Here is a 113,812-nt window from a genome sequence, read left to right as displayed (position 1 = left end):
AGGTGTGGGGGGGGGGAGTATGAGTGGAAGTCGATAATATGGTTGTGCCATGCCGATACACATACACAGGCGCCACGTTTTCCTCCGTCGCTCCATTTACTGATCCCAGTGGAAAAGCGCCTCGTAGCTCGCAGGACTCCCACCCTGCGGGTGTGTTGGTGCGCGAGAGCGCGAATGGGCGAGAGCGGTGCACGAGTACGTGTGCGCATGTTTGTGGTTGTTCCCTGCTTTTGGGCAAATGGCAATGGAAAACTAATTTTCTTGGCTACAAGCCTGTGCGAAACAAGAGCACCGCCAAACGGTTGGTAGACGGCAGGGGACAGGTTTTGCGGTGATTAAAGGGAAGGGTATGGGCTCCCCAGCCACCTTTCCCGGCATCCCACTCCTCACCCGTTCAATAAGGCACCCTCCACTGCTCTCGTATTCATATATGTATATTTATTTCAGCTCATGCTAATATACAGTGTTTAATTCAATAATAAATACGCATCGGTTTAATAGCTATCAACGCCATATTTATACGTTACACAAGATGACATTAAGTTGTTACATTGTTTAATTGATTTGATTAGCTTGTTTATTTTACTATGCTGCATGTTTTTCTTTCTTGACCGGTTCATTTTTTATTCTTGTTTCCTTTTGTGGGTTTTTCCTCTCTGACTTTTGGTTTTGTTTGGTTTGCGCGCGCGTGTGTCTTATTTGGTTTATTTTACATTTACCTAATATTTACTCATATTGTTTGTTTCGGACATCACATTGCCACTATTTTACACATGCGGTAGAGTAAATGTTCGAATTTTCTTGTTGTTTTTTTTTTTTCTCTCGGAAGCTATATAAACCACATGCAAACATATAGCCAGTTGTAGGTTTTGCTGTGTGTTACTATCAGATGCGTTAGGGTGTTCTCTTCTTTCTTCTCGCCAGCGCCAACCTTGTGGACACGTCTGCCGGACGGTTGTCTCCTTGCTGATGTTGATCGGCCCAGTGTCCAGGTGACCTGTCTGGATTAAACCTAGCGATAGCCAGCGTGCAGCGTGTATAGGTGCAAAGAGAGAAAAAATGCATCCCCAATACGCGAGACAGAAAACCAAAACGGATAAATTCAAACAACGTTCAGTCTGAACGGAAAGCAATACTGTTTGCGGTGTTCCATAAAAGCATAGCGTAAAACCGGCCAATAACTTGACGGCGGCCATATTGTGTCCCTCGCCTGCCGAACGTCGAAGAGCTGACGTTTCGGGGGGCTCGCGCGGAAATACTTTAAAGCAAACAATTGGAAAACGGTTCAGTCAAATACGGCCGAGGTCGGCAGCTGAGGCGGGCCCGGACTAATCGGTGAAGCAAACTAGGCGCCAAATAGTACGTCGGGACCTCATCTCAGGGGTAGTAACCCCTTCGGTTGCGGTTGCTCAGTGAGAGCCGCAATTGCCCCCGGTTGAGCTGGAGCTATAACCCCGGGTCAGCATCTCGGCACAACATTAGTTGCCTGATTTTCATTTTTATGAGCATTAAAGTTTGTTCGTTCTTCTTGGTAGGACGGTGTGTGTGTTTCTTCTTTGTGTTCGCTGCCATTCTGACAACGTCGAGGCGGCCGTATCACTGCTGTAGACCGTAGACCTTGAATATCGCAATGTTACATACCTAGCAGATTGATGGACAGCTAACTTCAATTTAGACACACTGTTGCCTGTTTGCACAATATATGGACAGTAGATATTTGCTAATTATAGCCCAGTCGCAAAACTTCAAGTGCCTCAGTACCTCAGAAGCGTAAATGTAGCAGCGCTGAGCTCAGGAAAACTGTTATACTGATATTGACGACGCTTGCTTTTTTTGTTCACCTTTCCCTTTTTGTTTTTTTAATCTTTAAAAAGCTATCTCCTACGTCGTATCGATACTCACACTCTCCAAACGGCTCTTCTTAGCTACCGTTCTCTAAGGATGGCCAAAAACGCAAGAAAAAAATTCAACCAAAAGATGAATGTTCTTTTGATCGGTCCTTTGGAAAATCTACATTCCCCTATCTCCACCTTTCATTATCTCTCGCTCTCTTTCTCTCTATTCTGTTATTTCAGTTCCTTCATCATTTAGCTGTCGTACTTAGCAGCGTGAAGCTAGTGTTTTCTTTTTGTTTTACCTTGTGTATGACTCATAGTGTTGCGTTTCCTGCTTTCATTCCGCGTTTATCGTTTTTTGCTTACTTTTTGCGGTTCTAGCTTAATTTTGCATATTAAATGATTTCAAAAAATATATCAGTTTCTGAGTTTCTTTTTTCATCGCTACAAGTTTTGTTTCATATCCTCCTGCCGTTAAGGTAATTACAATAAATGGTATCTTTGGTTGTCGTTACCGTCACATGGTTTGATGTTTCCTTTTTTCATATTTTGTTGATCTTCACACTTACTTTTCGCTGCCCTTTCTGTTGCAGAATGAAGTGATGCCTTCGTAGGTCTTTCATGTGGGCTGATTTTTGGTTTTTGGCGCGTCTCATACTCTTGCCATTCTTCTGCCGAAATCGCCTCTTGCAAAAGCTGTGTTACTATGCCTTTTTATTATTAAACCCAACGATTTACATTTATTTATGAATATGTTGATTTTATTCTGCGGAGTTATATGTGTTGAGGCCCTGACTGACATGTCTAGCAATTCTTTCAGTTAGCTTGAGTTTTACTATATACGTTTGTAGAGCATTTAATGAGTACGCATGTGTGTATGTGTATGTTTGCGTATATGTTTGAGTGTTGTGTTCATATTCATAACGATTATCAAGTAACTTGCAAGGCCAAGGTATGATTCAATTCCAAAAAATCGCGATAAATATACACAAATAACCTTATATATATATATGTATACCTTATGTGAAATCATTAAGTACATATAATGTCGAGAGGTTTTACTCAAAAGTAACCAGTAATGAAAGGGGTAGGTGCTGCTCAGCTACCCTAGATCCTGAAAACGACAGTTTATATATAAATCGGGTTCTCCTGCCCAGTGAGCAGCCGGAACATAGAAGTGGGCATGGTTTTCATGAGAATCTAGAACAAAAACGAAAACATTAGCCATAAGATTCGGATAAGCTCCACTGCAGGATGTGAATACTTACCTCCCCGACAGAAGTAGCTAAGAGATTTACAATTTTTTCGTGCGGCACCGCAACGACGCTCTGATTGTTGATTTCAATTATTCGGTGACCAACACGTACACCTCCACGTTCAGCAATTCCTCCACGCAACAAGCTACAAATCTGCAACAAAACAGAAGATCCATCAGTATCTAATCCAGCATCATCAGTAGGCCTGCAGAGTATCATAAGACCACGCAACCGACCAACTTACCACGCCGTTCTGGACGCTGAACCCGAGCTGATACTTGGTGTTTGGTCGCTTGATCTTCACCTCTACCACAGGCGCACATGGCACCACGGTGAACTTGACCACCGTCTGGTTCTTGGTGTTCTTGATGTACCCCTGGCAGGTAGATAACGGCAATCCGACTAGGCTCAGCCCGTTGATGGCGATAATCTGATCGCCGATGTTGAGCTGACCACATCGAGCTGCGGCTCCTGCCGATGCCAGGTTCGCGATCACTACAGTCGGCAACATCGAACCCCAGCCAGACTCGACGATCACAACGCCCAGGATCTCGCCCTTCGCCTTCGGAACTACCACCTCCTTCTGCAGCTCTTTCTTCGCGAATATCTCCAGCTCATCACCAAAGATCTCCTGGCTGTTCAACACCTCCTGGTAATCCATCTCCTTCATAAAGCTGTGGTCCTCAATTCCGTTTGCTTTCAAGAATTCCATGTAAGCCACTTGGAACGCCTGGCCAATACTTTGGGCAATGAACTGCGCCTCCTCGCTCTCGAAAACGTGGCAAATCATCTTCGGTGTCCTGTTGCCTTTCGGTCCGCTAGCAAGCTTTTGCGAAGGTGTACTACCGCCGGTAACATGACTGACACCATGCGTACCGGATCCGGTACCAGCACCTCCGGACGAGTCGGTAGAGTCGACGTCCTGTGGTACGAAACGCCGTCGAGCCATCAACACGACCAGGTCACCGATGTCAGCTATATACGAAATGGTGCGCAACGCATGGTCCATCATAATTTCCTTGAGATCGGTGTTGAGCACCATGATCTTCTCGGTGGAGATAAAAAGATCCACCTCTGTACTTGGTTGCACTTCGCCATCGGGTGACTTTTGTGACGAAAAATAAATAAAACAAATAAACTGTTAACTGCTGTTGTTATTATAACTAAGGTGAACCAACTTACCAATGCCTGCAAACACAATGTGGGATGATGCACGCGATGTTCAAGAGATTCGTAAAAATGAATAAAAAAAGAAAGTATGAATCATATGCTTGGTACACACATGTAACTAAACTTAAAACAATACTAGCTGCGAAAATTTAAAAAAAATTGTATATTTCAAACCATACCTTTATTCTAGAAACAGCTTCTTCAGCTTGCAGCATCCGAGTTGATTTTGTTGGTTGTCCTTCACAGACCAGCTGAGTGGAACCTAAATAACGCGCTCGAAATAAGACGCCTTCAATGAGTACTGTAAATCTGTAATAGACCATAAACCAATCAATAAGCATAAGACACATTATTCCAAAACTACGGATATTGAAAAATTAACACAATTGCACTTGGAACAAGTTACTTACAGATAGGAATCCATGGAATGCATTGCAAAAAATTAAGAACGTTATAGTTTGTCGGTTTGGTCAACATTGATCGGAAACTCTCACAGAGGGTTTAAGTAAGGGAGAAATATGATATGATACTGCTAACTTACCTTCTTTATTCTTTGATTTCCGCTTTGTTTCATTGTTGCGCAATGACTTGGATTTTGTAGATCCTCCCGGGCTGCCCGAATCGTTCGACTTGTCCAGCAAGTTGCCTTCACTGAGCGAATGTTGTGGGCTCGGATTCGGGGATGTTAGCTGCGTCTGCGGTTCGTTCGGTCCATTGAAGTTGATCAGATTGCCGCTGGTCTTCGCACTCTTGTGACAAGACGGGACACCTGATCCAACAACTCCATTGACAGTGTTTCCGGTAGCCGACGATGCCATCGTAGTGACCGTAGTGCCTATATCTGGCAGGGTGACAGTCGCATTAGCAGTCGATAGCCCAGAGCCAGATGTGCTTGATGTTGGAAGGAAGCTACTGGCAGCAGAACCATTCTGCTGACTTGCGCGTGTACCAACCCCTCCCAGACGATCACCAAGAGGTCCCTGTGCTGCAGCCTTACCGTTTGCTACCACACCTGGCCCAGCAGTACCTGCGTTACCAGAATTGGAGGGCTGGGTTGTGCCCTGCTGCTTCGGAGACAGCTTTCCCAATGCAAGCAGCCGTGATCCCGTCTTGCGATCCGAGTTCCAGAGTTTATTATTGCTTTCGTCATAGAAACCCTGATCATCCAAGCGCTGGTGGCCAAGCAGTCGATCGGTTTCAAGATCCGTGTCGGGATCCTCATCCTCGTCAACGAGCGCCATCGTCTTCGCTGGCGGACTCTGCCCAATCAGCTCCTCCGTTTCTTCAGGGTAAGCTCCCGGTACTGTGGCACTAGTCTTTGTACCGGTTGGTAGCGTGGTGTGCAGTGAGGAAGGTGACGACGACAGTTTGCAAGATGTGCCTTGTACCGACTGTAATCCGTTCGACAGATTATTGGAACAGCTACCTCCAACGCTGTTCTGTATGGTTGTTACGCCATTTGCAATCGGCTTGCTACTAAAGTCCTCGCTAACTCGCGTACGTGGTATCCAGATAGGCGATAGACTGGGTGCACCTCCGCTTGCATTGCCACTGTTGCTACCAACGCCTCCACCACTTGTATTACCACCTCCCAGAGGATCCGGGAACTCACCCGAGCATATGGGTTTGTCAAAGGTCTTCCGCGTTTGGTTACCAGTAGCTAGAGTCAGATTCTTGGTTTTCTGCAAGCACAGACGAATATCTTTCAGTGTAGATTGCACATCGGAGCTGGATACTTGAGAATGGTTGAACTGTTGCTGTTGTGATTGTTGCGGTTGTTGCTGTGTTTGCTGTTGTTGCTGCTGCTGCAGTTGCTGCAGATGTTGGACTTGGTGCTGTTTTTGTTGTAACGGTTGCTGTTGGTGCAACGAGGACAGATTATCACAATCGATTGAAGATTTCCGATGTGGTGCTGGTGCTGGAGGTGGTGGAGTCGATTGTATAGTATCTGATCAGTAAAATAGGAAAATTAAAAAAAAAGTGTGCTGTTTTAATTATAGTAAAAAATCACTATTTAGCTCAACCGTCCCGTCGGAAAACGTGTTATAGTGAAAATATACCGAGACGGTTAAACTTTAAAATTGATACGTGGTACTTACTAATAGTGTAAAGTGACTCCAGCTCCGGGTCGCGATTTTTAAATATGCTTGCGTTATGTAGCATACTCGAGTTAAGCTTAAGATTACCCATGCGGAAGGTATTGTTAACAAAGAATCCCTCCACATTGGTGCCTTGAGTTTGCTGCTGTTGTGGCGTTTGCAGCGATTGCTGCTGTAGTTGCTGAGGTTGCCCTTGCGAACCGGGAGTGCCTTTTAGCTCTTTCGAAGCAATAGGCGAGGAGGATATGGATTGTTTAGCCGTAACCGAAGGAGACTGAGATCCAATCATACCGTATGCGCTTCCACCACTTGTTTGCATCAATCCACCGCCATTGCTATTGCTAGTTAGCTGTTTGACACTGCCGCTGACCAAATCCGGCGGTAGCACCCCTGGCATAGCGTTTGCATTGAGGTTGTTCTCAGAATCGGACACGTGGCCGCTAGACAGGCCATCCTCCAGCACGGGCATGGCCGCGTAGTACCGCGAGTAGTTGTTCGCGTTGTTCGCAAACAAACAATTTAAGGACTCACCCGTTCCAGTGGGGGGACCGGAAGTCGCACTAATAACACCGTTGTTTAGATCATCGCACATCGTTGCTCCAGTGCCAGAAATTAGGCCAAAATCGCTGCCATACTGGGGCGATATTTCGCTATCGTAATCCCCACAGTTCGAGTCGTAGTCAGTCGTGTCGGGCGAGTAGTTGAAGTTTTTGCTATACTTCCGAGCAAACACCTTACGTCCATCGCCACCATCTCCGTTCAGCGAGAAGTGGAGCGAGTCCTTATCATTGCCGTTTGAGATGATCGGATGTGCGTCGTAATTTGAGTCGTTAATTGCGTCGTAGCTGCTGGTGCGGCTCTCACCGTTGATGTACGCACTAAAGCGCAGCTCATTGACGTTGGAATGCTGGCTAGCTTGTTGCGTTTGGTTGTGCGAATGGGAGTCACCCGGTTGTGGCTCAGGGAACGACTTCAGAAGGCCACTCTGCACGTACATGGCATAGTCGCGAGCATCGTTCGCAGTTTGCAGCGAGGATTTAAGCGACAACCGCACACCGTCATCCTCACGACGATCGTACTCCAGGTTGTTGAACCTCTCAGTACCCTCTCGGATGCCTAGACCTACGCCCGAGTGGCCCTTAGTGTGGGATTCGGTCTTTTTCTTTCTCAATCCACAGTAGTCAGACATGCGGGGTTTGCTTTTCAGCTTGTAGTTATACTTCACCAGTGCATTCTCCTTCTCGTCATCTTCCTCTTCGTCCTCTACGTCGGCGGTATCGTCGTCCTCTTCCTCCAGCATCGGTCCGTCACTGAGCATGGGAGACTTTGGAGAACGCGAGAGGTTGTCCTGTTTACCCGACCCGTTCACATTCCCAATATAGGTAGTTTCAATCGTCTTCGATCGCTCGAGATCTACCGGATAGTCATACTGCACGTCTAGGCTCTCACCATCCTCATCAGCGCTGTCGTTATAATCGCTAAACTTTTCAACATCCTCCGTAGAGGGACACTTGAAAAATTCCTCCAGCACTTTTCGCGTCTCGGAAAACTCGTACAGGTAGTCGAATGTGGACGAGTTAGCGATCGGAGGAAAACCAGAGCTTCCCACCGTCAGCTCATCCTCCGATGGGTGTGTGTTGAGCTGAATTTTCTCCAATCGCTTGTTGCTCTCGGATGGCGATGGTTTTCCCGGTTTAACGTCACATGGCAAAACGTCGTAAACGTGGTGGTCCTGCTCCATCCTAGCCCCCATAGCTCTTCCAACATCGCTACTACTGTAGATGCTCCCTTCGTTGTCGTTAAGGGATCTGGGATTTTTCGAATCCAGCAGTATCGTTTTGCTTAAAGTAGAGTTCACTTGATCGAGCAATGAGGGAGAACAGCTGACGTTACCAGAAGACGTTTGAGCCGTGGCTACACCGTTACTGCTGCTAGAAGCCGTTGTTGGTGGTACTACGCGTTGCGGGAATCCAGGACGAGGTAACGTTAACAGTGAGGGAGAAGTCAGATTGATTTTCACACTGGACGCCAGATAGCAGTCACTCTCGTCACACAAGTTGAGCCCAAATCGGCGAGGCGAACCATCGTATTCTGTTTGAAAAGAGTAGTAATACAACAAAGTGGCAAAACGAATCGAACTGGTTAGTACTCAACGAGCTATGAACGAACCAGCCGTTACAACACCTCACTCAGCAGGTCTCAGGAAGTACTCACCAATAATGTTCGAGCCCGTGCTTGACTTCAGCTCGTTCCGCTCCTCACCGTCCTCCATCGTGACCGACTTGATGGGGTAGTGAGTCATCACTTTATCCGCAAACTCGGCCTCCAACGTCTGCTCGCCCTCTACACTGGGACTTGCCACGCTCAACCCGACGAAAGGAACATGCTCCAACTTCTGGCCCATATGTAGCACACCCTTTCGCATCCCGGACTCGTCCAGCTTGCAGTCCAGTGGTTGTGCAACCGACAGCGAGTTTCCATGTTCCTTGGCGTTACTGCTGAGGACGACGATTTCTTCGCCATCACCACTACCAATGCCACCCTGGCTACAGTGCAGGTCGCCGGTGGTCGTGTATCCCGACAGCTTGTCCTTGCGCGTACTGTTGTAGGTTTGCATCTCGTGCTGATAGTTGAAGTACTTCAGCTTGTCCTCCATGTCGCTTTCGTCCTCCAGGGGCGACTGCAGCACCATATTGTAGCAGTTGACCGGTTTGTAGGCGGACGAGGACATGCTTCGCTTCTGCAGCTGCCCCACACCACCTCCGCCACCTCCACCACCCCCACAACCACCACCACCACCAGCACTGGCACTCTTCGACTTGGGCACATTCATCGGGTAGTGTGAGACGGAGAGGTGACAATAGTTCCGCTCCATCCATCTGGCCGCACCGGAGGTGTCCTTTTTCGACCGTTCGCTCGATTCCTCGTCGTCCGAGAGCAGCAGACCTGCGCCTCCAACACCACCACCACCACCACCACCACCACCACAACTACCACCACTATTGCCCAGTGCCGCGACGCTGATAGCAGATTGATTTTCCGTCGGCGAACACGTCAACGAAGGAGGTTGATTGCTGTAGTAAAAGCTGTACCCATCCGCCGATGGGGTGTTCTTGCTGACGGATTGATTGGACGTATGCTTCATACTACTGCCGCCTCCCATGCCGAACAGCTCACCCTTCATGCCCATGCCACCACCACTGACACCACCCGATCCTGCTGCCCCGCCCCCTGCGACCGCACTTCCTGCTCCCGAACCACCACCATAGTGGTTGTTGTTGTTGGCACCACCACCTATATTGTTGTTCAAACCACAGGCGTTGAGCTGCAGAGCCTTGCCAACACCTGCCAACTCCTGCTCGGCGCCGTACTCGAACTCACTAGCGTGGGATGGCACCGCCGTGGCGTGGTTCCCACCACCACCGTTGTTGTTCCCGAAGGATCCCATATCGATGTAGCCCTTCGAGGTGGCGACGGCACTACCCTGAACCGTCTGGGCGACCACTGGAGGACTCGCTCGCGTCACGTACGTCGCCAGGGAGTGCGTCGAGCCGAGCGATAGCCCACCGACGTCCATCATGCAATTATTGTTCTTGCCGCTGGTACCGTTCGCACACGCACTGCCGCTCACAACATAATGGTAGTCACTGCGCGGTTTGCATTTGGGGAAAAGCAACGAGATTTTCTGCTCACTGAAACTCAAAGCGGACGCATCGTGCGACCCGCCGCTACTATCGTGTGTCAGCACACCTGTCGTGTCGTTACAGGCGCTGCTGCTGCTGAAAGGCATGGAGGAAATAGTACTGCTATCATTTTGGTCGACTGGGGTGCTCTCTACTGGTGTCGAGGATGACTTTTTATCGAAAGCAACGGTTGAACTAACCATAATTGAACCGCACGAATTGTTGGGCCCGTTAGTAGCCACCGATACCGATCACTAATTTGCTCCCTCTTTCTCTCTCTCTCTCTCTCTCTCCCTTTTTTCTTTCTTTCGCTCTCCCTCTCTCTCTCTCTCTTTCGCTCTCCCTCGCTTTCTCTCTATTGTTTCAACTTGCGTGGAAAGGAGTAAGGGCCAGTAAGGGGGGAACGCGACTTGCAACAAAAAAGGTCTGCACTGGACTGAATTGGCTGGCTTTCTAAACCGCCAACGAAAGGTAGCGCGCGATGTTGAGGAAGAAGTGTGTGTTATGTTGGAAGTACTGAAATGTAACAATGTAAAAACGTACTTTAATATCCGAATTAATCGATGCTCTGGCTGGTTTGCCTCCAAGGATTGCTCCTAGCTCCCGAACAATAGCGGTATGAGTAGCCGAAACGGTTGCAATGTAATGAGCAGGCGGTGAACGTACGAAGTTTTGAGAACTTGAGGGGGCCGAGCAGAAAAATCGATAATTGATCCTTGCACAAGCTTGTGATGATTTGCAGGTATGACTCACGAAAATATGAAAGAGGGACATTGAGCAGACGTTATTCTCTCTTTTATCCTCACCGCTCTCTCATATCCGATACACGTTAGACAGTGTGCCAGTGTATGTAAGGAAGAAGGTGTGTAGATGGGAATACATACACATTTCCGACTGGGGTAGGTGCGTAAAATTCATTCCGTTAAATCGTAAATGCATATTAAACTATATATATATATATATATATATATATATATATATATATATATATATATATATATATATATATATATATATATATATATAATATATTTATTTTATTCATTTTACATATATATAAATATATATATATATATATATATATATATATATATATATATATATATATATATATATATATATATATATATATATATATATATATATATATATATATATATATATATATATATATATATATATAATAAATATATTTATTTTATTCATTTTACATATATATATATATATATATATATATATATATATATATATATATATATATATATATATATATATATATATATATATATATATATATATATATATATATATATATATATATATATATATATATATATATATATATATATATATATATATATATATATATATATATATTAGTTTTATTTACTTATTCGTTAACATAATTTATCGTTGAAGGTTTACTAGTTCTTTAAGGACTGCAAATTTTAGTTCCCATAGCAATGTAGCATGTAATACAAATTCAACATATGAATGAATTGCATGCTGTAAATTAGCGAATGTGGACTATCATGCGTTGTAGAGAAAATTAGAAGAGGCTATAATTGATTTGAATGCTATATCATTCCTTGTGAGTTTGTAAGGCCTTGCTTACATCCTTTTGTGTCGGTATGGTTAAGAAAACAAATCAAAAAATTATCCAAAAACGTCCAACCTTCTAACTCATGAAGGACGGGCAGGCCCGTATTTTATCGCCATAGATAAACGAATAAACTCTCTTTAAAGACACATACCCAAGTATACATGCGTATATCTTTCATATCCTTACTGTACATGAGTATATACTCAGGCATAAATGTACAGGAAAAAATGTTCGCTCCACCTCACACACTTACGCAAAACATACGCACATATGTACACAATATAGGTTCACACATACCCGCGCACACATACACAAACTTACTGTGTGGTAGTATTAAAAGACAAATATACATATAAATATGGATCATTGAAAACTAAACTGATTTGGATGTACGCATTACAATTATTGGAAACATAAGATGGAAAACATGGTCCTAGCGCTTTGAAATATTAAGCACAAATAGCTAAACTTAAATAGCATAAGAATCCTCCTTTAGCACGACATGCAAGAAACGCTTTGTATTGCATAACAAAAATATCGCAAAGCTTAACGAGGCACAGCCAGCAGATTTTAGATTTAACCATAATTACACTTTACTGTTACTAAAATCTCTTACATTTTGACTAACCAACGATACACTAGACTTTGGAAAACCTCGTTCCGATTGTTGCACTTCGTTTGCAGGCAAAGGAAAATGTGATTTCATTTATTTTCCATTTAATTTCGTCTGTTTACCACGTACACCGATTCGCCAACACCATGCAGTTCTCGCATCGATCCTTTTGGACTTTCTTCACTCAAACCTGATAACCCCTTCGAAAGGATATATATTTTTATATTTTTACAAACGTCACTCGGTTCGTTTCCATCGCGTGATGTCCTTGCACAATGAACGTATTGAATATTCAGCATTGCTGATGTTGGTTCATTGCCTTGCTCTTTTTTGTTGTGTAAAATTACAAACATACAAAAAATGTCAATTTCTAAAGTCTAAACATCATTTATTTCTGGAATATTTCGTACTCTTGAATATTTGGCTATTTTTTACAGTTTAAAACTTATCATTTCTTTAAATTTTAATATTGCAGTAACGAACAAATCGACAGCTGACCGAAACACAGTGGTGAATTTGAAAATAAAATCGCATAGAAATATTTTCTTGCTTATTCAGCTTATTCATAGGAAAGAAAAGGCAACATAAACAAAATACTCTCGCTTTCTTTCTCGCTTAAGGTGGAACAAATTTTCAGAGTAAATTACATCGTTTATAAGGAACTGTTCTGCACTGTTTTCTGTAAATTCTTGTTCCAATTCATTATTAATGCAACTTTACAATTAGAGTTCCTTGGCGGTATATGAGTCCTTGGTTTCAAAATACCGCGTTTCTCTATGCAGTACTGTATAGCTTCAATATCGGTAAAGCAACGAAAGATTCTTTGACGAGATGTTTGTTTTGTTATCACTTATTGCCAAAGCGCTATGTTAACGCCTCGCCATAACGGGCAAAACTTGTCATGACTTGTTTTCTTATATTTTATTAAAATCATATTATAATGTTTAATTTTGGTTAAGGTAGAATAAAAAAACAATAGGACGTGTCACATTTGACGTTCGTGGTGTCAAAGTGTATGTGTGCGCGCAATTGTTTCGGTCGGTATTTTCCAGGCCAAGATTAGTGCAATTTAATTAAAATAATTCTATCTGGGGGCTCCTGTTTCTTCGATTAAGGTAGCTTGGTGCTTGTAAACATCCAATACCCTTGTGCTAGCTAGGAGAGATCCTGGAAAGGTTCCAGCAGGGCTGTATCGTGATATGAGTTGGTAAAAAAAAGAAAAAGAAGAGATGTGGAAAATTTCTCTCCGATCGTGTGAATCATAAGGATCGTGATACGCATTTAAATTTTGAATAAATTATAATTCACCCTAGCTAGCACCGTCAATGAAATCTAGCTTTTCTCCTAGGACCATTGGAGCAATACAATAATCGATTTTTCTCCGCATTCTAACCAGCTGATTAGGTTGCAGTGATACCGTGCACCACCGTATCTCGGTGGTCGACCTAATTATTTTTCATTGTCCATGAGACATTACAGTTTGCTACAAATGGTAGCGAATTCATAATATACAGTTACGGGCGCAGAATTCATCTTACCGTCGATTGTAACGTTTGTACTGGTCTTAAAATTATGCCATTATCAACGTGTTACCAGAGAGCGCACGCTCATTTGCATTAATCAAATGAAAAGTCGACCTGATACCGCAGATGCAAAGGGTAGCACAGCGAACTAATCAAGGGCAGTAACACCAACCCCCCAAAAGCCGCCCATTGGCCCACGGGGGCAATGTACTGTTCGAACGACAGCAAACATACCGTGCCAGGTTCGATCGGGGAAACGAAATTGCCCGCGATGAATCAGTGCCACCCTCACGATCTGTACGGTGAAAAGGAGTCAGAGTTGCATTTCTGGGAGGGCCGCCACGGGTCGCACCGCAACACAACCCCAGTTAGCACCGTGCTGCACTCACCCGAACCGACGATGGCGGAACACGAACCGAAGATACGGTTCCAGCAACGTCATCAGATCCAGGTTGGCCGAAGCCCAGTGGGGAGCGGCGGTCACCACGAAAGCAGCGACTCAACCACTGCCTCCAGCCCGGTGCTGCCCCATGGCAGGACATGCGGCGAGTTCCAGTCGTGCCATCACTCAACCAATGCTACAACCAACATCGCCGGTTTGCTGCCTGGAACGCAGCTCTACTCAGCACAATCGCTGCTAGCGGACGGCGAGATCGTGGTGTTTGATGATATCGAACCAAACTGGCCACCGGCGGCTCTCAACGGACCGGACATGTCGGTCTACATGGGCGGATCCACACCGGGCAAAGACACGAGCGGTGACAACTGTTCCCATAAAATCCAAACTATTATAGGTGAGTAGGTCAACTTCCGGTAACCAGTAGGTCCGTTTCGTACGATGGTTGGCTTATTTCTGCTCTAACCCAACCGTAGGAGGATTAACCATCGCCGAATACGAGGGCTCACCGCGGCGGTTCGGCTGCATCTACTCAAACTCGCAATACGCAGTTCCGGAGGGTGCATTTTCCGGTAAAACTGGCGGAAACCTACCCCGGCCCGGCTTTCCCAAGCGCGTGGCTAGTGTACAGCTTGAGTCGGAATCCCTAGATGACAGTCGGCCGAAGCTTATCGAGCTTGGCAAGAGCACCGAGTCGACTTTTTACGATCGAACTTCCGTCGATTGTACGTAGAGCCATGAAATGTCGGTCCATGTTCGGTGGTCGCTGACTTATGGGCACGGTTTTCCACCAATTGCAGGCAACAAGGCGGACTCGTACACGTTAGATACCAAATACTACAACTGCCAACGGGATGATGAGGATGACTGCGCTCCGGCCAGCAGTGGCCTCAAGTCGCACAACTTTGCGCTTTCTCCTGACACGGACTACAGGGCGGGCAGCGAACCGGGCTTTGGAGCGAACTTCCGCTACGCGCAAAACGACTACGGTATGTTTTTGTCACATTCCGTTTCACCAGCAGTTCCGTGCTAACAGAATGTCGCTTTTAGGTGGGCGGAAAGTCAACCCAAACGTTCCTGCCGACGTGTGCTCAAAGGAAATCCTCCACGAAACGTGTGTCGAGTACGAGGATATGTGCAATAGCATGCCGATACTGGAGGATGGTCTCTCGAGTGGGCACGCGTCCGACTCGGAGGGTAACACGTTGGCCAACAGCGGCTCGCTGATTGACGTGCGCAACGCGAACAGTTCGGCTGGAAGTCAGGAGCCTGCGTTGCAGCAACACCGGCATCATCACCGGGCGGATGAACGTGACGCTCGGAATGGCCCGAACGGGTGCGGAAATGATTGCCTGACGCGTAACATTCAGGATGCGTTGGATGATATTAAATCGACGCTACAGAACACGAAAACGCTGCCCGTGGTCGAGCGGCGGAAATCAGGACCGGAACAGCCGGGCCAAGCATTTCCGGTGTATGGCGATGCGTCGCCTGTTTGGGTGCTGAGGTTTGTGAACTTTGCTATTGGCTAGGACAAGTTATCTTGAACGTTTTGGATGGCATATTAACGCCATTATTTCTTCCCACTTTGGACCAATCACTTTGGACCAATCACTATGCCCTTGTCCATATCTTTAATCAGTTACACATTAATCGTTCAACTTGATGTAACTGGGCTCAGCCATTGCACCTCCTAAACATTACAGAAATCCTTCAGAAACATCCGTACATTCGTAGAATAGTTGCAAGCAAATGATGTAGTTTAACTTGCAGAAGATGATCCCCAATGTTTTCATTGACATGTTTGCCATGTTGTTGACTATCGTCTAATTACGCTGCACCGTCGTATCTACAGATGCTTAGACGAGGAACTGACTGATCTGGACGGTACTGTTCCGACGCAGCCTGCGTCGCGACTATCGGGAGCAGCTGATTTGGACGAGGAAACGGACACCGATCTGGAAACTGACCGGCTGTTAGGACACCAACAGGTTAGGGGTGAATTAAGCTATCCTGAGCATGTGGTAAGGACTGCTACAAGCGGAAGCGTTGAGGTTGGTGCGTAATCACACATCTCACACAGAGCTCCACGGATGGTACTGGGAAGGCGAAATCACCAAATACGGCAACAATGACCAAAATGAAGCGATACCACACCGCTATTCGGGCTGACAGCGCGACATACGTTCCTAGCGATATTACTCTAGAAAATGTACCGGTAAGAACGTGCTTCTTACTATGCAAATTTTTCGTATTCTTTAGTTTGAAATATACATTTACTTTTTTTGTAGGAAATCGAAAGCAAAGGAAGGCACAAAACCAGAGAAGGTAAGTTCATAAAGTGTGTAAATGTTTCGAAGTAAATTAGATGGGGTCCTCGTGCTGCTATATCAATTGATTGTTAGATCATTAAATACTAGTAAATATCAGTTAACTTGCGAACAAGGTTTTTCAGAGCTTAAAAACTTATATTGTATATTTTTTCCATGTCTGCCATGCGTATTACGTTCGTTTATTGTAAGTGATTGAATCCTTATCTATTGGCCCGTTTCGAAGGATAACAAATTACCACTTCAAGACTCCCAAAAACCTTAAAGTAATTGCTATGCCAGTACAAAATGGGTAGTTTGTTCTCTTTCGGATGTGCCCTATATACACCGGTTAGATGACGTCTTCACTTTCCATATGATATCCTAATCCGTTTTGCTTCGTTTATGCTCTCTATGCCACACGCCTTGTTTCGTCCAGGATTACTGGATCCGGCAGTACTCATCGAGGGTGTCTTGTTCCGGGCGCGCTATCTCGGCTCAACTCAGCTCGTCTGCGAAGGACAACCGACCAAATCGACCCGCATGATGCAGGCGGAAGAAGCAGTCTCACGGATCAAGGTACGGACGACTTTCGCTCCTTTTGCCACCCTTGTACATCCTACCATCATATCGCTTCGCGTGCCTCCCTCCCCCATTCCTTCACGTGTGTCCTTTAACATGCTGAACAGTGTAGTCCATTACTAACCGCCGAACGTGTGTTATTCTTCCTTTTCCTCCCATAATGTCTCTCGGCTTGCTAATGGCGTGCTAATCCAAACAATTGAAAAAAAAACAAATACTCAAAACCCACCACACTAAAACGCAAATACAAACGCATCTCTCACCCTTCCCCGGGCGGGGCGGTCCCTAGGCTTTGGTAAGATTGTGCACTACCCAATAAAACTATTGAACCTGAGCCATTGTCCTATTTGCCCCAGGCACCGGCGGGCGAGTCGCAACCGAGCACAGAGGTGGATTTGTTTATTTCGACAGAGAAAATCATGGTGCTGAACACGGACCTGAAGGAGATTATGATGGACCACGCGTTGCGGACGATTTCGTACATCGCCGATATCGGCCAGCTGGTTGTGCTGATGGCCCGTCGTCGGTTTGTGGCCACTGGTGCTTCGACCGACGGTCAGCAGTCGGTGGAGGCGAGTACGACCGCGGTGGCGGATGGATCAACGGCTGGAGCGAATCTGGATAGTAGCCCGAAGAAGCGGACTGGTCCGGCCACGGGAAACAGGACACCGAAGATGATCTGCCACGTTTTCGAGAGCGAGGAGGCGCAGTTCATCGCTCAAAGCATCGGGCAGGCGTTTCAGGTCGCGTACGTCGAGTTTCTGAAGGCGAACGGGATCGAGGACCATAGCTTCATGAAGGAGCTCGACTACCAGGAGGTGTTGAACAGCCAGGAGATCTTTGGTGATGAGCTGGAGATATTCGCGAAGAAAGAGCTGCAGAAGGAGGTGGTAGTTCCGAAGGCGAAGGGCGAGATCCTGGGCGTTGTGATCGTCGAGTCTGGCTGGGGTTCGATGTTGCCGACTGTAGTGATCGCGAACCTGGCATCGGCAGGAGCCGCAGCTCGATGTGGTCAGCTCAACATCGGCGATCAGATTATCGCCATCAACGGGCTGAGCCTAGTCGGATTGCCGTTATCTACCTGCCAGGGGTACATCAAGAACACCAAGAACCAGACGGTGGTCAAGTTCACCGTGGTGCCATGTGCGCCTGTGGTAGAGGTGAAGATCAAGCGACCAAACACCAAGTATCAGCTCGGGTTCAGCGTCCAGAACGGCGTGGTAAGTTGCTCGGTTGCGTGGTCTTATGATACTCTGCAGGCCAACTGATGATGCTGGATTAGATACTGATGGATCTTCTGTTTTGTTGCAGATTTGTAGCTTGTTGCGTGGAGGAATTGCTGAACGTGGAGGTGTACGTGTTGGTCACCGAATAATTGAAATCAACAACCAAAGCGTCGTTGCGGTGCCGCATGAGAAGATCGTGAATCTACTCGCAACATCTATCGGAGAGGTAAAGAGACTGGAGTTTATCAGCGCTGGCTGAGAGTCTTTCAGTTCGTTACAACCTTCTTCTATTCTACTCTTGTGACATCTTCCTCTAGATCCTGATGAAAACCATGCCGACATCGATGTTCCGGTTACTAACCGGCCAGGAGAATCCAATCTACATATGAAGAGCGAGCATACCCTTGACGCGCAACCGACCAGAGAGAGATTACGATAGATTTCGCTGTTACCCAGTATTGCTGATGGAAGCGTTCTTAATTAAGGACAAACATTGTTGACATTATTGTTCATTGAAATAAAGCAACCAACTCAAGCTTCCGTTTTTTCTTGAGTGTACCAAAACTAAAAGTATGAAAAGTATCGACAGATTTTATTTTTAAGGAACACATTACGACCAACAACAGCATAAAACGGAGTAAAAGAAAAAACAGATAAAGAAGCATTGGTTTTCTCGATTAAGACAAGAAAAAAACACGAATTTTACGTTTTCTCAGTTATTTATTCATGTACTGTGAGTAACAATCATGCTTTATTCAGTTTTATGTTCGATTTACACTTAAATCTAGCAGTTTTCATTTCGTGTTTTCGTCAAGAGCGCTTCCGTTTCCATTTTCCTCTTCTAACTCTTTTGTTTTTCTTTTTTATTCTACGTTTCCTCTTCGCGTCGTTTTTGCTACGGTGTGTCTAGTTTAACGTGTGGATTTCTTCTCTTATCGCTCCTTCTGCGTCTGCCCACAGCACCTGTCCCCAAAGCTCCCTTTTTTATAATTTTGTATGTGTGTCACTCTTGACATGGTTCACGGTGAACGAACAGCGCTAAAGAGAAGGCCACCGTGCAAGGACGCTCCGTTCACGCCGGAAGTGGTTTATTTTTTATGCGAACCGTGAGCACGATCAGTCGAACGGGTGAACATTAGGGACAAGCTGGAACCGTAAGCCAGCCACTAGGGGTTCCCGAACATCAAGCTTCCCGGAACATCGATAGGCTCCGAAAACACCAACCCCAATCATCGGATCCTCCCCGTTTAAGAGCTGATTTACCCTTAGAGCAAGTGCCGGAATGGGATCGGTGATAGTTGAGCGAGCTACAAGATTACTGTTTCCTTTTTTTCACATCGAAATGGATACGATTCATTAAAATGTGCCGGCTTTGACATCTAAACGACTTTTAATTACTTGTGTGTGCATGTGCGTTCGTTTGTATTTTACCAATAGTGAGTCGAGCTTTCGAGCAGTGTCAGGTGCACTGTTCTACCCAATCTTGTTTGGTATACGACAAAACAAACAAAATATGAGCACATATACTTAACACGTTGCGTACCGCGTCACCAAAATATGGGTGACGGCAAATTTTCAATAACGCCATGTCATCCATTTTTTAGGAGACGGCAAAAACGCTTGATTTTAAAATGCAATTTTTTTAATATTTAAAACAGCTATTATTCTTAAATATCAAACTTATGACCAAACAGAAATACGAATTCACGTTCTTCTTCTTCTTGGCCCGCTCATAAATGAGCACGTCGTGCTGACATGGCCAGGTTACCAATCCGTTTCCAGGAAACTCGGTCCAGGACTGCTCTCCTCCACCCCCGGCAGCACCCAATCTCGGACAGGTCCTGCTCCACTTGATCCAACCACCGAACTCGCTGCGCTCCTCTGCGCCTCGTGCCGAACGGGTCGCTGGCGAGCACATGACGGGTTCCTGGCGGGGCATGAGTCCAGCATCCTCATCACGTGCCCCAGCCATCGTATTCTTCCGGCCTTGGCCATCGTTAGAATGTCTGCTCCGCCATACAACTCAGCTAGTTCGTGATTCATTCTCCTTCTCCACACGCCCTGCTCACAAATACCGCCAAAGATAGTCCGTAGCACCCGCCGCTCGAAAATGGCGAGAGCGTTGGCGAATTGGGGGGAGGGAGAGATACCAGCGTCTGTTCTCCATGTCAGGGGCGGCTGGTTCTCTCTTTTGTCCTGGCTTCACACGGGACTTTAAACAGCTGTGAAGCGTAGGCCCTCCGACGAGACAGGGGATTGGGGAAGAGGCCTTGCAAGCCACCCTCAATTCAACCGCAACGAAAGGGAATCACGAATGCACGTTAAGAAAGCCAAAAAACATCACAAACCTAGAACGTGAAGAATTAGAGCCGGTGCAACCGTGGCTATGACGTATGAGCAAGAAACGTTTGAATCGAGCCAATATCTGGAAATTCCTTAAAAATACTTGGTACGCAAGGTGTTAAATTGCCGAAACATAAACGGATTTACGGAGACTGTTGGCTTCGTCATACAATGGTTCGCAAACTAGTACACTATTTCAGATAACCCGAAGTAGAACATGCCCATTTTTCTACCTTCATGGAGGGAATAAAAAGGAACCCCTTAAATAGTTGCCAATTGTCGATTTGCTGTAAAGCAGGTCTACCAAACTCATTTCCCTGACGGCTCACATTGTAGTTATTAGCGTTTTTCGCGAAGTCTAGCGATAGAATATCTGTGTTTAATCTTTACAGAACAAGAGACAGGAGCCATTTCCAGTCATTTTGGCTTAGTAGTATACCTCACTCCAAAATCATTTCTCATACGCTAAGGTATTGGATTTCAATTTTCAAAAACAAATATCCATCAATTCAACACACCTGCTGTACAGCAATAAGACGCACAACGAAATCGGAATTCAAGGGGGGGGGGGGGGGAGGGAGGAACGAACATCCTTTATTCATCATCGCATTTGGCTCTTGTTCGACGCTAGGTAGCACTTTTGGATTTAGAATAAATAATTACAGTGTATATATATGCATATCAAAACACCAAACTAAAATTACCAACCACACGCGCTGCCACAAATAAAATACAGGAAAAGAAACCAGGGATGGATGATAATAAGAGAGAGAGAGAGAGAGAGAGAGAGAGTGAAAAAAAGTAAAAAAGGATATAAATTTAAAAGTCACATACGATAAAAAAACGATCAGTGCCCACTAGCGGTCGCCAAATGAATGAAAATATCCTCCAAAATGGAGTCGAATGAATACCGCGTGGTGCCTCGTATGCTGCATTCTCGACGAACATTGTTGCTAGGCATCAACGCTGTAAATTACTCGCTATGCTAAGATTCGATTCGACCATAGACGCTCTGCTTTGCTTGCTCTGCCAATGCGCAGAAAAAAGAAGAGGTTGAACTGTACAAGAGCGCACAAGAACACCTGCTTGGCAACTGTATGCTCTCCCGGAGGTCCTTTTTGTCTCGTGTGAGCCACCTGCCTACAATGCGCTGGTAGGAAGCGATACCACGAGGAAAACACAGCTCGCTCCCATACCGAGCAGGACATTTCAGGTTGTGCATATTGTTCGTGAGCCCTCTGCAAATAGGCAGCCTGTTACAATAGCGATATAGCAACGCAACGTGTGTGTATGTGTGTGATGCTCGCGTACGACTCGGTGTTGCTTGTTTTGATCGGTTTAAATGTGGCCCATATATCGAATGAATCGAACTATAAGCCTGAGCAACCGAGTGCCAGTGGCCAAACTACCGTTGAATCCATCAAAAATTCTCCTCCGATCCACCGCATTCAACCTTCGATAGCTTTCTGATGAGAAAGCAAAACTAGAATAATACTAACCGCTAGTCAGAGTTGTAGTAATGATAGTGTTAATGAAATTAAAAAAAAAACATCTCTCGCTTGATGCGTTTTCGTCCCACCTTCCATTTTTCACTTTCCTTTCACGATTCCGACACACCGCGACCACCTCATCGGTCCGGCTTTCACGACCGATGAGCCCCCCCCCCCCCCGCAAACACCGACATACCTACCCGTCCGCTAGGAAGCTGTATAATCGGGGACGGACGAAGCTAATGCAACCATGGGTGCCTAGTTATGTACAGTGGTCGACGAGTGCTGGATGTTGCGCTCAAACTCCTCGAGGCTCATCACTTGACCGATGTTGAGCGACGGAAGCTTACCAGCCGAGGCTTGGGCGAGCAACTCGGGAGAGAACCAGCGGGCCAGTTGGTTGCTGGTCGGCGACAACCCACCATCGCGGTTGTAGTTCATCACGTTACCGGGTGCCGCGTTGATGGTGGTTCCGGATGCGTTCGGTTGGTGTTGCGGTTGCTGCTGTTGCTGCTGCTGCTGCTGCTGCTGCTGTTGCTGCTGTTGCTGCTGCAGCTGCTGATTACCGGGCGCCATACCAGGCAGCCGGAATGGTTGCTGTTGCTGCGGCCCTATGCCCATGTGTTGCTGTACATGTTGATTACGGATGGCGCGCTGCTGCTGGCGTTGTTGATGGAGAAGCTGCTGCATGTGTTGATTGAACATGTCGGGTGAAATTTGCTGCTGTTGCTGCTGCTGAGGCGTTTGCTGCTGACCCTGCACCATGCTTGGTGGCTGCTGTTGCTGCGTTGGTGGCCCCATGGGATGGTGCGCACCGAGGATAGGATTTCCGCTGCGATTGTTGTTGAACTGCTGTTGTTGTTGTTGTTGCTGCTGCTGCTGCTGCTGCTGGAAATCCATGTTACCAGAGAAGTTCATTGGACCGGACATGGGTGGAAGTGCGTGCTGGGGCAGTGAATGAAGCAGCATTTGCTGCGGTTGTTGTTGCTGCTGTTGCTGTGGCTGTTGCGACGGCTGTGGTTGTTGTGATTGCTGTGGTTGTTGCGGCTGCGGCTGTTGCTGCTGTTGTGAAATTTGGCCACCGTTTCCGCTTCCACCTGTGAAATAAACGATGCATAAGAAACCTAGCAATAGCACACACGGGAAATGGCAAGACAATGTCCTTTCTGGCAAGTTGTGCTTAGCCGAAAACAGGAGCAAGTGAAGGTTAAATTACATACCCTTCAAAATTGGCCTTCCCTGCGGTTTTGGCAGAGACATATGCTGTTGTTGCGGCTGTTGTTGTGGCTGCTGTTGCGGTACCTGCTGCTGCTGCTGCTGCTGCTGTTGTTGCTGTTGTTGTTGCTGTTGTTGTTGCTGCTGTTGTTGAAGAAGCTGTGGCGGCAGAATCGGCTGGCCACTGCTTGGTTGCGGCTGTTGTGCTTGCGACACGCTGGGTTGCTTCCATGGAATGTTGTTGGAGAGCGCCGGTAAAATGATGCCGCCACGTAATGCCGCCGGCGAGATGATGATGGGCGCTCCCGGTGGCACAGCAACATGCCCGATACCCGCCTGGTGCAGGATACTAAGCGGTGATGGGTGAGGACCACCTTGTGGCCCAAACGGGGTACCGCTTTGTCCAACCAGCCCGACCATGTTGCGGTGTTGCTGGTGATCCGGTGGTTGAGCGTCTTGGGTAAACTGGCCTGGCTGAGCCTGTTGCGGAGCTGGTTGGTGAGCACCTTGCAACGCATGCATCCCCGGGTACTGGCCACCGTGTGGGTGCAGTGGAAATGGTTTCTGTTGTTGTTGCTGCTGCTGCTGCTGCTGTTGCGGTTGCGACGGTTGCTGCTGCTGTTGCGATGGCTGCTGCTGTTGCGGTGCTTGCTGCTGCTGTTGAGGCGGCGCTTGCTGCTGTTGCTGAGGCTGCTGCTGCGGTGGTTGCGGTTGCTGCTGCGAGAGTTGATGCAGCGAAATAGCTCCATTCAAAAATATGGGATTAAATTGTCCCGGCATATCGATGAAGCCAGGAACGTTGACACCCATGCGGGCGGCTTCCACAAGAGAGATGTGCTGCGATTGCTGTTGTTGTGGTTGCTGTTGCTGGGATTGCTGCTGCTGCTGCTGTTGCGGTGGTTGTTGTTGCTGCTGTTGCGGCGGCTGCTGCTGTTGCTGTGGCGGCTGCTGCTGCTGCTGCTGCTGCTCATTAAGTATCATTTGCTGATGGGCCGGTGGGATTGATAGTTGTGGTAACGGCGTTGATTGTTGCGGATGCATCTGCTGAAGCTGATGCGGTGTCGGATTGTCCGCGTTGTCCTTCTCCTGAGCCGCGGTCATCTTCCGCAGCACGGACGTGGGCGTAAATGCAAGCGGCGTCGGTGAGGCGACCTGTTGCGATTGTGGCATCATCTGCTTCGAGGGTGAAACCGAGCTTACGGTGGCGCAACCGAACAAGCGCTGCGGCGGAACCGGACCCTTCATCAGGTAGGTGGCGGCCGGTGTGACCACGACGTAATCAGGAGGAACAATAATCGCTTGACCCGGAAGGGGCGGTGGTGGCATGGGTGGCGGTCCCTGCTGCTGTTGTTGTTCGCCCGCATCGGAATGTTGCGAATGGCGCGGTTCCGGACCCGCTCCGGCCGATGGCAGATGTTGCTGTTGCTGTTGCTGCTGCTGCTGCTGTTGCTGCTGCATCGGTTGCTGATCCTGCTGCTCTGGTTGCGCCGGCGGAAGATGCGGGAAATGTTGTGGTGGCTGTGCTGGTGGCCCGGCGTGCAGCAACGGTTGCTGTTGCTCCTTTAATTGCATGTTTGCCTCTGATGGTGGTGCCGCTTGCTCTGGATGGTGGGATTGTTGCTGTGGTTGCTGTTGTTGTTGTTGTTGCGGCGTCTGCGATTGTTGCCCCTGTTGCATCTGAGCCTGCGGTTGCTGTTGCTGCGAAGCTTGTGGCTGTTGTTGAGCCTGCTGTTGCTGTTGCTGCTGCTGTTGCTGCTGCTGCTGCTGTTGCTGCTGCTGCTCCTGTCTTTTGCGATAATTCTCACGCTGCTCCTCGAGCTTCTTGCGTATCAGCGCATTCTGCAAAATCGACTGCGTGTGATACTGCAGCTCGCGTGGCGATGGAATACGCTGCGGCATGCCACCATTCGGTAGTGGCGACAAACGCACCTGCTGCTTCGGATGGAAGAGCAGGTTTGCGTTGGCCGAGGCAGCACCAGCTGGCGGTGGGATCGGCATCGGTGGCTGGATGGTGTTCGGGTTAACCACCAGGCTGGGTGATACCACACGCGATCCACCATTACAGTTGGTCAGCACCGTCGAGATGAGCTCCCGGTGTGCCTGCGATGTGGCCGGATTGGTGAGCTGTTGCCAGAGGCTGTGCTGCGTGATGTCACCACGGGCAACCGCAAACATGAGGGCTTGTGTTTCCGGTCGCTTCTGCAGCTCAATGTGACGTTGCTCGCTAAGTGTTGGGGCTGTAAAAGCAGAAACATAAGTACGCCATCGGCAGACTGTGGCTCGAAAACGAACGTAGGTTCTCGCGCGGCCCCTACTTACCAGTCGCAATCGGTCCCACGTGCATCACCTGATACATCCCTGGTACACTGTTTGGCATGGTCGCGCCCGTGATCGGAATAGCCCCAACCGGAAGTTGCGGTTGCGATGTGCCAGGGACGACTCCAATGTGTGCGATATGCACCGCAGCCTGCTGAGGATGAAGCTGAGGTTGCTGCTGGGGTGGTGGTGGTGGGGGCGGTGCCGTACCATTCATACCATGATTTTCGCTCATCTGATTCAGCAGCTTCTTAAACGCAAGCAACTCCTGCTGGCGGATTTTACCCTCCAGCACTGCCGGATCATTACCCGGCATGATCAGTCGTGGAATCGGATTCAAACCAAGCTGTTCACCTCCCGCGGACGGTGCACCGGACGGGAACGGGTCCTCATTCGGCCCGGATGCCCGCCCACCTCCTACACCGACACCGGGTTCCCCGTCACCCGCACCCGATCCATTCATGTCGGACAAACGGAAACGAGCCTCCAGCTCTTCCACACTATGCACCTGACCCAAATTGGCCGGGCTTGGCATCGTGCCCATAACGGGTACAACCGGCGGTGGTGCTTGCTCACCTCCCTGCATGGTCGAACCGGTTCCAGTTCCGGTTCCGGTTCCGGGTTCGTTACCACCACTCCCCGACACACCCAGTATCTGCTGCAAGCTGCGATTTTGCAGCTGTTGGTTAAGCTCGTCTCGCTGGTCGAGATTCGCGCGTCGGAACAGCTGCTGTTGTGGCATCGTCGGTGGTTCCAGTTGACCCTTCCCGGTTGCTGATCGATTGAACAGCTCGAGAAAGGACGCCTGCGAGGATTCGGACGTGGCGGCCGGTGAGATCGGGGTGAAGTATTTGCTGCCACCACCACCACCACCACCACCACCACCACCACCACCGCCACCGCCACCGCCACCACCACCGCCGCCGCCACCAACACCACCACCACCGCCACGACCATCCGTGGCACCATCAAATGTGCTGATGTCCTTCACGATTTTGTCAATGTCCTCTTGCAGGGAGTTCTGGCGGCTGCGTCTGTCCTTTCCACCCGTACCACCGGCACCATTATCCTGCCGAAAGAACTGTGAAAAGCGCGACACTCCGCTTTCCCGCGTCGCTTCAGCCTGTTGAGTGAGAGTAATTGTATGTATGCGTGTGAGTGAGCGTGGGATAGACGGGCAAAAAGAAACGATGAACACGAAGAACGAAAGACGAAGGAAACTCACCAAAAGCGAGGTGTAATTGGTCATCTCCATGCGGAACAACTCCATGGCGGCGTTGTTCTTCAAGCGCTCGTGATGCATATCCTGCATCGCAAGGATGTCGTCCTCGACGTTGGTGTTGGTGTTCTTCGCCCGTTCGTGGTACATCTCCTCGAGGGCAAGTATCTCCTCCTCCGTAGCGTCTTCATCCACCTGCGGGGAGCCTCGGTGTCCATTCTCACCCCCATCCCCCATCGTACCACTCTCTTCGCTTTCTCGCTCTTTGCCAGCGTCTCCGGTGTCCTGTTCCGTTGCAACCTGCGCCGTCGTGGATCTTCTTTCGCTCGATTGCGCGGAATCGGATGGCCCGGAATCGGCTGCCGTACCCTCCGCACCCGACTGACCACCTTCGCCCGCCGATTCGCTGCCATGCTCGGACACCGTTTCGTCGAAGCCACGCAATTCGATCGTATCGTGCTGGGACGTCGGTTCGCTGAACCATTCCGGTTCCTCATTGTCCCGACCGTTGTCGCTATTGTACCGGCGACGGTCCGCATACGACCCACCACCGTGATGATGATGATGATGGTGATGATTGGTGCTGTTCGAGCCGTAATGATGGCCACCGCCACCACCGTAGCTGTTGTAACCTCCAAAGTACGAACCATCACCACCACGGCCACCACCGTGGCCATCACCGTAACCACCCTTCGAGTGGAAACCTCGCATCGGACCACGGCCACCTTCCTTGTCGTAGTTGCCACGTCGATCCCGCTCGTACCCGCGCCCATCGTCGTGATCCCCCATCCGGTAGTCCTTATCCTGCATGCCACGGTCACGATCGTTCCGCCCGCGCGGTCCATCCTTGCCATCCTTGCCGTCACGGCCCTGATCCCGATCGCCACGGAAGCCACCTACGGAACCGGATTGGCCACCGTTGCCGGAGCGATAATCACCCGATTCCATCCGGTAGTCCCACATGCTATCACGCGCCATGATCCGGCCACTTCCGATGCGTCGCTCACGGCCGCCACCACCACCACCACCACCGCCGCCGCCGTTTCCTCCGCTGCCTCCACCACCACTGCCTCCACCACCGCTGCCTCCACCACCGCTGCCACCTCCACCGCTTCCACCTAGCATGTCGCGGTCCGAGCGCAGAAGGTTACCGGAGAGACCGAGCCCACCGGAACCGGATGAAGCCGGTGCAGAAGGCATCTGGCAGCCCATGTTGAATGAACGGCGTTGCGGTGACAGGATGATGCCTTCCTCCTTGCGCAGCCGTTCCTTCGGGTCGGCCATTCCACCGCCTCCACCTACCGATCGCCGCATCTCACCTCGTCCGGAGCTCATTCCACCACCACCGCCGCCACCGCTGCCACCGTTGCCCGAGAGTCCACCCGTGCCTCCACCACCGCTGCCGAGTCCGGATGATGAGTTGCCACCACCGGGACCGTACGACGATCGATTACGGCCGTATCCTCCACCACCACCACCGCCACCTGCGCCTCCACCACCGCCAGCTCCAGTGTCCTCGTCGTAGGGTGTTTCGCTGCGACGCACCAGGATCGAGATCATCTTCAGGTGCTTGTCCGATTTCGGGTCCATGCAGAGCGGCCGAACCTTCGACAGATTGGTGTCACGTAACGCGAGCAGCTGCGACGCCGTGTACCGCTTCCGGTTGCCCCCGGACGCCGGCGTGTACCGCTTGCGTGGAGTGGCCGCCTCACCCGACTCGCCCGCCTCATCCACCAACGGTGACTCCCCGGTACCGGTCCATCCCGTTCCCGCTCCGGACGAAAGGGAGGACGACGATGGTGAAGCCGCCAGCAATTCACGCCGCTGCCGGAACGGTCCACCTTCGAAGCCATCCTTTTTGAGCTCCCGCTCGTCCGCTCCACCATCACCGCCACCACCGTCCTCTCGCCGCTGGGCCCGCTCGGTGCCCGGGCGATGCTCCACCGCATCCGCCACCACCGCGGTGGTCTCGGACATCTTTGCACCCCTCGTGCCGCTCCTGCGCCGCCCCCGCCGTCTAAACGCGTCCGTCGCGTCCCTCGCGGAAATAATCGATCGCTTGCTGGTTGCCCTCCACCGTTTTCGTCGAACCTTGACGCAGCAGCTTTCCACTTTTGTTAGCTTTTTCACTTGCAACTGTCATTGACGGATGCTGCCTGCTGTCATCACTACCAACACCAGCAACAGCAACGGCAGCACCCAGCAGGCGTTTGATGGTTGCTGCCGCAAGCGAGACCCTAATTGTTCGCCCTTGTTGTCGCGGGACCGCCCTTTCACCACTCTTTCAGGTCGCTGCTTTTCTCGTCCCCCTTTTCCTTGCTGGGCTTCGTTTCGCGCAAGCTGCTGTGAAAAGCTGCTGGAAAGCACGTCAAACCAGCACGTAACGGTGCGATACGGAACACATAGCTGGCCCCCCGTGGAGGTGGGAGGAACGGGGGAAAAGGGGTTAAAACGGGCCCACTGTGGGTTCTTGGCGTCCGTTCGGTGTCCACCGCGCGGGGGAATGAAAAAAAGCCGCACTGCTTTCCGTGAGGAGCTTTGCAAACGTCGACAACTCCCTTTGTTTCGCGTTCGTTCGTTTTTTCCCCCTCTCGCTGTTCGCTTCTTCTTTTCACCCGCAGGGTACGCGTACTCTTCCACGATGCAAAGAGAAAATCGCGACCTGAGTGGCTTCCCAAATTGACCGGAGTTGGCAACGCACACGCAAAGACACCGTTTGTCCTTTCCTACCCTGCCGTGTATCACAGAATTTCGAACCTTCGACACCACGCGCACCCGGAACCACTCGCGGCACTCGCTGTCGAGACGTAAAATCTAAAATGGACTAAGGTCCGAACGCGTCCAGCGAAACGTCCCGTCCGCCCGTTGGGCGGCGTAAAACACAAGCTGCCTTTGATTTAATGGCGACTTTACCAATTGCTAACAGGTCTTTATTCCTAGCTTTCCGCTCGACGACGTGACACAGAATAATCGCTTCCCACTGCACTCGTAGAAGTCGCTCGCAAGTATGTCCGACTCGTCGAATCTCTTGAATTGCAAAAAAAAGTCTCTAAATGCATTCCCATCAGTGCAGTTCGCAATGCGGAGGTGGGCTCATGGACGTTCGCTGGCGGCCATACTGTGCTGTCAGGTGACATTTGCCAGCTGATTTGTTGATGGATGAACAGAAAACCATTCGTTTAATGTTTCAGCATACATTGAAGCTAAAATCAAGCTGCATTGGGTGTACGGAGAGAAGAATGTTAAAAGCTATTCTAATCAGTCATTGCATAAACTAAGACACCCCTTACTACTCTTTGATATCAAGATATTTAACTGACACACCTCCAAGGACATGTTTCTACTAGACTACTATTGCTGCCCAAAAAAGATAGAAAGTAATCAAACTAATATCAATCTATATAATTGTTAGGTGAGAATGTGTATGAGTGATTAAATTATTTATATACAGAATTATAAGCACCTTACTGTTACGAAAATTTAAATAATGGTGATCTAAATGTCAAAATTTCTATTACTTTTTTATTTGTCACGTTAAAGAAGATAACCTACCAGCTACCTTACTCATTTCATGAAATCATTCATTTGACAACGTCATGTAGGGTTTAATGAGATGTAGTTTTTCATTGCATCATCCATTTCGCCAACAATGGAGTAAACGAAAAACCAGGAAATGTTTCATATGTTCTAGCCCTATAATTTACCTTGTCATTAATTCAATACAATTTAGTTTCCATTATTTTAGTCTTATAGACTTTTTAACTCTTTTAAAAAGCAAAATACTTATCCTAGCAGTATATTGGTTGCTATAAACAAAGCTCAACTCTACGAGACGGTTTAGCAGAACGTTCAACTGGATAGTGTAGATTCTCGTGTAGGTTGTAATATGGCTACATTATGCCAAGCGAACTTGGATACTCCATTAGGCCTATAAAAATATACCAGTTTAGAAATTTTTGATTATTCTTTAAATAAGCATTCCTTTCTTTAGCAATACATAGTATTTCATTTTTTTGTTTTATTTGACTGTTCTGATCTTGCTTTAATTATAGCTATATAAGTCCAGACGATGTATGACCTTAAAAAGCATATGTTATTTTTTATGTAGCATATTGTTTTCGTTTGTAATGAACGATACTTTAAAAGTAAAATTATATGTTTAAAATTCGCTGAAATCAATTTCAACTTCGCTGAAATGTCAATCACATAGATTGTATTAATAACACCATTCGGTTATCCGTGCTGATTTTTAGCGCTCCTCTCAGCTGTCTTGACTGTATCCACGATGAAAGTGTTTACTTGCAAACATTTTATGTTTTAATACCACACTTGAAATTAGTTTTAAAAATTTTCACAACTTTTATTCAATTGTTCCTCAATCTTTCTTTAAAAATATATGGAAATTTTTTTTGATTCTGTTAATTAATGTCTGTTGGCTTTAGTTTACTGAATTACCATGATAAAAAGACGTAGATCCATTTCACAGCAGTGGACTATTTGTAATAAACTAGTAGAAAGGTGATGTTTGGGTGATCTACTCTCGGTTGAAACTGCCATAAGAGAGTCCATAAATAAATACAGAGCGGATAGGAGAGAGCCATAATACAGAGCCAACTAAGTCTTATTTAACAAAGTGACTCCTCGCAGAAAAGGTATCGTCTAGAATACGTCTTTCAATCCTCGCTTGTTCTAGTGTATCGTTTCTCCATAAGTCTCGCAATTGGCCCACAAATCATTCGAAATTCCCGAAAGAATCGCGTTCTTCCCCTGCTAAACTCCTCTCCCTTCGTACTCCGCACGCGTTTCGCCCGCGGGCGTAATGGTCACACTTTTATAGGTATTATTTATAACTAATTCCATTAAAGCACAAACGGAAGGTATTTATTTATAGCTATTATTCGGTGCCTGCAGCGCGGCCAACAATCAAACGCTAACTTCTTCCGCGCTTAGTTTGCGTCTCCGGTGTTGAGATTTTCGCAGCAGGAGGTGCTGCTGCTGGGTTTTTAGGTGTTGTTTTTTTTTTTTGCACACCCCCTCCAGCCTTAAGATGTCCCGTAACTACACGTCGAAGGGTGACAATTACTATCAGAAGGAAATCGGACTGAGCAGTGTACAATCGGTCGATGGCGACTCGTTGCCCGACTACAGTGAGTTCGATACCGAATCGGTAACGTTGGACTATTTCAAGGAAAGGTAAAACGATCAAGCTTCACGCATGTGTGCTGTGTGTGGTGTTTCGTGTGTTTCTGTTTGGCGGCATAAAACTATATGAGAGAGGCAAAAAAATGTCGACCAATGTGACAAAGGAAAAGAGTGTTCCTAAGCGTTGTGTTTTTGTTTTGGTTAACGATAGCGATAAGGAGATGAAAAACGAACTTTAACCCCAACCTTGCTGTATTGTCTAAGTATTTTAACATTTTTTTTGAGGATTTGTTTGAGACATTCCATCAAGGGGCACCAGGAGTGAGTGAACCATTTTACCCTACTAAGGGCATTGCCGTTCCAGCCCACGGATCGCAGGGATAAGGGGATCCAGAGACGGTCGTCGTCAGGTTGCACGGGACTTAAAACCTGAGTGTAGCTTGCCGAGCAAACGCCGTCTCCTAGCTAGCTCATTTACAGCTTACAAGTCACACAAGGGCGAACGGTTAGGGAGGAGGCTGAAATTGCGTATAAATAGAATCTTGCTTATGAAGTTTCTAGTGAAATGTGCTTTCAATGCTGCTCTGCATTAAAGCGTGCGTGCGTCAAAGGATGATCATACATATAAGTGGTCATAATCGCGAGGTATGTAGGGAGCCGACAAGGGAAATAATGCACTGAGGGTTTGCCTTCGCGGGAAAGAGCCCTGTACGAGTGTGTGTGATATGATGTGAGCAGCAACGTTCTCCCTTTGGAATTCCGAGAAAATTATTAATCCCTTTCTAACGATGCAACAACCCCCATGCTACACATAATGTTTGTATGCACATGTATATATATATATATATATATATATATATATATATATATATATATATATATATATATATATATATATATATATATATATATATATATATGTATATGTATATGTATATGTATATATATATGTATATATATATATATATATATATATATATATATATATATATATATATATATATATATATATATAATATAACGCGTGCATTAAAATGCAAAAGATACTGAAACATTGCACTATCTCGCAGATAGCGAACATGGTGTTTATTTTCATCTTACGACCTCTTCCATATGCAGGATGAGTCACGCTTTGTTTGAAGTGCTTCGATTGCAGCCTTGTTAAACAAAGACGTTGACGCTTGGCAGTCCGCAAGGTGTTCGCTGGCGAGATAAAACCGTACCCTTGCGATAACGAATAATCTGCTTGCTATACTAACCCCCTGTTCCGGTGCAGTTTTGTTTACATTCTCATTCACTAGCGTCGCCTAACGCCTCTTGCATCCCAGCTGGACCGGAAGAATTAAAATCCTGAATCGGAAAGGACACTCGCAGTCCTGCTTGCTTCCGCGCCCAGCCAAACCATAAATGCAACTGCACTCCACGAAACGAGCAGCCCCCGAGGTGCGGTGCGTTCCGTGTCGCTTTTAATGCTTCTCTGACGCACGAAAAAGGGCCGCTGGCGTTGCCGGTGCTGCTGTGTGCTGCTTCTTGACGGACTGCTGCTTCCTGACCGACGAAAGCTACTTGCGCGCTTTCCTTTTCCCGGTGTGCCATCGCTGCTGCATGCTTTTGCGATCGTAACACAATCGTCTGCTGTAAGGGGACGTACATCCCATCCTGTCGAGGATCCCGCAGTTAGGGGATTTTTGAGCGGACGAGCGAAACGAACGCCTAAAGAGCGACCCCTTTCGCGTGAGGTAAGAACCTGCCCCTCGTGGAAGCTCACGGAAACCGGCTGGAAGGATGCCAACCCAATTTCAAATTCGTCGAGGTTATGTCGAGAGGATTTTTTAGATGATTTTTTTTCTTTCCCTTTCTGTCCTTCCGACAGCACCAAACGTGGACCATCGCCGGACAGAATGGCACCAACGACAACCATCGAAACCGTAACGATCACGCGACCATTGAAGGTACGTCTTGTCGGTTGCCTTTCCGGTCTTCAGCTCACCACGAATTTTTGTCTTCGCAGGTGATTGCATTCATTTGCGGCGTGATCGTTGTCATTCTGATGATCCTGGCGCTCACCTCCACCGACTGGCTGATGGCGGAGAGTTGGCGCCAGGGTCTGTTCGTGCATTGCATCGAGGAGGGTTATGAGCCGCCGCTACCTTTCAACTTGCAGGATCCACCAGGCTGCTATCCGAGCCGCGATGTTGGTAAGGAATTTCTCTGTTCCCGAAAAACGACCATCCCGAACTCAAGTTTTATTCTGTCACAGCTTACATCAAGGCGACGGCGGCTCTTTGCATCATCACACTCGTCACCGACGCTCTGGCGACGTTCCTCACTGGGCTCGGGCTGCGGACGCAGGATCACAACCTGAAGTACAAGTTCTACCGCATCGCCGTGCTCGTCATGATGGTTGCACGTACGTTCTGGCATGTTCACCCTTGCCGGTGATTGTTTAGTAGGGTATTAAACATTCTCACCTTCCCATTTCAGTGATAGCCTTGCTGGTCGCATTGATCCTGTATCCGATTTGCTTCGCCGCGGAATTGAACATTGGTAAGCATCGAGAAAGCATGAGGAAAGTCAAACGGTTATACTACTCCCTATGGGAACTACTACTTACAACCTATATGTTGCAATGAATCGTTTATAGTTCCACTAGTCACGTACCACCTCTATTACGTGAACTTTCTCTAAAGCGAACATATCTCGCTTTCCCGCTTTCGGTGTTCAAGGAGAAAATGCTCGGAGACATTTTTGGTTTTATCATGCCTCTGTATTTGTGATTTTATCATGCCTCCATGGTCACCTCATGATGCGTCTGTGAGCTGATCATGCCATTAGAATGACACCGGACGATCTAGTCCATAAAGTCCTTCTAACCTGACTCCGTTCGGTTTCTTCTGCATCACGTGCGCTACAGGATGCCGATCGGAGATCCTGTCGAAGCCCTTTATGCTGTCCTACTTTTTCGTCTTGTCCAATCTACCAGTACATGTCGCTTACCACCTGCACCTTACCTCTTATCTCCCGCAGCTAACCGGTCGGTGTGGGAATTTGGCTGGGCGTACGGCGTGTGTTGGGGCGCGGCCATCTTCCTCTTCGGTGCTGTCGTGCTGCTGCTGTGCGACAAGGAGTCGGAGGAGATCTACTACAAGGAGAGGAAGATTGTACACGACGCATCGTTAAGAGACTAGGCCAGGGCACACGCACTGCCCGACGTTGTGCTTTAGACGATAGGAGAACTCGCGCGTACACGCTCAACCGCCATCGACATCGACATCACCAACACCAACACCATCACCCACACGAAACGAACGAATCTCCGCGCTCAGTGCGTCACGGGCGTACTGTCAGGATCGGGCAGCGAATCTCACTTGCCACGGCCGAGCTGACAGGACCGGAAGCGCCACGTGGCCAGGTGCCATACGCAGCCGCCCCGGAAACAGCCTCAGCAGGGGGTCCTCACGAGCGGTCCGATACCATTTAGCACTAGATTCACTGTGTCTGTGTAGCATCAGGTGTGTATGTCTCTGTGTGTGTATGTGTGTGTGTGTGTGTGTGTAGAAAGCCAACGTCGCGGCTGTTAGGACGAGAAATCAGCATGTCAGCAGCCATGTCCAGCAGCGCAGCGCCCAACCCTTTTTCCCGCACGGCCAATAGTGGCTCGAATGATCGGAGCCGAAGCAGGTGTACATAAAAGCAAACCCCCTCTCAGCGATAATGAGATAAGGCGAGGCAGCAGGAGGGGCACGGGCCGAGGAAAGAGAGAGGGAGAGAGCACAGAAGCAGAGAACGGAAACGGAAACGGAGGAGAAACCACAACGTACCAACGTAGGATATTCTGGGTAGAACACAAGCCCGCGAAAATCTAGTGTGCGATTCGATATTCTCTCATAGTGTTAACCGTCATTTATATGATCCGTCGGAAATGGAGGGTTCGGTGGCGAGGGTGAAGCGTTACCGGAGAAGGGTAGGCCGTCGCCGCCTGCCTCCTCCTTTGTCCGTGTATTTAGCGATCGATACATACACATATATATGATTAAAATCAAAGCGAAGTTCTTGTCATGTAAACTAGGCATTGAATATTAACGACGTGTTCTCCATGCGAATATCTTCTCATGTAATATACTGATAATTATTTTCTTCCCCTTTCTTCTCCCCCCCCCCCCTCACACCACTCCATCCCTCTTCTATCCTTGGTTCGCCGGTTGAGCCGGTTCGCATAGGCTTTTATATAAGGAAATGGCGTGCCCAATGTGCCACAGATTTTGCGCATGGAATTGGAATCAAGAGACGCGTCCTACGTGAGAGGGAGGGAAGAGTGGGGCAGGGACACAAGACACAGGGTACAGGCCCCCCTCGTTACGGATTGGCAGCTACGAATGGCCGATTCAAACGATTAGGGTCGTTCCGATTTCGATATCACGCCACATTGCACTATCCTGGGAATCTTTTATATACATATATATATATATATATATACATAGCAACAGCAACCATTTAATACTGTAACATGCTTTTTGGGACACTGCGAAAACGGTGACGATCCGTGGGCGACGAAAAGAATCGAGTTATTTGGCATGAACCAAGACCCAGCTGGACAGGTTCGCAGCTCTTACTCGCTAAAGTACATGTAATGGAAAGTCAGCAATCACATGAATTTAAAAGAATCTCAACAACACGTACACTTTTATTCTAGAACACATTGTGGGGTTAAATAGCAGTGAGTTTTTTCATGAAATTGTCAATTGTGTAAATAGCCGTATAAATGCATTCATTGATCATTACACATGTAACCACCATTGTTGTAATAAATAATTTAAACATATCTATTGTACACGAACCGCGGTTCACAGATATATGCATTTGCATATACACAGTTTTAATTTATTTATTTCGTTCCACATTTCGCTATAAGTTATGTTATGTTTTTTTCCTTCTTAACCGCAAGTGTGGCGGACCAACTAGATTGCGACCCTTTATCTGCGTACGTTTCTGTACGGTGTACGTTCAAACCCACTGGAGACAGTAAGATGATAGAAGAACTAATGAGACAAAGCTCGCGCAAACCATTTATGCTAGGTCGTGTGTTAATTAGTACACTTTATTTGAACCACTCACAATGAGAAGTAAAATTCACGATCAGAACCGACCGGGGGAGCTTACCGTTGCCCTGAAGGACATGGGCGCAACCGGTGGCATGCTGGGCAATAGAGGATGGTTCAGTGCAGCAAGCTAATTATAGTTAGCCGTTTGGTTAAGAAGGGCCTATCAGAGGGAATGCGCGGAGGAATTGACGCATCTTGGCAGTACTAGGAAGAGAAGGCCTCTAACCATAGTAACATTAACAGCCTACCCTGCGATTACATACACTGTGGTTGAGGTTAATTGTATGTAATCCGCAAGTGGCAAAACATATCGTACCGTTAGTAAGGAAGTAGGCGCCGAAGAGCGCATTTGCGTATTTTAGGATGATCTAGCGTGGTACGCGAAAGGGCAAGTACAGATGAGAGCAGTGCGTGCAAGCCAAATCGGTCAATAATCTATTGTCAATTGGCGCGAATTTAAACACCGTAGGAAGACGTTTTCGAGTTAATACGAATGATGGTTCGAACCCAAATCGCACGTGAAGGGTCACTGTGCTTTCCTTTTTTCTTGTAACATCGTTTCTAGTGCTCTGGGAAACGCTTAACTACCGTACGAAGGGTAACAAGTAATGATTTTAAAGTACCAATAAAATACGTTTCAAATCTAGCATATCACGCGTAACAATTTATTTGAGCTCTAGTCTCATTGCATTAACTAAAAGTACGCCTTCATGATAGTGTAACAGAGGAAAAGCAATATAAATAGGGCCACCAATCTCGACATCACATAGCACAGCTGCGTAACGCTGCATCATTTCTGAAGATCCGTCAGCGGGACGTACATCACGCCCATCAGCTTGGTGTTGGTCACCTGCCCGTCCATGGCCTTGTCTATTTGCTCCAAATACTGCGTGCCACCGTCGGGACCGACCGGGACGATCATCCGGCCGCCAGGCTTAAGCTGGTTGATCAGCTAAAGAAGGTAGAAAATACAAATAAGCAAGCAGCTCGTACGTTAGCCGGATTTGTGGCATAGGGCGTACCTCTTGCGGAGTTTCTGGGGCAGCTGCTCCAACGTGGATGCAATCGTAGGGTGCGTGATCCTTACACCCTTGTCTGCCATCACCCTCTGGAATTGAATTGTAATAGAGAAATTATGGTCCCATCTTTGGCTCCCTAAGGGAAGTATCGAAACATACCGATGAGAATGATTTTACCAGAGTCAATTAATGATTGATCGTCCGTGCCGATGTTTTTGCGGCCGAGCTCCACCAACCGTGGGTGATGCTCAATACCCACGACGATCCCGTTGGCTGCCGGATCTTGGTGAATAAGCCGTGCAAAGCAAGCGGTTAGATAACCCGATCCGGAACCAACATCCAGCACACTGCTATTCGGTTTAAGGTACGTTTTCAGAAGCTCCAGCGCGTGGGCATGCTTTAGAGAAGAATAATATAGTTTTTCAACTTCCATGGTTTCTATTGCGACGTTTTCCATACCATGTGAGGTGCACTAATTGTGGCACCATGTCCAATCCGTTGGGGAGTGTCGGTGTAAGGATGTAAGTTCTCTGGCACATAATGCTTGCGATCCGTAGCAAGCATAGCACTCGCCACAGCCTCCGTCTTGATGATGTTATACTCTGCGAAGCGTAATAGCGGCCATTATAGCAAACTAAACGATATATGCGATGCTCACTTACCCTGAAGTTGCCTAATGAGATCGGCATTGTTTAAACCTTTCGATCTCCAAGCCATATTTTTCTTCCGCTGCTCGTCACTTTCAAGCCACAAATGGATTATGTATTTACAATGTCAAAGTTTGTTGCGAACAATCTTTTTTTTTTTTGCACAATCTCGAATGCTTCGATTTTCCCACTCTGGCGCCTGCTTGTTAGATCTTTAAGCGTAAACGAAAATAACTGCAGTACAAAGATGCAGCGCGCAAGAAAACACTAACTCAAATCACAGTAGGGTGAGCAAAATGAAATTGCTTCCCGGAACAAAACATCAACTGCTATATGGTTCATAAAAAAGTTGGCGGTGACGAAATGGCTCGAATTGTGAGGAATGGGCTTGTCTATTATCAATTTGCCAGATATTTGGTTTAAATTTCATTCTACCGTCGAAGTTGATAATTTATTATAAAACTATTATTTGTTCAGCGGTAATGATAATCTGAGTTAAGTAATTAGATGTTTCAAAGCCGATATAGTAAACTTCCCTTACATTAGGAAAATAGGCGGGTATAACGAACATTCAAAGGAAATTAAATAAATAAACTATATGATGAATAGTGAATAACAGAAAAGTTATTTAAAATGATTAAGAAATAAAAATAAACAATAGCTATAGCGATATATCGTTCGACATTGTGACATTTGTTTGTGGTCTGTGCACATTCTTCATTCGATGTGGGTAATTTAGAGGTAAATTGAATTATATATAAGGACTTACAGGAGAATTTCGTATGTATGTTGAAACGTTATGAGATGGTTTTAGTCAATGTAATCAATATAATGCTAGTTTGCAAAATCAGCCGTCTTCATACAATTATGACACTATTGCACTCCCTCACGTCACACATTTGATAAACTGTCAAACTGTGTTACGAAAACATTGTTTTGTTATGCGAAGAACTCTCGGCAAATATCTTCAATAATTAAGTGAATTCTACAAAAATGCTGAGGAAAACGTGCTATCCAATGGCACGAATCCTCGTGCGGTCGAGTTACATGGCACGGGTTCCACACTATTCAACGGTTCCTTCACAAGAATCAGCCGGCACCGACTCGGTCCCGCACACAGTGAGCGATTTATCAAAGCCTATCCATGTGAAATTGCCGAAGCGAAATCCTTTTATGAAGTCCATGTTCTTGGGAAACGTCGACACTGACCTATTGTCGTTTCCTGAATCCCTGAACCGAGAGGAGCAAAGCCGGCTGGAGAAACACAAAGAGCAGGTTGAAATGGAACTCAAGAAAGATGATTCACTATCGTCAGCCCGCATGGGATTGTTCGGATTACAAGGACCTCTTGAGCACGCCGGCAAGCAGTTCACGGAGACGGAGTTTGCCTACGTGAATGAGCTCGTATCGGAGAATCACGCGCAGGCCATGGTCATGCTGGAGCATAACGCGATAGTGAAGCTGATATCGCAACACGCATCCGACGAGGCTAAAGAGTGTTATTTGTCGAGGCTTTGTGCCGGCGACATCGTTTCCGCTACTGCACTGTACGAAATACAAAGCCCAAAGCATACGATGTTCAGCACCGTCGCCGACTTGGATGTTACGACCGGCAAATGGACTTTAAACGGCTCAAAAGTACTCATCCGTAACGATGAGTCTAATCCCGGGTTGTTGTTGGTGGTAGCCTCTACAAAAACCATCGACAAGCTGAACAAGCAAGAACCTACCATGGCGGCCTTCCTTGTCGACGCTAACGCACCGGGAGTCAAGATTACACAATCTGAGCTCGGCTCCAATGGTCTCGCACGTGTCACGGTTAGCTTTAACCAGGTCGAGGTGTCGGAAGCAAACGTCGTCGGCACGGAACACGATGGAGGAGTCGTACTATCTAAATTCCTTACCGCCTCTCGTATACAGTCCAGCGTTGTGCGTGTATGCCTACTGAAGAAAATACTGAACTCGTTGATCGAGTTTAGCATCCATACGAAAACATCCACCGGCGAAGTGATGTGAGTAATGAGCTGTTGGAGAAGAAGTCACTATGTACTACTGTTGCACTGTCCGTCGCTCTTTTCAGGGACATTGAAATCGTACGCGACCAACTTGCGCGTATGGCAAGCTTGATCTATGCGGCCGAAAGTCTAATATACATGACATCCAGCTTGGTTGATGATTTTGAAGATCAGGACGTTGAGCTGGAGGCGGCTATCACGAAGGTGTTCTCAACTGGTAATCTGCTCAGCTTAGCAGCGCTTCCACTGCAACTGCTGGGACCCCAGGCACTAAGCGAAAAAAGCAATTTCGAGGCACTGTACAACGACGCCTTGAAGCTCTTCATCGGGGACGAGTCAGTCGATTCGGTGAACTTCTTCATTGCCCTCACCGGTTTGCAGTACGCTGGTGTTAGTATTCAGGCTTAGTTTGCCACCCAACGGCATGCATCTAAACATTACCCGATCGATTTTCAGATGCACAGCTACGAGATGATCAAAAAGGATCGAAACCCCGCCATGAACCCATCCCACGTGCTGTCGAAGCTGTTCGAGAAGACGTCGATCGCGAACCCAAAGAAGTTCGTCAATCTGCAGCAATACTTCCACCCATCACTAGAACCAGCGGCTCACTGGATCGAGCAGTCGATCGTGCGATTGAAGCTGGCTGCCGAGTGTGTCCTGTCACGGCACAGCGCTCAAGTGGTCGAACGGCACGTCGAGCTGGCCAGATTGGCCAACATCGCGACCATGATTTACGCCATGACGGCGGGTGCATCGCGAGCCTCGCGCTCGTATTGCATCGGGCTGCGACATGCTGCCCACGAGGTGCATTTAGCGAACATGTACTGCCGGGAGGCTAGTGAGAAAGTGCGACTGTTGGCGATCGAACTCGAACAGGGCCCGTATATCACGAACGACGACGACTATAATGCCATTGCGCGGAGTTTATTCCGTGAGAAACGGTACTTTTTCGAACATCCCATCACGAGAAACTTTTAGTGCGAAAGTTGTGACATGCAAATTGTAAATTTCAGCTAGTAAATTGTGTTCTCCAAATTTACATCTTCGTTTTAGGCTGCAACATCCATATCACATATGCGTTCCATATCAGCGCATAATTGCTTTCCATCAGCTGCGTTTGACACGTGAACTGTTACACGATTTTGACAAGTAAGGAAGCGAAACCATCCCGCTCCGGTTGAGAGCGGAAAATAATTGTGAAAAATTGCCCGGACTATGCTTAAACAGGATGAAAAAGAAAACCCATGAGAAAATCCAACACCAGTTAGTGAAAATCACATTTTGCATGTATTTTCGTGAAAAACAAAAGTGAATAAGATCCCCCTTCCCCATGCAGCGTATAAAAGCAGCGACTGTGTTTACCGGTAACTGTTTTAGACCTCGGCCATGTCGTCTGACCTCAGTTCGAAATTCCCTGCACTGACGACATCGGCGAAGGCGCCGATATAAAAAAACCTGGGAGTCGGTCTGGCAAAGGTGGTGCGAGGGTGAAGAAGAGAGCACCTCTGTCAAAGGTGGCGGATGAAAATGAGCTGGCCGTGGCGCTAGCTAAAAAAAGAAGAAGAGATGGTAGAGCTGCGGAAACGCCTTGAACAGTCGGAGACGCTGTGGAGCTGTTTTCTCTATCGGGAGAATATTCCCAGCTTCGGCACGAGGCGCGCCCAGTCCTCCTATTCATCCAGCAGCAACGGGAAGAAGCAGTTGGTGGTTAGTCAAAATCATCAAACATCAAATGGCCGTCGACAGAACAAGCGTGAGAGAAAGCTCCAACGGGAGCAGCATCAAGTGCCTGGCCGGTCCCAGCTCGGGCACTGAAGTCGTCCTGTCCAGCAGGTGTCGGCTGGACAGCCATTAAAGTAGAGGCGCAAAACGGTCGGTAGTGAAACGATATATACATCCAAATTCGTCAGGCCTCGGACTTGAAGACGTCCGCACTAAGATCGCCATCGGTCAGCGGACAGGAGCTGGTCACCTTAGAGTGGTCGCTGATATGGGCGAACTTCTAATTTTGAATGTGAATTCGGTCGCAACACAGGACGACGTCGTCTCGACCGTATATCAGAATTTTGGCCGCTAGACAGGGTTTCTCACGTCCATATGTTCGCGTCTTACCGAATATCGTGGCCTGGAAATCGCGGAAACATGGAGAGGTGACTTTCCACCTGGCCCAAGAACTGTCCAGATGCGGATTCTTCCGTAACTACTTGTACGCCATGGGATTCACCTCGTCCCCGGATTGCCTGCGGTGCCCTAGTGCTGTCGACGTGCCCTAGGTGGGCAGACGTGCGACAACAGCTGCTAGGCGAGGAAGAAACAAATCAGGTCACACCTGACAATTTCGAAAACTTCCTGCTGCGTGACCAGAATTGTTGGAGCAGGGGCTGCGAGGCAGCTCGACAGATCACCGCCACGCTCCAACAGGACTAGAATGAAGAAAGAAGCAGAAAGGATGCTGACCGTTCAGCGAAGAGCCGGACGGGCGCCAACGCCTCCCCCATCACCGAGAACAGCAGAGCGCCGTCGGATCATTCGAGAACGGGTGCAACTGCATTGTGCGAGACGGTGCCTGGAATTTGGGCACCAATTTCGAGCAATGTTGGAATGGCAGCAGTTTGATCATGACCAATCACTAGGTCGGCGGCCTCAGTTGCAGCTGCCGCTTTATCCCTCGCGGGTAATTGGTTTTGGAAGAGGGTGCTGTGAAATTCAAGAAACATAGCACAATATTACAAAAAAGCCAGTTATCCATCCTTGCGTCAGTTCATGGACTGATTGCGGAATGGACCTTTTGAGGCACTCGAAGCGCCTTGCGTCCGGCGAGCTTACGGAGGAGGATATGGCGCCTCTTCCCCCGTTTCGCAGGCCAGCAGGGCCACCATTACCATCAGTGGTGGTGGAAAAACTTCCGTGCCTATCGGAAGTAGCTGACGCTCCAGGCATGAGTCGGCCAACCCCATCTAAAGTTGGCCCATCACCATTTGCTTAAGCACTTCGGATCCCGAGGAAGCTGGATGCAGAAGAGACTCCGCGGAAGCCGGTGCCGTCCCCCGGGACGGTAAAGACCGAAAATGAAACCGCGACTCAGGCGATCTCACTGGAGGATCTTATGGCGGAACTCTCCGCCATGACGAAGGCAATGAATCTGCTAACGCTCCAGATGGAGGAGCTGCGTAGGGAAAACGCGAAGCACCGCAGGCTGCAACGCGAGAGGAAGCAGCTCCGCGAAAAAGAGTTTATTAACACTCAGCTGCAGCAGGTCAGCAACTGCAGCTGGCTGGTGGTGGGCTGGCCATCAACAGCAGGTTCAGCCAGGTCAACAGCGAAGGAAACCACGCCATCAGGTCACCAGAGTTAGAGGACGTGCGGGTCAAGATAGGTATTGGCCAGCGAACCGGAACCAGCCGCCTTCGCGTCGAAATCGACCGAGATGTCGATTCCGCGGCCCTGTGCGCCAGAATCAATACAGTCCTCGGGGAGAATGGTCATTCCCGAGTCGTAGCTGAGATGGGGGAGCTGCTGGTCCTGGATGTGGATCCGCTCGCCACGACTGAAGATGTCACGGCCGCGGTGAACGAGAAGCTCGGTCGCCCTGCTGGAGTTGCCCACGTCCACCTGTGGGAACTCTTCAATGGGACGAAGTGTGTCCGGGTGAAGCTCCGCCTGGCCAACGCGCGGCAGCTGCCAGGAGGGCCACATCGCAGCTGAATGCTCCTCCGACATCTGATTTGCGGGAGCCAGCGAGCAGTGTGATGGCGATCAAATGCCTCCAAGTCAACGTGGGACGGCGCAGGTCCTGGCCCTGCAGGTTGCACGAAGTAACCAGATGGACGTGTTGATGCTGTCAGAGGTTCATTCATGGAGAGGGTTTTCACGGAGGCGGCGGCTCACCAGCAAGTCGTCCTGGCAGGTGACTTTAACGCGTGGCACGAAGAGTGGGGCAGCGAACGTACGAAAGCCCGTGGCGAGGAGCTCCTCGCAGTAGTTGAGCTTCTCGGCCTGACGACGATCAATCGTGGCAACAAACCCACCTTCTATGGGCATGGGGTAGCACGGGATAGTGTCATCGACGTTACGTTCGCGAGCACGAACATCGCTCGCCCCGACTCCTGGCGGGTGTGCCGCGAATACAGTGACCACGCGTTCGTCAGTTTTTCCGTAGGCGGGCGACAACAGCACAGACGGGAAGCTTCGACAGCGTCAGCATCAGCACAGCGAGCATCCAGGCGCCATGTGAGACCAGCTGGACGGAGGTGGAAAACGAGTCAATTCCACCTGGAATGCTTCAAGTACACTCTTGAGGAGGTGAAATTCAATCATAGCACCGACTCACCTCGATGTCTGGAAGAGAACCTGACGGCGGCTTGCGCCGTGATAATACAACAAGTCCATATGCGGCGAGAAGGGATCTCGAGAGTGCAATCAGGAGGAGCAAGGATGATCAGTTTCAGCGCCTCATAGCCACAGGTGATGCACGTCTCATAGCCACAGGTGAGACGTGTTTGTACGGGGTACCAGGTTGTGCTTACGAGTCTACGCGGCAGTTGAGTACCGCCAGAGACCAACCCTACAGTGCTTGGCCGCATTGTAGACGACCTGTTTCCCGAGCACGAGCCCTGGCCTGAAATGGGAAACCTTGTTCCGGATAGTGTAGCCCTCCGACCAGTAACAACGGAGGAGCTCCTAGACATCGCCTCGAGGATGAGCTCCCGAAAGGCCCCCGGTCTCTACGGGATACCGAACGCAGCAGTGAAGGCGGCAATCCGTGAAAACCCGGAGGTTTTCAGGCGGATCTACCAGGACTGCTTCGACTGTTTGGAGGAGGCGTCACTGCGGCAACTGTTGGACCGGCAGATCGGATTCCGTCGGGGCTGGTCAACGGTGGATGCGGTCCTTAGGATAGTTGAGGCAGGAAGAACAGCCATGTCTTTCGGCCGCACTAACGGTCTTGACCAGCGATTCCTGCTCGTCGTCACCCTGGATGTGCAGAATGCGTTTAACTCCGCGAGCTGGCACTCTATCGCGCTGTCGCTCCAGGCGAAGGGTGTACCAGTAGTCATCCAGGGACTGTTAAGGAGCTACTTCATAGGACGCAGACTCGTCTACGACATGAGTGAAGGATCCGTCGTACGGCAGGTCATCACAGGCGTTCCACAGGGGTCCATTTTGAGCCCCACTCTGTGGAATGTTATTTACGACGGGGTCTTCCCAGCCAGCGTCCCACTCCCGGCCAGCGTCGAGGCCATAGGATTTGCCGATGTCCTGGTCATCGTGGAGAAAGGAGTAACGTTGGAGGCAGCAACTGAAGCAGCCGAGTAGGCCATACATAACAGCCGTGCCTGGAAGTCTTGCAATTGACTTCGTATCTCGCCGCCTAGGAGACGGTATCTTGGCGTGATGCTGCACGACCACCTTTCGTGGAAGCCGCTCGTTGAGCAAGATGGCGATTGGAGTGGCGTGGACGTTCCGCTACGAAGCCGCGGTGGTGCTTGCTGGACTTATGCCCATCTGTGAGGTCATCAGCGAGGATGTCCGAGTGTATGAGCGGCGGCAGCGAAGCTGGGACGCCGATGCATCAGACGACGGTTCCAGTCGGTACACACGGAGAGTCCACCAAGTCATCCCTTACATCGTGGCGTGGCAATCGCGGAAACATGGAAAGGTGAGCTGTCACCTGGCCCAGGTCCTGTCTGATCACGGATTCTTTCGGGACTACCTGTGTGTCATGGGAGGCAGAAAGGCTGCTACAGGGATGTTGACCGTTCAACGTAGAGCTGGATGGGCTCCAACGTCCCCACCATCATCGGATACGGCTGAACGACGTCGGATTATCCGAGAACGTGTGCATTTGTGTGATTTGTTGAAGAGAGTGAGGATCATGACCAATCACTGTCTACAAGTCGCGAGGTCTCTTCGACACGAACACCAACGGACGAGAAGGATGACGACACTAGTTGTCGTAGAACTAGGTCTGCGGCCTTGGTTGCAGCTGCAGCTGAGCCGGACCTTCCCAATCGCTGAAGTTCCATACCGTTATAGTAGTCGGAAGCCCAGGGATGAAAGCCGGGGAAGGGATAATTCCAGGAACGAAAGAAACCTTTTCTAAAGAAGAGAAACGAAAGAAAAGGAAAGGAAAAATGTAATCTCATAATGGAGACCAATGGTTCTTCCATACCTCATTAATTCCTCACGTATACTCGGTTTCGAAAGGGAGAGTTTTGTTCTGTTAAAAATAAAACACAACTTTAAAAAGAAAAAGGTATAGGTCGGGACTTGCGACGAGAGAATGCACCGACTAACATCAGTGCGAAGAAGAAAATTTTACTAACTAAATGGAACTCCTAGTCACTAAGTACCCACTAAGACCGGTATACGACCAGAAATGGAGTGCTTTTGTTACGTTTTGCTATGTATTTATATTGGAATGAATAAAAAGCACATTATTAAAAAAAACTGAATTAGACACACTATTTCACAGACCAAACGGCCATTTCCTGCGCACGTCAGTCCAAGGTTTTGAAAGTGACACCAAACGTCCTGCACATCCTCGCATGCGTCCGAGCGCACTTGCCATCCCCTCCCCCCTCCCATGCTTCAACCTCTGTCACAGGATAACAGCAATTTATATTGGCGCCTGCAAGTAATGTAACCCCGCTCCCCTTCACCATACGGCCACACACAACAACGCCACATATTCGGCGCAGGCGCACCGCAAAAAGGACGTAGATTTTGTTTTTCCGTTGCAGCTCCTGACGAAGTATTGTGACAGCAACGCCATCGGGGAGAAGCGCCCTAGCTGCTGCTCTCTACTTGCTAGAACATCCTGACTTCAATCGACACCTGCATCCTGACAACCGATCAACCTTGGCCATGCGAGATCAGCCATCAGTGGCAGGGCCACCTTAACCTCAGTGTAACCGACCCGTAGTGGCCTGGAGTATCCGTGAACTCGCTCGGCCATCCCGGAAAGGATCCTTCTCTCAGCCACGGGTTGCCTGTGTGTGTGCGTGTGTGTGTGTGTGTGAAAGATATAGTGAGATAGAGTGGGAGGCGGATCTGGAAGCAGGGCAACAAAAGCGGACATTATTATCGATGTAGGGCGCGCTGGTCAGCCTTTTTGCAGGGTGACATCCCGCATAGCGAAGCTAGCCACGGTCCAAGCGTTTCCAGTAGTACGACGCATCGCTCGCAGTAGTACGCTAGATTCTCGCCCTTCGTCCTTGCCGTACAGCTCGGCCCTCACGCTCATATTATGTCAGCGGTGCACTTCGTACACGACGGGATCCTGTTCCTGCTGCTGATCTACGGCATCATCGCACTCGTCAAGCCAGTATGATATGCATTTGCTTGCCAGTCCGACTTTGCTTGTTTGTTTGCATTTGTTTGGATGTTTTTAGCCACTCTGCTTTACGGTTCGGTTTTTCGTTACTTTCAAAGGATGTTTTGGTATCGCGGTGTGTGTCCCGAGTCTCCCGAGCCTGCACAACTCCAGCAGCAGATCAAAGAGCGCGTGAAAGTAGATCCTTTCAGCTGTAAATCGAGGTCGTTGCAGACCTCGTTCCGTTTTCTTTTCCATTGCATGAGCGCATTTGCATGTTTTGCAATTTTCGATTGATTTTTGGTTGCCGTGTAATTGTGCCTGTGTGTGCGTGCGCATACACACTTGTGCATGTGTGTTTGTAAATAAAAGCACAGCGGTTGACTTGCGTCCTCTTTCGCTCTTCGGTTTCCAGGTGGTGGGCTCATCGCTGGCCCTATGCGAAGGTGGCCACACGTGCCTACTCCCGAAGGAGTGCTGTGCTCAAGGATGCTGCTACCTCTATGCACCACCCGGTGCACCCCGGGTCCCACTCGCAAACAACGAGCACGTGCTGAGCATGTTGTTCCTGAACCACTGGTACTTCTGGTGTTTCGTGCTCGCAATCATCCTGGCACTGCTGTGCACCTGTTCGCTGTGGAAGCGCAGGCGGCAGTTGTGCGGTTGGGACACCTCTGCTCGGCACTCGCAATCTGAGGGTGACTCCGCTGGATCCTGTTATGCACCGCCTCAATATAGCCGTTGCAACTCGTTTCACATCCATGCACCACCACCCTACACGGAGGTAAGTCTGCACTCTAGCGAGAAGACGCTAGGAAAGAGAGCGTTAAGCGAGTCTATGGTCTCGATGTTTGTTCGCAGGTCGCCTCGAAACCGGACCTGTACCCACTCGTGTTCAGCTACACTGACCCGGGCAAAGGTACCGGAGCGAACTACCTGATGGTGCAGTACTTCCGCAACTACATCGTACAGCCGGTGGGTTCGATCTCCGGCACCAGCACTGTAGACTCGCTTAGCTCCAGCTTCATCTGCAACGCAAACGAGGCGAACACGCTCGTACCTCCGCCGTACTCGCGTGCTGCCAGTCCCGACCACGCGGTGTCCTTCCGGAGCTATCTGCTACCTCGTTCAGCCTCACAGCAGGTATGTCTGGCGGCGTGTGATCGATCGGGTGATTCTTTGCTTGAGCAACAGTGCGTGCCAGCTCGCGAGCAACAGCGGGACCATGGAGCCGTTAGCAGTACCAGCGTGTCCTTGTTGGAGTGCCAGCCGGGTCCACCTCGGCATCATCGGGTGGGCAATCTGCTGGACCATGGTTCGAGTCCGTCACCTCCTTCACCTCCACCGCCACCGCCACCGCCTGCAAGTGCGACCTCTAGCAGCCCGTTCCCAGTGGCCGACCTGAGCTGTAGTACTCATCGAGCTAATCGCGCCACAACAGGATGCCTGCCTGACAGTGCCACCAACGACCACTGTGATCTCGATGGGACCTCACAGAGGGGTGCGCTTGTGTGCAAGCTTTGCTGCTCGATGGGTGACATCGCGACAACGGACGGACGTGCTGCGAGTCGACCATCTGCGCTCCACAAGAGTCTGGAGACGTGCTGTCACGTGGCACGTCTTGCGGCTGCCAGCGAAGACTCTATGCTGGGAGGGCGAACAGCAGGTGCTGGGCCTAGACCTGAGAGTTGTCTGCGTGGTTCTTGTGTCGCGTCCAGTGCCGGCTCGAACGTGTCCAGCCTGGTTAATTTGGATGCGTCCAGTTCGCCTCCACGCGCCACAAGTCCGACGGCTGAGGTGCGTGAACTGCTGGAGCAGATACGTCAGCTGCATGGTGGAGGGTCCGGTGATGGCACCGACGACAATAGCTCGACAGGACCTGCACGAACACCGGTCCCAGCTACGGCCCAACGTCCGCCTGCCTATCGACGGCCTTCCTCGCTGATAGGTCGCCGTGGTAAGCTGTTCACGAAGCCAGCCTGCCTGCAGAGTGGTTCTGGAGCTGGTAGTGCTAGTGGTAGCGGTAGCAGCAGTAAAGCGATGTACATACCGATTGCGTTCGTACAAGGTGGCGCAACATCGGGGCGGCACCTGCGTAGTCCGGCCTCGATGTCAAGTGCGGCCGGAAGCTTCCTGAACCGGGGTCGTAGTCGGTACTGCTGGATGTCGAAGTCGGCTCCAACCACACCGGGAGCGGCTCCGGGTGGGTTCGCTGGTGCAGCCCTTAGCGATAACCGGCCGTTGTTGCTCACTGAGCAGGAGGAGGATGGTGAACAGAATGTCTAGACCAGGATCCTCGAACACCTGCTCTGGAACTGCGCGTATTTTCCGTACCGTTACCGATTGGGTTTGAGATTCACGCCACATGCAACGCTGTATGCTTCTCCACTTTGGCCTGTTTGCTGATCAAGCAACTACCTTTCCCTCCAAATTTCCCATTGTCCCACTCCATAAGGTAACAAAAGGGTGGAAACAAATGTAGTGTACAAACGAGAATTACTTGACAGCTGTCAGGATCGTTCGTACTCTTTCGAAGCAATAAGTCGTTAGGCACCAAATAAGGCACCAATTCCGGAATGAAACGTTTCGAGTTTGTCCCTAACCTACTCTCTCCCTTCTACAATCCTTTCCTACCCACAACCCCGAAGGATCTGTCTGTTTCGCTTGCTACGTTTGAACTCTTGTCATTTAGTAGAAAAGGCAGACCATAACAAAACCACTTGTCCAGAAGACCTGGCGGGAAGCGTGCTACCTACGCTCCCGTTGGAATCTGTACCCAGAACAATAAGCGCCCGTGCTCGAAGCATTTTGCTCCTCGGACTCAGGTGCATACTTAAGCTCACAAAAATTGGTTCAGATTACCAAAATGGGCAGCAAATGGCATCGAAAATATAAACGGTTATAGTCTCTTAGTATCATCTCAGTTCCAATGCTTTCTTGAACAACTGCATAAAATAAAGTAAATCAAATATGTAGAGATATGACGTTGCTTCGTGTGATTTGATTGCTTAGCTGTTAGTTGGTCATTATGGTTTATTTTTTCATGGTAAGTAAGCACAGGACATAAATAAAGCTTTGTGTCTAGGACCACTTGATACCGTTATGGAAAAGGATATCCTTATATATTATTCTCCCTAATAAATGAGGAAGTCTGCAAAATTAAAAAAAAATGAAATAAGAAATATTTCTAATAGTTTGGGATACTTTTGCTCTCAAAGTTTAAAAAAAAACGGATGTAGTTCCATTTTAGTCTTTTAAAACGCATAATACTACAGTTTTTCAAGTAAGTGCTGTTTACTAATACAAAATAGTACATCTAGAAGAGATATGAAATTTAAAACGCGCGGTTAAATTAAATATAAGTGAAACAAATCAAAGTTTTATTATATTTGAAATTTGTGCTTCAACAACGATAGCAACTACGAAGTTTATGTCAAGTTCACCTCTTTTACAGCTGCCGTATGTAACGCTGTCAAATTCGCTATGAAACCGAATTATAAACGGTACAAACAGGTCCTGCGCAGTTTGCACCAAATCTTTCGGTTTTGGTAGAAAGCAGTAGCATAATTTATTGTACCAGCTAAGTTAACGTCCCAAGGCGGATATGAAGTTGTGGAAGTCCAAAATGCGAATGAAGACCTTTCCAAAACAAAAGAAACATTTCTATTATCTTCCGTTGGGATATCTTCGACATCTCTACGACACCAAATGATATGCCTTGAGGGTAAATGTGCCCGTAATGGACTTTTCTTAGAGTTTCAAGAATATAATTCCAGTTTGCCAGTTGCGTAGTAACTTAATTTCCATTGCCTACTGTCCCTCTATCAGCCTCCAGTTCCTCTACTCTCCTTTTTGCACGACAGATGCTGGGCACGCACGCGGAGAGCGTCGTTACTGAGCGTAGAGAAGTTGTTGCACGGGAGAGTTACGGGCCTGTCTCGGCATCGGTCTTGCATCGTTCACCGAGCATGCTCTCCACATCTGGCGATGCTCACAGGTGTTGATTCAGGAACGGACCGAAAATTGGGATGCAGTGGGTCCTTTTAGGTTTTCGCAAATTGTGACGCTCGTCGGCAGGACGCGTCGCTTGGGAAATTAGGCTGGGGCGATCGATCGTGCGCTTGAGAGGACATTCTGGGACACTAGGGACGCAGATAGCCATCCTGAACGATGCCGAACGGAGCTGCTGTCTAGTGGTAAAAACAAATGAACAAGAGAGGGAAAAAAACATGTGACAATCGCTAGTGATTCGTTGGTGCGAAAAGGAGTCGAAACAGCAGGCGCAACAGCTTCTAGTTTAATCAGTATTATAGATATTATGTGTGGAGTTCGTCCAAAATCGTTTAGAGAAGTTCATACATGGCCGTACTACGTGCTAGGCTTGTGATAAACGCACAACGTTAGAGATTCTGGAATACAGGACCATACACCTCTGTTGGTGTATATTTACATGTATACCCTTTAGCATGCATAAATACCTCCACATGCTTGTGCACACAAACATGGGCACAGCGTTACACATACACTTCCACTTCCTGTGGATCCATTTTGGAACATAAAACATAGAACATCAAAGTCATCGATGGCATTGGCAATACATTAGCTATATACTTCAAACAACACACCCCAAAATACCAGTGAAGTAATGCTACGTCATAGATTTTCTCGGTGTATGAAAATAGTCTGATAAAGTTCACCGTCGGTGTCACCTCCTGCAGGCATCCGGAGAGCAGCATGCTATTCCTAGTGATTATTCTACATCCGGCGAAAACATTACACAACCATCGTAAATGGCAGTGCCTGTTGAAGCGTTTTTGCAACCTGTTGTAAATGGCTTCCATAGGCTGAAGCCGATTTCCTCTGGTTGTGATTTATGCAGGCTATGTAGCTAATAACGATAACGGGGTTTCATGAGATATCTAACGCACTTTTCGATGTATGAAAGGCATTCCAAATGGCTTGGTTGTGTGTTTAAAAATTCGTTTCTCTTGCAACAGTGACACCCGTGTATCTAAAATAGAGCTTTGAACGACGTTTCGTGAAAATTGAGAGCAACCACCAGGGACACACCTCCCGCCTCGAGCAAGAACCGGAAATTTAATCCCAATTGAACAAATGCGTGACACGCGGGATGACAAGTGTACTAGCTGTGTGCTAATTACTGCGTTAAGTGAATCACTCCGCAGTAAACCTTCTAGAATACAGCTGCGTTATCATACAAGGCTTACTATAGCCTTAAAACGAGGCATCGAGCTCCACGTTGATTGAACTTTTTACTAGAGTGTTGCGTTGGGTTTCTTGAAACGTTGTTTAATTTCACAACTGTGATGAAAAGATCCTCTTTCCAGACAACGTAGTTTTTGCATGGTCACGGTTATGCTTGAACACCTCTTCAGGGCTTTCTGTAACCATCTGTAATTTTGTTCGCATGTCCATCACAGATCCTGGATTCATCGATCAATTACGGAACAATCATCCTCAAGTGAACGTAACAATAACGGTAACGTTGGGAACAGTGCTGCACAGGAAACGTGTTGAGATTAGCTTCGCAATAATCGAGTGCTCAGTGGTGTCGGAATTCATTTGCTGCGAAAGCATTGCACCTGAGAATACAAAGCAATGGGTAAGTAGACTCGATTGTCCAGTATCTCTACGACGGCTGAAAACAGGGGTAGAGTAGGTCGGGTATTCATTCTTACACGTTGCAACACAGCATAGGACGACGAAGTGCCGTCGTCCTTGTAACATTGCTGGCATAATCCATTCATGTCAACTAGTCACCGATCCTTGGTCGTGCTTTTGTCAACCGTGCTGCCATGCAAACGGGTGGCCGTGAACTCCTTATTTATACACTATGCCTCTGTTCCATTGCGTCGGCAGCCTACAAATCCTCTTGCGAAAGCTGATATGAGCGGGAGTGAGGACATCCCATCCCCTCCTAAACCCAACAGAAATTTCCCTTGCTTCGTAAGTGTGTCCTGCGAGCAAACACACCGCGAAATGCGAATCCTTGAGCAAATCGCAAGTTGACCACGTGCGGCAATAGGGGGCAGGATACGAGTGCAAGTGAAGACGAACGTCAAGAAACCTCGCAGTCTTCGGTGTTGCAGCCTCGGAAGAGAATCATCGCCCAAAATCTCTCCTACGTTTCACCGAAGGCTTTGCTCGCGGTTCGCTCGTGTTCGCGGTTCTGTAAATAAAACCCCCACCACGTACTGTAAACACACATTTTTGCGTCTCAATCGACAAGCTAGCCATTTTCAACTGCTTCGCTCTATCTCTTTCGTGTTCCCCCCCCCCCCCCCCATAGGAGCCTCAAACCTATCACTCGTTCTCCCATCTGCTCGTGTATAAATATTATATCTAGCCTAGCCTTATACAATATTTAGCTGCCATGTTTGGGGAAAGCACATCCGACCTCAATCATCTCAAACCGTTCCATTTTCCGCAATGTTTCGCGTACTGTTACGCCGGAAGCATCCAAATCAGTTTCCGCTCTGGGTTGAGGCGGTTTTTTTGAGCTGTTTTTAAAATAAAGTTCACCACACGGCTAGAGTTCCGCAGGGCATGCTGCCAAATGTAAATGTGGCTGTCTTATCTTGCAGCAGCACGCTGAATAACTTATGCTACTCAGCTTCCTGCCAAGTTGCTCTCCAATGAACCGTTGCGTTGCCATACGCAAGCAGATTGTTTCCAGGAAAGAGCGAGACTAGATACCGTCACGGCTGTATAATGGCAGCTGGAGTGTGATGACGTGCCGACCGAAAAGCACTTGTAGCAGTAATCTACTCCTCATTCCAGATGCGTTCTTCCGGCTGCGGAGGTCCTCCCACACCCCGTCGTACAGCCAGGGCGGTCAGGAGCCCCTGATCGTGGTGGAGGAGTCAGAGAACAATGAGAAGGAGGAGGAGGCAAGCAACCAGTCGTCCCAGCGGCAGAGCCTGGACATCGAGTCACCGGAGAACCCGTACTTGCTGTCACCGTGGCGTGAGACGCGCAAGCACTCACTACCAACACCGCCCTGCACCAGCGGCATCACCGCCAGCCAGGTCCGGCGGCTGTCCGAGCGGGGTGGTGAAGGATCTGGACCGTCGCCCCGCGAGCAGGCCTTCCTGGCTACCCTCTACAGTACGCCTGCTCCACAGCCTGGCGGGCGGCGTCACTCGGTGGTGACGATCAGCCGCGTGCCGCCCGCCCTGTTCGGTCGGAGCCGCAGGGAGTCGATTGCGGCCCTACCGGCTGGCCAACGGTAAGTTAGCGCCCTCTGGCAGGTCCTTCAGACACTTGTCCGTAATGCTTAGCAAATATGGCGCCGAGTGGGAAGTACTCGCCCCTGGGTACGTGTGTGTGGGTTGCTGCGGGATGCTGCCGCTGGATAGGGAAGAGAAAACACACACACACACACACATACACACACGGTGAATACTGAAATAGCTTTTAGCGGAGAAGCTTCAACACGCAGGGTCATTAACTTTCGATCGTTGAGATTGCTTCGTGCTGCGAAGGGGCGATTATTCCACGGCCTCCATTGTATGTTTCATCCTTGAAGGATGTTTACCCGGCACGAGGCGAACACCATTGTCTGAAGTAACTCGACGATGCTCTTACGTCATAGTGAGTCATGATAGTTCGTGCTCAAGCAATGTTCGACATCAAGCTACGAGCATTCGAGGGTAGTCCAGGGAGTTGTCACTTCTTGGTAGTCTCCCTCGCTAGTTCTCTGCCATTGGATATAGGACAAGCTATCATATCCAACATATTCCAACAAATAGGCCGACCAAAATTCTTTTCGTTAGGCAGATTTGCAAAATATATGCAAATCAGAGCACCCCGGTGAAGGCGTAATCAATTCACATTTACACGCTGGCGAGCACTTTTTGTGCGGTTCGTCAACTCGCCAAAACCGATGATGCGTTCCTCAATATAACATTTAACGTCGCCTCATCGACTCCAAGCCCTGTGGCGACTCTTAATAGTCTCTAATTAGGTTTGCACAAATTAGTTCCATTCGAGCGGGTTCCGCAAGCCGATCGAATTAAGGCCGCACACACACACACGCCCCCGAGTATGTTCCCAAGCAACATGCTCAATCTGACGCGTGGGGTGGTGTACCTCCTCATCCCCATGTACAGCCCCATCGACTGTTCGACTATTCCCGTTTCCCTTTCCCATTTTCGCACGCAGATCAACCGCAAGCTCCCGGCGCGAAAGCAATATCGGACCGCCCCCGTCGACGGACCACAGAGGTAGTATACACAATTTACAGTTAGATATTATGGATGATATAGTACAGGCCCGGAAAGCGCGCATGAAGCTGTGGAACACGAGCAACGAGCGTGTGTGCGAGGTGCAGACGCTCGACGAAGCAGGCACCGGCTCCAGCTCGCCGATGCGATACACGAACCGGCGCTACTCGGACTTCGTCGGCACCACGCTGCCCCCGATACAGTCGTTTCGGCGTGCCTCGGAGATGCCGATCTCGCCCTGTGGCCCGCTCGGGCCATCTGCCGGTGCGGGCATCGCGGGCATCGCGGCCATCGCGGCGACCACGTCACCGGCCGGGCCGGATGCGGCCTTGAAGCCAAAACCGAAGATGGGTATCGTGTGCACCAACACTGATCTGATATCTCTCTTATCGTCTCTAGCCTCGTCTGCGACAGAGATTAATCGATGTGGCGAGAAAGAGCACCCTAGCCCCCTAGCTTCCCAAGCGTTTCCGCCCAGGGCGGCCGCCAAGAGCCCGACCCTGGGCGTGGCCACCGCCAGTGGCGCTGGCGGTGGTGATCCACCGAAGAGCAGTCTGCAGAAGAACCGCTCGAACAGTTTTGACATTTCGCTCTACCAGAATATCAAGCAGCTCGCCACCGGCGCCGGCGGGTCGGGCGGTGGTGGCGGGGGCAGTGGCGGGGCCGGCGGGGCCGACCCCGAGCGGTCGTTCGTCGAGTCCGGGTGGTTCATCAAGCGACATCAGCCGATGGCGCGACGCAAATCGGCAGCCAAGTCGCCCAGTGCGACTGTTACGTTTGCACGCGAAACGCTTGACAAGCTGCGCGACAAGGAACCGGCCCATAAGGACGAGACGAAACCAAAGTCGAAGGAGTCGCGATCGCCGCTGAACAAGCTGAAGTGGGATGGCCGGAGCGCGATCGTGGACGCGCGCATGATCGGCCATGCGATCGAGAACTTCATCACCGGGTCGTCGTCGTCGTCGTCGTCATCGTCCTCCAAGAAGGGGTCCTCGTCGGCCGGTGGCAAGGATGGGTCAGCCGGCCGGTCCGGCGCGAAGAAGTCCTCCTCGTCGAGCTGGTTCGGCAAGGCAGATGAGGACGAGGACTCAAATGATGCGTGCGATTCGTCGCTCTGCTCCACGCTGAAGGATCTGTTCGTGAAGTAAGAGCGTGGCCACGTGCGTCACGGAACTCTCCGGTACCGGGTCTGCCGGGGGTCACCATCTATACCACTGATTGCCGCCCGCTACTGCTGCTGCTGCTGACGAAGCCTAGGGTTGCCGGTTCAGCGCAACAGCACTGCGGCCAATGCCCACCGAACGCTGTAGGAGAAACGTGAGAGAAAGAATCGGAAGGCTCCAGCAAGAAGTACGTTTGTTCAGGAGATTTGGACCCATGCGAATACCTTCGGTGCTCGAACAAAGCTCCGCAAAAGCTCGAACAGAGCCTCGAACAGAGCCTCGAACGGAGCCTCGAACTGGGCCTCGAACTGGGCCTCGAACAGAGCCTCGAACTGGGCCTCGAACAAGGTTCCGACGAAACACGGGCAAGGCGTACTTGCTGCTGGGGCTAGGCCGCAAATTAACATAACCAATCCCACCAATGTTAGCATAGCCTTTTTGACATCAACTGATATCGAAGCGTGAGAGTTTTACTAGACTAATGATACATCAGCATGAGGCGGACGTTGTGTGTCGTTAGAATACTCGTTGTTTTCGTTCCACCGTTTTTTCTACGACTCACGCTAGAGCAATACTGTTACCGTTAAGCAACAGCCCAGCGTACCAGCTGCAGTTCTATGTAATGATACCGCGATACCGACTTCTCTGACGCGCATCCCCCGGCGGGATAGCCGCCCGGAGGTGTCTTTTTCCTTCTCCAAGCTCACCGTGCCAAGCCTTGGTTGTTTGTTTGGTAACGAGAACAGCTACTTAAAATACTGTCGCAAGAAACGGGTTACGTGAGACTAAAGCAACAGAAACTGCGATATGTAACATTCGATCCACCGTGTTAAGAACAAAAAATAAACGATTCCAAGAGCAATTTTGCCCACCTCACCCCGGCACACGTGAATCCGTACGTCATTAGCGGCAGATGTTTACAGCCGGCCGCACTCACTCGTAGACTAGTTATACTTAAGTGTCTAAATTTACATGTCTTCAACGATGAACTAGTTGTGAAGGATGCCGTCTAGCGTAGGATATCTATCTCTACCATATCCTGTAGTCAGTTTGACGCAGGATGCGTTCCGTTATCCGTATGTTAGCTTTCGAATTTGGTCCGACGCTGGAGGACGACGGCATGTTGCTTTTCGGGAGGAGTTCTTAGACGACTTAATCCACAGTGGTCAAGAAGTTTAGCTGTCAAGTGGAGCTATATGTTTGTTCGGATTACTCAATGGAGACATCTCTCACCCACCGCTAAAACTATTCAGGGATGTTTGCTAGTGCGTTTATCTAGGATGTATGTCTGCTTCGCATGTTATTGCGTTCTATTTAGTTTGAAAACTGCTCAAAATAGACTGACATGGTAGAGATAGGTAACGACGCAAGACCGGGTAATGGATATTGAAACAGGTTTTCTATGTGTGAACGAGAGCAAAAACCCACCTAAAAAGAACAAAATCCGTTGAAAATGCCGAACTCAGAATTGAAGCCAATTACATCGCGACCACATTTCGGCGTTCGTTGTCCACATTATCGGAAAAGGCAAATGTGTCAAGTGTGGCTGGAAACAAGCCAAGGCAAAACGGATATACATATACATATAATTATATATATATATACATGCATACATCAAACGTACGGGTACCACAAGCACTCGAAAGGTTTGGCGACGTCATGCATTTCAAGGCGTATTTATTTGAGTCGTAGAGCGTTCCAAACTAAACTTAGTATACATTTTACTTCTGTATTGGATGTGATTAACTTTAAGAATGCATCTTATCCGACAATCGTGCATAGTAAACATCCTAGCTCTCAAAGCAGGTGTTTCTCTGGTGCAAATGTGGTTGTTAAAAAAAAAACAAAAAAAGGAGATAAAAAGATAAGCTGATTTGATATACTTGCTGGTAATGGTACTCCATTGTTTGAGTGGTCATCGTACTCGTGTTAATTTGTAGGATTCCACCGAAACCAGGCATACTCCGTCTATGATCATACCTGTGATGGAGCAGGAATCATCTTTGGATGTTTGCCAAATGCAACATACTCTCTAACTCACAAAGGAGCTCGATATATGACTACAAACACAGATTTGTTGATTCCATGCAAGAGTTTAGTGTTGCGTCATGTCAATGCCACGTCTACTACCTATTACGAGTCAACAGAACTGACATCTGTGTCCGATCAACTGAATAGAAACAAATATCACCATTTATTGGTCAATCAACGATCGATGGTGTGGAATTGTACACGTTGTACTCTTTAATATTCACTCAATTATTTCTTATTGCGAAGAGCACTTCAGGGGAGGAGTATAATCTGAAACCCTTTTTACCAGAGTGAACATACTGACACAGCTGTCCATTTTTATTACGATCACGATGTTGGTTAGCTGGGCACTTCGACGATGGATTAACGATTCCACACACCTGCTCAAAGCACCCGCCGTTCTCTAACGTAACAATCTGAAACTATTGAACAAGTTTCAAAAATCGTGACAATATGAAAACTAAAACAAGAAGGAGAGAAGATTATATACTTAAAATCAAGCGTACTGTTCCATTTCCGAAACATTAATCAGCCGGAAGCGTTCATTTGATCGAACAACTTAAGAAAGCTTTTGTACACTGATTACAGCAATGCGGATGAAGGAAAATGACTTAAAAATAATAAGAAAACAGGCAAGGAAGAATTATAAAGAAAATGCAATGCAGCAAACGTTAATAATATACCGGGAAAGTAATGGCAATGGAAAGTTTAAGCGAAGGATACAAAAAAAATCAACAATATAAATCAAACGGAACAAAAAAAAAACAAAATATTTTTAAGAATTTACTGTTAACATCTTAAAGGGTATATTTTTTTGATTAAGGATTTTCCTAGTACATTACCGGCGTTCCCTCTCGGCGCATAAACTGATTGTTGTTACATTTAGCGTTTAAGATTCTATACAATAAACTAGTTGATGAATGTTTACAAATTCGGAATGACACATCATTGTACAACAAAGTATACATATACACATAAAAGAGAGGAAGAAAATAATCAAAGGGAAAAAGAATATCCTCTGGCAGGCGGGCTAATGCTAAAGGCCAAATTTACTGATTGTTGATCACCGACATTGCAACTCTATGTGATTACGATGTATATCATACAAACTAATTTATTAAAGGCAAGCCTCTACGCTGCGGCACGGTTTTTTGATGGAAAGTTAAAAGAGAAGGTTCACATTTGAATTCAAAAGTACGGAATGTAAGGGCGAAAGGCAAATATTTCGAACCAAAGATGGTAACGCATAATGCAAATCAAATCCAGGCGACGTAGAGCTGGGCGACTCACAGCAGATACAAATCACAAACAGCAATCAGAAACAATAGATAAGCAACGGGGTGGGATGTATTGAGCCCGGTAGTGGCAAGGAGATGAACTCTTGATGGAACATCGCTAAACTATCCAACAATAATTTGCATATAGCCAAGCATATGAAGTATTCTATATAAATACATAAATGTGTGCATTTTACCACCGACGATTCATGTTATGGTTGAATAAACTATATACTTGTTTAATATTAACATTAAGTTTAACACTAGAACTACCGATAACTTTCCTCACACGGCGCAAACGCCATGGCCCACCGAAAAAGGAAACGATCTGCTTCCTTGGCTCGCTTCCACAAACCACGTGTACGTAATGGTCGTAATGTTAGTTATGCCAAAGTTGAACAAACCGTTAGCATCCAGGAAGCAATTGCATTCCCTCCCGTAGTTTATTCATTTTCCGCTAACTTAATCTCACCAGAAATACAACGTTGTGAAGAGCAAATTTGAAACATTTCCTGATCGGTGGCTCTAGTGTTAAATAATAACAATGAAAAAAAAAACAAAGAAAGGCAAACGTACTATTTATAATCTTTAAATCAAACCGTGCATAAAACTAAAATGAATTAAAAAAAGCAACCTACCAGTTTATACATGTATATAAGAAGCCTCAATTTGGAAGGTGGACAGATATATACTTAACAAAAAAAATGAACCTATGTGGTTTCGTCGTGTTGATACAATCCAGAATTTATCAAATTCGAATCAAATAAAATACACATCTCTAAATGTTATGGAACGTAAATCAAGCGTTTTTTTGTATTGGCAGCTGCAAAAAGAGCAAATCGAAAACTTTTCAGCAAAACTTCCACGGAGGAATAGGAAAGCCAAACAAAATTCTTCAGAAGCATAGGTACGGGAAAAAAATGATATGAATGCGTTGGAGGCAATATTTTATTCAACATCCGAAAGGGCGGGAAAAGCGGGAAAGCGAAATAAGCCAAGCTTAACTTTCCATTGGGTAGAAGAAATGAGACACTTTTCCACATTAAGTAAGGTTAGATGGGCTGAGTGAAGAAGGATTCGTTTGAGAAAATAAAATGAACTTCATAATATTGCGTCCAGAAACAGCACGTTGAACTATTCATGCCTCTTTTATTATTATTTATCTAAGGCCTTTTGTTGAACTTAAAAGACGGCTTTGATATAATAGAAACACTTTAAGATTTAAAGTTATATCAGAAAAGTTAGTAGCTGGGAGAAGTTTCTGCAGCTTGACGCAAAAGAATATTGCTCCTTTTTCTTCATCCTGAGCATGGAAAATGCTTGGTGTGCGATAGAAAGTAGGAAGTGGATTCATGGAAAAGGAAAATTATTTTATTTCTGTTTCTTTCTTTCACTTCAGCATCCCCCCCTCTTCCCCCATGAAGACACCAAACAAACCACACAAACACGTTCCGTTTACGTTCGCCTTTATTAATCTTCCTGTTTCCTCGATTCTGTCACTAAATTACAGCCTATACTTAATTAATTTCAAAAATTTGTCACATTTTCTTTTATTTACACTTTAAAATGTACCTTCATCGAATTCGGCCCTTCCCCACCGGTGTCCTAGTTCCTCCTTCGCCGACATTTACCTCTACATACACCCAATGGTAGGGGAGGTTTATTCTTTTTTCTCCTTTTTGGGCGCGTTTTAGCACGCACTGTCTCTGGTGGCGGGGGAGGATGAACGGGGAGCCACATGCTACATTGTTACGCTTGGTTTGTCTTGTGCGGGTTCCGGCACCAGGCTGGTCTGGGAGGACACCGTCTACGGGCCACGGGAAGGATTCGGCCAAGCAACGCATTCATCGTCCTGTACAAGACAGTAACGCGATCGAGATGCCCTTTTCGGTCCTCCCGTGAGCCTTTCGAACGACTCACACCCCTAAACGAATATCGCCTCTCACACTGTCGGCGCTCAACAACGACTCCTTCGTCCTGCGGTATGTTTGTTTCATTTCTTTTTGGCATCCATTGATCGTGAATACAGCTATGTAAGAAAATCGATTTGTGGTTGTGTTGTTTGCCTACACGCCCATTTTCGCCTACGCGCTCGTCGCTACCGATTTATACACACGCTGGGAAGAATCGAGAACTCAGCATTAAAAATGGCGGCTTGCCAGCGCCCACACAAGCCCACGGGCCCCCGAAAATCCCTGCAAAACCGGGAGCCGAGCGAGCGTCAGCCACGCGAACGAACGGAGCCAAAAAACCTATACATAAAATGGCGGATACTACACATGCACATGGTACGGTCACGATTATGACATTTGCGGTTAAACTACCGCTTCCTGGGGGGTCGCCCGTTAGCGGCACTACTACTGTTTGGTTGCATTCTCCCCCACCCCCTCCTCTTCATCCTCCTCTTTCCTTCCCCTTCACGCAAGCGTTTCAGGCCAATAGTTCATGCGTGTGTGTGTGTTGCTTTTTGTTGCTTCTTCGCTTTTCGATTTCTACATCTCTACGAGCCCACCCGCGCGCGGCTAGGCTAGTGTTGGTTTCTTTTGTAGTAATTTACAGTCATAATAATGATATAACGATTAGTGTGCTTCGACCGCTCGCGCACGTCTAGGTTGTCTCCACCGGACCACAATGGAGACGCAATGAAACAGAAGACAAAAAGGAAACTTAAGACAAAAAACGTCTTCCGCTCCAAACAACGACCACATCGCGGTTCTGAGCGACTCCACGCCTCCTCATGCCTAATAATGTTTGGATCCCAAGATGCACCAATTGTCCGTTTCGGCTAGCTTAGCTGCGCCTTCTTCTCCTGCATCGATTTCGTCTAACACCACGCAGCAGGTTGTGGTGGTGGTGGTCAACTCGCAAAAGGGTCGTGGAGTCGTGCAGTACAGCACTGTCACTCTACGACGAATGAAGGGTGTTATATCGCACACTTGCTTCCTGCCTGCCATCCGAGGAAAAGTAGCTACTGCTTTGTTCATGTTGCTTGTTTTGCACGATTTTATTCCTCTTTTTGCTCGGTATGGCTTCCTTTTTCCTGCGTGGAATACATTTATTGTTTTGTAATTTCTATTGTATGCTTTCTTTTTTTTATATATATATATACTTTCTTCTATTTCTTCCATTCTAAAATGTTTGACGACAGTCTTAAAAGCTCGAATCACCATATTTTTATGTTCGTTTTACATGTGAATAGGTATAAACATCCTATTTGTTTTGTTTTCTAATACCGTCCCGCTAGTGCTGCTCGTTAGTTTGCCGCAAACTGCTAGTTGTATTGTTAAATTCTACACATTCTTGTAACTGCGCGCCCCAAACCTAGCCCACGAGCCCCCACCGGTCCGAGGGGCCATTTTGTGGGCCTCTAATATCTTCCGGCCCTTCACCTACCCAGGCCGCCCCCGGTGCCATGTGTTAACAACAATTTTTAATTTTACTTGCTTATTATTTTTACACGCGCCTCGCAAACGACCTGAGGATCCGGAACATGCGCCCTCCGTGCACCTAGGTCCAATACACGCCGACACACACACACACATATATATATTGGTTGATTTTTTGTTGCCTCGTCAAACACTCATAAGTGGCGTTCATTTTGGTGCGGAGTTCCTTTCCCTGTGCGCACTGTCTTTCTATCTCTCCCCGGGGGACCGTGTCAGGATTCAATTTGGAGCTCGCGGGATTTGGTGGTCCCGACTGCCCCGGTCTGCGCTGAACCTGCTCCGAAACAAGATGTTGTGGGGGCAGCCATTTTTCTTGCGTGGGTTTGAGGATCGAGTGTCGGGAAAACCTCGGTTCCACGTGGAGGTGTACCACGATAGAGGAGGAAGAACACAAACAAAAACCAAATAAACGCAAACCGGCAAGGAAACGGTCTGCTTTTTTTCCGTTTGCTTGCAAATTGAGCAAAACAAGGACGTACGTGTCGTTATCGGGCTACGAATTATCTAATAAACCTAGGACGGGACACAAACTTATGGTCGGGACGTTACGGGACTTGATGCAAGTCGATAGGGCCGATTACTCTTTTGCTTTTCACCCATGGCACGTGGCCACAGGTGGTAAGAAAACAAAAAAATGATGCAAATATCTCTGGTGAAGGAATTTCATAGGGCAGGAAGGTCTACATCACTATCCTTGAACAGTTGCACGGTTTGCTTTGCTCTTCTTAAACCAACGGACAATAAATTAAAAATATGTTTATATATATATATATATATATATATATATATATATATATATATATATATATATATATATATATATATATATATATATATATATATATATATATATATATATATATATATATATATATATATATATATATATATATATATATATATATATATATATATCGTCGATCATCGTAAAACGTTAGCCTACGTGAGCGCAAATGGGTTTAAATTTAAAGTGTAAACTTTGTAAATATACTAACGTTACGAATGCATAGCTGGCATGGCCTGTCACTTTGTGCAGGTGTTGCGCGGTACGCACTCGTTCAATCTCAAAATGTGTTGCGAACAGTGTGGGTGTCGAGCACCTGTCCCAGGTGGGGCTGATGGGCGAAAAACTAACAAAATGAACCGTTGACTACGCGTGTCTGGCAGCTGCAGGTGTGGCAACACCTGCGGCCATGGGACAGAGGGCTGCAGGGCGGGAACCACAGTGTGAGACCAGAATCAGAATCGGACGGAGTTCTCTCCGCGGAGAGTCGTTCCTGGGGCCATCCTGCGGTGAGCTGGCAGGTTGGTCAACTAAACCTCACCGATTGGCTCGGTCGTCTCTCTTCGCTTGCGTTTGCGTGATTGGTTGATCTTCTTCTTGGTGAAGCGCACATTGAACGGGTCCTCGAGCAGCTCTGGGTAGCGATCGATATCGTGGACGTACTCGCCCTCGTACAGGTTCGCGTAGCCATTCTTTACGATCTCTTCCATCTCCTGCGCGTTCCACTCGTAGCTCGAGATGAGTCCACTGCGCAACAGCTCTTTCTCGCGATGCCAGGCTTTCCGGACTGCCTGCAGCTTGGCGTGGTGCATCAACCGTTGGCGCTCCTTGGCCGAGGTTGTGCCGTATTTGAGGTTGATAATTGCGTTCGTCGTGTGGATTTTCACGTCCTGGTGATGGGCGGAAGGTTTCGGAACGCCTGCTGGAACACCGCCACCGTTTCCACCGGATCCGCCGGATCCACCGCTACCTGGACCCGTTCCCGACGAAACGGCATCGTGGAACGTGGTATTCACCTGTCCCTGCAGCCGCTTCAACTGCTGCCGGTCTTCGGCCGCACGCCACGAGTCCTCCTTCACGAAGAAGAACGCGTCCTGCAGCGAATTATGCACGACGAACGTGAATGGGAGCAACCGGGTACGATTGAACACGGACGTATAAACGTCCCGATAGATAGGGTTAGCGGCAGGGACACTCGACACGATTGCGTAGCCTTCGGGTTCACCGACGATGACGCGCGACACGATGATGCCGTGGCCGAACGGTGGATCCGAACCCGACCCGAGTCGGAACGGACCGATCGCGAGAGGGTCAGATTTGAGGCTCGAACCGAAAAAGCTGTCCGGCAGCTGCAACAGCGCTTGACGGGACCGCACTGACCGTTCGAGCAGGTGCGCCATGAAGCCAGACCCAATGTTGATGCCACCTGAGCCACCTCGTTCTTCGTACTGTCGGCGCAGTACATTCGGGGCGGCCAGTGCACTTTCGAGCCAGCTACGCTGCCGGTAGAATCGACCCTCGATGGATGCCTGCGGGATCATGTTGTCAATGTCGTAACCCATCAACTGCAACCAGTCGAGATGATCGCGTGGGTGCTCCTGCAGCTGCCCGGGAGGGTTTATTGGATCATTTCCGTTGTACCGATACAGGTGTAACTTGGTTGGCTTCTTGATGCGCTGATCCACGTGCTCCCAATTCGGGGTCATCCATTGGCCTATGAGTGGATCGTACACCTTCCCGTCTGGCATGTGAACCAAAGACGTTACCTGTAGCGTGAACGGGAGCAAAAGAAATATGCTAAGCACTTCTTGTTTGGATGAAATCCAAGTACGCAATCTTACCTGATCGAGTATACCGCCGCAAAAATCTATCGGCATGTAGAGATAGGGATTAGAGTCGTAAACGATGTGTCCGTACGGTGACCGCATGATCTCGCGGATACCCTCGCCGTACTGGTTGAAGATCATGACAGGCGTACCGCACTGATCGGTGGCGATGTAGTAGCGATACCGGTACACCTGCGCGTAGATGAGCGAACCCCGATCGTCGTACGTCAGTGACATAAGCTTGCCATCCCGCGGCGAGTAGATGTGGCTGATCTCGCTGCGCCGCCGCTGATTAGTGTAGAAGAACTGCGTCACATTGCCGAAGTTGTCCTTGCGCGTGATTAGCCGGTTCAGATGGTCATAGAAGTAGCGAATGTCGAACCGGCCTCGTTTTGTAGCCCGAATCAGCAGACCTTTCGCATTGTAGTGGAAGCGCTCTTCGCGGGCATTCTGCGCCACTAGTCCACGTGGTTCGTACTTGTACTGACCTTCACCGAACTTCACAATACGATCGAGCGCGTTGTACTCCATCGGGATCGTGTTACCGCGGTATGTGAGTGACAGCATGTTGCCGTTGTCGTCATACCGGAAACCCCAAGGTTCTTGGGCCTCCACACCGACCAACTGCCCGTCGCAGTCCCACGTGAAGTTTTTCACGTTCGTGTACGTGTTCACGCCTACGTTACGCGTGTACGTGCGCGTCTGCACGATGCGTCCGTGCAGATCGTGCGCGAACTCCATGCGGAACACCTCCATCCGGTGGATCGTGAGTGTCAGCTGCATCAGCAGGAATCGTCCGTTCACCGTGCGCATAAACGTTCCGGTTCGGTCGCTTACGGTGGTTGCATTCACCTGCCGATCACCTCGCGTTACCTCGAACTGTCCGATCGTTGCCAACCGGCCAGTGCGCTCATCGTAACCAAACGACTGCTGTGGGAGGTTTTGCCCTCCGATGCGACCTCCAATGGCGGACAGTCTAAAGTGGTCATCGTACTCATAGTTGAACTTCACGTTCGAAAGCCCGCTGCGGGCCGAGAAGTCGATGCGTTCCTCTAGCAGCAGCTCACCGATGCAGTCGAAATCCCAGCGAAATTCCAGGTCACGCTCTGTATGGATGATTGCCATCGGCAGTTCGCAAGAGGGTGCTCCACTCTGGTACAGGAACTCGTCCCGACCGTCTCCGTGCACGATCTCTGAGATGCGGTCTTCGTCGTCGTACCGGTAGACGATCCGCGCGCCATCTCCCGGAAAGACCGTCTGCAGCAGTACGCCGCTGTGCGAGTAGTGTTGCAGGTAGGAACGCGAGCTACCAGGCGGGTTGTACGTGAAGCGCAGGAAGCCGATCGAGGGCTGCAAGCTGAACGTATGCTTGGTACCACTGGGGAGCACTATCTCTCGCAGACCGCCATTGCGATCGTACACAAGCTTGTATTTCCGTTGGCTGCCAAGCGAAATCATCTCCAGCAGGTTGCCCTCGTTGTAGCTGTAGGACACGATTCCGTCCTGTAGGCTGCTCACCTCTGACAGGCGACCCTGCCGATCGTAGTTGTACTTCAGCTCTGACGGACCCCATTGCCAGCCTTCGATGCGGTTGAAGCGGTCGTAGGTGATGTTGAGCGGGTAGTACACGTCACCCATGCCGGGAGAGAACATAGTAGGTAGACCCGATTGGTCGTACGACACCACCAAAATCACCTCGTTATCTCGATCTCGCAGGATCTCGCGTTGCGCAACAGGATCGTACTCCACCCGCAACTTCTTGCCATCGTTGACGAAAATATCCCGGCAGAGCATTTTTTCGCCCTTTGCCGCGGCACTGGCAGGTGGTGAACCACGCCCGTGATGTGGCTGTTGATCACCACCAGCTCCATTGCAGCCATTTGACGACAGGGCATAATTCGAGTAGAGATCATTTGCCGCCCGATCGCCAACGTGTAGCGACTGGTGTGACCACATCGGCAGCATCTCCGCTTCCGTGGGTAGGAACTTCTCCAACCATGGATGGGTGATGACCGCAGATGCCTCAAGCTTGATACCGGTGGGTAGTGACAGCGACACCGTCTGGTTTATGGAACCAATTTTGCCAACCGTTTCCTTGCCACCGCGGGAGATCGAAACTGTCTGTATACCGCCGGTAATGGAGTACTCCGTTGGTTTCGAGGCCCCGCGAGCTCCAAACGCCGAACGAATGCTGCCCTGTACTGACACTAGCAGGTCCTCTTGCTTCGGTTTCGTGGAACGATCATCAAACAGCGTGCGTACGTGGACGATTTCACCACTTGGTGCGATCACTTTAACACACCGTCCGAAGTCGTCATACTGATAGATGAAGCTTTCTTGACCCTCAGTGCGGCTGATCAGTAGACCACTATTCGATTCGTAGTCTAGAAGTACCTCAACCTTACGTCCACCACCAGAGCGAGCGCTCACCTTCGTCAGTAGCCCGCTGGGCGAGATTTTCAGCTCCGTTTTGTAGTCCTGTCCGTTCTCAATCGAGCTGACCACGTTGCTGTAGTCGCGCAGGAATTGGATCTTGTTACCTGAGCTATCGGTAACGGTGGACAACTTCCCGAAGCTGGTGTTCTTTGAGTACAGGAAGGAGTAGCGCGACTTGCCAGTGGACAGATCACGTGTGGCTATGTGCTGCCCGTACCGGTTGAACACGTACAGCTCGTTCAGAGGTGTGTAGGGTATCTGGAACTCACCATTTCCATCGTGCTGTGGCAAATAGTGCTCAAGAGCTAAAATACGCAAAGAACCTACGATTTCGAATGAAAAAGGCGTATTAGAATACTTTTACTGCTCTAAGCTGTGCTCGATATGTATGTGCATACCTTGGTCGGCTACATTGATCACACCATCCTGGGCGACAGCTATTGCGGATATCGACTGGAAGCGAATGTTGGATGAGAGTATAGTCTCGCTGTTGAAACTGGAACCACCATTGGCCGCACTAAACGAGGATGGTGCATCGGGGTAGTCCTTGCGGCCACTACTAGTGTCGTTGGCATGCTGACACACACAGAACGGGCTTCCACCATCCGGTGCTATGCTACCTCTGTCGACTGCACCGGATGGATTTTGATTGATGCTTGTTCCATTCGATGGTTTACGTCGCGAGTGGTTCAGCGTCTTACCCTGGCAATCACATTCTTGGCTGTTGGCGGAACGAATAAAAAACAAGGACGTTAGAACCCACAAACCGAACATATTTAATCCTCATTTCTTTTAGCGATGCCTACCTTACGTGATCGACTTTTCCAGCAAACTGTTTCATGAACCCGGTGGAAGACTCGATGACTTTGATCGTATTGATGCGCTTCGAGTTGGTGTCCGCAACGTAGAGGTCGCCATTGGGTCCGAAGGCCATTGCCAACACCGTACCCAGGGGTTCCTCTACAGGTGTGGTACGGTTCACGCCCGTCATGTGATCTTCGTTACAGTGCAGTGGAATTCCGGCTATCACCTTCACCTTCATATCGGAGGTTAGCTTCAGTACCAGCCGGTCATCGACGAAGTATAACGACCCATCGAGAGGATTCAATGCTAGCGCAGTTGGCCACTGAAGCTGAACTTGCATGGCGCGGGCGGCACCCCGACATGGTACTGGACTCCAGCGGTTTTGATGGCCATGGTGGCCAATGAGAGTGTGGATCGTACCTTTAGGATCTACCGCTCGAATGTTGGTGCCGTCTGCGATGTACATTGTGCGGTCAGCGGCTATGGCGAGACCCTTCGGGTGTGATAACCGAGCCTCAATGGCTGGTCCACCATCGCCACAGTTTTGCTCGTCACCTGGAATACACCGCTGACCACTTCCAACGATCACGTCATAGTTGGACGATGGATCGTCAACGTTCTCCAACGATACAATCTTGAGGATTTTGTGCTTTTCTGAGTCGGAGATGTACAGCTGCCCGTCGGCGGGCGAAACCGACAGGTAGTACTGATAGGATACACGTGTGGTGTCGAGCTGTAGGATTGTGAAGATGCTACCATTGGTCGTAATTCGGCGGATCAGATTGAAATCACCAACGAACAGGCTTCCGTCAGGTCCAGACGCTAGAGCCACGGGTGTCAGTAACTGTCCATTCTTCGACAACCCATTACAATGGTCACGACACATCAGCGTGCGTTGCTGTCCATCACCCAACACACCGCGCACAATGCGTGGAAACTCCTTTAGGTGGATTGTGGCTCCGTCACCCTTCTGCAGGATGCCCTCGTGGAAGTTGTAGTGATGGTGAATGTCCAAACCCCATCCTCCAATGTCCGAGATGTCGACATCGAAGCCTTGCAGCTTCACCGTGCGCGTCTCCCACACGATGCCGCGGCAAGTGGCATGTTCATACCCGATTGAGATCCGTGCCATCGCGATGCCATACACCTTCTGCTTGAACACGTTGCGCTTGTTCCAGGCGAAAATGTGCCGCAGATTCGGATCGGCTTCGTATGTTTTCACGTGCAGCGAGCCTTCGATCTGCACTCCAACGTGAACGTGCGTGAGAGTGTCTGGAATACGGTCGTGTGTCAGCTGCATTCGCACAATCGACCGATAACCAGACGCTTGAGATGACTTGTAGAGCAAATGAATCTCGGAACCGGGTATCTTCAACGATTCTTGTACAACCTGTAGAAAAAAATGGAAATTAATAACATGAGCAAAGTGCACTAAAGAAAGGAAATTCCGCATACTTGTGTTTCAGCAAAGATAAAATTTTTACCAGGCACCGACCCAATGCCGTTCGGCATCCAGGTGCTGGTGAGATGCGGACTGAGCAGTTCATGATCATGTTCCAGACATATGGCTATCGGTGAAGGGTTATCTTCCATAAAGCGATAGTGGGACGTGCTTAGAAAGCTGTAAGCAAGGTTCGAGGGAACGGATCTGTAATCAGACAGTGGTATGTTAACGATAGTATCTCAATAGCCCTTAAAAAGTGCAGTTTCTCTTTCATACGCACATAAATGAAATGTCATCGTGATCATCATTATCGTTAATCTGCATCTGAACTGGTGGTAGCACGACGATCTGTAACGACGACGAGAAAGTGAGAATGAGAGAATAAGAGATAATTATGTATTGTCCTTGAGAGTGCATTCTACACCTAATGTAATCTACAACATCCTGCATAACACTCTACTCTCTTCGCAGCGCTTAACACTAAAGATATATTCTGGCTTACTTGATTCCACGGAACAAACACCGTGCGTGTCAGTGGTCGGAATGGTGACCGCTGGAACTGTAGCGTGACAGCACCGCCTCCGTTAACGAGAACATCGAACCTGGCGAGGAGCGAAGATCATCATGTAGCGTGAATTCACGTAAGGGAGTCACTGATTTTCAAAGTAGTATGGGGCTGCGTACTTACCATCCACCCTGTCGAGTGAGTGTGAATCCGAAGCGAGAATCTCGGTCCACCGATACCCGTATGCCGATGATACCGAGTCCTTGCGGCGTAACTACCTGTCCGCGCATCACCGATACCCGGCTGAATGTTTATGCGTAAAATATAACGAACAGCCAAGCAAACGCGTAGAGAGAAGAACGAAGAATAACAGTCCATCAGGAAGCGTTGATTAGAAGTGATTTACACAAACGGATGTAGGAAACAGAAATGAACATCCAGTAAGGAATGAAGAAATGAACTTAAAGTTACGGAAACAACTAAAAACTAGGTTACGAATGAATGTAAAACATAACACGTTGAGAGATGAACGATATTGGTTGGAATTGCTGGTTTGTTTTTTTTTGCAATAGTTTCAGAAAGATAGAAATTAGAAATTAAAGTAACATAACGCATCATACTCTGCCTTTCCCGAAAGTACTTAGGAGTAACTTCGTTACTCGTTTCGTTTTTTTTCTCGTTTGATACAGGAAAAACAAAACTCAATGCTTCGATAACAAAAGTTTAAAACAAAGGTGAGAATAAAAAGAAACAATCTGGGAGAAATGTAAATCATGAAGTATTGGAAGAGATTAATAAGTCCGTAGTGACCGTAGTGTAATGGAACATTCCTGAACAGTGATGACAAGTAAGAGCAGGACAACAGAAATATAAAAGTATTGCTAAAGTATATAAATAGAAATACAATAGCTAAAATATTAGTCAAACGTGTAACTGTTTAGAAATATGGTTTATATATAGTGTACCTTTTCATTCTGGCATCCGAAACGGAACCCAAATTATAAAAAAGGAACATTCTAGTAATTGTAATACAACATCAACAACGATTGTGCTCTTATCACAACCAATTCGGGCAGTAATGGGATAGAGTCCACTAGCCGCCCGTTGCCTCCTACGATGGTAACATCTGATAAGATGTGCTCTTGTACATCTCACAAAAATTCCGTAACGTAACAATATATATTGACAATAAATTTTGTAGTGATTAGCCCCATTCAATCAGAGAGCTTTTATACTAACTCTTCCTGAACGCTAACCTATTGTAGCTATGGAAGAAAACTAGGTCCAAACCGAGCAGCATGACCTTGTATTCTGAGCTTGATATGGATGCCGAGAACAAATAGTTGTGCGTGACTATTGAAACAAATATAAAATTTGATAGTGGATATATTTGGCACAACTTAGGTAATATGTATAAACGAATCTGCGAAACATATGCAAGTCGTTGCGCGGTGCTCTGTCAGGAAGTAAAAGCTCTTAAAAACGGCTAGCTCACCTAGTTTTACCTAGATATTTAAGAAATAACAACTACAGCCAATGTTTGAGAAAAATTAACAGATGTCTGCTTGTACCTATGCACCAGGAACAACTCAATATGCATGGCACACGTTCCGTTTTACGTTTATGCACAACGAAAGAAATTGGAACGAAATGAAAACATTGCAGCTGGCTCGAGCATGCATGCAGCTGATGTCAGCGGATGTTACCATCGAGGGACTTTACAAGTGTTGTTGTGTTGCATACAATTACTAGAATTTCCTGACAGTAGTTCCCCGTACGGCGATGAGCAAATGATCTATCGTTATCTACACTGAATCAATGAACTTCTGCAAATTTAGCTACGACTTGAAATGCACATTAAAACTCAGAATTTAGATACTTGAAAAGTAGCTGCGGGCGTGGCGGTTATACGGCATGACGGACCCTTCGAAAGATTGTACATTTAGCATCACCCTCCCTCATTCATCAAGCATCGAAGCAAATTTTGCTTGGCAATTACAGGTTCCTTTTCACCTGATTTTAGGTAAATTATTCACCGCACCTGAAGTATTCTCATAAACTGATTTTTTGCGATGTTAGAAGTGACAAGTGTTTATGAAGATAATGAAGCATCCACATTCTTTCGAATTATAAAATAAATAGCATTTGAAGAAATGAGAATTTACATATATGGCCTATGAATAAAATTGGGTGTAAAAGACTTTCCAGAAACGATTACCGATAAAAAATATGTAAACCTAAAACTATGTATGCAACTTTTACAAAAAAAACAACAGTATTTCCTGATATCAGCATTAAACTGCGGTTCCACATTTCATGTATGAAGCAATTTAATTTTATATGCATTCAACTTGGTTTGTATTACTCGGAAAATATATTTTTTTTTTGAAAATTATGCACATGAAAGATATACTGCCATACCAATAACAATTTGTGATTATTGGTCGGATCAAATGCGGCTCATGTTCAAGATATTGTAGAATTACTTTTTGCCAAATGATAAGAAGCACAACTCAATTTTAAATTATTGTAGGAGTATATTATGAACTCCACTTAATAAAGCTATTTGTATTGCTTGAATATTTTACTGTAACATTCATACCACATACTTGATCATCGAGTAAATCACATTCTTGTATTCAACCAACGAATTTTTTGATAGTAGAATAAACTAACCAATACCTTCTTATACGAAATTAGTCGAGAGATAAAGTCACATTCTAAACTATTTTTAGATCAGTTGTACAAAGCAAGTTGCTAAAAATCAACAATATATTTAAAAATAATAATAAGATAATCAAAGTTTAATTATATGTTTTCAGACGGCAAGAGACCTCTGCAACGAAAGAGACGTTACATGCCTCAAATTCTTAAACTCGAGCGAACAGAATATAAGTTGCCCGAAAAGAAGAGCATGGTGCGAAACATTCTAATTCAGTTGGTTTTACTGAATATTACCATTGCAGAATTGTGCATATATAATTTGCTTCACAGGCTATCACAATGCTTTTTAGATAACTAATGAAACAGAAAGCATTGCAGTGAAATTTACTTCAAAAGCAACATATTAGATCAGATTATATTTCACTAAATAGGTGGTATATCAGTTAAGAACTCACCGTTGCATGTGGATCTCCTGTCGTCTGAAATGGTCTAATAAAATATTCACAACTATTGTACCTTTATATATGATAATAAAAAAATTAAATTTTACTTTTCTACGGTACAAAAATTGCAGTAAATGAACTGTTTCAAGCATTGATCGGAATAAATAATAATAAAATATATAGCAACTAAAATTCTCAACATAGCTGTAATTATAAGCATACACATACTAGTGTAGAAATATAGTATGCTTTGCTATTATATTGTAACGATAACCACGTTTGATAATCCCAAAATATACAATTATAACCATGCCCGCTCAAACGCCATTTTCAATGTTTTAAACTAGTTAAACAACTATGCAAAACGGTACAATCTTCTCATTCTCGTGATCAATCTGTTTACAATTGTTTCGAAGGGTCTGCCCAACACACCACCACTAAGCTGTCGCACAAGTTGCCTCTATATTTCCAGTTTTCTTATGCATTCCACGCTTCATCAAATTACTTCATTACAATATTGTTGTTTTCTATATTATCTTATTGTTTTTTACTGAGTATACGATTTTTGATTTTTCTTCATTTTTTTGATTATTATTTGTTTTATAAAATCAGAAAGAATAGGATGTTAAAATGTTCCAAAATTTCGCAGCACATGGAGGGTATATACATAGAAACATATGATAGACGCAGACAATAATGGGGAATGGGAAAGGAAAACAGGGATAACAAAGGACAAAGGAAACGGGTTAACGGTTAGTATATTCGAGGGAAAACATTTAGGGATTTGGATGGATGAGTAGGAAAAGCCTCTAAACTAGTTTAACTATTTATAGGTGTAGATAAATAGTAACGTAAAACTAGTTCTGTTAGTTTTTCGTATTTGCTTTTGTTTTTTTTTGTCTTCACTTATACTAACTTGTTTGCCTTTGCATATTTTTTTTTCGTTTTTATCTGTTCTTGCTTCTTAAACATAAAATAGTGCAACGAAATATAGAAGTGGGATATAGACAAATTTGGATGAGAAAAAATGTGAGCCATCACGGTTACAAACAATCATCGAAGGACAAAATTTTAAACTAAACAAAAATGCATACAAATATTAGAGAACATAAAATCATAAGCATGATCAATGTTAGTGATAGCGAACATCTTGCATTTACGGTTCCGCATGGTTTCGGTGGAATTCCGCACGAGGCAAGCGTTTTCAAACTATCAACGAATGAAACAAATAAAGGAGAAAATTGCAAGATAAAACAAATTAGAAACAAAAAAACAACCTAATAAGTACGTCGCTGCGACAGTTGCATGTCAAAGCAAAAATAACCTAAACAGAAAACGGGCAGAAACAAAATCCAACAGTTGAACAAAAAAGTAGTACTAAAAAACCACAAGGATGGTGGGATTTTGTTTTGCTTTTCCCCCTGCTGTATGTAGGTGTTAATAGCTATCACATTTACATTTTCCCGACTCGAAAAGAACGTGTAGTAATATATCGGTGTTGAATTACATTAAATCGTGTTCCGTTCTACCATGGCATTCTCATTTCAGAATCATGTCAATCACGTGGACAGTATACGTTTAGCGAAACTAAAGAAACATTGACTAAAGGACAACACAGAAACCAAAGCCAAATATCGATGGAAAGAAAGAAAACAAGAACAGGTTACATGAAACTTCCGAACTTTGGGCCGGGCGGATGAGAAAATCATACTTCGATGAGGGGGCAACTGGTATGAGTAGGTGAAATCAAAGAAGTATGGGCTCGCACATGAATACATACATTATGGATTATATATAATTGACGCGACGGTTTAGTTTTAAAAAAATACTCCATATGTACATATAATCATATAATATATGTATGCATACGCGCATGTGAGTAACATACAGATATGGTGGGAATTATCGTGTGAAGAAAAAAACAAGAGTCTTTTCATTTGCAGTAAAAGAAAAAGAATGAAATTAACAGTATGAATGACAATCGTGTTGAATTAGATTGAAAAAGAAAAACAAACGTTGACATTCGTTTGAAACGAAAAAGCATGAAATGAAATAATATTATAACAGCAACAAGACGAACAGCAGCAACTGCAGCTTGCAAGACTTACCACGGTGTGAACGAGTTCCAGAACTCACTTTTAATTAAAAATTTATAACAGTTTTTTTTTTGTTTTTAGCACGAAAGAAACAAATAACAATTATCGACGTTTGGCAATGTGGATGAAGAATGGGAATAGAAAAGAACGGAGAACGAAGTTTATGGATTAGTTCTTTACGCACTTGAGGTGGAGCGGTTACTTTTGCGAGGGCGGGTTGGGGAAAAAAAGAAACGTTTAATTGAAAAGGGTAAATTTGTGTGGTTTTACAACTAGTGAAATTGAGACCAGGGGGAGCATTCATTTTTTTTTTGGTTTTTTTTTGCTACTTTATTTGTTTTCGATAGCACTCAGGACACTCGAGAAGGGTTCGCCAGTCCGAGGGTTTAGCCTGAGGGCGAGCCGCAGCCAGGCAGCATATAAAACGGTGTATTATGCAACAATTAAGCAAAATGACGAGACCAGCAGTGGCAATTACGGGGGATAAATAGCGTACTGGTGCTTGCTCACGTGGTAAGGATATTGGAGGCTCTTTTACCGCTGGCTACAAGTTAAAGTGGGGTTAAGGGTGTAAAGGGCTCAATTTGCCACGATCCAAGGTGAAGTTATCATTCTCCAGTTACGCTGACTGGTAGAAGCAACAGAAAAAGATCGAATACAGAGGGTATATCTCAACTCAAAAAATAATATAGTGATAAAGAGTGAGCAGTATAGAGAAAAGAGAGTTAAAGAACAAGTGAAAGAGAGAGCGAGAGCGAGAAAGTAGGAAGAGGGAATGAAAATGCCGCCAACTGTGGGGCAAGCATTATTCGCTCAAGGGGGTTGGTAAGGAACAAAAAAAGCTTCGTCTTGGTTGTTTCAACGGAAATTTCGTAATTAGAGTTTTTTGTTGTTTTTTTTTTCTTCGTAGTAGTTTTTTTTTGTTGTTGTTTGGCACTTTAGTTTCGAAACGAAATAGATGAAAACATATAAAACTAACAAATTAAAGAAACATCACAATAATTTGAACAACACATAACACAATACATTAGACAAATACAACTCATTCATTCATCCAGCATTCACACAAGTCAATTCTTTCCGACCCACACACTGTGCGCAACTTTGTGTCTAGATTAGAGCAATCCCGTATAGGTTATCCTTCGTCGTAGCGAACGGACCTACCTTGTAGGCAAGGGAAGAATTTATGCGAATTTATTTATGCTACGCTAATTTGAAGATTCCATAAATATTTGGTAGGAAGTTTGCAGTGCTGTAATGATGACTAGTATTGTGTATTATATAAATATTGCCTCCTTCTGTTGCAGCAGCAATGATTCGAAGTATTGGAAAAAATTTCATCCAATGAAACAAAAAAAGACATCCCTTTCTGCATAGATTTGCCCTTTGAAATATTCAAACTGAATTCAAATCTTTCCGTCAATAGCATGCGAGCAATAAAGAATACTAGACTTCAAAATTTTCCACATGATGGAATAAAGCACTGCATAACGAGGGCTCATCATGGTGGTGGAAAGAATAATTAGCAAGTACTTCGTTTGGGAGGCAATGTCAAAATAAGAAACTGAATATGATACACATTCTATCCGTTTCATTGCGATAGGACTAAGCTATCAAGAAAATTCTGAAAATAGTAGGTTATTACAAAACAGGGCAGCTCGCAAAAGAGTAATGATCTAGATGTTAGAAGAAAGCTTTATATATCCCCTAGAGTAGACAGGAGCACCAGTCAATTACCGTTCGCAGCCAAACTCGAACAGGAGCACACTTGTGCCTTCTCTTTTTGTTATCAGTAAATATGAAAATCAACAAGAGGAACATAATCTTCCTTACTTAAGGAGAGAAACCAAACAAACGATTAATAGAAGCAAAAATAAACTCATGTAAAACGAAAAACCGAAACCAATACCACACTTCTGGACTTTCCAGTGAAATTGAATCGAACTCAAAAACGTAAGATAAAGCCCTATGAGTTACTGAAATCATTCGGTTTTACTTGCGTTAATTTCATGTTTTGGTTAACTTTACTTGTTAGTTGAGGAGTTAGGGATCACACATGAACAATCAAGAAGGGGTTTCAAAAGACACACACAAGGTAGGTTGATGAACAACATTAGACGAAACACAATCTTTGCCTCCACGGGATCAATGTACTATTTTTATGACGGATATGTGTGTGTGTGCTGCTGCTGCCGGGCCACCGGAGTGAAACCAGCTGCGGAATTATGGCACACACTGTACTCGTGCAAAAAACTAGCACATTACTCGCCGCCACGGTGGCAAAGGGGAGTGGGGGGAAAATTAAACATGGTTTTGGGGGATGTTTTTTGCGGGATTGTTTTTTTTTCTGTGGACATTTGGAACAGTAGGGAAGCAATCAATGCGATATTGTATAATTATCGATTAAATGGTACGTTCTATTACTGACATTTACTGACATTTGGCCTGAGCAAGGCATTTTTGTGGACAACTATAGCGGTTTTGCATAGAATGAAATCGGTTGTGTGTTAGTTTTATCTGACCACTCGGTAAATCGGTTTGTGGTTTTTCCTACGATACCGACTCGCTGCCCAGGCGTCGCTGTGTATTGACTAACGCCTTGCAACGCCTGCTCCTATAGGAGGTAGCAGATGTAGCGAACAGCTCATTAGAACTGCTGCACAATACGGTATACAACGTTCACCATTTTACGGTTTTTTTGTTGTCATTTTTTATCTTCGTCGCATCCTGACAATAGATAGCTATCGATATCTATGACCCACTGATGATGGTAAAGGTATCCCAGTAGATACGAAATGTGATAAGAGTTAAAGGCGACGCCAGCCAAAAGCTATATGCCACTTACCTCTCACTGTACTCATCCATGTGGGCGTACGACTGAACGGAGTTTTCCTCGATGAGAAACTTTACCCGTTGATAGAAGGATGCCGTCACGGAAGGAGGTTGCTTGCGCAGCAGCACCTCGACCGGATCGTTCGAGGCGAGGCACATGATGTGCTCCGCGCAAATCGAGTGCACGCAGCATTCACTATCTGAACAGTCCGTCATACCGTCTGTGGAAATAGTGGAAAATGATTAAAAATGTGCCCTTTAAACCCAACCCTATTGGAGCTCATTAGTTAAGGCCACGAGGACTAGCTCGCCACAAGACGGATAGGCACTCTCACGTCATTGTACCGGCCGTTCTAGGCGGCTAGGTGATGGTTTACCATTGTCATTATCGATATTGTCTTTGCAACTCATCTCGAGGGCGATGGAGCAGTCGTTGCCGGCCCATCCTTCCACGCAGATACACTTGTACTCGCCGTCCTCCATTGTGCACTGGCCGTGGCGTGAGCATCCGTTAACGCAGCCGGCTGTGGAAAGAGATGGGTTAGAGTTGCTCTACCTAAACACCTGCCCATGTCAAAATACATACGTAGCGTGCAGTGACGTCCGTTCCAGCCCTGTGAGCAAACGCAGGTGCCGTTCTTACACTGACCATGTTCAGCACACCGCGGGTCGCACATCAGCTGGTCACACAAACTGCCTGTCCAACCGTCATCGCACCGGCAACGCCCATTTTCGCAGATACCATTTGGACCACAGTCGAGACTGCAGACGGCTGTAGGGAGCAGTAGAAGATTGCAAACACATCGGTTACAGAACGTCGGTGACATTTGATCGCAACAACCTACCTTGAGAGCAATCGATGCCTGTCCAGTGGCGGTCGCAAATGCAGGAACCGGTGTCTAAGTCGTAGGTGCCGTGATCGGAGCAACCAGGGAGACACTGATAGACCTGTTGGTCGACAATGCTGCAGTCGTCTCCTTGCCAACCGGCTTTACAGAAGCATTGTCCCGAAACGCAGGTGCCATGACCCGAACAGGAATGGTCGATACAGTCCTCTGCAAAAGCGTCGGATGAGTAATTGGAGCATGGCGCGATAGAACATAGGAAATACTTACGCTGTTCGCAAAACAAACCCTTCCAACCACGTTCGCAATGACAGTCTCCTTCAATGCATCGTCCGTGATTCGAGCAGGTTGGCATTTCGCACTCTGAGACTGGAATGTCGCACTCCGAACCCTTCCAACCTTCTTCACAGTGACAAACGCCTCCACCATAATGTCCGTGGGCAGAGCACAGGACTGGACAAACACCTGCAAAGAGAAAGGAGTGGTTAGGTAAACCCGACAAGTGGCGTAAAGTTTCTTCTGACATACTGATCGAGCAGTCGTTGCCTTGGTAGCCATCTATGCAATCGCACTTCCCGAGGTAACAAGAACCTCGTCCTGAACAATCACTGGGACAGGCCGTGTGGATGCCTTCAGCCTCACCAACCACTAGTGACACCGTGTGCGGCAACAACTCGTCATTGTACACCGACAAGTACCACCGGCCAATGTCGAGGTACTGCAAGATTGTAACGTTCACCGTCATAGCCTCCATGTCGATCTTCTGCAGCGACGAGGGCGCCGAGCTACCGTCGGCTGAGCGCTTCGAGATGATGTGCTTCTCCACGTCGTCTAGCTGCAGGTCCTCGAAAGCGAACTGGCTGCGTCGGATCGCCTCGAAAGTGGACGAGTTCTCCTCGTTTGCGCTGAAGTGCGTGTCCAGGACGTCGTTCTGGAAGAAACCGCTCCCGATGCTGCGCTTCCGACGCAGCTTGTGATCAACACGACCACCCTTGATGAACTCCACGAAGTCGTACTGCGTCACCGTTGGTCCCACGTTGCGGCGACCGTAGATGGCGAAGTTGGCGCCCCACGGTAACGTGAAATTGAACTGTATGAATGCAGGATGCTTGTTGCGGAACTCCACGTTCCAGAACTGGAACGGTGCTATCGTTGACGCGTGGACTTCATTGAACTCGCGCAACTCGACAATCGAGGGCCACTTCTGCTGATGTGAGCTGAAGATCTGGGTCGTTTGCTGCTGCATCTGGTGTGAAAGGTCTTGCACCGGCCGGCGGTTGTACGTGGACAAGGCCGCGTTGCCTCCTGGCGTACCACCTAAGCCACCTAGCGTGGAGAAGCTGTTGTGGTCCAGCGTGCTGGTTATCGGTGACTCCTCAGTTGGGTTCAGTGTTGACGGCCCAGACAGGAGCCCGTAGTTGGACGTGTCGATAGGCGTACCCGTTTGATCGACGGCTGTCCCCGTCTTCACGTCCTGTACCAGGATGCAGTTGGCAGAGTCGAGATTTGACTTCATAGAGCTCGTAGCTGTAACCGATGGAAAGGGAAAGGGGACAGTGTCAATGGCATCTGCTCTCTGCCGGAACAAGCAACAAGCAGAATCGGAGAACTTACCTGCGAAATACGTCAGCGTTGCCGACAAAATTATTGTAACCAAAATTAAGGCGATGCTAAAACACTTCCACGAGCATCGGTGTTGACAGCTTTTGTCGATGCGAAACCTGCAACAAGAGGAACTGTCAATGACATTACATTCGGTAAGTTTCAACGGTTCGCGCACGTTCGCTTCGGAACGTGCAGCAAAGGAATGTTTCACGACGAGAAATAGCGAGAAGGATATTTGCATGCTCGATGGAATTACGAACGTGCTAACAGCTATCATGCAAATGGGTCTTAGCAGCAATGAGCGGTGTGTTCATAGAAATGCAAAAAAAATGTCACGCAAACTATTTGCTATGCTATGTTTAATGAAGTTTTTTGAAGAATGCTTAATAGACAATACTTCGTAGAAATTTAGTACAGTTTTGATTAAATGCGGAGAGTCATCCAGCAGCATTATTATTATCGATTATAAAGATAGCTGGGAAAGTGTTGTCAGGAAGGAGGGATAAGACAAACATTCGCTAGCACTATATCATACCAATCATAGAAAAAAGAGTTGCGAAGAACAAGTCTCTTCTTTTATCATAGAGTAAAGGTTTCATTCAAAACCACCCGAAGGCTAACATTTGCGAGCAATAACGAGGTCTGTTAAGAAAGTCATATATGCGGAATAGCAAGCAGCACAAGTCAAAAAACCACGTCAATCATTAATTCGAAGCGTCTCAAACCTAACAGAAACAGCTAAACATACATTAAGAGCACAAACACCAACAAGCAAAACGATATTTAAAAAAAACCCACTGTGATTAGAATAGAAAAGCAATTTCGAGTATTAACACAATCTTGCAAATTGAAAGTGAACAGAAAAAAAACAGGATAACAAATAATGCCAGACTATTAGTTGAATTATGTGCATTCAGCAAGCAATCATCATTAGTTGCCATATCTGTAGTGTCGCGGTGCGCAATTACCTTGATGGCGAGTAAGGTGAATAGTGCGGAGTGTGGGCAGTTCCACCCGTTCGTAATGGGAAAACTGGCATCACCAGGGAGGAGGACCCTCCCAGACGGGACCCGGTGGTGATGTGGGTATTAGTCATGGATTGTGTCAGTTGCGGAATCGGTTGCTGCTGCGATTGGAGCTGCTGTTGCTGCTGCTGCTGCTGCTGCTGCAGCTGTTGCGATGATTGTAGTCTAGCAAATAGTACACATTTGGGTCAGTACCGGTACAACATGCCCCCGTTGTCGGTAGAGCCCATCGAGGTGGGTGTTAGTGTCAAAGGATGAGGTATGTATAAGGTTCGTTTTATCTGAGGCGTGTTTGAATATGGAACATGGACATGGGGCGCACTGTTGAGGGAGTAAATCGAGCTTGGCATTTACATTTACATTCTCCCTTTTTGGGTTATCAGAACGAAATATACACCTCTAGCTAACTGGATTAATCTCAAATCGCGGCAAGACCATTTACATAGATTGTTGGATCTCCGAACCTAGATATGTGCCAGGTCTTGCAACTACTGTTAATCCACAGAACATACGCACTAAAGGTACCGGCAAAGCAGTACCGTCGTTTCTCTCAGAATCACTTCTTGCCTAAAGGCCACTTCTTCATTCGCGAAGGTGTATAAAAAACAGACTATTGACGTACCCGGTACGTCCAATCAAAGATCGAAGACATCCGCTCAGCGACAACGAGCTAGCGTTATGTAACCTATATACCACACCAAATCTCACACTACCATTACCTGTTCGTGTTGGACTCGGTCGCAAAGGGTTCCGCGTAAATGTTCCGCGCCGGTGGTACCCTCCTGGGCAGCGGCGGCGGTGCTGGATTGTAGCCGTCCATGATGGTGTCGCAGTCGTTATACTTCATAGATTTCATAGTCATCTTGCTGGCCCTGCGTTTCGCTCGTTTCGAGCCAGCCCGCGAGCTACCGTCTCAAGTATTGCACGCCACACAGGCAGTGCTCAGTTCATGTACGCGGTTAGGACACACCAAAGAGTCACCAAAATTACGTCCAGAACGGGAACACCGGCCACACTACAGCCGTCACTCGGCTGGCGCACAGCGAAATGGGCCGTGCCCACTGAAGGGCCACAGGACAACCCCCGTCAGTTTTTCCTGTGCTGTATTTTCCTTACGATTTGTCGCTACTGCGTTTTCTTTTTCTTCTCCGTCTCCCACCGTCGGAGGTCGGGTTTGCTTGGGTTTCGTAGACCACAGAAATTTTGGGGAGGGGTGGGAGTCCTGCGCGCACCGGTAGCAGGTTGCTCTCCTACACCTGAACAGCTCGCTGCCTCGTCTCACATCTGCGGCTGAGCCCGGGATGGGGAGCGAAGGGCAAACTGGTCGCGAGTTGATCGTGGCTCGGTATCGTCATTTTACACTCGATCTGCAAGCTGACCTCTGTGTGACGGAAACATCAAAACCTGAGCAAGAGTAATTGGAGTAAGCGAGAAAAAAAGGTTTAATACCCGCAAGACCGAAGGATGAGTCTGTAATGAAATGTAAGTTCCTCTTCCGATTCTCTTAGCAACAGCGTTGCGAAATCGACTGATTCCATCCCGAAGGTGAAGCGGATTGAAACCTAGCGAAAGGACATTCAAGCACCCAGTGAGCAGGAAAGTATTTCCCGAAAAAAAAACGGGAAAAAACCCACCACCTATCGGCATCGGTTTTCAACTATTTTTGCGACTCCAGTGTGCCGCTGGAAAATCGCTACGTGCATTATGAATGGAGAGCGAATGCAGTTGAACGAAATGAATGTGGTGCGCAATCGCACTTCAAGGATTCAGCGCAAACATGGAGATGTAAAAAAAAACAAGCAACAAAAAGATGACCTATTCGTACCCGTGCCCGGCGGTAGGTTTTAGGGGATGCAGATTGGGAGTGCAGGTTGGTCCCGTAATTGGGAAATTAAGTTGATAGTCCCGATGAAACGGCCAATACTCGCAGCGATGGCCGCGTTCCAATATGGCCGATCGAAACGGGACGCGGTCTTAGCCGTGGAAATCGCGCACTCTGTCGGCCATTGTTGGACGGTGAAAATCGCACGATTCGAGTTTTCCTCGCACTATAAAAGCATGTTTATGAAGCAACGAACGGCGAGCGTTAACCGGGGTGCTGTAGATATTGCACTACACTGCTGGTAGGTTTGGCACAAGGTGCTGGCACATCCCCCTATTGCGTTACTAAAAGGGTATTTCTTCTGAGATAAGAAAAAAACGCAATCTCTTCCCGAATTTATCCACTGGTTACGCATACTTTCGCTTCTGGTTCCAGAATTTCCTCGCGAGCTAGTAAAAGCCACACGGAGCGATGGCCGGAATAAATTCCATCAACTGCTTCCCTTATTGTCTGCGCACAATAAACTCATCCTGCCCCAATTGTGCACCATTGTGAGCGAACACTGAAACACACAACTAGTTCACAAGGCGGGCCCTGGTGGTGCTCGCGTTCAATAAAACTAATGCTCGTTAGCATCTATTAAAGCTGCCGTTCCATCGTCTTGTCGTCGCAGGTCAGAACACGAGCGATGATGGACGGACGGAACGACTCTGGTCGCACGGTGGAGAAAAACGCGTCATGTTGTAGCCAAGGATGGCGAGAAAAAGCTAATGTGTGTGTGTGTGTGGGGGGGGGACTTTGAAAGAGCAAGGAAGAGAGAGAGAGAGAGAATGGACACACAAAAAAAACCCCAGCACGTCCTGTCTGCAAGGATACAGGTATCTTTGGAATTTCCTCGCCAAGCTCCCGACATGCCCGCACGTCTCCACAAACCACCAATCCGTAAAGCAGCTCTCAAGCGTAAGGTGTCTGCTGGAAGATGTTCGCTAGCATTTGACTTCCATTTGAGCGATTTTCGCCCCCACCCCCATCGAGTCCTTACGAAACCAGCAGTTATCGATCGCCCATGTCGCGGAGCGGGTTTTTGCGATTAATTCGAGCATCCTCGCTGCGCACACACACACACAGACGCAAACATACGCCCACACCAACACCCAACGGCGTGTGTGGTTACGGTTTGGCAGTCCGGCGGATTTTTATGGGCAATAAAATCGTGAACCCTCGGTTCCATCATCCGTATCGTCCTTACAAATAAAAAAAAAAAAAAACGAAATAAAAATTCGTGCTCCGTAACACGCCCGATTAGAAGCCTTAATGCGACCGTTAACGCGCTGGTCGATGTTCGATTTCGAGAAGGAGCAGAACACACGGCAGAGATGAAGCTGCAGAGAGCGACTCGAAAAGCAAGATGACGACTTTGATTTCGCTGGAAAACGGCCTGTGCCTTCATTCAAGGCGTAAGGCATTGGAACGGGTACAAAAAGGTACCATTAGATTTTCTTTTCTGTTGTTTCTCTACCTCACCCAAAATATGGGTCCGCTTTCTGCACCCACCACGGTGGTGGTGTTTGCTGGTGGTGGGTTCGCACACACCGAAAACCGACGGACGCCCCGAAAGTGTGCGCGTTTTGCCCACACTGTAGCTTTTCTCGTGCTCCTCTCGTTCGCATAAAGCATAAACTAGGCGCAAGAGCGCATCACAGGAGCACATCATTTCATCTCTGTAGAGGTTCTTGCTTGCTCTCTCTCTCTCGCACGCTCTCTTTCACGACCAGTGAGTTTGTGTATCCCGACGCAGTTTGAAAGAAGAATTTTTCGGAGATACATGCCTCGGAGCAGATCAATTTCCAGCGCATTTCAGCGAGACCAGAAGCGAGAGCGAGAGGCACCGAGCGCGCCCACACACACCAGGGCGAGAAAGCGAACGGGACGTTAATTGGAAAAGATTTCTAACCGAGAAGAATGCACCCGCAAGACGGTGTGAGAGCAAAGAAAGGAACATCATCGAGCTCCGCATCCAATGTTCGGCGCAGTAGACGTAATTCGAAGCCCGCGACTCTGGTTCAGCCAGATCAGGCGAGATGCTGACCACCGAAATGTGACCCGAGCCTCTTTCGATACACGTTCGAAGAATAAGCGGCAATACAAAAAAAAATGATGCAAACGAGAAAATCCAACAGGAAACTGTATCCTGCAATTCTGTTCCATCAATTCCCACAGTGAATCGAACTACCACGGCCATATGCTACTGCGAGGTGTTACGTAGCTCGCCATTAAAACCATGATCCCGTAGGGGTGGGGGCACAAGGGGGTGTGCTTATGCTTCCAGCAACAGTGGCCATGTTTGCTTATGCTCGCGCGGTTTCAGGGAAATTGGTTTCGGGGGCCCCCGAAAGCATCGAGAAATGACGTCTTTTACGTTCTCTCCGTTCTCTTCTCTCGCTTGCTCTCGCTCGTGGTACCCTTATTATTATTATTTTTTTATTGGCTTTTGTTTTAACCCTCGCTCCGTCTCGCTCGCGCACAGGGCCCGTTTCACGGATGGGTTCATTTTTCACCTCTGGCAAACGAAGCATAAGCCCTTCCGCCCAGCCGTCACCCTTGGCGAGAGTGAGAGAGAGGCGATGTTTTTCCGTGCCCGATGTTGGTGTGCGTGCATGCAGACAGTGTGTATGCGTGTGTGTGTGTGTGTTGTGAGGGTACGTCTATTTTATCGATTTTTCTCCCGATCACAACCATTTTCGTCCATTTATCTGTTTGCCAAAATAAAATTGTTATTTCGAACAAAAAAAAAGCCTCCACAGACACACACACAGACGCACGCGGAACTTGAAAAGTGCAGTTTTTCCTTCCAGCCGGGTGGGCTGAAAGGGACGAAAATGCAGCATAACCCGCACGCACCGCTCCCAGCAGCAGGGCGACGAAGGTAAAAATCCTTGGGCCCTTTTCCCGTGCCCTTTTACGAGCCGTTTACCTGGCCATCGGTGTACCGGGCATTTTCCGCTAGACTAGCCGCTGGTTTTGCTACAATCCGCAGGTCCAATTTGGCACCGAACCGAGAACGCACATTTTCCGGCCATTTTCCCCCCGGACGGGGTTTCCCTTTTTGCCTCAATTTCTCGCCCCAACCAGGTGGCCAACGCTTTTCCAAGCAAGCGCAAGCCAAGCCGCACGTTTCGCGTTTCGATAGGGTCTTAGGACAAGCAAAGGAAAAGCACCCTTTAAGCCAACCTCCCCTCACCGACCCTCCCTTCACCCCTCCCTCTGGGTGGCAGCTGGAAACTGGTGGAAACTCGGGCACGCAAAAATTAAACCGAAATAAATCAAACTACCGCACTACTCCCCAGGACGCACTCCGGGGTCCACCAACACGCTCGCAACACGGTTACGCACACGAAAAGCGACTGGCTGGTCGCGGATGCTGGCGATCCGACGGGAAAAACCGGTTTTTCCACCGCAACACTGCCTGGACGGTTACACTTGTAGCACTTTTCGTTTTCGATTCTCGTTCTACTCGCTGTTCGGTTGGCTGTTTATGGCGATGGTTCTGCTCCCCTTCCTCCCTCCCCCCCCACCTTCTCCTTACCCCCCGTCACTCTCCCAAGGCGAAGGGGGAGGGGGGGGGGTGCAGCAGGTTGATCGAGGAAAATGGCCACCCTTTCGGTCGGGTGTAGGTGTAGGTGTACAGGAGCGGGGCAGGATGCTCACCTTTGCAAAAGGGACCCGCACGCCAGCTGGGCGGTCGTCCCGTCGGGGGTCGAAAAAGTGGACGATCGAAAAAAAGCGGTCCGCTTCCTTCGGGCGGACCAGCGCACTAACTGCTGCTGCAACTGCCCAAGCACTGCTCTTCGAACGGCTCGACGGTTACCGTGTGTGTGCGCGCTGATGCTGACGAAAAAGGGCTCGCGTGCTCCTGCCAGCGGTCGTGTGTACCCTTTCTCCGAAAAATCTATTTCTTGCCGTCGCTCTTGTGTGTGTACGCTTTTTTTCTCAACATAAATTTCGGTTGTTTTTCGGTCGCTCTCTTTCTCTCTTGCTCTCGCTTTCGCTCTCGCGGTTGATGAACGCACGCACGCGCGCGCGCGCGCGGGTGTTCCGGCGTTCGTGGTTTTCGTTCTCACTGATCTGGAAGACCTCTGAGAGTTAGATTTTCTCTAATTTCGCAGCAGCACCAGCAGCCACTACAGGAAGCATCTCGAGAACGCGCGTTTGCCCCTCACCTTTGCTGATGCTACAGCCTCAACGCTCTCAGCAGCAAATTTGAACATTCTCTCTCTCTCTTTCTGTATTATCTGCCTAGAGAGTGCGCGCGCGTGTGCGTGCGGATGTTTGAGCATGAGAGCTAAAGTACACTGACGCACACCATGGCGAGATTTGTGAGTGCAGCCGAACGTCAGGATGCGCTGGCGACGGTTTTTCATTTCGTCCTTGTGAGAATGCAAATAGGTTTTCCTTTTGTCTTGCTTTAAAATGAGACATTCCTCCGCGACGTAGCTAGAGGATGGTAATGTAACGCGTTGGTGATAAGTGCAATTGCTTGCATTAATGCATTGCACTCACCCTACGCGGGCATGAATGAAAATTGATTTGCATCGATGATACACGAGAGCCTCTCAGATCCCGACGATGGGTGAAACTCTCACAATATGACATGGAAAATCACTCGAGAATTCCAACCGAAGCCACTCCTAAATGTTACAAAGCATGCAGCGTCAAACATTTCTGCAGCATTCCGTCGCGCACATCAGTGCAGTATGATATAACCATATGTATATGAGCTTTCTTTTCCATCGTGATATGGCCATATGAAATGATATGTTTACAATTTTCTGAGCTCGTGATTGCATGTCCTTAACCCAACGTAAGGACGACGGTTTATTAAAGAAAGCTTAGCATAAATGATTATTCCAACCGCCAATTTAAACCATGTAACCATACGTCATTCTGCAAGCTCGAATGATTGTAGGCGCTTTAGAATTCTGTTCATCTTGTTTTTATTATTGTAGTTGATTCTCAAAAACATATCTCAAAGATGTTTAATTTTATGCTGTGTTGAAAACGATTTTTGACAGGGATAACATAAACAGTCGTATAATGACAACATTTCCAAAAGTGTATGGAATTTATAGTACCGGTGTCCAATTCTAACCATCTCGCTGAACGATCGTGATCAGATAGAAAATTATCCTGATTTTCCTATGCATAACGATTCCTGGCATTGCGATCGTCAAACTAATACACGATCGAATAGTGTTGAGAGGTAGTTGCAAGCTATTGGGATCTATGAACGCAAAAGCGATCATGTTGATCATGATCTCGGAAGTGATGACGTCGCACGCTGCTGTGATCGCCACCACTACCACGGAGCTTGCGAGCTTTAAGCTCACTTCTGTGAAGCTTTCAAAACCAGCTTCTTGAGTTAGCTGGTCTGCAGGTAAAGAGAAGCGACACACAAACACACCCTCGCTACCCCTGGGCGGAAAGAAAAAACCGAAAGCAAAACCCGACAGAATAGAGTAGGGGCCATGAGCAATGCATGTGGCAGCCGATGCACAAGCTCAACCACGGGCCAGTTGTTTGGTATTCGTGCACAGTGCGTGGCGTTGCATATGATCGATCGCTCGTAACACACCTGGTGCCTGGGGGCTCGGGAAACTCTAGTTTGATTCTTGCGTCCCGGTGACGCCTTTGTCAACGTTCCTTCGGGACACCCCTTCCGGAAGGGTCCGTGATGTGGCGCAACCGATCGTTTCAGGTGTGGCTCGCGTCGGTGTTGGCGATCCTGCTCGCGAGCGAGATGGCAATAACAAACGGTGAGTCAATCAACCCGAGCATCGCAGCACAATCAAACCAAAGCTCTTCCTCTTCCGGTGACGGAGTGGTGGGAAAGTTTTGTGCAATCAATCGCAAAACCCCCGCAAGTCGTGTGATTTGGGCCTCGAAATAGGCTCGGCTCGAAGCCTGCTTGAGGCTGTTCAGGCAAATGCCACGCTTGGTAGCGTGAATGTGCGATCCGCGCACCCAACTCGAGGAAGGAGTGCCTGAAGGCCATCCGAGCCAGCGAGCTTTTAGAAAGTGCCCAGCCTCAGGGAGCTGAGTGTAACGCGGAAAGAGGGCGAAATAACACCCTCCACTCCGCAAACGGGCTGTAATCCACCAAGTAATTGGCTCACGTATGCTTCACGAATTACCCATGCCACTCTAGCGCTGCTGAAACGCTGCTATCAATGCCGATCGCGCAGTGAGCTTGGAAGCTGTAAGGACCCGTTCCTGTTCAACGCGACCCAGGTTGAGAACGAACGCGGCGTATCCGCTGTCCCGTGTGCTTCCGGTTGGTGCGGGAAACTGATCGAAGGCATGGGATCGTTCCGTGAAGACGGTAATAACGGCGATGGGTGATGAAGATCGATCGACATGGGCTGTAGGGGAAACTAATTGGCTGCGTGTTTTTTTCCCCTTTTCCATGCACCAGACTACGACATGGCCACACAACGCATGTGCGTCCAGCGAGGACCATCGGACTCGGAGGATCGGTGCGCGTACACCGTCTACAATCATAAGAAGGTCTACATGTGCTTCTGCCAGGGGGATCTCTGCAACGGGGCTGCCGGACTCGATGCTTCGGTTTTCCGGTGGGCCGCATTGCTGGTGCTTTTGCCGGTGTCCTTGCCGTGGTTCACTTCGTGTGAATCCTTCTTTTCCTGAGGCTGTTCTTCCAAAAAGGGATCGTCCGGCCACTCGCAGATTGTATATTTATTCGTCATTCGCGCCAGAGGAGCGCTGCTGCTCATCTTTCCTTCTGCAACATACTCAACCATCACGCGAAACCATGTTTCATCGCTCGTTTTGTAAATTTTAGATAGGCAGCGGTTTCTAATCACTGAGACCAGCAGGTGGATCGGAATTTATTTGGATGTATTTATCAATAAACGAAATCATAACTCTGGAAAGTAAGCACAACGTGTATGAAATGTAGTAAAAGAAACATTAAGCGGATGATAGACTTCTACTTATTAAAGATGCTAAAATTGTTTTCATAAAAAAGAGCTTCATAAAAATTCTACAAAGCATGGAAACGAACCCGAACGACGTTTCGAAATGAATAGTATTGCGTTTTATGTTTTATTTACTTTACGAGGCGTTTATTTTGCGCTTTGTTTTTGATCCAGTAGACAATAATTTTCCAAGACGCTCTTTCGGTGTTCAATCCTGTGCGATTTTTTTTCTGAATTTTTTTTTAATCTTACTTTGATAACGGAACGAAAATATGTTTGATGAAACAAGAGCAGTTGTGGTGCTTCCCGTTTCCTATTTATATATACGCCACACTGATACAATTATTGCTTTCCATGTTTTACCGATAATTTGTACGAGGAAAGTGCAATAAATAAGTTAATATATCTTCAGCGAAATATCTTTCATGCAAAACTAGAGACTAATGGTCTTTTTATACAAAAAATGAAAATCTTTATTTTTTTAAAGAAAGCTCAAAAGAAAACATGCCAACTACTAATGTAGCGCTAGCTAGGTAATGAACTCTATAATGTTGTATGATATTCCGTTCCAGTGCAGGTATAAACGTATTTTGATTGATTTAGATAATCTCGTGGATAAGATAAAAAAATCGATTAACGTTTTACATACTCATACTCTTTTTGTACAGTCATTGGCCGTTAAAGTTGTTAACATAATTTGTTTTTCTTCCGCAAAAATGAGAAACAAAACTGACATGAAAAACTAAAATTTCCATTTCTCTTTCCTAAAATTTAGCTGTACGGGTAAGCATTTGTTTTCCACTTATGCATAGCTGTATTAATAATGTTTTTATTTTGAATGAATTGAATTATTAAGAAAAACATGATCTCTTATTTCATGACGAACTGACGAGCTTTTTTGAAGTAATAAGCTCATGCACTTTTTATGTCACTCTACAATGCATTTGATGTAGAAGCTGCTAGAATTTTTCGTTTATATGAAATTTTAGGAGAGTTTTGAAATATCTAAAAAATATAATACGAAACATGAGTAAATAAAAAGCGTAGTAAAAAAGCATAAATTATTCATAAACATCTCCATCAAATAAATTTGGGAATTTATTTAGATTGTTTTCACATGGCTGGAGATAATTTAAAGTTAATAATAGAATTGAACGATCGTCAAACATATTCCTTTGCTAACTCTAGTATTTCATGAGCTAGTGGAATTTTATCTTCTGACTGAGACTACAAATGTGGATATCAAGAGAAATGTGGAGGGGGCGCTTGAGCGCATTATGAGACAGCAAAAAACTTGAAAAAATAAATGGGAAATAAAACAAACAAACTATGCGATAAGTTTCTTCCTACGAGTATGCACAACAAGTGCATGTAGTACTCTTCCTATGCATGGAAATCTGTTCCTTACCCTTCGTATTAATGCTTAGCGTACCGTAAGATCAAGTTTTAAAACAAGGCTCCTGCATATAAAAGATTGTTCAATACTTAGGAGACATCTGGTGTCATGGCTCGGTTCTTCAGGCGGGTGATGATGGTACCGCTCACGGTCTTTTTCGAGCCATTCGATTGAGGTTTGTGGTCCGGTACGATGATAGTACCCTCGTTGGCACCAGCACTGATCTCAACGGTGCCGGTTGCAGTCTGACCCCGGTGATACTTTGACTTGTGCGTCGACAGGGACCACTTGGTCTTGAACCGGGCATCGCAGAGGGCACAGAGGAAGGAATCCTGTGAGTCTGAGTGCTTCGCCTGACGATGTCGTTTCATGGCATTCATCGAGCAGAAAGTGCGTCGGCATTCCGGACACTTGTGTGCCTTTTGCTGGGTGGTGATCTCTATCTTTTCCAAGGTTACTGCAAGTGAAAAAAGTTATATAGGATGTAGTTACGACCCAGCCGGTACCATCTATTGATTTTCCCAAGCAACACATGCTTTCGCATGCCCCACATTGTACACTCCTTTTCTGCAAGTATCGGCATTCTGAAATTACGGAAGCGTTCAATTATCACACCAGAGCGAGTTGAAAGGGGACATCACACATTTTATTGTACACAGTTGGGCACGCTATAATTCTAATTAACTCTGTTTGTGTTGTACCATTTTCCACCATCCTGTGGTTTATATTAACTGACAGGTGTTTTTGCACTTCGGCCCTATGCCCATTATTTTATGGATAAATCTACATTACAAGTTCGCTTCCAATGTCTATGTTGAGCAAGCTTATTTATAAAACACATCTGAATGTTATCTAAGGTTCAAACAAAATAAACCTGTAATTTAAAAACCTAATTAAAAAAATTTAATTGAAAAAAACTCATCAACGGCCATTAACCACCATTTTCAAAAAGTTTGTTGACATTAGATAAGAAATATAGTAGGCTAGTAGAAGTAAAGAGAATTTATGCTTGATATCTTTTGCTATAACTGAGATGTGAAACGAAGATAGCTAAAATTGAGAGCGAATGTGTTGTTTCTGAGTAATTGAATTATTTATGATCTAATTGCCAATGTTATCTGCACAAGGATTATTTGTTTCTGTGGCGTGTTTTACCGTGGATTGCGAAACGTATTTACAAACATACCCTTCAAATACAAGGGTATTCCTTGACGCACTGTCAAGCGATTGTTATAACTTTTAAGCTATCATGACTCTGTATACGTAAACCTACCCAAGTTTTTTACATTACAAGTTTTCACGGGCATATCTGTAACTGTTAAGACATCAATAAAACCAACCAAATAAAAGGTTTTGCATCGCAACGTATGAAGGCGAACAACCAATACATTTTCGATCTTTTATGCTCCTGTTTCAACTTTGTATTGAATATTGAATACATAAAATATAAGAAGCAACAGTGTAAGACCAATCATTGATAAAAAATAAATTAAAACTACAACTAAATACTGTTGGTAAGCCATGAATCGTGAGATTATCTTTTGCATTGTGCGTGTAGCAGAAGGTATACCACTATCTCACATGTGCACCTGTGCAAGATCATACCGAAAAACGGTATGAGGACCAACATACTGAAACATAAACCAAATAAAAACACAAACGGTGTAGAGAGGCTAACATCTGTTAAAATGTATGCTACATTGCTATATAACTAAAAAAGTTGGACGTTTGGATAAAATTGCTTGGTGTCTCAAGCCATTCGACACCACTTCCAAATCATTTTGTCTCACCCTATGGCTCTAGCGATAGTGCTAACTTGGCCGGACTTGTATGTGAAAAAACCTGACTACCGCATTCGACTTCTCCGATCATCACCCTTGATCTATACAGGCAAATCACCCTCGCACTTCGATTAAGCTTTGTTCTGCTTCGTTTCGTGCGTGATGCGAACATGCTCGCGAAAGCTGTACTTATTTTTGAACTGTTTGTTGCACCGGTCGCACCGTTTTGTCTCGAGGCGACTATGCTGCGTGCGCATATGTCGCCAAAGATTTCCCGCCGTGATTACCAACCGGCATATCTTACATCTCGACCACTTGTTTTCGCTACCATTATCTAAAAGTAGACAGAGGAGAGAAAGGAGGTGTTTAACCGGCGCTGACTGGTTAACAGGATCGCAAGGAACACAAAGCAATCATTTAAATTCAACTAATAAACGACTGCACACGACAACATAAGCAGCGAACTTGAAACAAAACAGCAATCGGTTTAAGTGTCTCACAACGAATGTATCTAACACCAAAATTGCAATCCCAGACGGGTTGCTAGACGGAGCATTCAACAAGAAATGCTTTAAAATGTACATATACGTTTATGTTGCGCATAAAAAAATCTTAGGATCCTTTCAACGAGATCAACTCTATTTCAGTAGGCTTCAAATCAAATCAAGGGGAATTCGTAACTAGTGCATCCATTTATTGTAAGAAAAAGCAGTGTAACAAAAGTTATTATTTTTTTACTTGGTAGCAAAATAGGTAAGGATAGTCCGTATTACGTACAGGGCGGTCCCAATACGGATGTCATAATATTCTGCAAATTCGAAAACTGAAGCTTCTCTGCGCTCGCAAAATGTAGTTTTAAAATACACTATCTTGTGACAACTCGTTTACTGATTACCTTTAAATTATTACTTTAATTGTTTTCGAGTCTTAGAAGTTAACCGTATTCTAGTCGCATCTATGCTTGTTCCTAATATTAGCTGCTGCTTCTCTAGCTGATTTTCTTCGGTTTATCTTACAAACTAAGTGCACTCAAATTTTGTCGTTATCTATTTTAGCCTATGTCGCTACTGTTCGTACCTATCGTTTGAAGCACAATGTTCATAAACATTTCTACATAATATATAAGTTTTTTTTCACGTAATAATAAACTCAAAAAATAATGCTCGATAAGAATTAAGACACATCCTACTGGATATTGGTCATAAAAAGAAGCAAAATCACTCTTTTAACCAAATACACATATGCACAACACACACAAGACAAGACATGCATACATCGGAATTATAGATTAAGTGCCAATTATGGTAGAACGCAAGCAGGTCGGAGACTACTTAGGTCGTTGTGTGTGTGTGTGTGCGCTTTAGCACATATCTGGGCTGATGTATGAAGGAAACATAATTATCTATATTGCTAACAGGGGTAAAAAAATCATTGATTTTAACGTACAAACATATTATGTACAGTCAAAAAAGTACTTAGAACATGGCAAACATTCCATTCAAAAAAAAAATAAAACAAAAACCTTTAGCCTATCCTAACTGAATACGAGCTATGTACGCGCTAGTACTCTAAGGATCAATTGAGTTTTCAACCGATTCGAGTCAGCATTGTGGGCTGTTCTGCACCCGGGACATGACCGGGTTCCATAGCGGTTCGAGACGTCCTCGCGCCACCAGACGCCGTTCCCCTTGACACCGGCCATCGCCACCCGCACGTGATATGCTAGCGTGTGTCGGTCTACTGTATGATTTTCTCGTGCTTCAGCTTCATATGGCGCTTAAGATTGGCCGTGCGGGACAAGATCGCCCCGCAGATCGTACATTTTGTGAGGCCCCTGTGAATGTGCTGGTGCATCGTGAGCGATTTCCAGGCGGCGAAGCTCTTGTCGCAATCTTTGCACTTGTACTTTTTCGGTTTCATTTTTTGCTCAAACACTTCTGCAATAGAGAAGAGAGAAAAATGTCATAAGTGCTGCTTCCGCTAGGGAGATGGTAAGGAAGAAGGTGTTGGGGATTTGATTTGAGTTTGACGTTTTCGATGCAAGAGAGCTTTTGCGGGAAGGTGTCATTATCTTGGTTGGAGGTATTCTCAAATCCGTTCCTGTACTGCGCACAGGTTCTGTAACAATACGGAGAAATATCTCCGAAGGGCATTGCACCAGTTATTAGCGTTGTCCATGCAACACGAGTTGGTGAAAAGACCAGCACGACCCCCTTGTAAGGTAGGCAATATGGCTCGCTAAAGGCGTAAGTCGCGAATCTCGCGGCTGCACGGTAGGAACAGATTAGGGATGGTATCCCACACGGGCAGTAGGCAGCATTATGGCATTATTCTCTGTGTAGCTTTCTCTTTGATAGGAAGTGTTCGAGTAATAAAAAAAAGTAAAAATATAAAGCACAGGTTGTAGATTGTGTCATTGCAAGAATGTTAAAGCCGGATGGACGTACGATCGAGCGAAATCTTACAAATTGCGAGCCATAACCACCCGTGACGGGTACTCGCCAGCCCGCCATGGATTTGTAATTACTAAAGGATTCATTATGGTCCCTAGGACACATTCAACTATTCCTAACCATCCTCGACATAAGTACTACAGATTGATCCTTCAAACAAATTGATTGTTGATTGAATTAAACCGATGTAATCGTTCCCGCACATATAAAATTAACAGAACTAAAGCAAAACACATCAGGCATTTCGTCTCTCTTTTTAGACAGTGTTGCAGCAGATATTTATTATATTCAACAATGCAAATAAAACAGTAAACTAAACAAAAACGTAAGGGCTTTCATACGTTAAAGTACACCGTGCGGTATTTGAATCAAATTGGAGAGTTATTAACATTTTATGTTCAAAAAGCTCTACATCAATCCAATAGTGTAGTGCCAAATTTTAACCCACAATTCAGCCATAACATATGAAATCTTAACTGGAAATGCCGCAAAATCAGTGTCTCATTGATTTAGTTCATTATATGATTGCTAATCTTTCAGACTTATTGCACTTTTGGTTATTTTTTCTAGCTACCCATTTATACAAAAATCTATATTTAAAAAGAAAGCTCTCTCTCTCTCTCTATCAATCTAAATGTAGCCTTTTACTTTTGACTAACTCATGCTAACTTTAGGCCTATGGCATCAGTTTGGTGGCTGGACCCGCTTTGTTGGCTACTATTCCGATTTTATGTTCTTGAAGTTGAACCGAGCGTCCAGCATCACCTGGTGGATTTTGTTCAGGTGAATGCGCATATCATAGCTGCGCGAGAACGAACGCAAGCAAACCGGACATTTCGTTTTCCCCGAGTGCAAATCCTTGTGCAGTGTCAGAGACATCGGGTGCTTGAAGCCCTTCCAACAGATACTGCATCGGAAGCGAAGCTCCGTGTCTGGAAGTTGAGAGATAGCGAATTGCAGACAAAGAGACAGAGAGAGAGAGAGAAAGAGAGAGAGGTAAAGAGAGAGTGGAGAGAGAAGCGTGTCATTAAACGAAATGTCGATTAGAAGAAAGTGACTTTCTAACGACATTCAGGAACACATCACAACAAATAAAACATAAAACAAAGAAAAAATAATGAGCAAAACAATAAAAAGGGACAATTATGTCAATTTACGAAAAACAAATTAAAAATAACACTGAGTGAAAATAAATGCTCATAACAAACACAAGCGAAAGATCGTGAAAAGGCTTAGCCCTAGAAGCTTCTTAATGTATGGTTTGAACGCAAAAGCCCAGAACATAAAAGCAACCTTAGGACTAACAAGATATCAATGTAAAAGGATGATATATTTTAAAAAGGTGCAATAAAGCTCACATAAATATTTTTATACAAGAAAATAAAATGCGTAAATAGTAAACTCTCAAGAGAACTACTGACTATTTAAAAGAATTAAAAGAATTATACTCCACACGCTCTTATCTCTCTTAACTCTCCGAATCGCAAAGATACTGTTTGTTTTCTTCTTTCCAGAAAAGGATTTGACAAATATTATTTTCGAGACGTACTAAACCGGATAAATTTACAAATAATTTTTATAATATCACGTAAGTAACATAATTATCATTTTCTCAAATTCCCCCATTTTTAGCCTAAATAATAAATAAAAAGCATCGTGGCACCCCACATGAAGAACGTTAATTGAAGAACTGGATAGCTTGTAAATAGCAGGGAAAATTCCATTTGTTATAATTCTTAGTATATAAGCGTTATATGTAGGATGTAGCTAACATATAAACATAGTTCGATCATTGAATTTAAATATCGTTTAGGCAAAGGAAACACATCCTGCAACAGTATTGGAACTGATGTTTACTAATTCACAATCGCAGATAAAATTGGATTTCCCGACATGTTGCTTTGAACTTCATGTAAGTTAATAAACGAGATGGAAAGCAATAGTTAAACCAAAGACGAGTTTACCAAATACTGTTGGACAAGACTAAAAATGTTACCTTCTGAATCTTTCAGTACGGCTGCAATATATATATATATATATATATATATATATATATATATATATATATATATATATATATATATATATATATATATATATATATATATATATATATATATATATATATATATATATACATATATATATATATGTATATATATATATATATATATATATATATATATATATATATATATATATATATATATATATATACTGCCATCTAGTCATGTCAAATATATCTGAACAGAACGCAGACCGGTTATGGCAAACACTAAAGCAAAAGCAATATTTAAGGTCAGCCGTGAGATGTGCTGCACAATATATAAAAGAAGTAAAATAACCCAGCTAGCAACACGAACTTAATGACAAGGTTCATGGTGCATGGAGCGATACAAATAGTAGGCTATGAATAACATAAAATCCAGTCCATATCATTTGCTCGCAGGACATAAATCTCCATTATCCCCAATAAATGAGTTAAAAGTAACGGCCGCAACCAAGGGAAATGTTTCAGATTCTCTGCAAATGCCGAGCGGAATCGAAATCAATGCTTGGGGAAAAGGATTTTGACCCAAAATGTTAACCAGAAAAGAGTGCATATTTACCTTGCAAAATATTGGATTTGGTCTGGTCGTCTGTCGTTCCTTGGAAAATGCGACCTACGGAAGAGCATGAAACAGGGTGTAAGTGCTATGTTTCGCTTCTGGTACAGTGCGAAGCTGTAAACAAGGAAACCGAACGACTTACTCATATCCATATCCGTGCCTTCTATTTCGATGTTATCCTGGGCCATATCCTCGTCGTCGTCTTTTTCCTCAATATTTTCCGACACAAGCTCGTAGCTTTCTATTGCGGGCGAACGGAAGGACATGAGGACAATTGATCCAAACAAAAGGTGAAAAAAGAGAAAAACAACATTGAATCTTCTGAAGTAGATCTTTCCCAGGAAGAATAGAACACATAATCTGATGACTATTCTAGCTGGCCTCGACAGCGAGGAGTGCGCCAACTCAATGAAAACTACCTTCGATAAACGTTTTACTCATGTCGTTACCGGAATTGATCGATTCTCCAACGTTGATAAACTCTGGTATTTCCATTTTCAGCGACGTACTTGATGTTTGTCCAGATTCGGTGTATTGATCTGAGGCATTAAGCGAACATTACTTAGATGGATCATTCTATCAGGTTCCGACCCTCTCGTCTTACCTTGATCCTGGTCTACATGCGTATCCTTGGTGATGGTGAACGTGTCCGTCTCGTAAAGCTCTGCTTCGCCCGACTGACCCGAACCGGTGGTTGTGACGGTCACCGTCGAAGGCACGGACGCGTTCGTCTGAGTAGTAATGATTTGCTGAACCTTTATCTTCTTCTTTCGAGGTTGCACAACGTTATCCACGACCTCCTGCAGTGTGGTGGCTTGAGTGGTCTGTTGCTGCGGCTGCGTCTGCACGACGGTCTGCTGGTTCTGCTGTACTTGCTGGACGGCTACCTGTTGAACCTGCACCTGCTGTGGCTGGGGCGCTGCCTGCACCTGAATTTTGGCGATCGTCGGTTGTTGCTGTTGTGTGATCGGCACAGCCATCGTGGTGGTTGAGGCCGTCAAGGCAGGCATTTCGGGAGGTGTTGTTTTGATAAGCGGTTTGGTGATGATCGGTGCTGTCTGTATTTGCGCTTGCACCAGCTTCGGTTGATGGACTATGGTCGAGTTTGATGGTAAGGTAAGGTACAGCGAGTCGGCTGTGGTGATCGTGGTGGGTTTTTCCAGCACTCCCTGGCTTTGGATGAGCTGCTGGGCAATGGCGGAGGTCGTCGTGCTGGACGGTTGACGCGCATCGGTTGTATTGTCCGTCAACCCGCGGATCGCCAGTATTTCGGCCGTGTGCAGGAAGGATGGCAACTGCTCTTGCGGCACGCTTACCTCGCCCTGGTACATGAACTCCACCAGCGACATCAGGTCAGTGTAGCGCACGTTCTTGAAAATTATCACTGGATGCTGACATGGGTTTTCCTTGAACACATCCTTGAAGTACGGACTACACGCCGACAGCAGGATTTTGTGAGCGCGAATTTTGCGGCCCTCGCAACACAGTGTCACATCCACTAGATCCTCCTCGTAGCGCAGCGCGTCAAATGCACCGGCTATGTAGGTGGTGTAATTGTTCCATCGCAGGGAAAACTGCTGCGGATTCATATTGGCTACTTTTTGTCGTCACAATACACGCTAACGGGCGCGTCTACCGTTTGAGCGTTCTTGTTTTTGCACACGTTCCACACTTCAATCACTTCAATGCACTGCGTTTCTATCTAACGCGCTTACATAGTTTTCTCGCAATCTAGCGTGAGACAATAAAAAAAAGACAAGCATAAACCATGAGTTCATCGATATTTACGTTATGCTGAAAAGCCAACAAGAGTTTCCATGCAAAAGCGTATGCAGCGTAATGAAATATTCTTCCCAAACCCCCACTATGCGGGCGACGCTTGTAAAATAAAGATGGAGTTCATCTTTGACAACACCAAGCTAACAGAACTGTACACAAGATGGAAGAATATGGAAAGGTAGCAAGCGTAACCAACGCGACTGTAATTACTGGCACTTATTCAACCATTTACTAAACTTACCTGCCAAACTAACACGAAACAAGTTTCGTTCTTCCGTGTTTAAGATATAACTAATTTCTGGCGCGTTTTACACGTCCATTCTAGACGCTTTTAGACAATGCTTAGCGAAGCGTTTTTCAACGCGGGCATTTGCAAGAAAATTTTCACTCTTCTTCTTATTTTTTTTCTTGCGCAGCAAAATGTGGAGTGATGGTGAAGCGATGGCTGCGATCTTGAACTTCAATGGTTCTGATTAAACAATCAATGTTTCAAACGGTTTTTTTGTAAATGTGCACTATAAGTGAAATTACTGCCTCTTAATTTTACATCGAAAAACTTTCAGTTGTACAACAATACAATCAGAGTATGTGCGTCCGCTCACTCACTTGCCGATACATCTAATGACAGCGCTAGTGTCATAGTTGGTACGACTGTTGGATTTGAAAAGATTATATCTGTCAGAATCAAATTTGGAAGGAATATTTCAATACATAGTCCGTAAAAATCTTGAACGCAGTAGAAAAAAGGTAATAGATTTAATATCAAGCGTTCATTCAAAAGTTTGATACAATCATACAAGTGGTCAAGCTCTACGATAAAATTTAATTTAGATGCTTACTTCGTGTAACTGATGTCATAATAAAGTGCAACGCGAATTGCAAATATACTTCAAATTTGTAATGATTGTAGGAAAGACAAATGCTATAAAAATCGTTGATAATCAAGTCAATCTTATAGCAAACCGTGAAATTTATTTGAATAAAATTGAGTTAAGGTAATTACAAACAAATGAAACTGCTGAAAAAGGTACCACATCAATTAGTCATTTATCATGTTTACAAGCAAATCATAGGTAATAATAGTCAAATGTAAAAATTAAAATGTGATTCCGATATTTTTTTAAACGTTGTAGATAAAAAGCAAAAAATTGATTTTTTTAAAAATCAATTCATTGTAACAAGCCAAGCAGTATCATGGCAAGACTGAAAGGATAGCAGTACCGCATGTATATAACGTGTAAGCTCTTTATTTTATTTTTTTAGAAATCCTCATAGCCAGGCAGAGGGAATTGCTCGCTATATAATTCCACCTCCTTGCGCAGACTCTGCACCTGCGCGCTAAACGTGACGTCTTCGTGGATGACTCGCTTGAAGTCGACCAGCTTCGGTCCAGACACGGCCGCAATTTCTTTCGATAGGCGAAGCCCACGATCGATGAAATTCACAACTTGTTGCATGTCTTTCTCAAGTAGACCACGTGTAGTGAGGGCTGGCGTGCCGAGACGAATGCCGGACGGGTTCAGGGCCGACTTATCTCCAGGCACCGTGTTCTTGTTGCATGCAATTGAAATCTCCTCCAGTATGTACTCAGCTCGAGCGCCAGTGATGCTAACAGGACGCAGATCAACCAGCACGAGATGTACATCGGTGCCACCGGTTGCCACTGAATAACCCTTCTCCAGCAGCCCTTCGCACAAGGCGCGCGCGTTTTTAATCACCTGCTCCTGGTAGGCGCGGAACTCTGGCGTTTTGGCCTGCATCATACAGGTCGCAATGCCAGCGATCGCGTGATTGTGCGGGCCACCCTGCAGCCCCGGGAAGACGGCCTGGTTCACGCGCGACTCCAGATCGTACATCACTTTGTCTCCGTTCGGTTTCACGCTGCGAACGCCTTTGCGGAAAAAGATGACTCCGGCACGTGGTCCTCGTAGGGTTTTGTGCGTCGTTGTGCTGACGACGTCCGCGTACTCAAACGGTGACGGAATCACGTTGGCAGCGACCAACCCCGAGATGTGTGCCATGTCCGCGAACAGATACGCACCATTCTGGTTCGCGATCTCACGGAACCGCTTATAGTCCAGGCAACGGGAATAGCACGAGATGCCCGCGATGATGACCTTCGGTTTGAACAGTCGGGCCGTCTCCTCCATCTTGTCGTAGTCAATCAGTCCCGTCGTCGGGTCCACCTTATACGGCATGCTTTCGAAGAAGATGGACGTGGCCGAGATTTTCTTCGTTTGCGTCATGAAGCCGTGCGTAAGATGGCCTCCGTCCGGCAGGTCCAGCCCCATGATACGCCCATGCGGCTCAATTAGCGCAGTGTAGACGGCGAAGTTAGCCGGCGAACCAGAGTACGGCTGCACGTTGCATCCCCATTGCTCAGGATCGAGCCGATACGCCTCTAGTGCTCGCTTTTGAGCCAGTAGCTCGATCTCGTCGATGAACTCGTTTCCACCGTAGTATCTTGAGTGAAAAAGCACAAAAAAAAAGATTTCCATTAGAATCGACACAGGAATCGCCACAGGAAGCCCGAAATGCTACCTTTGTCCGGGCAAGCCTTCTGAGTATTTGTTGTGCAGGCAGGAGCTGAGGCACTGCAACACCGAGAGGGAGGTGAAGTTTTCACTGGCGATCATTTCCAGACCCCGGCTCTGGCGCTTCTTTTCCTTCCGTATCAGATCCATAAGCTCCGGGTCCTGATCCCAGAGGTTCTCGTGCAGCAGCTTGGCATTTCCGGACATCTGAAAAGCACCCACATTGCATTAGACGAATGTGTTGGCAACCATCGGAGAGCAGGGAAAAAGCCCTTCAAATCCAATAGCCTATTTACAGAAGTTTTCGCAACGTGCTTGCTCATCTTGTTGGGTGCGATCGGGCACACGAACGTATCGAACGGAACTGATAATAAATTCGCAACCTTAATTACACAACCGCGGCGAGTAACAACGTCGAGTGCAAGAAACGTTTCTACGGAATGATTGATGCTGACCACCAGTTGAACTTATAAGCCCCCCAACAACTGCGAAGCAACGCAGTAAACTGATCTGATTAATGCGCGATCTTGGCCTATTCGGATGACGACCGGCCCCCCGGGGGCGGGGGAGGGGGGTACCCTGGGAAGGGCTAACAGTTATGGGAAGGGCAAGACAACGAAATAAAAGTGTTTGTCGTGAAGAGCACCGGGGGTTGTCGGTGGAAATCGAACACTCGGTGCTCTTATCTATGTTTGTGGTCCAGTGGGCCCAACATTTGCTGCCACATACACACACACTATCGGTTGCCGGTCGTCAGGCACCACGAGGTGATACGCGATCATGTTAAGAATTCTGAAACAGAATACGATTGCCAGCCTAATTTGACGTCACGCGGGTTGCGACGAAAGCATCGATCAATTAAAGGGAAACCGCCAGCATTAAAAGTACGTGAAGAAGAGGACTGAGAAGGCACTTGCATTAACTGGTAGCAACACGGTGCTACCCACGGCGGATCAGTTGATAAAGCCTGGCTCGCTTATCGCGATCGGTGTATGTGCCGGCATTAATAAACAGCAAAACAAGAGCGTAATAAACGTATCCTCGCAGAAACCTTGATATTGTTACGTTCTTTTGTTTGTCCATTGCTTTTGCTATGCCTCGATCGCGTTCCGTTATTGCGTACTTGTTACCGCATGTGCATTACAGGAGGCTGTTGTCCAGTTGTTTTGCAGCTAATAGGTCGCATTGTTTTACAAACACCTCTAACTGCCGGGACAATGGCAATCCTTTCACTTTCTCGTGTTGGCAAGCGAATCTGCATGTTAAACGTTGTTAGTCGCGGTTGATAGGAGCAGGTTGACGGCATGCTCTGATCGCCAAATCGCCCGGGGTGATCGCTGCTGTCAAGGTCACAGCTAAAACAATGGATCCTTTGGGGGAAGCCATTGAACACGTGCTTCAAACTCCGGCGAACTGGCCGTTTTCATGGCGCGAAAGCTACTTGAAAAGGACTTTAGCCAACACGGTGACCACTTCACTTACCTTCGCGGCGGAGCTCGGCAAAGACGAATTGTGGCGCACCTGCCCGTTAGTGTTACTAGCGACGAGAGAACCGCAGGATGCTGTGGTGACTGGAGTGTAGCGCTTGGATAAAGATGTCGCTCGAGATTCGCGCGCTCGCGTCACCGCTGACAGGCCGCGCACGGCTAGTGGCGAAGCGAGAGAGCCATATCTTTGCGGCGCGAGTGCACCGATCCCTTTCTGCACGATCCGGCTGGCCATCTCGCGGGTTGCGCACTGGATATAAGGCTATTTCGCTCACGGGTAGCTCTCGCTCGCACCAGATCACCACGCAGTACCGAACCGCAAGAGCACTTACGCGAAATTGGGCCAAATCTTGCACAACGGAAGCCGGAGTTGAGTGCTGTGCCTTGCGTCCGCTGCTGTCAGATGTTTTCTGCACCGCGCCGTTACGCACCGAGCCAGCATGTCTCACGGCCGGCGGAGTTTCTCGCCCTTTACGGTTGTCATCGCGCCCGAAAACCGCGCCACGCCGCGAAGGGTTATCAGCGGACGGTTCTGCCGTGCCGTGAGCCTGCGATAACCTTTCGTCGTGATTTGGCTGTTCTCCGTGCGAGCCGACAAGCAGCGAGTATCGGAGGATTTTGGAATCGCGTTCCGGAATCGTGTATCGCTGCGGGAAAGGGAAAAGGCGGCACAATCCACAACAAGACGATGTCATTCATCGGTGGGGTGTTTTGGTAGCCCTTACGTTGCCCACGATGGGAGGGGAGGCAAAAAACGATGGGAAGAAATCCACCAGTTCGCTACTGCAACGATACACGTTTATAACCCTCCGGGTTGGGATTGTTTTCAGGTTGACTGCTTAGCCTCGCACTATGGGATTGGCACTTTCATTTTAACTGATTTGTTTAAATATTTGTGATATGAATACTAGGTTTGATTGTCGATGGAATAAACTTAAACATATTTCTTTAAAAATTATTTTTTAAAAAGCATTTTTTCAGCATCAGTATTACCATGAATTAAAAGATTATTTGTATTACTTTGAGGTAATTAAGAGATAACAAAGCAACAATCTTCAACATACTAATTTTAAACCGGAAAAACAACTATCAAAACGCCAGTAATAGCGTTTTCCATTCCGGGCTAGAAATTTCCTCTCAACGAATCTATTCTGAATGTGCAGGAAAATTTCACAGCCAGAATCGAAACCGTGTTACCGTTCAGTCCCCAATTTATTCGATCTTGTCAGCGAACAGATATCTTTACAGAGTAAGACAAACCCATCTTTAACGAATGGCTCACATTCCACTAGTGCTACTTTTTGCTGTCCCATAAATGATTAAATAAGCACGTGTTCATTCTACCTGCATAGATGGTACCCAGGAATGTGATTCGAGTGCTATAAACTATCTTCGAGACCATAATTTATTTGCACTCGCTATCGATAGCGTACGATGGTTTGTAACCAATCAGGTGAAACACCATGCCCAGTAGATCGAATTGAATGAGAATAATGTACAGAAAGACTGCCATGATGATAGTCTTGCACATTTTGTCTAGCAGCTTCATTCGTTTGAGGTGCGTCAACGCCCTTGGGATGTTTTCGTCCTTTTCCTTCAGTAGATACCGTCTGGCACCGAGGATGCAATTGCGGAAATACAGCGTCACATCAAACTCGATGAAATCACGGTAGTAAAAATCTTTGCTATTGATGAAAATAAAAAAAACATCAGTAACTGCGGATTACTGCTAACATGCTTTTAACTTACTTGTCTTCTGGTTTAATTTCTGACGCCAGCTTTATGAAATTTCCATTTTTAAAGTCCCAATTGTTCAGAATGAAATACTCAAGCGCAACGTTGGCAGTGTAGATTTTCCGCTGTAGCTTTGCTAAGCTGGGAAGGTATGAAGATTGCTCGATTATGTTATTCCACACCCCAAAAAAATCAACGATAGGCGGCTCCCTGAATGCATACTTACAACGGCTTTTGACCCATTAGCCGGAAAATTCCATCGATTAGAATTGCAGGTAGAATGTGGAATAACAGCACTCGCATCAAGTTGTGAATACGAATCTGCGTGATTCCACCACCTGGGGCCCAGATGCATTTGTCCAGAGGTATTTCATCGGACAAGCTGCGTCCCAGCTCTACAATCTGAGCCATGGTAGAGTTCCTCAAGTTGGATATGCAGCAATTGTAAATCGGAAGCTCAGGATTGCTTCTGCAGTGCCCATTGATATATGGAAAAAAGTAGATTAATGCATATGTAGTTAAATGATAGGAAAAATTTTGCAATCATGTTACCTTGAACAAAAATTGTGTAGTGAGCCAAATTACCCAACATAATATTCGATATTTGATAGGCTAGATTAATCCATTTTTACATGGAATTTGTATCAAGTTCAACCTTCATAATTTGTTAGATATAAATCGATTATTAAAATACTGCTGGATTGATTTGCCATTTTGAGAAAAAGATCCAAAACTATGCTAAATCGGACCTGTATCGCTAGTCTCCGCAAGACCTGTTCAGATGTCGCATAATTCGTAGGAAACAGAATTAAGACAATAAAAATCGCCTTGCAGTACCATGGATAGCCAGCAACTATTCATCAATCAACAACTTTTATTGGACACCCGTCAGTGTCTATGTTTACTTTCAATGTCGCACTGGAAACTAGTTATGTTACTCCAGATCGCGCAAGAAGACATGCTAAACTGCCATGGTTGAACTGTTTCACGTCGTACGGTTAAATCACGGTCAACAATTCCGCATCTACCCGCTTCAACGGTCTGGCCCTTGTGAACTTGCTAAAGAAAAATGCTTCCTCTAGTCTGGTTTCGTATCAGTTGATTGTTAAAAAGGTTTTAGAAAAATGAAATCGCGCAGCAAAAAAAAACGAGTCAAAGCTCAAGGCCAACGGTCGAACTGCCAAAAAATAGTGCGCATGCATATCACTCAAGGCTCATATTGCACGACATTTGAAATGAAGGAACATGCACGACATTTGAATTTCTAAATCGCTATGGAATTTATATGGCGCAGATCGTGGAACTTCACCATTTTTAAAGTTCAATTCACATACGGACTGGAGCAGCCCATGGCCCGGAAGGCATGAATGCAAATGCAGTATCACATTCACCCAGCATAGAGGCGTCGCAAAATCATTTCGACCACATTGGAATTCGGGCTTGACCGGGCGTGAGACATTCCGCAACGCACGGATGGATTAAACCACGCCGAACTGGAAGCAAACGCAAAAGCACCTCAACCTTGACGAGTGATCTTGATTAACGCCTTCTTAGTGAACTTGATTTTGGTTTCGACCTAGCTAAGCCGGTTCGTGCGTTTTTTCCCCTCTTTAATTCAATGCGAACCCGGCCAAACAAACGGTCACGGTGGGAAACGGCTGACGGATGGGAATAAAGACCGTATTTCCAGCAACTCTCACACTTGCCTTCAAACGAGCTTCAACCTGCTGCGGCAAAATTCCCCCACGCAAGTGCACGCGCTCGCGCGCGCGCGCATCGGCCACGTGGTTACGCAATCGCGCCACGCCTTGGGTTGCGCGCGACTCATCGCTGCTAATTGCGTCTAATTAGAGGCAGCTCACCTGCGTACGGGTTCGGTGCCTCGCTTCCAGGCGGCCACGATCATCGCCTTGATGCACACGTCGACCGGCGTGAAGTCGGCAATGTTATTCGGATCGCAGTACATCGTCCGGCAGAGTCCGATGCCGCATCCGACGAGCAACCCAACCGGTCCGTTGAAGTTGTCCATCCACCCTGGAATTGGGTCCTTCATCGACGAGATCACGATTGATGGGCGGAACAGGATCATCGGCAGCTGGTCCTTGTGCTCGTCGATGATCTGCTCCGCGAGGCTCTTCGTGAAGACGTACGTGTTTGGGAGAAAGCCCATGTACTTCGGTGCGAGCACGTCAAGTGTCTGCTCGTCGAACGACTCCGCGATGCGTATGGTATCACGCCAGTCGGCGTAAGCGGGGTATATCTATCGATAGGAGGGAACAGCAAGGAAGTAAAGCATACAGCGGCTGACTAACACCCCTATCTGACAAAGAAGACATGCCAATTTACACACGCACCTCCTCCTCGATAACGTAGCGATCCGGGTTAGAGTAAGTGGACGAGACGTGCATCAGCACACGCAGAGAGGGCAGCTTCTCAGCGAAGTGTACTAGCTCGCGTGTTCCGCGGGTGTTGAGCAAAATGGCCGTTTGCAGCGGGTCGTCAAAGCGAACGCTAGCGGCCACGTGGAAGATAACCGACACGTTGTGCATCCGATCAATGTCTTCCTGCGCGAGACCGAGCCCGAGAAGCGAGACATCGCCCTGTACTGGTACCATCTTCTCCAGCAGGTCCGGCGACTCCGCGCGCAGCTTTTCGAACAGCTGATGTGCCGCACAGTGTAGAACACAAAACACGCATTAAACCGAACACCTAGGACAACTTCATTCCCACCCCTAGCGGAACTCACCGGCAGCTGTTGCATCTCCAAGATACGCTCTTTGATGGTTTTCTGCTTCTTCTCGCGAATCAGAATGTAGATGTTTTTGAGCCCGGAGCAGGACCGCAACAGCTTCTCGATAAGCACCTTGCCCATGAAACCGGTGCCACCCGTAACGAAGATGTCCCGACCAGCGAAGAATTCTGCGATCGCCGGTTTGCTCGGATCGTAGTTCTGCTCCATCGGCAACAGCCCGATCGGGTGATTGGAGAAAGTGTGCATTATTGCCTCGATTGTTGTCCTTTATTGCGGGTATAAACGGATTTCACTGCACGTGAAACGTAGCTCAAGCTGTTCACTTATTTGATTGCAGATGAAGTTACTTTTCAGTGTAGGTTACTAATAGGATATGAGCATTAATCGCACAAAAGTATCACTCCACGGCGTGCAGGAACCACCGGACTAAACACGCGGCACACTACACCGAGACCGACCACTATCTGAGGCAGGATACCGCACAATGACCACTCCGCAACAACACCGGATCTCGCGAGGTCCGCACCGACAATGAACGACCGATGATCGAGGGTCGGCGATCTAACGTGCCAGTTCCAGTGAGCGGAAACACACCAACAACTGACGAGACCTCCCAAACCCGACACAGCTCAAGGTTCGCGCTCGCACACAGCGAAAACTTGCCGTGACTAAGGTCGGTTCTAGGTGGCTATCGCTGGTGTCTGGATCTACGCCCTGGGAATGACGAACCTTTTTTTTTTTTAATTAAAACTACCTTCGAACCGTTTCACTCTCACATCTCGGATCGTCATTCACCCGAACGAGAGGGATGGCCACCGACCAGGTGGGTCTATGAAGTGATCATGTCGTCAACACCTGAAATACGAGCCGGTAAGGTCGAGCGGGCTTTTCGGGAGTGGTGCAGAAGGATAACGAGCAGGAGTTTAGAAATGTTTTGCCACTTATCCGGTCCACCTCCCCCAGCAGTGGTAAGAGGAACAAAAGTACAACTGCTAAGGTCATGGTCTACACCTAGCCGATAGGTGCATTAGAACTAAGTACGCTGGTGGGATAATTTACCGACCCATTTCTAAGCGGTGAGATAATTGTGGCTCTCCGTTTCTAATGGGTTTAGAGGTGTTATACAGAAGGGGGGAGGGGGGGGGGGGAGAGGGAAGGAGGAGAGACATACAACGAACATCATTTCGTTACCTATGTAAAAAAGTAGCGCGCCAGAGTGCGCTATAAAAGCGTCGAAAACTTGATCACGTCCATTCGACGACAAGCTCATATGGAAATAAGGCTGATTCCAAAATGTTCCGCGTGGTTCTACGATAATGTGACGTGATGCCGTACCCTTAATCAGAATATTAGGGCTTTTAAGGGTGAATAGAAGATGGACGAGAAAAATAAACGGATAAAACAAACCGGTTTAACCGCATTTTAAGACGGCCCTTATTTGCCAGCGTTAATCTCACATGGTGGGTATCGTATGTTACGCTATATTTCCACATTTTTCCCACCTAGCCGGATGTAACAGCCTCTTCGCAGCAGACACGTGCGAGTAGGTTTAGCGTATTTTTTCAGTAGTTTTCTTCCTTTAGCATCCCTACGTTAGCCCGAGGTCATTGACGTCTAATTTAAGATACAAGACTGATTAAATTTTATCAGTTGGCGCTTGAAATTCGGTAAATTTGATATTTTTTTTCAATTTTCTTTTTACTTATCTAAAATATACTCCTATTTTATGATCACGTGTTGCTGCTTGTCTCTAGGACAAGGCCCGTGATCAGTTATGCGTGATGATGTTTGTAAGTGGTAGCACCTTCAATCGTTTTCTGGTATGTAAGATAACACCTGGTGATAGTTAAACTTTAATGCATTTTTCATTGCAGGCGTGTTCAATAATAGACGTAACACGACCGTCAGCCGTCATGTAAACATAAAAGCTATGCTTTATAGTGTGTTATGTTTCATTGTCATATCATAAATTGCTATTAAGAAACTTACCGTATTGGCAATACACTAGACGTGCTGGTAGCAAATTCCATTTCGTGCACGTTGCACAATCTCCCGGTCAAACGCGACGTTTTGTTTAGCAACTAACGAAATCCTATTAAACATACGATGGCGTATGTAAAACCGGTTTTCCAGTCAGTCTGCCTCGGGATTATACCGCTTTAATGAGCCTATATGCACCGGCCAAAGGCGCCGAAGTTAAGCGATTCCGGTGCTGCGCCGTCGGAAGGAAGCGTTAGGCGGAAGACGTTAGATAGCCGATTCAAAAATATCGCTCCAACAACCTTCTCCCATGTGCTGGATAGGTCGTGCGCATTCAAGCGCACCCGTGCTGATGAATGCATTTGAATTCGTTACTTTCGGGGTTGGTGTTGTTGACTGTCTGAGGACGACACACGCTCTTTTGGGGGTACATCTAGGTAGACCATGGCGTGGCGGTGGTCGCCGCAAAGTTCTATGGTTGGTTCCAAAAGTAGCTAACTCAAGCCACATTTTGCGTTATCTTTGGTGAAGCTCGGGATGCATTTTTGTAGGAAATAAAATCCATTTCTTTCAACTAACTAATAATCCATTTCTAAATCATTTCTTGGATAATTATTGCAAAAAATAATCCATTTCTTTCAACCAACTCTTTTGCAAAACTTACAATAAACGGTACCATCATCAACAATGATTTTCTTACTCAGGAGGCTGCTACAAAGTGAAATAACAAAAGTAAATATAAATGTAAGGGTTCACAAGTTTCTTATATGAAACACGAAAAACGTCATATGTGCTCCCTGATGGGTAATCTAATTGAAGTATCAAATTGATGTATTTTGTCAAGATGTATCTTATATGACTGTTGCTACAATATTCCATAGAGATCAGTTGCTCGA

The 113,812-nt window shown here is 46.8% G+C and overlaps 14 protein-coding genes across 15 annotated transcripts; 7 read left to right on the top strand and 7 right to left on the bottom strand.

Annotated features, from left to right (window-relative positions):
• Window positions 1-2,963: 2,963 nt before the first annotated feature.
• Window positions 2,964-10,410, bottom strand: LOC128728759 (uncharacterized). The gene is made up of 8 exons (XM_053822402.1): window positions 8,575-10,410; window positions 6,361-8,451; window positions 4,803-6,209; window positions 4,441-4,562; window positions 4,274-4,279; window positions 3,336-4,196; window positions 3,104-3,244; window positions 2,964-3,035 (listed from the first exon to the last, which is right to left on the bottom strand). The coding sequence occupies exons 1-8, from the start codon at window positions 10,244-10,246 to the stop codon at window positions 2,964-2,966; spliced, it is 6,372 nt and encodes a 2,123-aa protein (XP_053678377.1). The 5' UTR covers window positions 10,247-10,410.
• A 3,577-nt stretch (window positions 10,411-13,987) lies between these two features.
• LOC128728760 (amyloid-beta A4 precursor protein-binding family A member 2-like) lies at window positions 13,988-18,850 on the top strand. Its single transcript, XM_053822403.1, has 11 exons — window positions 13,988-14,576; window positions 14,656-14,904; window positions 14,980-15,129; window positions 15,230-15,686; window positions 16,035-16,203; window positions 16,263-16,397; window positions 16,471-16,507; window positions 16,928-17,067; window positions 17,427-18,290; window positions 18,382-18,522; window positions 18,614-18,850. The coding sequence occupies exons 1-11, from the start codon at window positions 13,988-13,990 to the stop codon at window positions 18,683-18,685; spliced, it is 3,003 nt and encodes a 1,000-aa protein (XP_053678378.1). The 3' UTR covers window positions 18,686-18,850.
• A 3,537-nt stretch (window positions 18,851-22,387) lies between these two features.
• On the bottom strand, window positions 22,388-28,856 carry LOC128729014 (neurogenic protein mastermind-like). The gene is made up of 10 exons (XM_053822663.1): window positions 27,983-28,856; window positions 26,886-27,925; window positions 26,617-26,783; window positions 25,660-26,535; window positions 24,833-25,568; window positions 24,397-24,793; window positions 24,143-24,315; window positions 23,432-23,926; window positions 23,350-23,392; window positions 22,388-23,226 (listed from the first exon to the last, which is right to left on the bottom strand). The coding sequence occupies exons 1-10, from the start codon at window positions 28,854-28,856 to the stop codon at window positions 22,388-22,390; spliced, it is 5,640 nt and encodes a 1,879-aa protein (XP_053678638.1).
• Window positions 28,857-31,926: 3,070 nt separating this feature from the next.
• LOC128729232 (transmembrane protein 47) lies at window positions 31,927-37,759 on the top strand. Its single transcript, XM_053822894.1, has 6 exons — window positions 31,927-32,072; window positions 33,895-33,973; window positions 34,033-34,219; window positions 34,282-34,431; window positions 34,506-34,568; window positions 35,049-37,759. The coding sequence occupies exons 1-6, from the start codon at window positions 31,927-31,929 to the stop codon at window positions 35,207-35,209; spliced, it is 786 nt and encodes a 261-aa protein (XP_053678869.1). The 3' UTR covers window positions 35,210-37,759.
• A 43-nt stretch (window positions 37,760-37,802) lies between these two features.
• On the bottom strand, window positions 37,803-38,933 carry LOC128728362 (protein-L-isoaspartate(D-aspartate) O-methyltransferase). Its single transcript, XM_053821984.1, has 5 exons — window positions 38,805-38,933; window positions 38,602-38,744; window positions 38,302-38,539; window positions 38,146-38,231; window positions 37,803-38,075 (listed from the first exon to the last, which is right to left on the bottom strand). Exons 1-5 carry the CDS (start codon window positions 38,857-38,859, stop codon window positions 37,914-37,916), a joined length of 684 nt encoding a protein of 227 aa, XP_053677959.1. The 5' UTR covers window positions 38,860-38,933; the 3' UTR covers window positions 37,803-37,913.
• Window positions 38,934-39,836: 903 nt separating this feature from the next.
• LOC128729013 (complex I assembly factor ACAD9, mitochondrial) lies at window positions 39,837-41,833 on the top strand. Its single transcript, XM_053822662.1, has 3 exons — window positions 39,837-40,801; window positions 40,870-41,194; window positions 41,261-41,833. The coding sequence occupies exons 1-3, from the start codon at window positions 39,837-39,839 to the stop codon at window positions 41,783-41,785; spliced, it is 1,815 nt and encodes a 604-aa protein (XP_053678637.1). The 3' UTR covers window positions 41,786-41,833.
• A 2,829-nt stretch (window positions 41,834-44,662) lies between these two features.
• Window positions 44,663-46,162, top strand: LOC128729012 (uncharacterized). Its single transcript, XM_053822661.1, is given in 2 exon segments — window positions 44,663-45,175; window positions 45,290-46,162. Coding segments are annotated over 2 exon segments (1,386 nt in total).
• Window positions 46,163-48,056: 1,894 nt separating this feature from the next.
• LOC128729011 (uncharacterized) lies at window positions 48,057-50,544 on the top strand. The gene is made up of 3 exons (XM_053822659.1): window positions 48,057-48,134; window positions 48,538-48,906; window positions 48,984-50,544. Exons 1-3 carry the CDS (start codon window positions 48,057-48,059, stop codon window positions 50,406-50,408), a joined length of 1,872 nt encoding a protein of 623 aa, XP_053678634.1. The 3' UTR covers window positions 50,409-50,544.
• A 4,327-nt stretch (window positions 50,545-54,871) lies between these two features.
• LOC128729010 (uncharacterized) lies at window positions 54,872-57,516 on the top strand. The gene is made up of 2 exons (XM_053822658.1): window positions 54,872-55,371; window positions 56,307-57,516. The coding sequence occupies exons 1-2, from the start codon at window positions 54,872-54,874 to the stop codon at window positions 57,514-57,516; spliced, it is 1,710 nt and encodes a 569-aa protein (XP_053678633.1).
• A 7,850-nt stretch (window positions 57,517-65,366) lies between these two features.
• On the bottom strand, window positions 65,367-84,456 carry LOC128728272 (teneurin-a). Its single transcript, XM_053821891.1, has 18 exons — window positions 84,314-84,456; window positions 83,538-83,759; window positions 82,579-82,685; window positions 81,493-82,491; window positions 81,235-81,429; window positions 80,965-81,174; window positions 80,706-80,891; window positions 80,497-80,643; window positions 80,133-80,340; window positions 77,300-77,326; window positions 72,268-72,387; window positions 72,082-72,181; window positions 71,860-71,927; window positions 71,591-71,783; window positions 70,138-71,525; window positions 69,730-70,052; window positions 66,911-69,654; window positions 65,367-66,835 (listed from the first exon to the last, which is right to left on the bottom strand). Exons 1-18 carry the CDS (start codon window positions 84,454-84,456, stop codon window positions 65,600-65,602), a joined length of 8,616 nt encoding a protein of 2,871 aa, XP_053677866.1. The 3' UTR covers window positions 65,367-65,599.
• Window positions 84,457-91,033: 6,577 nt separating this feature from the next.
• On the top strand, window positions 91,034-92,278 carry LOC128728745 (protein quiver). Its single transcript, XM_053822389.1, has 3 exons — window positions 91,034-91,229; window positions 91,622-91,795; window positions 91,889-92,278. The coding sequence occupies exons 1-3, from the start codon at window positions 91,148-91,150 to the stop codon at window positions 92,119-92,121; spliced, it is 489 nt and encodes a 162-aa protein (XP_053678364.1). The 5' UTR covers window positions 91,034-91,147; the 3' UTR covers window positions 92,122-92,278.
• Window positions 92,279-93,896: 1,618 nt separating this feature from the next.
• On the bottom strand, window positions 93,897-102,239 carry LOC128729009 (modifier of mdg4). The gene is made up of 5 exons (XM_053822657.1): window positions 101,255-102,239; window positions 101,070-101,189; window positions 100,793-100,891; window positions 100,651-100,704; window positions 93,897-94,264 (listed from the first exon to the last, which is right to left on the bottom strand). The coding sequence occupies exons 1-5, from the start codon at window positions 102,237-102,239 to the stop codon at window positions 93,897-93,899; spliced, it is 1,626 nt and encodes a 541-aa protein (XP_053678632.1).
• Window positions 102,240-103,531: 1,292 nt separating this feature from the next.
• Window positions 103,532-106,819, bottom strand: LOC128729280 (serine hydroxymethyltransferase). Of its 2 annotated transcripts, none has more exons than XM_053822946.1 (3): window positions 106,446-106,819; window positions 104,971-105,170; window positions 103,532-104,892 (listed from the first exon to the last, which is right to left on the bottom strand). In XM_053822946.1, the coding sequence occupies exons 1-3, from the start codon at window positions 106,683-106,685 to the stop codon at window positions 103,689-103,691; spliced, it is 1,644 nt and encodes a 547-aa protein (XP_053678921.1). In that variant the 5' UTR covers window positions 106,686-106,819; the 3' UTR covers window positions 103,532-103,688. The 2 variants fall into 2 exon arrangements, with proteins under 2 accessions (XP_053678921.1, XP_053678922.1); XM_053822947.1 differs by lacking the exon at window positions 106,446-106,819 and adding an exon at window positions 105,260-105,435 and having other exon boundaries at window positions 103,536-104,892.
• Window positions 106,820-107,614: 795 nt separating this feature from the next.
• Window positions 107,615-111,182, bottom strand: LOC128728889 (putative fatty acyl-CoA reductase CG5065). Its single transcript, XM_053822540.1, has 6 exons — window positions 110,931-111,182; window positions 110,539-110,844; window positions 110,047-110,444; window positions 108,411-108,650; window positions 108,200-108,325; window positions 107,615-108,135 (listed from the first exon to the last, which is right to left on the bottom strand). The coding sequence occupies exons 1-6, from the start codon at window positions 111,180-111,182 to the stop codon at window positions 107,856-107,858; spliced, it is 1,602 nt and encodes a 533-aa protein (XP_053678515.1). The 3' UTR covers window positions 107,615-107,855.
• Window positions 111,183-113,812: the final 2,630 nt, after the last annotated feature.

This window comes from Anopheles nili, chromosome X, assembly GCF_943737925.1.
Source record: "Anopheles nili chromosome X, idAnoNiliSN_F5_01, whole genome shotgun sequence".
Lineage (NCBI taxonomy): Eukaryota > Metazoa > Arthropoda > Insecta > Diptera > Culicidae > Anopheles > Anopheles nili.
The sequence above is the reverse complement of the archived record's forward strand: the minus strand, read 5'-3'. Positions and strand labels throughout refer to the sequence as shown.

What these genes read in the sequence shown, in the direction of transcription:
- LOC128729232 (XM_053822894.1), top strand. Translation starts at nt 31,927, where the DNA reads ATGTCCCGTAACTACACGTCGAAGGGTGACAATTACTATCAGAAGGAA. An exon ending in CGATCACGCGACCATTGAAG is followed by an intron (nt 33,974 to 34,032) that starts GTACGTCTTGTC and finishes TTGTCTTCGCAG; the next exon opens with GTGATTGCATTCATTTGCGG. An exon ending in CTATCCGAGCCGCGATGTTG is followed by an intron (nt 34,220 to 34,281) that starts GTAAGGAATTTC and finishes ATTCTGTCACAG; the next exon opens with CTTACATCAAGGCGACGGCG.
- LOC128728759 (XM_053822402.1), bottom strand. Translation starts at nt 10,246, where the DNA reads ATGGTTAGTTCAACCGTTGCTTTCGATAAAAAGTCATCCTCGACACCA. An exon ending in CACGGGCTCGAACATTATTG is followed by an intron (nt 8,452 to 8,574) that starts GTGAGTACTTCC and finishes CTTTTCAAACAG; the next exon opens with AATACGATGGTTCGCCTCGC. An exon ending in GAAATCAAAGAATAAAGAAG is followed by an intron (nt 4,563 to 4,802) that starts GTAAGTTAGCAG and finishes ACAGATTTACAG; the next exon opens with TACTCATTGAAGGCGTCTTA.
- LOC128728272 (XM_053821891.1), bottom strand. Translation starts at nt 84,456, where the DNA reads ATGACTATGAAATCTATGAAGTATAACGACTGCGACACCATCATGGAC. An exon ending in ACCGAGTCCAACACGAACAG is followed by an intron (nt 83,760 to 84,313) that starts GTAATGGTAGTG and finishes ACTATTTGCTAG; the next exon opens with ACTACAATCATCGCAACAGC. An exon ending in GGAAAAGTCGATCACGTAAG is followed by an intron (nt 70,053 to 70,137) that starts GTAGGCATCGCT and finishes TTCCGCCAACAG; the next exon opens with CCAAGAATGTGATTGCCAGG.
- LOC128729280 (XM_053822946.1), bottom strand. Translation starts at nt 106,685, where the DNA reads ATGGCCAGCCGGATCGTGCAGAAAGGGATCGGTGCACTCGCGCCGCAA. An exon ending in TGCCGAGCTCCGCCGCGAAG is followed by an intron (nt 105,171 to 106,445) that starts GTAAGTGAAGTG and finishes GGTGCTTTTCAG; the next exon opens with ATGTCCGGAAATGCCAAGCT. An exon ending in GAAGGCTTGCCCGGACAAAG is followed by an intron (nt 104,893 to 104,970) that starts GTAGCATTTCGG and finishes TTTTCACTCAAG; the next exon opens with ATACTACGGTGGAAACGAGT.
- LOC128728889 (XM_053822540.1), bottom strand. Translation starts at nt 111,182, where the DNA reads ATGCACACTTTCTCCAATCACCCGATCGGGCTGTTGCCGATGGAGCAG. An exon ending in TGGAGATGCAACAGCTGCCG is followed by an intron (nt 110,845 to 110,930) that starts GTGAGTTCCGCT and finishes GCGGCACATCAG; the next exon opens with CTGTTCGAAAAGCTGCGCGC. An exon ending in CTAATGGGTCAAAAGCCGTT is followed by an intron (nt 108,326 to 108,410) that starts GTAAGTATGCAT and finishes ATACCTTCCCAG; the next exon opens with CTTAGCAAAGCTACAGCGGA.
- LOC128729013 (XM_053822662.1), top strand. Translation starts at nt 39,837, where the DNA reads ATGGCACGGGTTCCACACTATTCAACGGTTCCTTCACAAGAATCAGCC. An exon ending in ACATCCACCGGCGAAGTGAT is followed by an intron (nt 40,802 to 40,869) that starts GTGAGTAATGAG and finishes CGCTCTTTTCAG; the next exon opens with GGACATTGAAATCGTACGCG. An exon ending in CCGGTTTGCAGTACGCTGGT is followed by an intron (nt 41,195 to 41,260) that starts GTTAGTATTCAG and finishes ATCGATTTTCAG; the next exon opens with ATGCACAGCTACGAGATGAT.
- LOC128729010 (XM_053822658.1), top strand. Translation starts at nt 54,872, where the DNA reads ATGACGTGCCGACCGAAAAGCACTTGTAGCAGTAATCTACTCCTCATT. An exon ending in GCCCTACCGGCTGGCCAACG is followed by an intron (nt 55,372 to 56,306) that starts GTAAGTTAGCGC and finishes TTTCGCACGCAG; the next exon opens with ATCAACCGCAAGCTCCCGGC.
- LOC128729014 (XM_053822663.1), bottom strand. Translation starts at nt 28,856, where the DNA reads ATGTCCGAGACCACCGCGGTGGTGGCGGATGCGGTGGAGCATCGCCCG. An exon ending in GCTAGGTGGAAGCGGTGGAG is followed by an intron (nt 27,926 to 27,982) that starts GTGGCAGCGGTG and finishes GAGGCAGCGGAG; the next exon opens with GAAACGGCGGCGGCGGTGGT. An exon ending in GGACCGATTGCGACTGGTAA is followed by an intron (nt 25,569 to 25,659) that starts GTAGGGGCCGCG and finishes CCCAACACTTAG; the next exon opens with CGAGCAACGTCACATTGAGC.
- LOC128728745 (XM_053822389.1), top strand. Translation starts at nt 91,148, where the DNA reads ATGTGGCGCAACCGATCGTTTCAGGTGTGGCTCGCGTCGGTGTTGGCG. An exon ending in CGAGATGGCAATAACAAACG is followed by an intron (nt 91,230 to 91,621) that starts GTGAGTCAATCA and finishes ATGCCACTCTAG; the next exon opens with CGCTGCTGAAACGCTGCTAT. An exon ending in GGGATCGTTCCGTGAAGACG is followed by an intron (nt 91,796 to 91,888) that starts GTAATAACGGCG and finishes TCCATGCACCAG; the next exon opens with ACTACGACATGGCCACACAA.
- LOC128729011 (XM_053822659.1), top strand. Translation starts at nt 48,057, where the DNA reads ATGTCAGCGGTGCACTTCGTACACGACGGGATCCTGTTCCTGCTGCTG. An exon ending in TCATCGCACTCGTCAAGCCA is followed by an intron (nt 48,135 to 48,537) that starts GTATGATATGCA and finishes TTCGGTTTCCAG; the next exon opens with GTGGTGGGCTCATCGCTGGC. An exon ending in CACCACCACCCTACACGGAG is followed by an intron (nt 48,907 to 48,983) that starts GTAAGTCTGCAC and finishes GTTTGTTCGCAG; the next exon opens with GTCGCCTCGAAACCGGACCT.
- LOC128729009 (XM_053822657.1), bottom strand. Translation starts at nt 102,239, where the DNA reads ATGAATCCGCAGCAGTTTTCCCTGCGATGGAACAATTACACCACCTAC. An exon ending in AGGCACGGATATGGATATGA is followed by an intron (nt 100,705 to 100,792) that starts GTAAGTCGTTCG and finishes GCTCTTCCGTAG; the next exon opens with GTCGCATTTTCCAAGGAACG. An exon ending in CAAATCCAATATTTTGCAAG is followed by an intron (nt 94,265 to 100,650) that starts GTAAATATGCAC and finishes TTTCACTTGCAG; the next exon opens with TAACCTTGGAAAAGATAGAG.
- LOC128728760 (XM_053822403.1), top strand. Translation starts at nt 13,988, where the DNA reads ATGTACTGTTCGAACGACAGCAAACATACCGTGCCAGGTTCGATCGGG. An exon ending in TAAAATCCAAACTATTATAG is followed by an intron (nt 14,577 to 14,655) that starts GTGAGTAGGTCA and finishes ACCCAACCGTAG; the next exon opens with GAGGATTAACCATCGCCGAA. An exon ending in CAGGGCGGGCAGCGAACCGG is followed by an intron (nt 15,130 to 15,229) that starts GCTTTGGAGCGA and finishes TGTCGCTTTTAG; the next exon opens with GTGGGCGGAAAGTCAACCCA.
- LOC128728362 (XM_053821984.1), bottom strand. Translation starts at nt 38,859, where the DNA reads ATGGCTTGGAGATCGAAAGGTTTAAACAATGCCGATCTCATTAGGCAA. An exon ending in TCTCATTAGGCAACTTCAGG is followed by an intron (nt 38,745 to 38,804) that starts GTAAGTGAGCAT and finishes TACGCTTCGCAG; the next exon opens with AGTATAACATCATCAAGACG. An exon ending in TGGTAAAATCATTCTCATCG is followed by an intron (nt 38,232 to 38,301) that starts GTATGTTTCGAT and finishes ATTCAATTCCAG; the next exon opens with AGGGTGATGGCAGACAAGGG.